General features: G+C 44.1%; 4 protein-coding genes and 1 long non-coding RNA gene across 11 annotated transcripts; 2 read left to right on the top strand and 3 right to left on the bottom strand.

Annotated features, from left to right (window-relative positions):
* Positions 1 to 33928: 33928 nt before the first annotated feature.
* LOC125720758 (uncharacterized) lies at positions 33929 to 55679 on the bottom strand. 5 transcript variants are annotated; one of them, XR_007385561.1, is made up of 8 exons: positions 55396 to 55679; positions 53990 to 54160; positions 49459 to 49819; positions 49021 to 49085; positions 38802 to 38924; positions 35794 to 37290; positions 35374 to 35458; positions 33929 to 35180 (listed from the first exon to the last, which is right to left on the bottom strand). It is a non-coding gene; the product is annotated as an uncharacterized LOC125720758 (long non-coding RNA). The 5 variants fall into 5 exon arrangements; XR_007385560.1 differs by lacking the exons at positions 49021 to 49085; positions 49459 to 49819 and having other exon boundaries at positions 55396 to 55677; XR_007385562.1 differs by lacking the exons at positions 49021 to 49085; positions 49459 to 49819; positions 53990 to 54160 and having other exon boundaries at positions 35794 to 35921; positions 37138 to 37290; positions 55396 to 55675.
* A 2995-nt stretch (positions 55680 to 58674) lies between these two features.
* Positions 58675 to 61044, bottom strand: c25h4orf33 (chromosome 25 C4orf33 homolog). 2 transcript variants are annotated; one of them, XM_048996622.1, is made up of 6 exons: positions 60905 to 61044; positions 60093 to 60273; positions 59826 to 59886; positions 59581 to 59632; positions 59299 to 59498; positions 58675 to 59006 (listed from the first exon to the last, which is right to left on the bottom strand). In XM_048996622.1, exons 2-6 carry the CDS (start codon positions 60271 to 60273, stop codon positions 58910 to 58912), a joined length of 591 nt encoding a protein of 196 aa, XP_048852579.1. In that variant the 5' UTR covers positions 60905 to 61044; the 3' UTR covers positions 58675 to 58909. The 2 variants fall into 2 exon arrangements, with proteins under 2 accessions (XP_048852579.1, XP_048852578.1); XM_048996621.1 differs by having other exon boundaries at positions 60730 to 61041.
* A 12-nt stretch (positions 61045 to 61056) lies between these two features.
* sclt1 (sodium channel and clathrin linker 1) lies at positions 61057 to 72337 on the top strand. 2 transcript variants are annotated; one of them, XM_048996560.1, is made up of 22 exons: positions 61057 to 61181; positions 61646 to 61685; positions 61861 to 61928; positions 62008 to 62051; positions 62165 to 62237; positions 62614 to 62669; positions 63623 to 63758; positions 64008 to 64130; positions 64399 to 64464; positions 64905 to 64975; positions 65076 to 65166; positions 66017 to 66108; positions 66199 to 66376; positions 66575 to 66673; positions 67505 to 67576; positions 67823 to 67897; positions 68730 to 68875; positions 69438 to 69630; positions 69725 to 69921; positions 70746 to 70824; positions 71441 to 71536; positions 72156 to 72337. In XM_048996560.1, the coding sequence occupies exons 2-22, from the start codon at positions 61652 to 61654 to the stop codon at positions 72216 to 72218; spliced, it is 2052 nt and encodes a 683-aa protein (XP_048852517.1). In that variant the 5' UTR covers positions 61057 to 61181; positions 61646 to 61651; the 3' UTR covers positions 72219 to 72337. The 2 variants fall into 2 exon arrangements, with proteins under 2 accessions (XP_048852517.1, XP_048852518.1); XM_048996561.1 differs by lacking the exon at positions 61057 to 61181 and having other exon boundaries at positions 61192 to 61685.
* smim19 (small integral membrane protein 19) lies at positions 72044 to 73516 on the bottom strand. Its single transcript, XM_048996624.1, has 3 exons — positions 73310 to 73516; positions 72969 to 73093; positions 72044 to 72624 (listed from the first exon to the last, which is right to left on the bottom strand). Exons 1-3 carry the CDS (start codon positions 73438 to 73440, stop codon positions 72563 to 72565), a joined length of 318 nt encoding a protein of 105 aa, XP_048852581.1. The 5' UTR covers positions 73441 to 73516; the 3' UTR covers positions 72044 to 72562.
* A 951-nt stretch (positions 73517 to 74467) lies between these two features.
* dnah6 (dynein, axonemal, heavy chain 6) lies at positions 74468 to 140678 on the top strand. The gene is made up of 79 exons (XM_048996552.1): positions 74468 to 74564; positions 75484 to 75676; positions 75779 to 75919; positions 76009 to 76280; positions 76468 to 76735; positions 77136 to 77270; positions 77408 to 77501; positions 77659 to 77776; positions 77920 to 78085; positions 78460 to 78564; positions 78664 to 78774; positions 78894 to 78986; positions 79587 to 79707; positions 79869 to 80020; positions 80620 to 80772; positions 80862 to 81113; positions 81557 to 81685; positions 81829 to 81942; positions 82161 to 82304; positions 82920 to 83075; positions 83159 to 83209; positions 83550 to 83642; positions 83794 to 83913; positions 84716 to 84896; positions 85713 to 85809; positions 86019 to 86235; positions 86729 to 86893; positions 86976 to 87086; positions 87274 to 87399; positions 87512 to 87667; positions 87965 to 88126; positions 89099 to 89236; positions 89490 to 89657; positions 89772 to 89920; positions 90573 to 90680; positions 90799 to 91354; positions 91627 to 91749; positions 92095 to 92277; positions 92529 to 92672; positions 94764 to 94985; positions 95419 to 95566; positions 96155 to 96312; positions 97043 to 97174; positions 98257 to 98428; positions 100517 to 100663; positions 100883 to 100956; positions 101068 to 101222; positions 101303 to 101534; positions 104447 to 104599; positions 104928 to 105068; positions 106042 to 106284; positions 106970 to 107137; positions 107251 to 107486; positions 109299 to 109560; positions 112845 to 112968; positions 113049 to 113245; positions 114887 to 115090; positions 117385 to 117510; positions 117926 to 118090; positions 118297 to 118364; positions 118579 to 118759; positions 119171 to 119350; positions 120379 to 120612; positions 122289 to 122424; positions 122963 to 123138; positions 125243 to 125433; positions 125740 to 125900; positions 126752 to 126840; positions 127809 to 127955; positions 128469 to 128607; positions 130579 to 130698; positions 133525 to 133646; positions 134309 to 134438; positions 134571 to 134698; positions 135458 to 135643; positions 138258 to 138330; positions 138442 to 138593; positions 139344 to 139566; positions 139664 to 140678. The coding sequence occupies exons 2-79, from the start codon at positions 75491 to 75493 to the stop codon at positions 139765 to 139767; spliced, it is 12357 nt and encodes a 4118-aa protein (XP_048852509.1). The 5' UTR covers positions 74468 to 74564; positions 75484 to 75490; the 3' UTR covers positions 139768 to 140678.
* The last annotated feature ends 3065 nt before the right edge of the window (positions 140679 to 143743 follow it).

Here is a 143743-nt window from a genome sequence, read left to right as displayed (position 1 = left end):
TCTGTGGACATGCAAGGCATTAGCTGAGATATGAAGCAATTCCGTTGAATAACCACTTTATTGACTGCTACGGCATGACACGTCTGTGGAAATCGGAAAAGAACCGATTGTGGAGGAAGCCGGAGAACAAGCAGCCAAATAGCTAGCTAGGTGATCGCTAAACAGGTGCGGCGTTTATGGGATAAATTTCGTACGGCACACGTTTCATTTGCTACGGTGGAAGTAGAAATGGGGGTGCGAGGAAAAACATAGCCGATGGGACAAATAGGGTATTTTAGAGGTTTTCCAGAGTGGCAGCCTTTAATCAAGGTGACTATGTTCGGGGGGGTTGGGGTCTGAGTTGTCTTGCCATAGCAACGCTCTGAAAGGCAGGCTGGGAAGGATCCTCTTAAAAAACAGGATTAGACCAACATGGAGATAACATCAGGGAGTAGTGAAGACTCTTTTCCCGCAAGCCCGGTAGGCTGCAGTCAATGCTAGCTTAAGCATGGTTAGCTGGAAGATGCCGATGCCCTATCCTGCTGTGGCCTTTAATCCTGCTGATAATTGCCTTATATTTAATTTTATTATTTCAACTCGTTTTTTGTTTTCATTTCATATTTCATTCGTAGTTCATTTATACTGAACAAAAATATAAACGCAACACTTTTGTTTTTGCTCCCATTTTTCATGAGATGGACTTAAAGATCTACAATTCATTCCAGATACACAATATTACCATTTCTCTCAAACATTTCTCACAAATCAGTCTAAATGTGTGATAGTGAGCACTTCTGCTTTGCTGAGATAATCCATCCCACCTCACAGGTGTGCCACATCAAGATGCTGATCTGACATCATGGGTAGTGCACAGGTGTACCTTATACTGCCCACAATAAAAGGCCACCCTGGAATGTGCAGTTTTTTGCTTTATTGGGGGTCTGGGGACTCAGAACCGGTCAGTATCTGGTGTGACCACCATTTGCCTCATGCAATGCAACACATCTTCTTCGCATAGAGTTTATCAGATTGTCAATTGTGGCCTGTGGAATGTTGGTCCACTCCTCTTCAATGGCTGTGCGAAGTTGTTGGATATTAGTGGGAACTGGTACACGCTGTCGTATACGCCGGTCAAGCACATCCCAAACATGCTCAACGGGTGACATGTCCGGTGAGTATGCTGGCCATGCAAGAACTGGGACATTTTCAGCTTCCAAGAACTGTGTACAGATCCTTGCAACATGGGGCCGTGCATTATCTGTCTGAGTGGCTGGTCTCAGACGATCTTGGAGGTGAACCTGCTGGATGTGGAGGTCCTGGGCTGGTGTGGTTACACGTGGTCTGCGGTTGTGAGGCCGGTTGGATGTACTGCCATATTCTCTGAAACGCCTTTGGAGACGGCTTATGGTTGAGAAATGAACATTCAATGCACGAGCAACAGATCTGGTTGACATTCCTGCTGTCCGCATGCCAATTGCACGCTCCCTCAATGCTTGTGGCATCTGTGGCATTTTGCTGTGAGACAAAACTGCACATTCCAGGGTGGCCTTTTATTGTGGGCAGTATAAGGTACACCTGTGCACTACCCATGATGTCAGATCAGCATCTTGATGTGGCACACCTGTGAGGTGGGATGGATTATCTCAGCAAAGCAGAAGTGCTCACTATCACACATTTAGACTGATTTGTGAGAAATGTTTGAGAGAAATGGTAATATTGTGTATCTGGAATGAATTGTAGATCTTTAAGTCCATCTCATGAAAAATGGGAGCAAAAACAAAAGTGTTGCGTTTATATTTTTGTTCAGTGTATATAGTTACCCTAGTGGTGGTGCATTCTTTTTGAACTATTATGCAGTCATAATATCTGAATATCCGTCCATATCTATGCTTTACTTTCATTTATCACTCAGTTGTACACTTTCTGTGCTGCCAGGACCATGAAACTTTCTCTGCATTTATGCCGGCTCTACTAGCAACATTCAAATGTATGTTTATATAGCAATGTTGCATGGTCTTTATCATGAAACAGAACATGGCCTGCTTGTCCATCTTTCAGAGAAGACTGTGTGTTTCCCAAGAATTGTGCGCATTCATGTATATTCATGCACTTAGCTGCAAGCTATCGCTACGAAAGAGAGGCAGGAGAAAAAGGTGGCGCTGAAAAGTGTTGGTGAGATGAAGAACGAGTACCTCTGTGTTGCGAAAGGCCGACCTGGAGTTTCTGAGTCAGCGACAACAGCTGAGTGACGAACGACTGAAGACAAGGCCCCACATTAACCCAGCAGGGGCCGATGCCAGTCCTTGACAGTCCATATGAACAAGGGATCCCCCCAAGAAAACCCAAGAGTTGCAGAAAGTCAACCCACAGTATGACTCTACCCTTGAGTGAACGAAATGTTTCGAAGAAATTTTTGCCTGGCAGCATCTGACTTCCCTACTTTCAGGTTTCCGCTTAAACCATGGTGTACAGTAAACAAGAGTAAAGTTGCATTTCACAGTAATACTGACTAATAATTTTTTTTTCCATGTAAATAACAATCTCAACCCACACATCCAGTGTGTGCCTCTCATTAGGAAATTTATATCTCCTGAGTTACTTTGTTATGATCAAATGAAATTGTACGGCATATTCTCTGTCATTCACGTACTCCCACGTACGTGTCATTGTTTACACACTTGTGTTGATGTGTGATTTTTGTGTTTTTATAGTGGTTCTTTGTTGAAGAGCGTCACAGATCCAAACGTGGAAATTATTCCTGACAAGGCAGTGTTGGTAATAGGGTTTTTTTTCATATATACTCCCTCTGATGATACTATGCATAAAGAGTTAGGTGCATGCAGCTGCTATGAATCCTTGTTGTTCAGTTTGCTCCAGTGAAATGTGTGTTGCAGAAATGGCTAAGAAAATAACTGAGGGCAGAATAATGATACAGAATTACTCAAAGTCTAAGACATTGCCCTCGTAAGAGACTTACTGAGCTGCAGAGTAATGTTTCCCATTCCTTTTGGAGGTCACATGATGTCATCCTCTGAGGTCACATGATGTCATCCTCTGAGGTCACATGATGTCATCCTCTGAGGTCACATGATGTCATCCTCTGATTCATGAAAATATGTCAGATAAGTTAACGGTCTCTGGCATTAGAAAGCCGCTTCCTCCCTCCACTTGTCTGGTCTCTGGTCATTCCCAGTGTCTCCTGCTTCACCTTATTCTTGTGTCCTGCTGTCTTAATACCTTTGAACCTGCAAACAACCTGCTGCTCCTCAGTGCAGCCTTCTGCCAGCAGAACCAGGATTAAACCTGGATTTAAAAATCTATATTAACGAAAATTATATGGAATGGTCTCTTAATTTTTTCCAGGGCAATATATTGAAATAAATGAGAAAACCACAATGTGAGACCTTCGGTATTTGTTGTGTTGGGGATTTTTGGCACCACTTATATAAAAGTTATATTTTTTTTATAGCAGCATCATTTCATTCCAGCTAATATTTACAAAGAAAAAACATTTACCATAGATTTGCAGCATATTGCAGCCCACAGCTGTTTTCCACATTCTCTTTTCACCAGGATTTGCTCTGCAATGAATAAGTGTCAGACTATAAACATATTTTTATTACAGGCTTCTCTAACTTGTCAGCAGCTATTCCCGTAATGTAAAGCTCATGGTTAACACTAATAATTTAATTACAGCTTCTATGGAGGACTCAAATCAACCACTGTTACGGATTTTGTGACAAAAACTAATCATTGTCAGTGCTGTACGGTGCATACTGATATTTCACTGAGAGAACTGAAAACCAGTTGTAGCATAAAGATTCATTGTCCATCTCTCTATTTCCTGTGTTCATCCCTTACGGGGTAGCAGAGAACCGACCCTTGGAAACGCACTGCATGTGGAACAGGATCAGCCAGTATAGGATGCTAATCAAGCACACAGACACCTACAATCAGTCTATAGGACATTTAAAGGTGCCAATCATTCTGTCAGCATTCCTCTTGGACTGCAGGACATCCCTCAAGCATAGGGAGAACAGAGGAGGGGAATTGCATAATCATAGACCTCGAATTTACATTTTAATTACATGTCTTTGTTTGTGATTGTACCCTGTTATGCTGTACAGGAATGGCAGTTGGATGGATGGATGGATGGATGATGGATGGATGGATGGATGGATGGATGGATGGATGGATGGATGGGCAACAGAGCAGAAAGTTGTCAAAAATAATAAGACTAAATACATTTTTTTAGTCTTTTACCCTCAGAGTACTGGTATTGTAATATTTGTAATAATTGTAATTTATTAGGATATTCCTTGTATGTTATTTATATAATATATATAACATACAATATATAATATATGTAACATATATATATATAATATATATTGTTTGTATATTGAGTTCTTTGTATTAGAGCCATTTGTAATGTTTGTATTATTTGTTATTTGTATTTTAACTTGTTAATTATTTTTTTTTTACTGTCCGAGAGCAACTATATCCACGTAATTTCCTCAGGGATCAATAAAGTTTTCTGAATCTGAATCTGAATGAAGATATTTCTTGTCTGCTTTAGCTCACTATTTTACCGGGATAGTGGTTTGAAGACACATGCAAATAAATGTGTTTTGGAAGGTGGATGTAAATATAGAAAAGCATCTACATGTAAAAATATTCTGGTGAATTCATAATGCAAGCGAGTTGTTTTGCTTGCACCAGTCCAAGGTCAACAGCATCACAAATTCTATTGAGTTCCCGGACATTTTTGGCCAAAAATTCAGTTTCCTCTGTCATAGGGCTGAAATGCTGCTCATACGCTGGTCTTCCGGAACAACACTGACCTCAAGTACACATCAGTGTCTAAGCAACACTTTGCAATTCAATCTCGAAATGTAAACTACCAGTTGTTTAAATTAATGACAGCAATATAAGAATTGAGGCGATGCCAAGTTATGTGCAAAGATTGTACATGGAGTAATGGTATTACAACCTTATAATTCAGTTCTCATAAATTATCTATTATTATTATCTCATAAAATGTTATAGATAAGGGATCAACATCTTCCCTAGAGAGTGCGTAAATATCAGAAACAAGACCAGTGGTGATAAATCAATTTATAGTTTTATAAATAGGCAACTTCCATTGATTCCATTAAATTATTAAAGATAATAAATATATTACATATTGTAAAGCTTTGTTTAGCTTTATTGGTGGGAGGGGCAGTGACATTAGTATGTACACCCTTTGTTTGGTTTCTGGGACTTGCTTACCCGAATTGTCACCTTTAGTCGTGTTAGTTTATCCATAAATCGGAGCCACGGACTCTGCTGCCCACAGGCTGCCTTTTGTGAAGGGATGCTGTTAGCGTGACGCTACGGCTAATGCCAGCTCCCGCCGCTCCCTGCCTGACTGCAGACCGAACGCGGCTTAAACTCGCAGCGTCGCAGGCCACAGAAACAAGGGAGGAGGGCAAAGGAAGCTTCATTAATCTCCTGCTCGCGCCCGAGCCGCCCGACGGCGCTTTGAATCCGGCATCCGGTGCCGCATCTGTGTGGCATCTGAAAGGCTACCATTAGTCTGGAGCGAACTCCTGCGGTAAAGCTACGCGTCTCCTGGCAAGAACAGAGATGCCTCGGCTTCCCGGGCAGCTACACAAGATGAAACGCCCCTCCGCAGAAAAAAGCAACCATGCCATTGGAAGGCAACTCCAGCAGAAAACAAACTAATGTAACGATAAATACAAGATATAGAATAACCACCCCCCCACCCCATATTGTTCAGTGAAATTAATTATTATTCTATTGTTATGTTTTTTTTTTCAACTTTGAGTGGAAATAAACTCTCATATGCAAACACACAGACAGGACATGTCGTAAAGTTCAGGGAAAAGATGGTTTATAGCTTTTGTTTTTCTTTATTTCTTTTGTTCCCCCCCCTTCCTACTGTCCTCTTTCTTCATGTTCAAAGCTTTGGTAACAATTCTTTACTAACCCTCTAAGGACTAAGGGAATAAAAGCTTAATCACTGTGGAGAAAGAGAGCTGAAGAAAAGGGGAAGTGGGTTTTATTTATAACACGGGGAAGCCAAGATGCATAATTAGTGGTGATGACAATCTCAGTCTTTATAACGTGATTATGACTCGTCTGCCGGGCCGCGCACCACTTTGAACCTCTGCTGGGAGCGAAGCTGAAACAGCACACTAACACCTTGTCTAACAATCTCACGCTTGTTCCGCAGAATTATTATATTTCCGACGTGAAACCCCATGCAAGATCGCTTCTGAATCTTACCAGACTAAGGAGGCTGCATTCGTCTTTTAATAGGTCCTTTACGTGGCAGTCAAATAAAAACGCATGATTGCTGAACCTTCGTTATTTCTGCAATTACCGCAAATCTCATTAAAGGGAACATGCATTATTTAAGTACCAAAAAATCTCATCTTAAAACGTGTCACTGGCAATTAGCGACATATTTCTGCATGGTTATAATAGGTTTTGGTATGGCTGGTGCATCACTGACGTGACATTTCATAATTTAGTTATCCATTTGTTTATTTATCTTTTTTAGTCAGCAGCAGAGGTGACCTCAACTAGACGTGTAAGACTTGCTAGTCAGGTATAGTCCTTTGTAACTACTGGTAACTACCAGAGAAATTAATTTAAGGTGGTCATCTTTACGCGGGACAGGTGTTCTTTGCACACAAACGATTGTGGAAGATGTAGATCAGGGGTCTCCAACTCCGGCCCTGGAGAGCTACCATCCAGTACGTTTTCTATCCTACCCGGCTTCTGATGAGCCACGCCTGTTCCTGGTATTTGCCTGAGAGCAGGTGTCGCTCATCAGAAGCCGGGTATGATAGAAAACCTACTGGACGGTAGCTCTGCAGGACCGGAGTTGGAGACCCCTGATGTAGATGGAGTTGGTGGCCTTGTATTTCATCTCAGGAAGGATGGCGGAGCAGATGAGCCAGTAGTACCCCCAAAGGTGGCAGAGGGAGCGGGTTTTTCCATATCATACGCCGAGGGAGAACATTCAGATGGAGACATAGGGATGGGAAATGAACCAGTAGTCTTGCAGAGGTGAGGTAAAGGTGCTACCTACTAAGATACTGTGATACACAATACCCTTGCTGAACCTGGCACTAGATGCAGGGCTGCGTCGCTTCAGATGGGGGCCCTCCCATGCTGAGCTCACTCTACGTATGTGTCTGTGTGTCATGGGTAACAGGATGGGGCAGGTGAAGAGAGAGATAAACAGTGTGTCGTTATTTTTGATATTGTGAATTATCAGGTTTCATAATATTGTTCTAGTGAGAATGAGATGAGCTCCTCTCTCAGAAAGTTTATCACTTTTACATAAAGTGGAGATATGGTTGAGAAGTCCTCACCTCTTCAGCTAGTCATTGATGAGCTGGGGGTTGCCAGGTTGTCACAAGAAGCGATTGTTTAGTATTCCAGAGTTTCTGACACAGGTACTGAGCTCACAGAGCATAGAAGCTCTCCCTCCCCCGCAAACTCTGCAGACGATTCCAGCAAAGAAGGTCGTGTCTCCCAAAGAAGCAAAATCCGGTCCCTTAATCACTCTGAGGAACATCTACAACATTGCCGCTCCTTCTTCACAGAGCCTTTGAGAGACGGCTGGGTGGGTCCAGCTAGAATCTGGTGATAACATCAACGCATCAAAGACAAAGCTCTGAGAGAAAGATGCTACATTCAGCCTCTAAAAAGGCACTCAATGTATACAGCAATATAAAATAAGCAGGTCAGATCTGTAGGAGTTGTTGTTTCCTGAATTAAAAATGACTCCCCCTTGTCAGAATGCATTGTCCTACAAAGCCTGAATGTGTCACACGCCATGTTTCACGTTCAAATATTCATTTAAAACACCCTATTGATGTTTTTGAATGATATAACATTTTGCCAATGGAGCTCAGCATCCATAAAGTAGCCTCCAGCCGCGGCTTTGCAAAAATATTGTCCAATTATGGGCAGTGGACAGATCCTCTTCAACAGCTAATTATTCTCTTTGGGCCAAAGAGGGGAGACGTAAACCCCTCTGAACAATTAGGAAGGACGTACTTCTTCTCGTTGTTAGGATCTGCCTGAGCCCTTTGGCCCTTTACTCCTCATCGAGGTCAGACTTCCTTTCTTGCTAGACTCCCCCAACCCCTGAAAATGTCCCAGAGGCTCCTAGTTCCTGAACGATCGTACTACGGCCGTTGCGTCACATGTCCTTCGCTTTCTATGCCCCTAGCAAGTTCAATAAGCAGCTGCCACCTCTGCTCTTCTGAGTCTGGCCAAGTAAAGGCCATAGAGACCCAAGGGGTCCAGTTAATTAGAGCCCGTATAACGAGCTCCCATATCCGATGCACAGAACGGGACCTCGCACCCACACTGAAGCCGTGCTGTGCAAACAATGAGGGCATCGGCCTTTGTGTAGGTTCATGCTAAGTGAGATGACACACAAAAACATTACAGGTGGGTGAACATTATAGGTATCTGGTTCCAGCTGGGATTAAATGCTATTTTTTTGCCCATTGTGAGAAGCAGCTTTCATGTTAATCTTCTGTGCTTAGTCTTCTGTTATAGAGTACTTTTGCGGATTTGCTTGGTTGAATTATTGAACTTGGAGTAGGACATTCAGCAAGCATGGGGTCACCTTCACCATGGACTCATCTTCAACGTCATGTACACACTCTTCCCATTTGAAGCATCAATGCCCTGTGCTTGGTCATGAAAAATTCATGCGTCATTTTTAAACAGGCTTTTTTATATTAAAAAATGCTGTATGATGTATAAATTAAGTATTGCTAGTTTAATAGAATGAAAATTTTATATTAGAATGGACATGAATAAGGTAAATAAATTAGAATGTTAAATATATTGTATAGCAAAAAAACGACTCGGATAAAATGGGCATTATTCTTTACAAAATCAGCTTCAGTTCATTGGTGTTTGAGGGTATTGAGGACGGCGCTCTTAAGATCCTGCATCTCAGTTGGGTTGAGGTCTGGACTTGGACTTGGCTGTCCCAACACCTTGACTTTCTTCTTAAGCCATTCAGATGTTGATTTGCTGGTGCTCTTGGCGTGACCAAGCGTCAGCACAGTTTGAGCTGTTGCACAGACAGCCTCACAATTGTCTCAAGGAGATAATATGGAATTCGTGGTCGCTTCAGTGACTCCACGTTTCTCAGATTCACTGGTTGCAAAACCCAAATCATCGGCCCATCCGTCACCACGCTTGACAGTTGACATGAGATATTGTTCATGTTGTGGTGTTACGCTGTGTTTGGTTGTCGCTAGACATGGTGCATAGAGACCAACCTTCTCCATCTTGGTTTCATTGGTCAAAAAGATTATTCTAAAATTGTTGTAGAACTCATATGGACTGTTCAGATGCAATTATGCAAGCCTTGTCCGGATTGGTCCCTATCCTGAGGCCTTCTGTATCTCAGTTTTCCATTTGGCCAACAGGTGTCACTGGCCATCCCATTTCTTAGCTACATATGTGTCTCTTCTTCCTGGGCTACGACAAGCCTTCAAGTCAAGTCAAGTCAAGTCAAGTCAAGTAGGTTTTACTGTCATTTCAACCATACACACAGTATATAGAGAAATGTGTGTCATCCCTTAATGGGATGAGCGGGTGGCTGAGTCAAGGCTTCTCTTCATCTGTGAGTTCAAGCCTCAATTAGTTGTAATTTAACATTTAGATTATTTTGTGTTGTCTTGGTTTATTATGTACTTATGTGTTTATGGCAGTTGTCTTTGCTGCTGTTCTGCTACAGTTGTTCCTGAGTTGCTCCCTGCCGTCTTTTTTTGTCATTTGCCTGCTTTGTTTTTCATGCCTCACGGTCCTTTTGGTTTAAGTCTAAGTCGTCCTGCCGGGTCCTACTTCCATCTGGACATTCTCCCGTGAAACGGGTACCTGCTCAGTCTTTATCTCATTGTGTCGTCACGAAGAGGAGCACTTAATGTGACCACTGAGCCCTGTAGGTCATGCGATATTGCTCTTGTGTTTTTATTTTCAGCATGGAATGGTCTGATCTTTAGCCGAATTTGCTGGGACGGTCATTTCTAGGAGGAATTTCGACTCTTCTGACGGCTCTTCATTTGTATACAATCTTTCTTATCGCAGAATGGTGAATTTCACATTGTTTATTAAAGGCCATATAACTGACTGAATAGCCGCGACTATAGATTCTCTGAGGTCTAACTGATGTTCGCTCTTCTTGGCATGATGCAAAATCAACTCTGCATGTCCCAAAATATCAAACTTGCCAAATGTTCTTTCATAAAGGTAGTCACACTTCCTTACTACTAAGTAATGCTGTGCTTTTAATTAGTAACACCAGGCTGATAAATTCTCTAACTGTCTTGGAAGTCAGAAAGGTGTAGTTTCTTTCTCCCATGTGATTTCTAAATGTGGAATTCTCTGCAGAATGCTTTGTGCATTTTTTTTTTGAGATTCCATGCTAATAACAATATTAAAACGTTTATACACATGGTCAAATCTGTCAAGGCCAAGAGGGTGACAAAGGTAACTAGAATAATGGACGTTTAAACCTTCACAGTAGCTTCTGGTATACAACTCAAAACAAAAATATGATCAGTGGTTTGTGTGGAATAGAATAGAAAGGAATTTAGGTTTGCTGAACAGCCTTGGTCCACTCGCAGTAAGTGCCCTTTTGTAAATACTTTAGCAGTTTAGAAACAACAAAAGCAATGTCAATGCCAGGCTTTCATTTTCAAAGGTATTTCTGCAGTTTGTTCAGGAAAAGGGTTTCTGGTCTAGTCTAGATAGGAACATTCCCCTTTGCCATACATAAGTGTTTGTTTAGTAAGGAGAGCCAGAGGATGAGTGACACGGGCCGACAGTGACGAGCAGCTGGAAGCCTGTTAATCATCACTCGGACGACGACGTCCCAGAAGCATGGGGGGTGGAGGAGCCGGCTCTGGAAAGCCTGCCAGTCGATAACCGCTTCCCCTCCAGCCTGACCGAGAGGCCCACTCTCCCCCCAGGCGTGGCCCATTGACAGTAGGGGGCTCTGTGATAGCTTGTTAGTGTTTACTTCCTGTGTATTCGAACCACTTCGTGTCAGCTTGACATAAGGGCACCTCTCTGTACTACTGAGTCATTAACAGAGCACTTTGATCCCTGGGACATGTGAAAATGTGTGTGTGTGCGTGTGTGTGTGTGTGTGTGTGTGTGTGTGCATGTGTGTGTGTATATATATATATATATATATATATCGAGTGTCTGGTAGCACCTTATAATAAGGCTCCCTTTTGCCACTTGTAAAAGTTAGTAACTCAATAATCAAAAGAAAACTGTGTTATAACCTGTTTAAAATTGTGTAATACTAATTTACAAAGTGTTATAACCTAATTAATAACAAGATCATAAACCAGTCATAAACCCTTTATATGAGTAGCCTTTCTGTAAAGTGGCACCGAATATCTTGGGGTCTGTTGTGTTTTACTCTTCATTCTTATTTAATTAATTTCTTAATTCATTCAAATGACTTAGGGCCGTCTGCAGCAAACATTGTATCAGAGAAGAGAGACAGGAAGTGTGAGGGATGGAGCAGCGATGTCGGCCATATGCACAAATGAACACTATATACACACAACATACATCTGCAGGCATCTGGTGGAATGATGGCGCTTTTGCAGAAGATATATTGTCGTTCCTCTATAACAGGTTCAGGACAAGTGAGTTACAGCATCGGTTAGACAGTAGCTGCATGTTTTCGGCAACGTCTATCATCAGATGCATGATTTATCTTTTTATTTAAGCCCAGAATATGTGTAGATGGTGAGACGCTACATCAATAAATGTCATCAGGGCAGAAATTTCACTCCTTGTACTTTGTGTGCCTGAGGGAATCAATTAAAGCATGTTTGTGCATAAAGCGAGACGCTTTCAGACACAAAGAAACAAATTAGTCACTTAACACAAATAACTCAATATTACCCCACGGTCACAAATAAACTAATATCACCCAATTATGTCTTTTAATTGTTGCTATTCCACGTAGTTTTCCATGTGCGCTCATTTTGAGTCAAACCGTATCTGCTGTCTAGCGTAATGCAATAGGTCAGTAATAAAGACAATATAGTTTGACAGAAATTGAGATTTTCTTCCCCACTTGTTATTGCTAAAGCTTTCTTCGTCTCAGTACAGATTAAAAAAGACCTACATGACCGGAAGAAATAATTGCGACAGTCTGTGTTATCTCATTATCTGAAGCTTTAAATCGGGCGTACTTAAAGTTGCCCAAAAGCCATTTTGGAGAAATCTCGCAAACGTCGGATAGGCAAGATGTGTGTTGTTTTTTTTTTTTCGGTGAGTTGACCGAGGAGAACAGACTGCTTCAGTGGGAGCCCCTCTCTGCCTGCAGGATATTGGAAGAACTACCACTGAAGTTCCGAAAACCGTAGCCTAATTAAGCTTATTATGAAATTAGACCGAAAGCCACCAGACACACTGACGAGTGGCGCCTGCCGAGTCTGACCTGTGTATAATGCAAGGCTGTGTTATGCCCAAAAGCATTTTAGATTAGAATACAAACAAAGCACTGATAATCCCCTGAATTAAAATAAAAAAGAAAATACGATCCCCCAAGTCCCTAAAGCCCTTTATTCAGACAGTCAGGGACACAAGAAAGGCAAGCTTTGCATTTGCCTGTCCCTGGTGTGAGGCGAAGCCTGCTAGACTCCGTATATATTTGTCATTACTAATTGAATCAAGTCAGCCCTCTTGTTTTTAAAAAGCAGGAATATGAACAATGAAAATGAAGGCTGCCCCCACCTTCCCACATCTCCCCTCGCCACGCCCCAACCTCACAGAGAACACGGCTGTAAAAACGTTGGTTCTAATTAAAACGCTGGCGTGTTGTCCTTGAAGGGGCGCTTTTCGCATTCCGACTGGCAGGAACTGCTGAAATCTTCAGAGACGCTATCAAAGTGCTGCCTTACTTCATTTCAAGGGGCTAGATAACCAAGAAGCATGAATTAATTTCCTTAGGACCTGTCACTCACACCTGCTACATCCCAGCAGGGTTTACACACCACGTCATTGTAGGAGGGAGTTGTTTTTTCCATCCATCCATCCATCCATCCATCCATCCATCCATCCATCCATCTTCAAGCCAGAAAACTTGGTCAGGGTCATTGGAGCCTATTATAGCGCACAGGACTGAGATGGAGGATTTTTATTTTTTTAAAACACAAAAATCGTACCACATATGCCACTCCGTGTCCCTCCCCCGTTTAGCCAGCAGGTGTTGCTGGTCATCCTGTCCCTTGTGTTGTCAGTCTTTGCATCTTCCCCTGCTGCCTGTCAACCACATGGCTCGACGCGTTGAACGTGCGGCTGCTTGTGATCCACTCTGTCTTATGTTTGAATCTCCCCCTCCTCTGTTTTTGTAGTACTTTTGTAGATTTTGTTCCCTAGTGTTTCATTCTATGAGGTTTTCTAGTTCCTGTGTCTGGTGATTTGTATTTGGTTTTGGTTAAATTCTTTGTGTCCATTCTTGTGTTACTCCCCGGTGTTAGTTTCTGTTTCCTTGGTTTGTTCCTTAGTTTCCCTGTTCAGTTCCCTGAGTTAATTAGTTTCACCTGTTGCCTGTTCTTGTGCCTGTTCTTGTTCCTGTCCTTGTGTGTTTCCCTGATTGCTCGTTGTCCTGCACCTTCCCCTATTGGTAAATTGTCTGTTTCACTCCTGTTTGTCATTACCCAGTTCAGCTTTTGTATCTAAGTTCCTATCTGAGTTTTAATTCCTAGTGCTCCATTGTTTGTGATTGTTTGGTTTTTGTTGCTGATCATCTCTGCACTACGGTTTCTGCGATTTTTTTGATTCCCTGCCTGTTTCCCTGTGTACTTAGTTACCCTTTGCAGATTGTTTTGTTTCGTTCGTTATTTTGTACCCTTTTACTTTCGATCCCTCGTGGTCTTTCTTTCGTAGTGTCTCTTGTGTTTTTCTGTTTATTTAATAAATCTCCCATTTGCCCCGTGAGCCGCCATTTCTGTTCCGACCTGCACTATGCCTCGTCCCTGCTCCAAACCTGCCTGGATCCTTGACAGAAATGTGTTGAAATAACGTCTCCTCTGTTTGGCATACAATAACCGATACATGGTTCAGACTATAAATGTCCACTCAACATTTTCTGAATTTACAGAGTGAGTGTTTTAAATATGTGCCTTTTTTCATTCATATTTAAGAGCTCAGTATAAACGCCTTGGTCAAAATATAATGCCACCATCCCAAGTGGTACTTGACCTCACAACCTATGTGCCCCTATTCCCTTGCCCTTTACCATACTCTACTTCTTCCCTGACTTATATGGGCTTATAAAAACATGTCTATAATAATAGCACTGTTGCCTCACACCTCTGGTACCCGGGTTTGAGTCTCCGCCTGGGTCACGTGTGTGTGGAGTTTGCATGTTCTCCATGTCGTTGTGGGGTTTTCTCCAGGTACTCCGGTTTCCCCCCACAGTCCAAAAACATGCTGAGGCTAATTGGAGTTGCTAAATTGCTCGTAGGTGTGCATATGTGCGTGAATGGTGTGTGAGTGTGCCCTACGTTGGGCTGGCCCCCCATCCTGGGTTGTTCCCTGCCTCGTGCCCTTTGCTTCCGGGATAGGCTCCGGACCCCCCGCGACCCAGTAGGCTAAGCGGTTTGGAAAATGGATGGGATGGATAAATAATCCCTCTAGTCCTGTTCTGTAGTTAATAATTTGCATCACTGGAAAGATTTTTCCAAATACTGCAATCATAGTGTTTTGTGGGTAGCTTGTGGCTCAGTGGGTTAAGCCTCTGTACCTGTGATCAGAAGGTTACTGGTTCAAGCCCAGCCTGCGGGTCCATGAGGGAGGCCCTTAACCCCCAGCTCCCTGGGCACTCCTGTGGGTGGCTGCCCTTCACAGCCAGCTCATTCTCACCCACAGAGAGCAACTTGGTGGAAGTGTAAAGAGAATTTCCCAACAGGGATCAATCATTATTGTTCTGTGTGTATGTGTACATTCTAATTTACAGATATACATTTTCAGCAACCACAGGCCAATGCAGTAATGTTGTATTCTTAAGCATGACTCGGTTAAGTTGTACTCATTCGAATGTTGACGCTGGTTGCCTTCTATATTTGAGGAAAGCCATCAGTGTCGAGAAAATAATTGTTTTTGCATATATATTTTTGATCTGAAAATCATGCAGCTGCTTTGCAGTGTTGTGGGTGTGAATGGATGTTATTTTCAAAGCTGAAGTGTGTGAGATGAAAAAGATTTACCTTTGATGCTTCCAAACTGCTTCCTGCATAGTCTCATGATAGCAAGCGCTGATGTTTACAGATTGCGACTTTTGATTTATGTTACTTTGGTGGGCATGCGGCAGACACAACAAAATAAGAATAATTCCAATGCAAAGTAACGCATCATCACTTAATCCTTAAATCGGTACATAGAAGCCATTTTATAATCATTTTGTGCAAGTTAGACATTTTTCTGCTTGCTAGTGTTGCTGTTTTTTCATGCGGGAAACAGTAGGAAAGTTTCATATGTGTTTATTCAGCATATTTCAGCGCTCTTCTCGTATTGGGCGGATCGTTTTCGGTTTAGTTGATAGTTGCTTACAAATTCACTTTCTGTCACCGGAGATTAATATTTGCAGGGCGGCGATGTCAACAAAGTAATGCCTCACAAAGGCGCGTGACTGCTCGGCGAAAAAAAATTGCTGAAGGATTCTCGTGAATGCGCTTTTAATGTTAATTCAGTTTTTTAAAAAAAAAAACGTAAAAAAAGAAAACGTAGACGTACTTGTGATGACCTGGGTTTTCACCATGACTACCGATTACAGATTTGTCAGCGTTATGAACCTGGTCAAAGGAACCAGACAGCTATGTTGACTCAGCTTGTCAATGTACCATTGATTTGTACATTGTCAGAATGAAAGTCGGACACCCACGGGCTGCCACTGTATGAATATCATACAGGGGACGCAACAACTGCTTGTTTATATGTTTGCAAGATATTTCACCCAGCATATAAGAAATCCCAATTTCCTTTGTCATTGGGCCTGATACTTTTAATACTATTAATATGCATTTTAAGGCATCAACCGCAAAGGAGGTGGGGCCACAGGGGTACTGGCACCCAACTGAAAGCGGATTGGCCCTCTATCCTGTCACTCGACGATTCAAAGCATATCACTGGGTAATGATAAGCTCGGCCTCTCTGTATGAATTATGGCCCCATTGGAATCGTATAATCACCTCTGCAATTGTACAAGCAACATTTCAGGTGAGGGGCCAAATCAGGGTGTAACAGAGCGTAAATAGTACAAACACTGTGAGGAACTTTATGTGCAGCAGTAACGACACAATAAGAAGTACAATGTTTAAATGTGTAGCTATATAAGCACAGAACTTATACCGATTTATTGAGTGTTTACTTCACAAGAATGAGTAAACGTTTAGCTTTTTTTTTTTTAGACACCACTTTGCCGGTTTCTTCTGTTTTTATTAGATGTAAAATACCTCTGCGTCGTACTGTTTTGATAGAGATACCTGTGTACATATCAGGCAAGTATGTCGCCGCACAGGCATAAAATAAAACTCCGCTTTTCTTGAAAAATGCAATACTCTCCATCATGTTTTCCTCTCTTCCGCCGCACTGGGGTCTCAAATGTTTTGGTCCTTATCAATTTTCATGACGGATAAGAATATCACAAAGCATTGCAAATCAAACAGCCCTGCCAGTTATCCTCAGCTCCTCTCACGTTCCACACCGGTATAAAAACCTGTGTGCAGGATTACAGCCCTACATTGGTGAACTGTTACAGTCAGCTGGGTCAACCTACAGCAGTGTTTCCCAAACCACTTGTCAGGGCCCCCCCCAGACGGACCACGTGTCTGCTCTCCCCCAAAACCCTGGGGGGTGGGAGGGAGCAAAAACGTGGACCATCTGGAGTCCCGAAGGCCCGGTTTCAGAAACACTGATCTACAGTATGGAAAGTAAACTGCAATGCGTTTTATTTGGAAAGCGGTTAACAGTGCTAATCCTGAATATCCTAATATGGATTACTTGCTGTAACTTCTGTCGGAGGATGCTGTCAAAAATCTACATCAGAGAAAGGCCTTTTTTTAATATACATTTGACAAACCAGATTTTTGTTGTTTGTTTGTTTGTTTTTACCGAAGCCCAACGAGAGCTGCAGAAAGATTTAGGGTTAAAGTAGTAACTTGTTTGTGATGCAGGTATGAACTGAAGAGAAAAGAATGAGGAAGGAGTCAGGACATTAAAAACCATTTAGGAAAATATTAAAACACAAGAAAAACTTCAAGAGAAAAGCATCTGGTCATAGAGACCAAAGAGACACTGAAACAAACACGGAAGGGAAATAAACGCTGAAATGTAAGTAGAATCAAACAAACATGACAACTGCTTCAGGTCAGTGATGATCTTATTGCAGCTGTAGCTTTAAATATGCTGCCGGTCCGGGAAAGAAATTCTGAAAGTAGCCCTATTGAGGATTACTGCCATGTTCCTCAAAGGTTCTGTATAACAGGAACAAAGGATTAATTCATTTAATTTAACTAAACTGACTTCTGCTGTTGTAAGCTTTGGCGTGGACCCCCCCCCCCCCCCCCCCCAACAGCAAACACAGACCTGGCTGACCTTTCGACTGAGATCAAGCATAGCAGAAGCTACAGTCCCCCGAAAAATCTGCTGCGGGAGGATGGTGGCGCCGTCATGGAAGCCACAAGTGGCCACCGGCGCAAGGAAGGCACCAATTACGGAAGCAGACATGTCAAAATTAGTTCCGGCGTCCCCGCAACAATGACAACGAAAAATAATAATAAAACTATTTCACAGAGAGGGGCGAGACAGGAATGTTCTGAGTGGTGAGACATGCGAAGAAGATGAGATGCAGCACAGATCTGTGGGACAAAATTTCCCTGACATTGAGCTGCATTATATAAATGCGTAAATAAAATTCAACTATGAGGCAGGCCTGGTATTGTCAATTGTTTGATGTACTGTCATGCTGATAACCTTGCATTTTCATTGAGGGGGGGGAGCCGCGAGCCAAAACCGTCTCAGCAGGCCAGTCGGATCTTTTCAATTTCTACATCAGCGGCGGTAACGTCTGGTTCATCCCCATTATCAGCTGGAGGAGCAGGGCGACCATTTTAAGATCATTGTGTCGCACTGTGGCGGCAATATGGCATCTTCTCGAATTAAATAGCAAAGTCTTCCTAAGGCACTGGATATCAATTCATACGCCAAGTACTGGCTGGGGTTCGAATGAGCAGGCGGAAAATTGGTTTGCGCATATCCCACTGTCACTGAGCAGGGCCGGAATGCGGCGCCGTTCGGAAACCGAGCTTCCGCTGACGAGTTTGAAAAAACGCACAAATCGCAAGCTGATCCTTTCCAGTGTGCGATGGTGTTTGAGAATTCCAGATGCGGCTCGCATAAGCCTCGGATGTTCATCAGGGATCAGGGTTTCTCCATTCTCCTCCTCTGCATCTGTTTCTTGATGGACACTTGATTGGTAGATGATGCTCATGTTTGCAGTATCTTAGTAAAGTTCCTACACTTTTCAGTCACACAGAAGCCTCTTCTGTCATGGAAGTTACATGCGTACTGTTGAATCTACAGCGGAAATCACTTCCCTGAATAAAAATACCTCTTTAGGGCCCGCAGCTCTCTTCATGAGAGAGTCCAGTAGTATTGATCCTATAGCACCGATCATATTCCAGAACTTTCTTCATACACACAGAACTCACCACGGTATTAGAGCTGCTAAGGTCTATTGCTGCTCTCATCAACACTTTCCTAGGTGCGTTCGAATGTCCAATAAGGTGTTACATTATATTTTAGTTCAATGTCGTTGTGATGCTGAGCTGAACTAATATGAAAGTAAACCTACCTCCTTTTACATTTAATTATCTCCTCAACTTATCCTTGATTTTTTTCCAAGAATCTTTTTTTAATCAATCAAACCTGTTTTAAAGCTGCTTTAAGAAATGCTAATTTTATTAATCCAGGTATACTTAAAGAGTAGGAAAACCCTTCACTGGTGTCATGGAAGACACACGCGTCCCGCGAGTGACACAACATGACCAGTTAATAACTATTCCCATCAACTGATCCCCAGTTTAGGGCATTAGATCGACATTCTCAGGTGTAAGAAGATCCAGTAACAACATCTGAAGAAGCACGTGTGCATAGAATACAGCGAGGATTCAGAACAGTACAGGACTCTCCTCTGCGGGATATACAAGTAATACAGGCCACTTAATGATCATACAATACATAAAAACGTAAATAAAAACAAAGAAACGCAGAGAGATAACACTCCATTTGAACGTATCCAATTGGAGCTGTGACAATGAACAATAAAAGGGTGGTTTTCTGGAGGGTGGGGGGGCTTAAGAGATAAACAGCCCACTTAACCTTGCTAACAGAATGTGTGTAGTGCTCTTAACAAACGAAGGTGTGACCGCAAACTCCAGGCCCACTTTGCACAGCTCTTGTCTCTGATTTCAATGGCTGGCTAAGCCGGCTGCCTGGTTCCCCTTCACACATCGTCAGACATCACCCCACCTAACTGCGTCTTTCACGTAGTTAGCAAAAAGCTCAGGAACACCCGACCACCTCCGATTCACCGCAGTATTTTCTTACTCATCTGCCTCTTGCATCGACACTGACCGCCGTGAGAGGATTCTCATCATAAGTACCACACCTTGCGATATCCACAGGCGTTTAATACCCTCTTTGTCATACCAGTTATTTGCCACTAGCACATTCTTCCACTAAACATCCCCCCCCCCCGCATCTCTTCACCTCTTTCTTCACCTCTCATCTCTCTCCACTCCTTCATCCATTTCGGGAGCATATGAAAATGCCCTCCCTGCTCGTTTTTAACCACCTTTCTTAATTACTCCGAAGAGGGCTTCCACTGTGGTCTCTGCCCTTTTTTAATGATTGCGTCTGTGAAGGCGCTTCAATGCCGACGTAAACGACCAGATGCTGGACTTCAACACGCCTTCCCGTGCTAATTACCTCCTGGGGCTGGCGTGTTTATGGAGAGAGGGCGTCCAGCGAAACCGAAGTTCATTAGCGGACGCACTGCGGGGGCAGAACACGCAGTCAAGCGCTTACACTCCAGTCGTTCATGAGCCCGACACAGGATGCCGTACAGAATTGGACTCTGATGATTAAGGATCCGTGTTTGATAAACACAGCGATAAGGGTGGATATGCTCTCTTTGGATCAGCATGCTGAATAGCCGCTCTAGCATGTGACAACACACTTTACCAGAGGGTCATGTTTACATAAAATAAATATTAAATTAATTAGGAAGTAGGACCTTTCGACACCATACAGGTTAATGCCTCATGGCTGTATCTATAGATTTTTTTCTGGTCTTTTCTCTCTCTCCTCACAGCTGTAACACAGACGTGGTTTCAAATCCCAGATTGAAGACGGATGGGCAGGACCCAACATTCAACACCGCTGGCTGTCAGACTGCAACCCTTAAACGTTAAAAAAGATGGACACAGTGCTGGCATTTTTAGCGATATGGGGAAAGGTAAGTGTAAAAGACGACGGCAGAGAAGGACACGAAAAATGGTTCTGGCCCCTGGACTGGACATGTTGCTAAAGCTCCCCTCTCACCCTTTAGCTGACTGAGACAGCTTGGGATATGGGGGTTGGAGGGTTTGGGGCAAGCCAGAAGGAATTATTATATTATGGCAGACATGGAAGTCTCACGCTATGTGCCGCTTAAGAACATTGAATTACGTTCCACCTGAGAAAGTTAATATTATTACATGGGATCATATTAATATCCCAAATATGAGGTGCTTAAGAATTTTGTTTGCAACTCATGCAGTACAAGTAACATCTACATCTATTTTGCATCTATTATTTACATCACAGCGGGCCGAAACCAGTCCATTCTAAAGTCCAATCACAGCTGTGTTGACAGGGAATGTAAATTCAGGTCAGGGAAGGAATTAACACAATCTTGACATGCATTGATAGCGTTCCATTCTCAAGGGCCTCCCCGTATGCTGACAATAAGTCCCAGGAAACAAGGAGAAATAAAATTGGCAGATAGCACAGTCATGCAGCCTGTTTTCTGAAATACTGTGTAAAGACTTCAAAATATATAAGGCTACACTGCAGACTGTACTTAAGTACAGGTTCTGAAAAATGACACGTATGTGAACATGTTTGAAAGGTCACCGTATGTCAGCTCTTGTATGTAAAGAAAGTGAACAGCCAAAAATCTCTGTATGTGTAATATTCTGCATGAGAGCGAGGCATGTTTCCAAGGGGAAGAATCGCTGACCAAAAACACGTCTCCCGATGTGTCCAGGTTGCATAGCGTGCTGCATTGGGTAGGTCTGCGTGGTTTTGGTTTGAACGTCGTCTCCATGTTGGCCGTAGATTTCTCTGGATGATCTGGTTTCCTTGGACAATCCGGTGTTTCAGCTAGACTGATGTCTTTAAAATCCCATTAGTGTGTGTGTATTTGAAGGACTGACATCCCAACCGAGCTGATATATTCTTCCTGGAGCAGGCTCCATGTTTTGTGTGATCTTGGAGTTGGATAAGAGGTTGAATGGCTTTAATGGGCATGTAGGGTTGGTTTGGTGGTCAGCACTGTTGGACGCCACTATGGCTCTGGGTCCTCCAGCATTCCCCCCGTGGTCCAAAAATATGCTGAAGTGAACTGGAGATATGAAATTGTGGATGGTGTGTGAGTACGTGTGCCCTGTGAGGGGTCGGCCCCTCGTCTGGAGTTACTCCCTGCCTCTGTGACCATGCATGAGACAGGCGAGGACAGAAAATTGGAAATTTACAAACGAGAGGAGGCCATTAGGTCCGTCAAGCTCGTTTGGTATACACACAGTAAAACTGAAACAAGGCTAGTTCTACTTCTTAAAGGCAGTCCAAACGGAGATTTCTTTTCAATTGTCTTAAAGGTAGAATCACATTAGTTTAAAAAGGCTCACACTACGGTTGTTTTCACAAGGCTAAGTGGCGTCCATAAAACAAGACTGGGCAGCCAAGAGACCTGCATCTTCACAGTCAAACGGGCAGCAGTCACGAGATACGTTAGGATAGCGCATCCTGGTGCCAGGAAACTGAAATGACATGTGAGTAATGGATTATAAGCATATGCTTCACACCTTTGACGTGCATCCTATGTGTCTGTCCATCGCCAAGCGCCGGTATATCTGGGCCCCTCCCGCACGAGTCTCTCGTCTGGTTGGGGAACATCTGGGAATTTCCCAGATGGAGGTAGGGTCTACGGCCATGGTGGCCTTCACCAGGAAAGGTTCTGAGAAGACGAAGATTTATTATAATAATGATAATAATCCATCCATCCATCCATTTTCCAAACCGCTTATCCTACTGGGTCGCGGGGGGTCCGGAGCCTATCCCGGAAGCAATGGGCACGAGGCAGGGAACAACCCAGGATGGGGGGCCAGCCCATCGCAGGGCACACTCACACACCATTCACTCTCACATGCACACCTATAGGCAATTTAGCAACTCCAATTAGCCTCAGCATGTTTTTGGACTGCGGGGGGAAACCGGAGTACCCGGAGGAAACCCCACGACGACATGGGGAGAACATGCAAACTCCGCACACATGTGACCCAGGCGGAGACTCGAACCCGGGTCCCAGAGGTGTGAGGCAACAGTGCTAACCACTGCACCACCATGCTGCCCCATGATTATTATTATTATTGTTATTATATATGTATGGATGTATTATTAGCACACATACATATACATACATGCATATATGCACACACACACCCTCACACACCATATATATTATAATATGTGTGAAGTAATTATTGTGAATATTTCAAAGCTTATCCCTTGGGGAAAATCAAAAATCTTTGAAGCACAAAGGGTTGGCGAAGGGAAATTTACAGAATATATTTGAAGCGAATCCTACCACTTCACTAAAGTATGGGTCAGATCAAGAGTGGCAGCGTGTGGCGTGCCCAGTTTTTGTTCTGACTGGTGCTGAGACCAAAAAAAAAACAAAAAAAGTTGAATATTTAAATTTTTTTTGCTCATTCTGTTTTAAGAAATCCGGTGCCGGGCAACTTCACGTTCAATCCACGCTGTTCCATATTAACCGTCTGTAACAAGGAGGCCCGGGGTTGGAGCCTGGCATTTCCGCTGCTGATTTAAGACACTAGCAATTAAGCAGATAGCGCTGTCCTCCGAATGAGTTAGGTCACTGCTGAGTTACAGCTAACAGTGTACCCGCAGAAGGGATGTCTCAGTGTCCTTCCAAGGTATAAATTCACATTATCTGCATTTTTAGACATTGCCACTTATTTACTGTTTCGTTCATTACAATAATTAAGCTCGTTTTACATGACGACGTATCTTTCCTTCTTGCTGTTCAATCTCTTGACGCCTATACAATGTAACTTTTTTTTATTTGCAGCGCCGCGTCTCATATTACGCGATACGATACGATAACTCCAAGACAAATTAGCGGACCCACGGCAAAGACAGGAGGAGGCCACGGAGAGTGGAGGCAAAGTACAAAAACAATGGTGGGGAGTAAAAGGACAGCTTTACATGTTACATTAAAGTCCCATTTCCCTTTATAGAGAAGACTGCCGGCTTTTAACTTCACCTCTTGTGGCGCCGGAGAGCGCAAATCTCTCTGAAGCGCTCCCCTGTTTGAAGTGGTGTTTTCTCTTACAAGAAATATTCCTGACTATGAAACGGGACGGAGCGTGATTATGATACGGAACAGCTTGTCTTTGCTGGGCTGTGCCAATGACGGCGTCCCCAGGGTTGCAGTGTGGCTGCGTGTCTGTGTCTCCAGAGCTGGCGGGGAGTGGGCACCTTCTTAGGGGTGCCTTCCCCCCCCACGTAAAACAGACAGCCAACTGTACCCTTAAACGGAATGAGCCTTGAAAGTGGCATTCATGTTACACTCACTGCGCTATTGACACCAGAGGCTTGAGAGATTGCACGGAGACGATGGGGGCACCATCGTCGTTAACATTAACAATTCCCCATCAGTAGCGATCGAAAGCGTGCAGTTTCCAACCTTTCTAACTCGTCCTGTTTGTTTGTTGTTTTTTAACTCCCACACAAGTACTGGTATTTAAAAGCACATTTAAAACATTTTTTTGTAATTTTTTTTCTCCATCTTCTCCAATGCCTTTCATAGAATGGAGTGACGGCAAGAGCATACGTCCGGCGATCATAATAAAAAATTCTGCTTCCCGTCGAGGTTGAACTTTCTTTGGAAAGCACAAGCACCGAGCGCTGATGAGCGTAGGACTTTTAATTTGTCACTCGTGGGCAAACGTGCTGTTTGTGCAGCATGTGTGTGTGCGCGCGCACGAGTGCGTGTGAGTGCAGAGGGCTGTGGGCTCCATTGTCGCTACATTTCAAAATTGGCAAAGGGCTCAGCGCATAACATCACAATAAAACTCTTGGCTGCTGGAGACGTTTGTAGTGCAAATTATTTCGCACAGTTTGTGTGCTTTTGATAGTCCTATTGTTTATTTCCCCCTGTTGTTCGCTGTCCCCAGGATATCGGGAAGTTTAACCATATGTATCAATTACAGCTGCGTCTATCCCAGGCCTTCAAGACGTGCGCTTTAAGCGCAATTTAATTCTGACCCTGAATAGGATCTTAATAGAAAAACGCAGTTTTATTTAGTGATGACGAGAAGCGCGGAAGCTTAACTTATGAAGTGTTGGCTAAATTAAAAGAATGTTAAAGCAGGTAGGAGTGAAGATACTGAATGAGGAAATGATGTATATTGGAGCATAACGTGAACTGAAATCTTACTCAATGTACAGGGCTGCCCCCACCCCTCCAGATTTAATTAAACTTCTTTCATTCTCAGATATTTGTATTTCAATTATTCAGTTGCAGGGGTGCTTTTAAAGATCTCGGACCCCATGAGAGCCTGTCGCACTGGGCCTCCAACAAGGGCCAGTACAATTATGTTCCAAATTCTTTAGGGCCCAAGAGCTTGGAATCACCCCCCCCCCCCCACCCATTTACAGTGCCCTCCTTCAGTTGTGTCCCTCCCAATATAAAACTGTCTTCTATGCCATTTGCTCGGCCCCTAAAATGTTTTACCGAATGCCCACCCCCCTTACCCCCAAACTCACACTCTAATTCCCATTTTCTAGTGTCTGGTCCTTTCGAAATTCTTCCCTGTATGGGTGGCCTTGTACAGTATATAGGATGTATAAGTGTATATAGGATCAACGCTGTATGTCACCATTGAAGACTGAGTCAAGGATTTTTAATTCATAATGAGCTGTGTGGGTAGTGTAGCTTGACACTTCTGTTTATTGAAATGACAGCAGCATGGCGTTTAGAGACCAGCAACATTCAGCTCAGGCCTTGCTGCATGCTCCCTCTATGAAGGAATCAATGCTCAGGTGCCAGGGCCACCCAGCAAAGGAAGGAGCATTCAGTGGACTGTGAGATTCTCAGAGGAACAGGACACCTGAGAAGACTGTGTTTTATCAGGACATTAGGAAGAATTCTGAGAAGACCGTTATCAGGATACTAGGAAGAATTCTGAGAAGACTGTTTTATCGGGATACTAGGAAGAATTCTGAGAAGACTGTTTTATCAGGACACTGGGAAGAATTCACATAGTGCTTTAGAATGAAAAGCAGAGCTGCAGTTTTTCAAATAAATACTCAGGAAAAATTTAAATGGACACTCAGTACCTGAATGCACAATTGTGTTGCTTTTTTGTATTTTTTTATTTAACCTTTAATAATCTTGTGGTCCCGAATTTCTTGCCTTGTACGGTTACTCAAAAACACATGCAATTTCCTCCAGAGTTTAATGGAAACTACGGGCAACTGCATCAATTTGAGATGAATTTGAGATAAATCGTCTGAAACATTTGAATGGCGTGCCTTTCTCTCCCTGAACTGTTCAAACAGATAATGGTGTGATTCTTAGAAAAGAAAAAAAAAACATCCAATACAAAAAAATCTTTCCCAAAACCATCGGCCAATGGTGCTCAGAATGAGAATCGAACCAAGCAGATACATAAATACGTCCATATTGATGGCTTATAGAATTGAGTGTGAGCCAGAGTGGACCGGGGTGGGGGGGTTGTGGTGGTGTTACACCAAAGCATACGTTCCCAAGTCAGTGGGACAACAGGCTATGTGCAGCCACTCTCCACCTCTACCCTGAAAGTCTGTGTTCATCAAACCCAGGAGGAGTCAATAAAATGGCCTTTAAGTAGCCAACCCCCCCGTCTGCCCTCCTGCTGGGGTGTCCCACCTTCTAGGTTCGGCAAAGTGAGTAGTGTGGGGTGGGGGGGGCAGTGAGGACGACTGTGTTTAATCACTCGCCACAGTGGGGCCTCTCGTTACTCTTTGTGCCTCCGTCTCTTCAAACAGCACATCGATAGATGCTATCAGCACGTCTCCGCCGGCTAATGGGACGGGGGACGGGTGCCGGCCCCCCCCCCCCCCCCGCATGCCGGGAGGAAGTGCCGCTGCACGCTGCCCGCTGCGGAGGCTCAGATACAGACGCATGCCATGCGCCACATCCGGGCAGCGTGATCCACGGCTCTACTGTCACACAGGGCGTGTTAAGCTGTGCCAAGCCCCCCCTGGCCTGTCTGAGACCCCCCCCCAGCATGGCTGAGGGCACAAATTAAAAGCCTTACAACTGATTATTCATTCAGTTCCATCCAGAGTGACTCGAGCTTCTGGACCTCGGCTGCCACTTACAAGAAGCGAACCTCAGAAGAAGCATAAAAGTCCTTCCCTGGGAGAGCCTACATTCCCCTGCACTGCCACAGCAGGCGCATACCTCCCGTTTAGCCGCGCCGTCCCCCACAGAATGCGATGACATGTGTTTACTTCCTGTTTGCTCGTACAGAGATGCAGGGCACCAATATGAATCCGCTCCCCCCCCAGTAGCTGAGTGGAGAGTAGCGATGGAGGACTTTCCTCCCTCTATCCCGGGATTAACAGAGGAAATAAATCCTTCTATCTTTGTCATGCATACTTTGACGGCCACTGGATGATGGGCCTGTTTGCTTCAGAGACTGGTCCGGTGGGAATTCGGCCTCCGAGCAATCCTATTGAACGGCTCGGCTCGTGACCAACGCTCGCTCCCATCCGCCACTGTTCCACGGAGCCACAGCGCGTCACCAGCGGCCCGCTTCCTAATGAAGACGCCGCTTCATTTTCTCCAAATGGGAAAATTAATTTGGAACCTGCCGCTCATTCCGCGGGAGCGTTCTGCTCCGTGCCGCCCGAGATCCGTCGCCGCGGCGATGCCGCCGTGACGGTCTGACGTACTGAAGCACTGCACTGCCATCTGCTGGCGGAGTCCGGCTGTCCAGACGTCGCTTCACAGAGATGTGCGAGACAGACCGCTGCATTCCTGAGGCTGACGGAGGCTTACAGTCAGGAGCGGTTTATCCTCCAGCAACCAGAAAGCTCTTCTCGCCTTCACCTGGCCCATAAGCGTAAAGCCAGAGGAGAGATTTCAGGAATACCTCATTTAAAAGAGAGGAGAGAGCTCCAGGCAGCTACAAGACAACAGCACAGCGGTTATCAACCGAGAAATGACTTAATCAGACCTTTAGTTGTCAGACTGTTTTGAATACATTGCCTAAAAAAAATGTGCAGAAAACACTATCTGAGTTACAGCTTTTAATAAAATCCATGATAAATAAACAATGAAAATTTTAAGTAACGAAAAAGTAAACTATTCCTTATTAAATACATTTTGTGGCTCCCATCTACCGCTTTCTAACGGCAAATCCAATGGCAGTGAGGCGTCGGTTCGCCTGCTCTTTATCCCCACAGGTACTCAGTACGAAAACAAGAGCGGGAGGGGGGGACGTCTCTCCCTTTGACCCGCTCAGTTTCCCCGTGTCCAAATACCTGCTTACAATCACAGCATATCGAATGGATTTTAAAGGGAGTGTATATCGGTAAACGTCGTCTCCCCCCCCCAGGTCACCTGTGAATAATTTATTCCTTGTGGTGGAGAAATGCATGGGTCACTATGTGTTTTCTGGCTAATGTGGATCATTGTTAAGTGCCTCACTTAACTGCCACTCGTTAACGGGAGCGGACACACCTTCAGGTCATTAGCACGGCGTTGGAAGAAGTGGACCAGGACTCTCCCAGAGCACATTTTGGAGACGGATTAGCGGCAGGTGGGGAGGGCAGCCCAGGACCGAGCAGCTGTTATGTTTCATAACCCCCCACCCCTCAGATGAGCCCACGTCGCAATGGAGCCGGACATCCTGACCAAGGGGCGCTGTCGAGATCTCTGTGTGACTCGATGCTAAGCTCGCTTTGAGGGCAGGAACGACTTGGCGCAATCGCCCTCGTGAGGGGGGGGGGGTCACGGGTGGACAGCGGGCCCCGGGGGCATATTCCTGCTCCTGTGGGCTCGTTCCCGCTCAGTAAGCTGTGACCCAATCATGCTTGGTCGAACAATACAGCCTGCTAGGCTCTATTAACTCTTTCTTGTTCCAGGGTTCCTCTAAAGTGATGGTTGGATCATCATCACACCAAAACAGTCGGACTAGATGATCCATTTTTGATTATAGCTGAAGGAAGCTAGACGGGCATCCGGCAAGGGGGCGCCTCAGCCCTGGGAGAGGCCGCAGTCCCCCAGTGACCCAGACCTTGATACGTACTTAGAAGATGGATAATAATAATAATAACAGCACTCTATTGATCCCTGTAGGGAAATTCTCTTTTCACCTATCCCATCTCGCTCTCCACAACACACATTTAGGAGAGACTGCAAGCTTGACAGTGAAGGACAGGCACCGGTAGCAGTGGCCACAGAACCAGGGGTTAAGGGCCTTGCCGAAGGGCCCAAAGACATACGGCTAGTTTGCCAAAGCCAGGCTCGACCCGTCAACCTTCCGATCAGAGGCAGAGAGGCTTAGCCCACTGAACCGCATGGAGAGATGGATGACAGACAGAGAGACAGACTGACAGAAGCAGAGGGTAATATTTGTCACACTTCTGTTATGCGTGGCGAGGTGTCGTGACAGCCTCTGTGTGTCGGCCCCCACCACTTCAATGGAACGGATTCCGTACAGAGGAATCACTAATGCTTGGCTTGTCGAAAACAGCACAACAGTTACAAAGATATCAAATGAAAAAAGAACAACTTCTCACAATCTGCCACATAGAAGGTTGCCGCTAAAAATAAGACGCCGCTTTGGTCAGCGAAAGCATCTCCAGGGTTATGTTTTAATTTACCGAGGAGGGGAAAAAAACACGCTTACCTTCACGGCAGATCTGACAATTAAGGGTACTTAGCAGTGACATACTGTAATTAATTAACACAATGTGAATCTGCTCGCAGGTAATTTCAGATTTATCGAGAAGAACCCCTCCCTCCCACTGCCCCAGACTACCGGCATCCTCCTCCAGCTATTTGCACCACCCCCTCCCCTTAGAGAGGTAATTGCCTGTTTGTGACAATTACTACACCGTCCACCGTGGGCAGCTCTGGGCTCGGACTGCGACATGGTGGGGACCGTCCAACAAAACAGAAAATGCTGCCAAAATGAAATTTCATCTGTTTGTGGGCGATACCGTATTACCAGGGAAATTCTTCCTTCACTCTAAACAAAAATGGTTAATAAAATGGGCTCTCCGCGTTATATTTTTAAGAGACAGTTTTTAACGTATACTATAACTCATTTCTTCCCGTGTTTACGACACATCTGACATTAATAGCTTGTCATGGAGAACTTCCGCACTCTCCACTCTTGTGACCTTGACGGGCCTGGAAACCACAGCGATTGAAATAAATAAAAAAGGGGAAAAAATGCTTTCCATATTTCTTGCTGACGGGACATTTATGGCACAAAAGAAAATGTCTTTGCGGTGTGGGAATTTTCCGGGGAGGTAAGGAGGACCTTGATGTCCCACCTATGAAGGGTGTTTCCTCGAGGTCCCACGGCACTTCAGTGTTGGCAGAGGATTCCTTTCCAATCACAGCGAACCAAAAGCCCCCGTGGTACCAAAACACTGCTACGGGCAGAAACCCCCTACGAGTTTCCCTTTGAGCTGATTTCTTTGAGGTCCCAGTTGAACAAGTGAAATCCAGAACAGTCAAGTGCGTTTCATTCACATCCGTTAATTTGGCTCTTGACACTTAATCATCATATGTACCCTTACAGTGTCTGTAACGTTATCATCCCTTCGCCCAGTATTCCCCTGATTGGCCTCTCTACGGACAGAATTTGAATCTTTGCTCTTTAGTGACCAATCCGTAAGGCGTATCCAACTTCAGGCAGCAAGATCCCCAAAATAGCTGTATTTCTGAATTAATAATCAAACAAACCAGCAAACAAACAAATAAATAAATCTGAATCAAAATGCCTTCATGGGCCATATCTAAGAAAGACAACCATAGCATTTCTCTCACTCTGCTTTTACTGGGTTATACACAATGATCCTACAGTAGCAGTTACCATCCGGCTGATTGGCAAGACAAATCTGACCCCCCAGCCGGCAAAGTATACCGTAACTTGTCAGAGTAATTTCTTTGTAAAGGCAGCTCTCACTGCCTGACCACTGGCCTAAGCTTTTAGACACTTAGGTACTTATGTATTTTTTTATTCGCCGGGCTGTCGCCCTGCTCTGCTGTCAGGTGCCGGGGTCCGTTGGACCCGCAGGCTGAAGTAGGCCCTGCTCTCTATGTTAATACCGTCACGGCTGTTTGGAGTGCGCCACACTCCTTTGCCCTCCGCCGCCAGCCTTCCCTCCTCTCCCTTTGTCGCCCGTGCACTCGCCCGCTCTCCCCCACCCCTTCTCGCCCCCTTGTGCGACACACGGCCTCAGAGGTGATCGGATCCAAATGTGTTAATACCTACAACGCCTCACCATGAAACACACAAACGACCTCTCATTTTAAATCGGCTGGCCAATGGACGGAGACACGCCAGGCATTATGGGAGCGGGGCGCAAACAGGGAAACTAACCGCGACACGAAGTCAACCGATCTGGTTTAGCAGCAATGCTAAAACCAAAACTGCTTCATTCGTGCAAAATTAGGCAAAAAACAAACATAATCAAATATTTAGGCAGACCCCAGTTTCTACAAGGATTATACTGTATATTACGTCAGTCATTATTCAGAAGAAGCAGTATTGGCTTTCATCCCGTGGTCCTCACTACCGGTATTAATTCATTTACCATTTTAATAAAAAATATGGCCGCAGTTTTGCACTCGAGGCTCTGGCATTTAATAGAATGCCGTCACACTGGGGAGCCGGTGCCCAGATCGTGCCATCTGTATTCAGCGTGGGTATCATGGCCAGTCTTAGCAGCGCTGACTCTTGTTGCTTTAAGAGGAGCCCCGTTTCGGTTGCCAGTGCTGCGCTGTTGTGATTTATCCCCCGTGCTTGTCAGGTGCGTCATTCATGTATATGCTAGTGGGAGCGGAGCCCTGGTAAAAAATCCTGTCGCTTTATTATACGCTTTTATTTAGCCCTAATGTAATTAAATGAAGCTCGGGTCTGACGAGCTGTAAAGAACAACAGTGCCATCTATTGTTCACCTGCGGAAGCGAAAGGGAATTCAGATGAGGGAGCGGGAGGGGACGAGGATTCGCGCGAATAGGGAATGAAAAGACGGGATGCACGTTTGCTGGCAACGTGTCTAAGATGTTCTGGATGTCGCTGGCTTCCGCGTCAGGGCTGGAAGAGCCCGACAGCAGTGCGGCGGCAGGGCGACCAGCGGACGGGTCCATTGTTCAGCCTGAGAGAGATCCAGCCCTCCTGCCAGCTTCTCCATGACATGATTGATCCACACCCGACTTGTGTCTGTGGCCTAGATTTTTGACTCTCGCCGTCTTGTGCCCGGGAGACAGGAGTGCAGCAGAGCGTGTCCCAGGGAGACGGAGCACGTGGGAGAGCCTCCCGTCAGGCGGGGACCCCACAAGCAAGACATCAGAGGAGCTGGAGACATATCTGAGGCAGAGAGACTGGCTGGGGCAGACTGGCAAACATCTGCCGCCTGCATTTTCCATACCTGAGACCTCTCACCCAGCCTACTTATATGTGAGCGTCTATCTGCGCACAGGCGATTTTTACTGTGGGCGCAATTCCACCCCCTACTGGTCAGGTGAAAATGCAATTTGACATAATTAAGTTCGAGAAAAATGTATTTCTAATTCGTAACAATAATTTATTGCAAATGTGTTTACCACTTTTGTACAAATTTATTTATCTGGATGAATGACTGGTTGGGATCTCTCATCATGCACCCCCCCCCCCCCCCCCCCTCGAGGAAAAAAAAAAAAAAATCGATGTAGGCAAATGTGTGTGTAGCATAATTCTTCTCTTGACTGTCAAATTGGCCCTGTCGGAAGACAACCTCAGAATTAAGTACTGAAATAACATAATTTGCAAGACTTTAATGAAATATTAAATAGAAAGACAACATAATGTACTAACTGCTGACTGATTCAGAAATCGGCAAGTAGTGTTTAACGTCAAACATCTATATATGCTTTAAAATACGCCTCAGTCCTCCTGTTATACTACTTGTGGAATCCGCCTGCTGCATTACAAGTCTTTCCTGAAGCTAGATGGAGGCTTAGCTTTGTCCACACTGGCAAACGCCCAGTACTGCTGGGTTATGGGAAAAGCGTATTGACATACACGCTAATAAATATCCTCCCATCCAGAGCAACCAGCGGTCAACCGGCATGAAGAAAGAGGAGAGAGGAAAGTTTAAAAAAAAAAAAAACTTGGAGCAATGACAGCTATCGATGCTTAACCTGAAACATCCCGTGTGTAACCTTTACCTCTGCAGGGATCAGGGGTTTGGCAGGAGAGTGAAAATTAGGGGGGGCAGTAAGTGGCTTGTAAAGAAAAGGGGTATTATTTCAAAGCTCATTAAGCACCAGTCATGGGTGTCATACATGTGCCTTTGTAATGGCGTGCGGGGGGACGTGCCAACATCCGTGGCTCGCTGGGGCTGGGGATGCCAGTGACAGCTGACCGGTTGGATCGCCGGCAGGCGGGTGGCTGGGCCCCCGGAGAGGGATCCATCGGCATTCTGGTGGGGGTGAGGAGGGTTACAGGCACCTGGATCCTGGAACCCTACTTTGGTCAGAGTTCTTATCTAACCCTAACCACTTTCTCCCTACATAATACAAAATACATAATAGGCTGCTCCTCTGTGCGTTTACATTGAAGATGCATCATAGCGACCATCTTTTTCCTCAGATTATTCGGCAGTTTATACAGTCTGGCCCCTTACACCTCAAACACTGGGCCAGTCAAAAAGACTGATATCTCTGGACCCCATATCACTGAATCGAAATCTATTTATCGCACGTTGTCATTTTTCATGCCAAACTTCTGTGGCAAATTTGCACAATCCTTCCAGTCAATTGGTTAATTGTACCTCTGTGTCTTGATATTCATATTCTGCTATTACTTCATTTAACTATTTAACTGCTATTACTTCATTTAACGATGGTGAAAAAGAACAACATTTCAGCTCAGGGTATGTGACTCGGGTGCATCATTTATCTGAAGTTGACAATAAACGATTCATTAACTTTTAACTTTGATGTTGCATAGTATTGTATGATCGCTGTATTAATTATAGGTTTGCCACGCCATGTTGATTTACCGCGGTGACGCTTCCAGCCGTGGGTTAATGTGGGTAGTGGTGTATTTTTGGCGTTGCTCTGGATGTCTCATGTCTTGTACCCCTCGTCCCGTGTTGTAGCACAGTGCTGGATCAGACCCAAACGCCGGCAAACCAGGTCGTGCGGAAAATAAAGAAGCTTGACTTGGTTTCACTCAGGGACGTGGTGTGGGCATGTGACAGCTGGGGGGGGGGGGGGGCAAGGCCTGGTTTCTCATGCGGGTGGTCTGGGGGGGCCCAACGCCGGCCTCGGAGACGGGATGGCTCACGGAACAGATGGCGCGCAGTGGGACCCTGATCACCTGATCTCCACGCGGCACGGAGTCCTCCAAGCAGGCCAGACCGCACCGCTACAGTCCAGACTGCTGGCGCTGGCCCGTTTCCACCTCCTTCCCCAACGCTTGTCATCACTAGCCACCCGTAGCTACAAACTCCCACTCATTCTCGTCGCGGAAAACGCACCTAGGAGTGCGGCACCACCCGGGGAATTCCGCCCACCGCGCGCATCGTTTTCGGGAGCAGACACGACGGTTTGTTGCTATGGCACTGAACGTACAACTGCGCTGCAGACTGTTCCTTCAGAGCGTGAAAAAAAAATAAAATAAAGCACGTCGTCCTCCCACAGATCCAAAGCGATATTAGATTTATTGACGTGTGGCGAGTCGGTAGCTGTGAGCGTTCTTCTCGTCATACGTGCACATCACAGCGAAATACACGATGCCGCAGTCAGCCATGTCTGATGCAGTGATGGCGCCTGCAGTGAAATATTTCCACGGACTCATCCTGGGTGACATGACAGCTGCACCTCAGCTTTAATTTTTATACCTGTGCGCTACCTGTCAACATATTTCCTCCAGATTTCACATATGAATGTCATACGAAGGTGGAAAGTTGATATTTCACCTAAAGTTTAACCATATATGCCTGCGACCCTGGGCAGGATAAGCGGTTAGAAAATGGAATGTATAGATGGATCATGGGATAGAATGAAGATTTGTTTGGCCAAGAACAAACATGCACAAGGAATTTTACGTGGTTCAAAAGGCGTATGACGATACAAGGCAAAAATACAGTGAATACAATAAATATACAACTACATGTGTCTTAAATATGTATGTGTGTGTGTGTATATATAGACACGCAGAGACACACACACACAGAAGGACAGAATATAAATAAATGTACTTAAGTATATAAACTGACTGTAGGGTAAAAACTGAGTAATGAATAAGAACAATGTAATGTCAAGGATTGATGGATGGTTGGATGGAATGATTAACAACATATCTATCTATACATACACACACATACATACACACACACACACACAACCTAGTTTCTGTTTCATATGGGTTGGGTTCTTGTCCAGGAAGGAGTCCATGGCCGACAGCCTACTGAAGAGGTCTTACTTCCTGCAGCCTTGATCATATATGCGAGCAGCTGAGTGATGGGGGTCAGGGGGGGTTTCGTTTGTGCACCTAAATGAGGGGACATGAAAGCATGTAAGGGGGCACTGTGTTCTCCCCCCTCCCCACGAAGCAGCAGTACGCCTTGTAATTTCTCCAGGAGGCAGCCTAGTTACCAGGCTGAAACGCTCCCTTTGTTTTAAATTAGCTTCTCCATTTCTGGTTAGAGACCTTCGCTGATACATCCGACAGGTAATAGACTTACAGCAAAGCGGGCCGGACCTTTTTAAATCGCCATAAATCAGCCATGACCACGGACCCGCACTCTGGCTCTGTGACGTTTGGCGACGCTGGAATTATACAGTGTAAACAGTTTTATTTGCAGAGGTCTGATTCTTCTGAGGTTGGGACGCTCACACTTCCAGAACGTCCCATCTCTGCCTTGGATCAGCTCCAGCGCTTTACCAAATTATATTACATCAGCAAACAGCCCCAATATTAAAAAAAGGCAGAATAGTGAGTACTGTATAATTGTATCTCAGGTTATTTGTGTGCCAGGGCACCATTAGTGTTTAAAAATCCAGCCGCCAAGGCAGAGTCCAATCTAGGCTCTCTGGGTAAAATCTCCTTTATTCTCCGTCGGAGAAAGAAAACATGCCAGCGATAAAGCGTCAGGCCCAATTACCTCCATTCAGGATGAGTCAATCGTTGGGTTTTGTGGCCTTAAGTTCTCACGCCGCACCTGTGAGCTGGCTTCTGGCTTGTCAGGATCCCTGCCTACACCAGGCGTAGCTGCAAGAATCCGCGATGAGACTGAAAAACAAACAATAACATGCGGAAAAGTAGCACAAAGGCGGCCGCAAACATTTCCGAGGAGTAACAACTGACGAGGATGCGAGTTTAATTGTATGCTAATGCTACTACAGCTGCACTATTCGTATTGCGGTGATAATGATGAGTCGTGTGAGGTCTCGGGGGAATCCGCAGGAAGGGCTGAAGGATCATTAGTTCATTAGAGATTTTTTTTCCCCTTCCCTATTGGAAATTTAAATGAGGATTCACACTTTTTTTTTTTTGCTTTATAGCAGCTAGACTGGATTAGTAAATGTCAGGAATGTGTTATTGGACTTTTTATGGCAGAACTTTGAGTGGGACTGCAGTGGGTCTGTTGCTTCCCCCCACAGATCAATGCGACTCAAACTGCAGTGACCGCTAATTTCCCAGCATCCATTTCGCTGCCGCAGAACCGACATCTCTGTCATGTTCTCTCGCCTCTCGTCTCGTCCCGGCGAGTTCCTGCGATGAGGCTAAACGCTCGCTATCTTCATTCAGTCGAGGAGAACTGGGTGGGTTTATTTTTATTATTTTTTTTCTCATCTACAATCTGGTACATGAAGAAAAGATGAGATTCGCTCTCCTTTTTCTCAGGTGTTTGTCATTTTAACGGAAGATTTTGTTTTTTTTTTTCTTCCCTTTTTGTAACGCTCCCTTCCTGCTCCTTTGGCGGCTCCGTTATTGTTCCCCCTTCACATATGCGTATGAAAGCGGAAGCTGTCAGGAGGCAGCGTGCCCACGCGAGTCGAGCGGGAGAGCAAGGCCTTAGAACCGTCCCGAAGCAGGGGTGCCATGCTGGGGGGCTGCCAGAGACGAGACTTTGTGCTGCCAGTCAGACCCCCCTGCTTCCTGGGTACAGAGGAAAGCCGACTGGCAGGCGTGTGTGTGACTGAAGACGGGATGCGTAAGGGGGTGATGGGGGAGGAGGGGAAGAAGTGTGGGCGGTCCCTGATGAATAGAGACGGTGGTGACAAGGCGAGAAAGGCCAACAATTAACTAGGAGTTTATCCCTGGGTTAGTCTCTTAACTTCCACCTCACGTCGCTCCATATTCGAAGACCTGAAGCTATACGGCTCTATGCCGTCAGGCGGCATCCCGGTAACTGCAACTAAAGTCTGAGCAATTCTAATATTTACTTATGTTTTGAATCTGGAGACGGAGGACTGAACACGGGCTGCTTGGGCAACGCACTCACCTCGCAAGCGGTCTTCTGGTTTGAAGGCTGCCTGGACAGTCTACGTTGGAGCCTCTCTACCTGCTTCCAAGTACTGAGCCGAAGCGTGAACCGGTGGTTTTCAAGTGTAAAGCATGCAAACTGTAGCCGGGTTGCATGCGTGCTGAGATGGACCTGCTTACCAGTGGGACAAAACGCAGCTGGCTGCATCACCACCATGTGATTGGCTAAAATGCAAGATCAATACAGATGGAGTATCTTAAGGAATAAAGGGCACATTCTGTACATTATTAAGTATCGGTAGTTCCGCTCATGTGCTGATGCATTCCTGATAGCTCAGAACCTGAAAATGTCAATCCTCCTACTTAAAAAAAGTATGATAGGACAGCTAAACGGAATGGATTCGTAATGCAAATTTACTCAAGCTAGTGCTATTTCCGCTAGCGTCTCATGGTAACATATTATTGTAAGGTGATTATAGGGTGACCCTAGGCTTTGACTCCGGATCAGAGCGGAAATGGACAGGTGTCAGGGAATGGGGGGGGGGGGGGGGAGAGACTGATAATCAAGTTTCACACCTCAGTGGGCTGTCCTCTGATGCTTAACGAGCTTAACTGAAGCTAAAACGTCAGTATACTTAAAAAAAAAAGGTGTAAAATCACATGCTTCTGACAAACCATTATGTTGCCAAGATTATTCACAATTTATTCATTTCAGATAGACACTAAATATATTTTCTTAGTCATCTTTCCATCGTCTACTGTGAAATTCATATAGAGATGGACTAGGCCACGATTCCTCAAGTCCGGTCCTAGAAAGCCAGTCTGCAAACAGTTAGCAGATCTCCCTGCTGAAATGCATCTTAATCAGCTAATTTACAGATTTAGCAGGTGTGTCTGAGCAGGGAAAGTGTGTTGCAAACTGCCCCCCCCCTCCCCCCAGGACCGGAACTGGGGAACCCTGGATTAAACTATTAGTCTTTTTATACGCATAAAGCATCCTTGGCAACTTCAGGACAACCACAACCATGCATAATGTGTCTAGTGTGTGATCATTATATATTGGAATGCATGCTTTGTGGCTATATGTTTATACATTATACATTAGAGGGGTGGTACTTAGAGACAGCTGACTTGGGGGCTTTCTTAGGGGGCTGCGCTGACTTAGCAAACCCACAGTGCTGCCAGTATTATACTGTCCTAGACAAAGTGAGATTGGGTGCTGAGGTTTGGCTGGGTGGTGGGGGGGGGTCTCACTAGCACTGGGTTGTACATATAAGGCTTGTTTAGGTTTTACATTCTGCTCAACAAATGAGGGAAAAACAAAGAGACTAGATGAGACGATGTTGCTATTCGGAGTGTGTGTCCTACCACGTTGTTTGGGATGGGGAACAAGCATGTATGTGTGTCTACACACACACACACACACACACACACACACACACACGTGTATATATATATAGATTTCTTTTATTATTTTTATTATTTCATTTTATTATTGTTTGCTGAGACATGAAAACCATTAAAACGTTCCAGTTTGCATTTACAAGTAAAATTCGTTCATTGTATTAATAAAGAGATTATGGTTAAAATATCACGGGGGTGATATTATTGGTTTAATAAACTGGTTTAATGCATTGGCGGTCGTGGGTTTAAGTGCGTGCATAAGCGTGTTGCAGTACTAACTGGCTGGCATTTGATCAGGGCTGATGTGGGTCACGCTTCTCTTCATCGTCCTCCTGCAGGCTCAGCTACGCTTCGCTCGCGCCTCAGAGATGGTTCAGCATTCTCCTGTAGAGTCATCTAGAACTGGGCAGAATTCATGGTTTTTTAATGGTGAAGATTCAGAGGTATTTTCGAAACGCACTCGCCCCAGATCATAAGCCCACACTTCTCAAAAAACCATCCCTGACCATCAATATAAGATTATCGCTGTGGAGCACAACGACTTGGAGTTCACCAGACGTCATGAACCTCCCGGTGTCCAAGCTGGTTGTTTCTGGCAAACCCGAGTAGAGAAGCTGATACTTCGTATTGAGTCGCGTATTATGACGGCCAAAAACTCTGATGCCAGACAACAGTCAGAATCATCCTGTCTGTCAGACACCGCTGCGGTATTTGGTGTCTTTGCGCTGAAGGCCTGACTCATTAAGGGCTAAAGTTACTCACGTTCGTATTTGGTTGTATTGTGTTGACAGGCTGATCCCTTCGGATGGGTTAGATATGCAGAGTGCAACTTTTTCGCACATATTAGGATGAGAAGACGCTACAAAGAGGATGAAATGCAAAACTCTGACAATATGACTGCAAAAAAAAAAATGCAGGTCAGCAAAAATTTTGATTTCAGAAACAATTTAATTTCCACTTGCCAGCCATAGCGATTTCTTTGTTTGTTTGTTTAACTAAACTGAATATTCATACCATTATGAAATGATGACAGACAGACAGACAGATCCTCAAACCCTGAAACAGACCCGACACTATTGTATGTGTATTTCAGTGTTAGACTTGGGTTTCTGCCCCGTGAAACACTGCCCTCTGGTGAATATACAACTGCTACAGGCATCACTGTCCATCCACTATCCACCTTAGTGTCACTAACCTGAGGCAGGTTCATTCCATTAGTCCTACTATTATCTCACATTACATGACATTTTTTTTTTACAGAATATATTCAGGCTGGACTAGAAAAATAAGACATCTGATTAACAGTTTTACCAAACTGAGTCAATCCATATTGTGTTGAAATCTGTTGAAATTCAGAAAAAAAAATATTTAATGAATTCCGATGTTAAGCATTACAAATAAATGAATACTTTATTTCCACGTAACATTCTCAGTCATGTGTGGAGCTGTTCCAGAAACAAGCATTTAAATTTTAAATACTTTAATTTTGTCTGGTGAGCGCTAATATAATTAAATGACTGTGATTTTCCTTTTGCAGCATGCGGAACAATCTAGAAAAAAAGCAATTTCTTTAATATTATGCATCTTAATGAGATGTTTGTTTGCTTGTTTGTAGTTTTGGCAGAAATAAGCAGGGCATCTCATTCAGCTTAATAACGTAGCATCCCGAGGGATTTACACCCTGAGGTATAGCTTTTTATTTTCTTTGATGATTCCTGAGCACTAAACCACAGAGAAGGACATCACTGTTTTATTGTAGATTGCAGTATTTGCAGGGGTTTCGCATTCTACAGTTTTATAGCTTTATTTTTATTTAGTAAACCAGAAGATTCTATCCTAGAACTTTGCAAGGTTAGCAGCTGGGCACTTGGTTGACACAGTTTACGCTACCCACCCTGCGGAAGGACTGACTAGCAAGGGTCTTCCTAGTGAGTCAAACCTCCATCCATTCAAGTAACAGGTCCACTTATTTAACCAGAACCACTCTGGCATAACACGCACAGTGGCAGCACTTACACCCTAATTCATGCATTTACATGGGACCCCTGGGGTTTGGCCCTCTGCTGGCTGCAAACGGCGACTACACTAAATATTATATACACTCTTTAATTTGGAGATACTGAAGCATCATGTTTAGCTAATCAGCTAGCTAGCTACAATCTGCTGATTCTATTATTTATCTATTTTGTGAGTGAGGCCTGAGAAGTTGAGGGGCCCCAAACTGACTATGAATGGGGCCCCTAGAAATAAGACGCCTGCCTCTGGTCATGCAGTCTTACTGGCTGTAATTCCTTGGGCTCGTTCTTGACAAAAAGTCTGACTCTGAGCTCCTTTTCCCAGTAACCAACATAAAAAATGTAACCCATTTAGCCCTCTCATCATATTTGATCAAAAGGCAGGATATATTGATCATCAGTACAAAGCTGTGGACATTTCCTTCCAGTGTCATCTGGAATCCGGTTTCGACACATAACCTCAGAATAAAACACCAGAGTGTAAAAGTAGTTTCTTTGAACACCGTCATTAAATCCTAGGCTACATAACATATTCATTACAAAGGTAATATTAATAACCAAGAAAGTCATAGTTTAAATCTGTTCCTGTTCTTTTGGACAGAGTTCCAGTCAAAATATAAGAAAAAGGTTCATAAATATTGAATCAAGTTAACGTCTCGGTCACTGTATTTATGTGAAAGTTAATTTTTGTACTGGATTTCTCATCTACTACTGTGTGCTGTGGATGCAGCAGCATGCATATTTTGATATTAAGTTAACCCTCCAGTACAATGATATTATTTGCAAATTAAAAGGTCATTGCCGTTTCTCAAATAAAGCAAAGATCTTTTACAACTGAAGCAGAATCATTCTGTGCACGATTCAAGAACCACAGCGAATATACTGTGCTTTATTTTTTAAATTCCTCTTACTAGACAAACACTATAAATCTATAATTAATACATTAGGAAATGTTTGCATAAGGACAGAATTACAGCCAAATTGCATCACTACACTATGCCTGGCTCCTGATGACAAAAAAAGCCTTGCAATTAAGGCCAATTCTTACCAGGCAGATGAAAATTTCCTTCAATAATGATGGTTAATGATGTTTGGCAGTCGTGAAATGCGAAAATGACTGATGCCGACTACACATCTGATGAAAACTGGTTTTTCAATACAGTGGTAGACAGTAATTTTACATGTCGTTGCCAATTCTTGTTCTTGTCAGTGCTAATTATACCGTACCTTCACTCCATGTCCTGCGCGTTACGCCTGTCAGCGTCGTCTGAGTTGCACGGCCTGAGACGTTCAGATCGATCGTTCATTCTAAGCCAAGTGGCCCAAGCAGACCGATTTACATTTAATATCTATTCATTTCCCATCACCGCTCACTGCACGCTGGATCACTGGAAATTACAGGAAGTTCAGGACTTCACGGAGCATATGCGGCCAGAAACAACGGTAATAAGACGCTAGGGACAGCAGTCCGGCGAAACCGCGTGTCTTACATGGACTGCGAAAGGAAACCGACACAGAAAACAAGGAGGGCATAGAGGCTGCACTCACAGGGCCGTGGAAGCAATCAGAGTCCCAGCGCTGGCACTGCGAGGTGGAGCCCATCCATATGTATGAAGCAAATGCATGGTTAGCACGCAAAATCGGGCCATTAAAATGTAAAATTTCAGGCATAGCTGGCGAACGTCGCACAATGAAGCGGTCTGAACATCAGGCCCAGCTGCTGAAAAGCGTCTCGCAGCCAGTAGCTGCGGGACGTGTCTTATTCACGGGTCGGCTCTGTGCCGTCTTAGGACGCTCCAGCAGACGAGCGCGGGCCTTTATCTCGCTCGCCAGCGACGAGTGTGGCTCACGTCAAGAGCTCGAAGAAGTCGTCGTCCCGCGAGCGGTCAATGGCTTCCTGCCTCCTCCCTAGCGCTGCAAGACGTCACCCATGATTATGAAACTGTTCTGCGGCAAACGTGTCGTGGATTAAAAAGAGAGTAAGAGTCATTCTGTGTCTGCCGTGGTATGTTCTGATATGAGCGTTACAGATAAGTCTAAAGCTGCATTTGTATTGTTGAGGGAAGGGCAGGGGAGAATGTTGGTGTGCGATCGCCTGCAGGGGGTGGGGGGGGGGCGAGTCATGTGACCAAGCATGTTGCGTTGATTCAATCCATCTGTTGCCTGCTTTGTGGATCACCATGAGTGTATGCCTTTATATGTCTCTCATCCCTCACAATGTGAACGCTCTATTCCCCAGGCCTGCCGTGTTGATCTCATCCCTGCCTGTTCCAGTAGCCCCACACCTTCGATTAAACGAGGTCCCTCTGCCCATCTCCACCTCACGCGGGTTTTGTTGGAAGCTGGCGGCTTTGAAAGCAGACAGCCGATACGAACCGCCGTTTCCGGCTGTCATTATCTCCAGCCCGAAGCAGCTTTGTGAATTCTCTCACTTCCTATGATGTCCGTAAAACAGGCCTCCCAGCTCTGTCTGTGGCGTCTTCACTGTGCTTCTACAGGTTTCCTTCTGCTGAACCAAAGCTGTACAGTTAGCAAACTAGGTCCCTAAATAGCCCATGTAGTGTGACTCTCTGTCTGTATATATGTACCCTCAGATGCAGGGTCTCCCCGCCTCACTCCCTGATTCCTGGGCAGTCCCAGGCTCACCGTGCGAAACCTCATTAATATTCAAGAGAGAAGCTTCCTGATTAGTCAGTGAATGAAAACTCGTTAACATTCTGAACCCCAGAACCATCCCCTTTTCCTCTCATCTAATATGGAAACCCTACCTGTACGGAACAGGGAAAAAAAACAAAAAATAAAAAAAATAAAAAATAAAAAAAAAATCGATGAATGAATGGATGTTATTTATCAATTTAATATACCATTCCATTCTACGCGATAGTTGTAGTGTAATATTGGTTACATGGATGATTTTGTATAGTGCATAACTGTAATTCTAGTACAATTGTGTTATTTCATTGTTGTTTCAGTCAGGAGTTTTATAGATCACCCTATCATGGATTACTTAGGATTCAAGGCTTCTCAAAATTAGCCAATAAAGCACTGGTATGATGAGAGTAATTAAAGCTATTTTTCCACTGCAAAGCCAGAGAATTAAACGTGAAGTCCTAGTGAATTATGTTCCACAACAAACCAATGATTCTCATGCATCGACAATCATAACAGCTCGTAACACTTTCAAGCGCAAGACCTCAAACTTGAATATCATCTCTGGGAATTCAGTCTCTTTTTCTCTATAGCTAATGTCAAGGTGCTGTGGCCACATTTAAATATGAGCGCGCATGGTGCTGCCGATTATTCATCGCAAGGTTTGCTTTACACGCAAGACGCAATCGGGCTACTTTTTTTTTTTTAATCCTGAAGAAACGCCGTCTTTTGCTTGACCAAAGAAAGTTCCCCAGCCTTACAGTAGCTTGAATCCTAAATGTTTACTTGAAATGTAAATTTTTCTTCTTCAGATTCTAGACTAATGAACTAAATCTCATCGGTGGTTGTTTAAAAATAATTCAGATGTACAAAACACTTATATTTAATAAAACTCTTTTTGGTAGTGATTCTCCTCAGCTAGTTTCTGGTGCCGAAGTTTTACTCATATGCACATTGGGCATGAGCGCAAACGCGCACACACACACACACACACACAAGCAATGAGTAGTTAAACGACACCAATTCACCTAAATGCATGTCTGAGAACCAGAGCACCAGATGGTATATGCACTTGTATGGTGATATATACTGTAAATGCCACCCCTGGACGTCTGAGTAACAGTGGTATTCATGTAGCCATTGGATGATTCTGATTGGTTTAGGTTTTAAAATGAACTATTGGACCAAATTTTACCCAACTTCCCACATATTAACAATATTCCTTAACTTGACCCGATATGGTCAGCAATACGAATATGAAGCAAATATCTATCTTTAGAAAGTTTGGCCATATATATGCTGTCACATTTTTATTTGCTGCGGGCAGTTTTGTGATTTTTATGGATATTTACTGTCAATCATAAAAAAAAAACAAACAATAATCTATTTATCGTTGAATTTAGCCCATACTCTTATCATATGTACATATTTTAGCTATTTTGCATTTTCAACTTCTTTGAGATGCTGTCTACAGACTTGGCAGATACTCAAGTCATTTATTTACAGTTAAAGACTAAGAAACACTATTTTGCTGTTTATATACATTAACATTAATATTTTTTCTTTAGGATTTCAGTATTTTTTTACACTGAATTTGGATTTTTGTAGGTGAATCCGGGTGGAATCTTAGACAAAAATATGCCAAATGATGATGCTTTTGTTCTGTCACTTGTTGGTGTGCATGGCAACCAAACATGCAATTTCTAGTTGGAAAACAGTTGCGACCATCTAGTTAACCCAGCCAAACTGAAGGGATAATTAGAGCGTACAGTTTGAACACTGTGTTAAACAAACATGCATGACTTGAGCCGGTGTAAATCTGTTAGCATACATGTTATAAAGGCAGTCACACCACAAATCGAAAGAAATTCCGTCAGAGCAACGCTTTCAGACACAAGCGAGACCTCCCTGGGGTGGCCAACTTCCCAAGGCATCTTAAGTCATCCAGGAAGTGTCACCGGAGCAGAAAACACCAGGTTTGGTGTGACTCCACCATCAGCAGCCTCTTGACAGAACAGAGATGCATGACTTCAGACAGCAAATCAACCACTGTCTGCTAATTAGGACATGAATTCTCTGTGTTCCCAATCATTCTGGAACAGAGTTCCATGGCCAAAAGTTGTATTTTTTGTTTAACCTCGGGCCTGTTATGTCTGACTTACCAAAGTTCTGGAACCTAGTTCCATGATTCCAAGTCCCTGGGATGTCTGAACCTGACCACTTTCATGTGTCCCTTTCCTACTGCACAACAGGAACTGACTCACCTTGTTTACTGCTGCTGAGATGAGAGTCGTGAATGTCAGAATGTGAACTCGATGGTTTGTGGAGATATCGGTAGAAGACAGGAATGATGAGGGATGGGTGAGGGGATTAAGAGACGCAATCTGATGGAGGGAGCTCACTCATTGGCCAGATTATCCTGGAAATGATGCGGGATGGGGGAGGGGATTAAGAGACGCAATCTGATGGAGGGAGCTCACTCATTGGCCAGATTACTCTCACTTGTAATTTATATGTTACATTTTTACAAAATATTGATAAAATAAACAAATTCTTTATTTGATTTGCACAAGTATATGTATATTGGAATGCTTCTCTTCAACCCCATCTTGCTCTCCATGGCTTGGGGGTCACAGCCCAGGGTCAGCCAACATGCAGCCCCCCTGGAGCTGGGGATCAAGGGTCTCGCTCAAGGGCCCACGGACATGTGACCATTCTGCTGAGGCTGGGACTCAAACCAGCAACCATCTGATCATGGGCGCAGAGACTTAGCCCACCGAACGATTCACCAGGCTGGTATGTGCCTACCTACACTGATGGGCACATTGCCACTGCATAAACAACTGAAGTGATTGTGAATTCTGGTGCATAGCAGAGAGTTGGACAGATCGGCTCATCTGCTTGTGTTTGAAACTGAAATGCAATTGCGTCACATGACAAGGCAGGTCTAAGAATGACCGGAAAAGAACATCGTCTCCCGGTCAAGGTCCGGAGCTCCTCTCTTAAGACGCCATGGCAAGGTTCAAGACGAGAAGTTTGTGCTTGCAAATCCATGACCGTCACCGATATCACTGAGAAATGGACCTGAATGGTACAGTATATGACTAAATCACTAACTATATAAAGACTATCTGTAACCTTTGATGTTAAATATGACATAACTACTTACTGAATAAGCGCCTTGGGTGTTTTCACACATTGTTCTTGTAAGAAAAATTAAGTATCATTTTATATCAGATCTGGTCGAACGTAAAGTTTGGAATCGAATATCGGAGCACAAAGAAATTCAGACAGGGAGACTGAGATTTTTTCATAGCATATATAACAGCACAAGGAAAACAAACACATCCAGGAGTTATTCAGCTTCTTGCTTTGAGAGCCATGACTTTGGTCACACTGTACTTAAGGCTACAGTATGTCTTTAGTAATTTATAAACACATTCATAACAAATAATGCATTCATAAAGAATTTTAAACATATTTATCAAAAGGCATAGCACATTATATTCATGTTTATTATGCATTATGAATGCTTTATGAAGCTCTCATCTATAATGCACTATAGATACCTTCATAATGCATTATGAGGGTCGGTATCTCCTCAGAATTAAGGATGCTTTGTACTGCATTATGAAGGTATCTATAGTGTGAACTTCATAAAGCATTTGATAAATATTTATAGCCATGTTTATAATTCTTTATGAATGCATTATAATGCATTATGAATGTATCATAATGCATTATGGATGTGTAATGAATTACTAAAACATGGCCTTAACTAGAGCGTTACCATGGCTTTCAACAAAAGTTTCACCACATTGCTACTGTAATCATTAAAAATCCTACTCTGTTTGCACTGATTCAGCCTTGTTCTCACTAGTCAAGATAGTTGGGTTGTTGGGGAGGAAGGATGGCATCATTGTACACCAACTGACTCCCACGCTTTCTGACTAGTAGCTCCACAAAGTCAGAAGAAAATAAATATTCCGCTTATTGCATTTCAGGGACCATCTTCTTGGCCATTTGGTTCAGTGACGACCAAATAAAATGGCCATTATAGGGTTTGGCTCTCAGCAGGAGATTCATACCTACATGTGAAAAGATACCAGCTGATTCTGATTTGATTTATCCACAGAGACATTTCTAAAGCATGGTAAGAGAGGCAGGATCATACGTGCAGTGGCGTTTTGGGGGGGTGGGGGTGGGGGGTTGGACCAATCTTTGTTACTGCTCAATGGATCATCATGAGTAATTATCAACTGTTAAAAGTGGGTGGTGCATTTGCAAAGAAAAGGAAACGAATAGTAAACGACTAAACGGTATGTATCATGTATTGCGCTTTAGTGTACATTCCATATATAAAGAAATAAGCTGAAAGGTAATAGAGCCAAGAAATAACAGCCATTTCCAACGGTACGGAAAACGAATGTACATCCATCCGCCTTCCAGCAGCTAATCCGGTGCAAGGTTGTGGTCAAAATAATGTAAAAGTAAATAAAAATATACGCGGTCATAATTTATTTTTTTCCGTAGCATCTGCTCATTACCAGCAAAGGTGTATTTACAGTCCATTTAATCAAGCATGTCTCAGCTTTGGCGAGAAGCAGGTGAAAACTCACCGTTTTTATAATAACTGGAAAGACAACGGGGGCCTGAGGCGGAGGTAATATCCTCCTGACGGCGGCAGAGGGGAAATCGGAAGAGAGAGGAACATCCACCCTCCGCAAATAAAATGAAAATGAGATCCTCTCTCAGATAAGATTAAACAAATCACAAAGAGCCACCCCTGTGCTTTCCGTGTGAAATATTAATAAGTAACCGAAGGAGCGAGAAGAGCCGAACGGGGGCGGGGGGAGACGATGCGGAGCGGCTCGCGGGATCGCGCAGCGGGCACGGCGCACCTGTCTGCAAGTACATTTATATGAAATATCAGTTAGCCCTTTTTTCTGACTAACGTGGGCAGATACAATATTTTATTAACTGTGGCAGGTGATATATTACCTCCATTTTCGCTCGCTGAGATTGCATTAAGCTGTTATCAGCTGTCTCCCCCCCACCCCCTTTCCCCCTTTTCTCATCCTCAGCTCCTTTGGCATGCATAATTATACCGCCAGGCAGAGCTAATATAAGGGGAAGGATTAAACGACCTTAAAAAACTCCCACTGCTTCCAGTCCGCGTCAGCGCCCGGGAGCGCGCACTCAGCCGGCGTGACCGCCGTGCCCGGCAGCGTCCGTCCGCTGTTTATTAATGGCTTTCCAGATGGTTGGAGACGGTTCATTACTGCAACAGGACGTAGCCAAGTGGGCTTCTAATGAAATAATAAACACTTTTAATTGCGAATTATCAAACAATCTTAAGAACTCGTGACACAACACCAGCCCCCTCCCTCCGTGGCTCCCAGGCCGACTGGAGCAGGTTAACGGGACTTACAGATCACCTCCAGAGTAATGGGTTCAGAAACAATGATTTGCCTGTCAGAAAGAAGCTTGCGTTTTAAACAGATTTTTTAAATAAGGTTTTATGGGTTGGACTGACGTTTCAAAACGACAATTTCAGGGTTGCCAGCTTTCGCACATCTGCTGTGACACTGATGCTTTCAGACTCACGCAGGAAATCTTAAGGCAAATCTATATTATTCCATTATAGACCTAAAATTAGCGACATCAAAACCTTGGGGTTGTTTGCAAACCCTACAGACTATTTACAAAGTAATAAAACTGTTACATACATGTAAATGTGCCCGCAGACTTGTCTCGAATTGAAAATCCCGCTCCAGCCAGCTGACCAAAGATGGAAACCCTGCAATTTATATTTGGTGCCATCTATCGCTTACCTGCGTCTCCTGGCTCAGGTCACACGTGAGCTTACAGTCTACGTATCCAGCATCGTACCAATTTTCTATAAACAAATGCATGTGACATTTTTGAAGACACGACGTTTTAAAATTTACATCCTGGCAAAAGGAATTAATAAGCAACTCACTGATACAATGTATGCGTTTGCCATAAACCTTGAGTGAGGGTAGGAAATTACATCTCAGGCACGATAAGAGTAACTGACACATTTAATTTTCTGCAAAAACACTTCTCGCCTCTTTTCATCTTCCTGGACTGAGCTAAGAAGGAACAACCACATCAACTAAGAGCTCGCAGACGGTGAATTGAAAGACAATGAAGCTACTCAGAAAAATTTTAAGAGTTATTCTTAATAATTATTGACATTCAGCAGACATTTTTGTCCAAAGTGATGTACAAGTACGTTATAAACATACCTGCTGTAAAGGGGTCGACTAGGTGTAACTGCGGCTAGACTGAGCTTCCAGTGAACGCCGAGGGAAAAGTATAAGCAAGATTGGAGCAGGACCTACACAACAACCTCTAACAAAGGAAGAACCGAATGAGTCTATTCAAGGAGCAGAAGTGCAACCATAAGCGCATTCAGGGAATGTAAAGAGGCGCTGGGCTGGTAGAGGAGTTCCTGGTAGAGGAGTTCCTGGTAGAGGAGTTCCTGGAACGGGTGGGGCGTGTCTTGAAGGTGCAGAGGGAATCTGATGATGTGGTTCAGCAGCTCATTCCACCGTCGGAGAAAACCTTCTCACATGATGGGAGTTCCAAGCAGTGCTTTTTTGCGGACTAATGGGTTATAATAATTACATTAAGGAACAAATATTTAAATGATTATAACTGATAAGTCTATTAAATGCTGCATCTACTATGGTGTATAGGCAATGTTTTGTGTTTAAGCTATAAATAAAAGGAAAAAAAAAAGTGAAAATATTTGCCTAGGAACGTAATCTTGTTCCCATCCAGCCTTGGATGCCCTATGCTGTTTGGGACAGGCTGCAGGACCTGCTCCCACAACCCTGAAAAGATTAAATGGTTGAAATATGGATGGATGGATGCATGGATATATTTTAATTTGCAGTTTAAACGATCAGAAATGTGTAACTAGGGGCGGCATGGTGGTGCAGTGGTTAGCACTGTTGCCTCACACCTCTGGGACCCGGGTTCGAGTCTCTGCCTGGGTCACATGTGTGTGGAGTTTGCATGTTCTCCCCATGTCGTCGTGGGGTTTCCTCCGGGTACTCCGGTTTCCCCCCACAGTCCAAAGACATGCTGAGGCTAATTGGACTTTGCTAAATTGCCCGTAGGAGTGTATGTGTGAGTGAATGGTGTGTGAGTGTGCCCTGCGATGGACTGCCCCCCCCATCCTGGGTTGTTCCCTGCTTCGTGCCCATTGCTTCCGGGATAGGCTCTGGATCCCCCGCGACCCAGTAGGATAAGCAGTTTGGCAGATGGATGGATGGAAATGTGTAACTAAAAATTATATTACAAGCAGTTTAATTATGCAGCATTTTATATTTATTTAATCCTAATTATGTAATTAATATTTTATTAACTGCCTTGTCCATTTCCATAACCTCTCATAACTTCAATAAATAGATCTTTCACATTTTATAGGCTAATTAGCCATATTGAGTTGCAGGCACTAAACATGTATGATACTTGTAATTTATATCTTCCTTATGTCTTTGTCTCCTTGGGGGAGATTCCACTAGCTTTAGGCCTAATTCCTTTTCTTTTAATGTGTTTAATTGGGACCAACCAATCAGATATCTTGATCCCGCCTCCTCTAGTTGCTTGGACCCACCTCCTCTACAATCTGATTGGTTGTCTCTCTGAACCAATCATTGTTCCTTCTGCCCTCAGAACATTTTTGTATAAGTAAAACTCCCACGAGCTTCCATCTTCAATTAAAACCTGCCTCTGTTTCAGAGGGAAGTTCATTAGTGATCTTTTGCAGTCGTCCTGCTTTGTAGCCTATCACCAAATATGCCATCAGGTGTTCAGTATTTTTGGAACCTCTGAGGGTTGAATTGCGCTCATTATCTCTTGTGTGTACACTCTGTATTGTGTGGAGGATATGCCTCCCTCATTCCGGCACAGGACAGACTATTTCCATTAAATATTCCGGCGCAACACCCCCGTGGGGTAGAGTGTGGTCTGCCAGGCTCGTTAATCGTGCTGTTTACAGCGGGAAAGCCGAGTTATGAGAGCGGCAGCACCATATGAATGGCCGCCCCTCGGCTTAACTGCAGAAAACTAGAGGAACTACAGAAAAATCTGCTTGCTTGCTGGTGTATCGCAAGGCAGCGTCTCATTCCAGCCCAGTGAAGCACAGCTGCATCTTTTGTTACAAGTTACGCAGTGAGAAGCACGTTACAGAACCCAATATCCCGCGTAAATGCACATCTTATTGTTTTTATAAATAAATTATTACCTGCATTAGGAGGCTTTACGGAGCACCTGTGGGGCTAAATGGTTCAGACTGTAATATGTTCACTACTCTCCAGGCACCAAATACAGAAGATTATCGATAATCCGGCTTTCGGCATTATCCAGGCGGTCCCCGTGGAGGGATCAGAGTGGTAAAACTTTGCCTTTAACAAATAAAATTCACATGGCGAGCACTCAAGCCCAAAAATACGAGTAAATCTCTAAGAAGCAAAGAAACTGGGGTCTAAATAATTGGGGCAAAATGTTCAGAAGTGCAGTCAGTGGGTGGTTAACGTAACGCCTTTCGTTATATAAATTACGAGAAGTAGTAGGGCTATCGCACAGCTTAAGTCCTTCTTAAGTAGTAGGAAGTAGACCTTACTTGTAGTAGTAGCTTACTGGGATCTTCTTCAAGAATGGAAAGCTCTAGGTATTTGAGCGATGAAGGAAGTGTTAATCTATACATCACCCAATTTAAAAAAAAAAAAAACCAAACGAAATGTTATAGTAAATACACAAACGAATACAACAGCTTAAAACAAATATGAATTATAGCCTATAGCTGGGATATTCAAATCCGGACCTTGATTACAAATCCAGGCCTTGTTTTCAGTTCTCCCAGGTAGTTAGTTTAATAATTACTGATTCTGATTGGCTAGGAAGCTTCACACCTGATTCACAAGTAAAGGAAGGTTGGAAAATCAGCAGGACTCCGCCCTTGATTACCATGATTTACATAGCCCGGGCCTATAGGTTATAGTGACCTCCTCAGCAACCTCGTCTCTGTTGTGTGCATTTTCTAGATTATTAAATGGTAGTTTGTTAACTACACGCAGCTTTTAACTATTAGCACGGATCAAATCTCCGGCCATTAATCATTTTGCATAATTCCTTAAAATGCAAATGGGTTCTGAACATTAGTTTCAGTTTGCCAGATAGGGTTAGTGAGTAAATCAATGGAGGGTATAGCTTGTTAAAATCAAAAACACCGGATTGATGATTTCTTTATTTATATCTTCAGACGATCATCTGCAGCAGAGCGTAGATCGTTAGGCTGTTTTCGTAGCGAAACAGCGAAGCTCATTGGTCGCCTCGCGTTAAGTCAAACACAGTGTGTTCTTTTGGCTTCGTCTCTTAACGTGACAACCTGGCATTACTGTCGGCGATGATAATTGCCTTTCTTCCCTCAGTAAACGAGTCTGAGCCTGACAAAGAGCGAATTACAAATTGCTACTTTATACTCTCCCCCCGTTTTTTTAACGAAGACACAGTCACTAGATCAAGGTTGGTCCTTCTTACGTTTTCATAAAGGGGGGGGGCTTTTATGTCTTCTCAGTTTGCTGTTAAAAGTGCTTCTTTTTTTTTTTCTTTTTTTTTTATCTCGTTTTATTGGATGTTTTTTGCTTCCCACTCGCTTCACAACTTGAAAAATTATGCAAAATGAAAAGCCATTAGTGACGCTTTCATGCTGGCGGCAGGACATTACGGGCACAGAGAGTGCGACAAAATCCTTATTCCATGAGCGATCCCTGCTGTTGTACCCTTGAGGGAGGCACTGTAAATAAGCAATGTAGTATGAACAGTAAATTATATTTTAAAAATGTGTGCGTGTGTGTGTACTGTAGGTGTGTGTGTGTATACGTGTGTGTGTAGGTGTATACGTGTGTCTGTGTGTAGGTGTGTGTGTGTGTAGGTGTGTCTGTGTGTAGGTGTGTAGGTGTAGGTATGTGTGTGTGTAGGTGTAGGTATGTGTGTGTGTAGGTGTGTGTGTGTGTGTGTTGTGTTTTATTTGTCTTTTGAAGAAAAATCTTGGCATTCTTTTAAAAAACTGCTTAAAAATGATACAATACCATTAGAAATATTTGTTCTTGTTAATAATAATAATAATAATAATAATAATAATAATAATAATAATAATGATTATTATTAACATTATTGTTATTATTATTAATAATACATTTTGTTAGTTTTAAGTTTTGAAACTCAGCAAAGCAGAATAGTTATTTATAAAATGTCCTTAGTTTTTACTGCAGCAGTGAACCGGCTGCACTCAAACATATTCAGGGGTCTCTCTCTCTCTCTCCTTCTCTCTCTCTCCCTCTCCATGAATCCATCACTTTGGTCATCATTATAAGATTTAAGTGTGCAATCTACAGCTGCTTGATGAAACTGGATGAAGGACGTGGCGTTATGGGGTGACTTTAGGTTAACTATACCTGGGATTTAATCAAGCATTCTTAAAGGCAGCTACTGTAGGTAGTTTGTGTTTTCGATTACTTTGAGAATTTAGCTGGCAGATCTTCTGGTGCTTGTGTGTGTTTTACATGCTGTGTTACAAACAAACGTCTCTGCATTTCAGAAAATGCAAACTGAGCAAACCTGTCAGAATTATTTTTATTAATAATAAACTGCTTTAAGACTGGTTATAAGTTAATATTCTTTCAAATGATGGCCTAAATTACTCGATTAAATGCATCTTCTATGTTTGTCCGTCAGTGACTGGAAGAGGAGATGTGTAATAGTTACCCATAGATGTTGCTGTTTGAGAGTTCCATGCGTTGCTGGATTAATGGTGAGGGCAGGTGTTGGCAGACTAGCGTTCAGCTGTCAGATATTTCAATCAAGCTTCTTTGTAGTATTTTCAGCTTTCCAATTCAATGTCGATTTGGGGTCAGGCAGGTCAGACTCTGGACTAACCTGGACGCGCAAGATCAGATTGGGGTCTGCTGTAGTACATTTGGATCGAGGGATAACTGTATCAATCTGGGAAAAGTGTAAGACACACATATCTGATAAAGATGTTAGAAAACCTGCATTTTGCTACCTTTATGGTTCATCATATGTATCTGACGAACACATAAGATCAGGTGCACTTGTCAGTACATCTACCTATAAACATCTACATATAAACATCTACCGATGAAGGGCTAATGCTAAAGTGCAAAGTGCCAGCACAGGACATGTGCAATGTTCATGCCACTGACCCATGATGTAGGCTGAAGCTGTTAGCTCTACACTGTCTGCTGTCATTCATTTCTGGGGTTTTGTTGTTTAACTATGTATGTTGGGTGTTATTTCTGGAGAACAGAATAAAATGTCGTTTACAAAAATGCAAAATGAACAGCACTGACGAGTTGAAAGCTTACTGCAATAAGTGCGAGATTCTACAGCAAGGCTGGTTCCAGAGACAACTGCACGTCCTGGCCAAGCGAAGGCCTTCAGTTCTGCTACTATTTAACCAAGAATAACTTTCAATATTAATGATATAGTATCCACTTATGCTAACAAATATTAAACAACGCTAATACTTATCTATTATTATATGTTCAGTATTGTTTAAATGTTAATGGCTTTGCGTGTCATCCGCGAGTTTCTGCGATCTTTCAGCAAACTCCAAAAATATTCCTGTTAAATTGTTCACAGGCAACTTGCGAATAACCAGAATTGTGAAATGCCAAACTGGAATGTGGCAGGGCGACTGTAGGCCTAAATATAGATGAGTAGTGTTGTCTGATTTGTCTCTGCTGTACAAATTATGGTTTGATGCCGACATCCCCCCGCCGCCCCCCATATAAGTTATTTGAGTACACTGCAGTGTCTGCTCCAGTGCCACTGAATTGTCCCCCACTAAGGGTGTGTGTCTTGTGATGGACGGACATTCAGCCTAGGCTCTAATTGTCCTGTACACATCCTATTCTAACCAGTACGAACCTTCCCTTTCTGCAGCAATATAATTAAAATGAGTAAAAGGTGTTGCAGCGAAATCTGTTAGTAGCTTTTGGATTACAGACCCATAAAACGTGTATAGAATCCTCCACCTACACATCTTGTGTGTGAATGCAATTCTAACCCACCACAAAATACACCAACTTATTTTGTAAAGCTTCTTAAATCATTTGAGGTAAAAGGAAGGGAATGAATGTCAAGCTTACCGCCGTAGTTCCACTGGACACTCACAAAATCCTTTGGGCTTTTACCACGATCTGGAGACCATGGGAGGCAGCTAGCTGGTCAGTGACTCTCTGTTAACTGTGTCAGTTATGCTCATTCTCTCTCCTCTCCCCGCTACATTTTAAAGGAAGTAACAACCATGTGGTTAGTCTAATGAGGATCGACAGATCTGGAGATGGGGGCTCTGAAGGATTGTCATAGCCTGTGAACAGATAGCTATTGTTACTTTTTTTTCTATAGAATCCCAGCTCCATTACACAAGCTGCCAAATTGGAAGGCGGCTCCAGGACAGAACAATCTTATCGACTGGAGCAGGGAATGCTGGGAGACATTTCAGGGGCTGAAGAAGGTGCTACCGCGCGTGTGTCTGCACGCTAGCCTATGCCAATTTATCCAAGCGCAGTCACCTCTTTTTGAACAGTCATCCATCGACGGGACCAGGCCACAGGTGGTGAAAGGCAATAATGACTGAAGAGAGCCGCAGGCGAGATGCATTCGGCCAGAGACTCCCAAAAAAGAAGGAAGAAAAAAAAAAAGAGTGGGGCCGGGGGGGGTAGCTAAGATACGATGATCAAAGGAGAGTCTCTCCTGAAGAAATGGATAGAGGTGCATCATCCACGAGTTAGCTGTGCATTTAGAAGGTAGTCAGCCAGACACTTCTGTCTTCCACGACTGGACCTTGAACTAAGACCTTCATGGAAGGACCACAAAGCCTGATAACAGGGCAGTCCACCACAGCCCAGTGGGTGTCGATGTGTCAGCACCTAAATATATTTCAAAGTTATACAGAGGACAGCATTCAGGAGCCAGAAAACACATCTGATAAACAGCGGGAACAGAGTGTTTTGGGCGGCTTTATTTATATATTAATTTGAAAGGGCGACGGAATTAACATAACAGTTTCATCGTTACATTGTTTTGACCTTCGCCTTTCAAAAGAACATTAGATGCTAGATGCCGATCAGCTTCTGTTTGGTCTATTTTCGTCGACGAGCCGCCGTAAGCGCTGGTCAAGTATTAAAACCATCCCTTTAAACTGACAAAAATTGGGACGAATCAATAAAATTCGGAAAATTGAGTGCAGGTGAATGTTTATGAAACAAAGGCTGACGCGAGGTCAGGAAACGCCCACGGTGACAAACTTTATGGGCTAAAAATACACTTAGTACTTTTGGAACATAAGGCTTCTCCTCATGTTTTGATTCACTTTAATATTTCTGTCTACAAAGTTCAACTTTTCTGTTTTGTCAATCATTCGTCAAACTTTCAAGAAGAAAGTTACTTCTGTTTTTTTTTCCCTAATGAACTTTGAAAAGACTTTTGACTTTTTTTAGAAGAAGAAAGGCAGTAATGAATGTGACAGTCTGAAGAGCCCCCAGTACTCGGCAACATCTAACTTTGCTTGAATGTTTAAAAATACTTACATCTGTGCATTGGCTCAGATTCACGCCCAGAAATTACACGGCGACATGGCCTGAGTGCCCCTTAGCATCGAATGCCACAAGAAGAGCCTGATTTCTGGCACTTCTAAGACGTAGTGCAATGATAACATTACTTTAGACAAAGGAAAGACTGAAATCAGGTGAATTGTAATCCATCTGGCCTTGTTCAAAAGGAGTAGATGGAGCAGAAGTGATAATGAGGAGCTTTCGCAGAGAGTTCTCTGGGTCTAATCACTGTCTGATTTCAAACGTTAAGGACCAATTAAAAACGATAGGGCTCAATAAGGGATTACAACAGTAAGTGGAAATGGGTGCTTGGTACAAGAAAATCGATCATGTGTGTCTCTGTACAAGGATTTCCAGCTGCTGAGGGAAGAGAATAAATACATGGATTTCCACAGGACAGTGAGCTTAACCGTCGAAGTAAATCACTGATTAATAAAAATATTGAGGAGTCCAGAGGAAGGTTCACGCTGAAAGAAAACAGAGGTTTATGCCCACTTTTGAATACATGTTTGAACACAGAGATTTTATAGGGTTTTCTTTCCTAACTAATGAATTATTCACTTAGAAAACTCAGCAGATACCCATTAATGTATAAGTAGACAAAAATATATTGATTAATTTCCATTTGAAGGGACTCTGGATGCTACTGTAGACTGAGGGTCTGTCATTTTGCCTGATGTTGCAGGCAGATCATTACATACATCTTAGTTCCTGAATATGTGCTTAATCTCCGAGACACAATTACCAAATATCTGACAGTAGTTAAAGGCTCCTCTGATTGTTCCTGAACCACATGAACTTAATGTACAGCAAATTAATGTTCTGGGTCCTCGCAAAAAGACAAAAATCCAGTCAGCCATCACCTTAAATACCTGTGACATCACTGCCGCAAACGAAGCAGGATGAAGGGACAGCATAAATGTAAACATCTCAAGTTCTAATAATCGGTGTCAGACTATGGAACTAGCGAAAGAAGCTGAGGATGAATCAGAGTGATGCCTCTTTTGACTCACTGCGGAAATTGTTTTATCTTACTTTACCGAAGGGATTTACAGAAGTGTCACAAAGGATATTGTTAAACCGAGGAGAGGCTTATGTATTCAGTGTGGATGGGAAACCTTTACTGAGGGCAGGACTATGGCAAATGTAAATTATTTCTTTATACTTTGGCAGAATATAGAACTGGTTCTCATTTACATACGCGATGTTATGCAAAAACTTTAAGAAGCACTTAAACATACATTCACGATGACTATAGTTATCACATTCTGCACCAAAATATTCTTATACACTTAAGACTTAAATTCAATATAATGATAAACAAAGGGCCAGCGCTGATCCCACATCAGTCAGACTCATAAGCTACTTTTTTTACGATGTTTGGAGACAAACCAAAACGACATGCTAATATCTGGTCTCTTGTGGGTGGGGGCTTTCATCTGAGAAGCAGTATGATGCCAAACCGCATTGTAAAATCGCTAATTAAACAAGAGCAGTGGTCCTCCTTTGACTTCAGGCTACCCTAATTTACAGAGAGCTTACCGTCCATACTGATGAACCAAAAAATAGACTGGCGAACTAGTCAATGTGTATCGCAAAAATTTAACAGTAAACCAGTTTTTGTTGCTTTGTAATAAATGAAATATTAATAAGCATGTTGTCTTTGCTGCACAGGCTAATCTGTGTTTTGATTTTGAGAGGTATGCACCTCAGCGTCCAAAATCTACTCCTGCCTAGAACAGGATATGTGGGTAGAAGATGGATGGATGGATGGATGGATGGATGGAGACAAAAGATATTACTTCTCCATAATACATTTGGAATGCATTTAATAAAAGCTTTAATCATACATCTTCAAATGTACTGTCCTTTAATAAATCTCTTCTTAAAAATGCTAATTTTTATTTTAGGTAAACCTAGACCAGACTGAACAGTTCTGATGAGTTAATATTCATTACGTTATTTATTACATGATTATAATTTTAGAACAACTACTGCGCACTTAAAAAAATGGTTATTTTCCATTGATCCCTCACAGTGCCAATGATCATATAGCCGTTGTCCAAAGGTCGGATTCGGGTTGCACCCACCCATCTCCCATGATTTCTTGAAGGCGGAAATCTTGGAAGTATTCCAGACGATGACTGATGGGAGAGAAATTATGCCATATTTTAATATCTAAAGTCACACTGACTCGCGGCTGATAGGTCACACTGGTTTAGGTGATTTGTTGGTACAGCTTAATACTAGATTTAACATGATCGCCGGTGTCGGTCCTTCATGCTCCATCAGATATATTTCAAGACAGAAATACCATTTGACCCCCCACTAAAATAAATTCACATAATAAAGAAAACAATATAGTGTTATGCAGGTGAGCTTGCTCTGTGAAGACGCTGCTGTAAGACGCACATATCTAAAGATCTGCATACTTACAAGTTGGGTTTTTGACCTGCCTCAATTTCATCCCTTGGTATGGGATAAAGGGCTTCATAGGTCCGCGCTTCTCCAGAACCGTGGATTGCATAGGAATTCATTTTATTCACTCCTGGTGGAAAATACCTCCACGGAAGTTGAGCTTGCCCCTCCCACCTATTCCCATTTATGGAGGCGTGGAATGACAAAGGCAACCCTTGCTTAAGAAGATAAAAACAACATTTATCAGGCACCTTAAGAGCAACGTGGGATGCAGGAGCAAACAGTTGTACTTTAACCAACCTGGAATGCATGTCCTCTCCCAGAAAGTAATAAAATTAAATGCTGTCCATGCCTGCAAAATAAGTAAATATGCAGCTGATTATCATACACACCCATCATGTTATACCTACAGGTCATCTCATGTTGTGAATGATACAGAAAGATATTTTTGGTACCTTTTAATTTGTTATTAGATTCTTTTAAAAACGAGCTTGTTAATAATGCACCAGCACTTTAAGGAAGCTGACAAACATGTAAACACTCACGGGCAAAGTTCCACCTCCAGATATTTTTCTGTGCTGCTATTCAAGAAGAAGGACTCGACAACTAAAACAAAGTAAGAAAATATACTGGCAGAATAGACATTAAGGGAACCCAATTATTGATTTCAGCCTTGTTTTATATTATGCACACGCACTTATTCCTTAATTATTTTTTGTTTAATAGTAAAGTATATTTATATGCAAATTATTCAGAAAATTAAATGCAAAATATGGTATTTATAGTTCAGCTCTGGAATGACGCAAACGCACCTTCATAGTCCCAAAGGCCAGGAAATGGCTGACCAGCACCCCCTGGTGGAGATGCTGGATCATTGAAAAAGGGGGCGGATACTTCCATTAAAAGTCCACAATCTCCCGGCGAAAACTTAATGTTCACAGGGTCGTGGTTCACGGGTAAGCTGTCCCAAGTCTGATCGATGGTGAAGTTCATCTAGAGAAATATCGAGATTGACCTCGATTTTTGCATTTCATTACTTATCTCTCAAGCCAGCTGGTAGGTATGATAAGCCCCCATAACGCCGCAAGGTAACTCTCAAATTCTGCTAGTAGCATATTTCATCCCAGTGTTAACAAAACATGGCATTTTCTATTTAGACACATTGGACAACTGTCAAAATCCCCTGCGATATTATTAACTTTACCTGGAATAAGGCCTTTTGACACTCGCGGTGTTTACAATTTCAACAAATTACAGGAATATAGTAGAATGTAAAGTTGTTTTGGAACATATTCCATCAAAATTATATTAAACATGAAAACGAGGCAAAGCACAAGTATAAGCCATATATATCGATTGTATACGCATATCTTGGCAATTGAAAGTCAAATGGCATGACTTCCGTTTGTGTCACACCGTTTTAATAATAATTCTACATATGATACTTACTATAAGGCAGATGGGGAGCTATGCAGTCAGAAGGAAAGACTGATACAAATGAACTATGAAACAGTACGATGTTATAAAACCGTACCATCTGATAACACACACTGCGACATGACTGCCAACTTCCCACCCATAGAAATAAAACAATTAGGAGCCTTGCGCAAGTACGGAAACATACCGCCGCATCTGAGACAAAACAAACACCGTCAAGTGCAGTGCAATGATATTCTAAAATATATGTAATCAAATAATGGACTAATATAAATTAACACTGTAAAGTCACGGTATGTTCAGTAGAACTAAAGTAGAAGAGGAAGTGAAATTACTTTTTTCCGCACGGACCCAAAATGGCGACGGACCGTATGGCTGAGTGACGTTTTGATTGGTCACTTCGTCCGCTTCGAACTACGCGGCGCACGGACGAACTTAGGGGTGGCACAGCTGTGTGGCTAAGTGTAAGTATAACTTTATAGTGTAATACAATGTAAAAGAAAGCGATCGCGTCTGTGGCTTTACAGCAGTCTGTTTGGCGATTACAGACTGTTTGGAACGCTGTCATGATTTTTAAAATGGGGTGCAGATTTCAATGATAGTATTAACCGGCACTGGTTACGCCTAACGACCGACAGCCGTGGTTAGTTACCGGGATCGGCGCTTCGCTCCCGCTGCTGTTTTGACATGTCAGATGTCACGATAACATTCCGAATCCAACTAATCAAGATGATTTCAAGTGACCAGAAACGCCTGTCAGACTCCTTGTGCGCTATTCGCATGCACAGGTTTAAAGACCTGAGGTCCTTGGCTGTCTTTGATTTTTGTTTATTGATGTGACGTACACGTGGCCCTCCTGTCCACATTGTGCATATCTGGAATAAGGTATTCATTAGCTGCGAGCACTGAAGTGATCATTCCTCCTTAGATCCAGATGTCAACCGACACCGAGTATCAGCGACATCAAGGTGAGAAATTAAAAGCTTGTCGTTCCTTTTCATTTCAGTCATCCGATGAATTTGTATTTACAGACCTAGGAAAGGTGCTTTTCATCTGTGTCGACGTTTTTGTGTGATTGGCTATTTGATATTATAAATACATCTATTAAGACGCTATATGTTCGTTTTATTTTTAATATTAAAGCCCAGACGCTCAATCCTACCGTGACTCAATATGAAGATGGAGAACAATCGCAACCCATGCCAGCCCAGGTATGTACATTATGTATGAGGATATGATGTAGGCCTACACAATAAATTAGGGGTTTAATTATAATGCAATGTCTTGAAGGATCAAACAGGAATGGACAATGGATCCCCTTGTCTTACAGACAGGTCAGTGTTTTTGTGTGTATATAGTCTCATACTTACTATTTGCGTAATACTAAACAGACGCATGTAAAGCGACAGATTCCGACTTGTGTTCATGTTGACATTTTTCTTTTCAGCAAAATGGCGCCACTCGTAGCAGAGTATGACAGACACATGAATGATATGACTGAACAAATTCGTCTCTATCAGGTACCTTTTTAAAAACTTTTCAGCTGTCATCATGAATTAAATGAAGCGTTTAATAGACATGGGTATTGTAATTTAACAGATGGTAGCAAAGTTAATGAGCTTCGAATGGGGGGGGGGGGGGGGGCTTTTAAACTCCCCCAATGGCTTCCTCACTGTTTCTTTGTGAGGGAGGGGGGGGTGGGGTGGAATACAGAATTGTGCCTAATTGGATTTTGCAGAACAGCACAAAATTTATTACAGAGTTATTTGTTTCACTTCTAATATAATGATGTTTAACAGAGCTATTAAATTTGCATAAACCTGCATATTTTCTTCTGTTTGGGGTGGGGGGGGCGGTGATAGATATCTTAATTTACTGTCACTTTGAAACCTACAGGGGCAGATGGAGGCACTCAGAATGAAGCTCGACACCGTCGTGAATGAAAATGAACGGTAGGACTTCCAGCTCAGTTCTGCCGTTATACTGAGCCGCCTGCTCTTTGGATACGGCGACAAGGATGACAGCCAGGGGGTGGCATGGTGCTGCAGTGGTTAGCACTGTGCTGCAGTGGTTAGCACTGTGCTGCAGTGGTTAGCTCTGTGCTGCAGTGGTTAGCACTGTGCTGCAGTGGTTAGCTCTGTGCTGCAGTGGTTAGCACTGTGCTGCAGTGGTTAGCACTGCGCTGCAGTGGTTAGCACTGCTGCCTCACACCTCAGACCAGCGTTCGAGTCTGCAGGGGTTTGCCTGCTCTCCCCGTATCATCGTGGGGTTTCCCCTGGGTTCTCTGGTTCCCCCCTACAGTCCAAAAACATGCTGAGTTTCCAGACTGCCCATAGGTGTGCATGTGTGTGTGTGAATGTGTCCTGTATTGGGTTGTTGCCTCGTCCTGGGTTGTTCCCTGCCTTGTACCTGTAGCCTCCGGGATAAGCCCCGGACCCTCACGACCCTGAATAGGATAAGCGGTCTCGGGAGGTAGATGGATGGCTGCCATTTTGTGTAAATCGTTGAGATGTTCAGCCTTTTCCACAAGTACCCGTCCTAATGTCAAGTCAGCTAGGTTTTTTTTTGTTGCCATTTCGATCATAGACAGAGTACACAGTGAAACGTGACATTGTTCCTCCAACACCATAGTGCAGCAGCACAACAAAAATGGAATCAGTACAAGACACAAGTGCAGACAGGACAGAACTATACAGAATGCAAGGGGGGCAAAGAGACTAAAGAAACACAAGACAGCATACAGTGTAGCCGACAAAAGTATGAATGAATGCAGTATTATGACAGATGCTGTATCCTGGCAGCAGAAGTGTGCAAAAAAAATGCAAGATAATGTAGAAGCATTATCTGTTGAATGGTGACCAGTCGGCAATAAATGTCTCGCGAGTGCGTGTGTTTTCGTACGAAGGCTGTACGTGGAACTGCGAGAGTCGATAGAGAAGCAGCTCCAGGCTCTCCCCGTCGGTGCCGGGCTGGGCGAGGACACCTCGATGGACGAGGAAGCCATGAAGAAGCTGCAGGATCAAATGCAGCTGTCTCTGCAGGTGCGGCATCATCGGGGCAGTGGGCGGGGTCTCAAGGCTCCGCCTTAATGTGCGTGTGCTCATGTATGAGGAGCTGAGGGCGAGTAATCGAGGCATCCGTCTCTATGCGAGTGGCCCGTCTGCGTGAGCTCATTTTGTGCTCTGCGGGTGAAATGTTAATGGCTGAAGTTAGCGAGTTAAAAAGACTGAGATATTGATGCATCCGTTCTGCTTTTCGTACATCTGCGACGCGCGATGGACTTTCTGCAGGAGAAGGATCACGCACTTGAGCTGTGGCAGGCAGCTGCCCAGGAGCTGGACCGGCTACAGCAGATGTATCAGAAGGTCGTGACTGACTCTCGGCTCCATGTGGCCGAACGACAGACCATGAAGGTGCGGTCCTCGGCCCACTATATGGATCCGCACAAGCAGTGAAACATTTGCTGCAGTGTTTCTCAATCTGGTCCTCTCTGTTTGTGGGTGTGCTTTCCTGTTGCGTCCACAAGGGGGAGATGTGTTACAAGAAACGATGGAACAATTTGGGACATAAAATTTTAAACGGGCATAAATTGCCATGTTTGCATAATTCAGAAAGTCAGATGTCATTGTCTTTAGTACGATCGGCCTGCTTTAAAAAAAGTGTCCTGTATTTATGTTACAGAACGAACTGACGCAATTCCAACAAGTTGCTCGGCAACTAAGAGAGGCCAATCAGACGCTAGAGACGGTAAGGCTTGGATGTACCAATAGCCGCCAGGTTCTTGTGGATTTCAGATTAAACATCCTGCTACTCGGTACCTTGCCGCTTATGGACGGTAATGAGTCTAAGGCAGGACACGCTTTGCTGTGCGAGTCTCCTCCAGTTGCTGTAATTCCTCCCATTCGTTCTCTTTCACACACTCAGCAAACTGCATTTTCTCGCCTTTGCATTTTCCATTTTCCTGTGTCTCTCTCTTGTTCCTTCACTTCGAGGTGTGACACATAGGAGCGGGGGTGTTGAAAGAGTAATACAATATCTTTCTCGTGCATTTTTAATGGGGCTGGGGTTTGTTAGTTCCCCCCACCCCCCCCCCCCCAACTTTTCCTTGCAAAGAATTATAGGTTTTGTGCTGTTAAATTGTCATTGTCAAATGCCCCCGGTCCCTGGGTCTGGCTTGTTACACGCAGACCAACCAGCAGTTTCTGAAGACTGTCACGGAGCAGAACTCGGAGGTGGAGAATCTACGCAGCCAGCTGAGGTGGGCCCCCTGTCCCCCCCACATCCCCCACCCCTCCTGGACTAATGTACTGTAATTGTAAATATTGTAAAATGCACATCGATGCCATTTCATACTGCAGACATGCAAAGCAAGATCTGAGAGCAGCTACGACCAAGATGGAGGAGATGGCCAAATGCATGCAGGACGCTGAAGAGCAGACACAGCGTCGGGTAGGCCTGCCACCGCGTCATGTGGTCACCAGAGCGGCCTGCCACCGCGTCATGTGGTCACCAGAGCGGCCTGCCACCGCGTCATGTGATCACCAGAGCGGCCTGCCACCGCGTCATGTGATCACCAGAGCGGCCTGCCACCGCGTCATGTGGTCACCAGAGCGGCCTGCCACCGCGTCATGTGGTCACCAGAGCGGCCTGCCACCGCGTCATGTGATCACCAGAGCTGCCTGCCACCTACACTGCAGGCAGCTGTGGGTCTATTCGGTACAAACACCAGAGGTGCAGGAAGTACAAGTCAGGAAATTCCTTTCACAGTTATAAACCTGTCCTCATGTCTTGGCTTTTACCAGACATAGGAGATATGCTAGGATATCGGCATGGATAATTAATAATAATAATAATAATAATTAATAAGTATGGTGCTGTACTATTCTTTGAGCCAACGAACCACCGGAGATGCACAGTGTCTTGAAAAATGTGCATTTTCATTATTGCAAAGCATTGTATTTAACTCACAATTTTAATACAATACGTTTTATGGCAGTCTGTTCATGGTACAGTACGAGTTGCCATAATTCCTACATACTTAACCAATTGTCTGCCTGTACAATGTCAGTTACAATGAAATTCTCACTTGTGTGCATCCTTCCGACAACAACATGAATAAATAAATCATAATAAATCGAACAAACATTTAGCAAGTACATTTACAGGAAAAATGTTTCATATTCTTTTTAATGAAACATTTCTGTTAATGAATGAAAACTCGGAAGGAAATATTTGAAAGAGGGCAGTAGACGTAGCTGCTGTGTGAAGTGAGACGGATGTCGTGCTGGAACGTGTTCAGGAGGCGGAGGCCGCAGTGGCTCATGGGAAGGAGGAAGCTACAGAGAGGCGATTCCAGCAGCACCAGGCAACCATCAGTCAGCTGGACGCCAAGTGAGTGTCCCGGCGTGGAGGATGGCGGAGGGGACTCTCAGGGGAGAGGGTCCCTGACCCCCTGCGTTGCCACCCCCCCTCCTGGCATAGGCTGAAGGTGGCCACGCGGGAGATGGAGCAGCTGAGGCAGGAGCGGGCGGCGTGGGAGAGGCAGGTGGGCGAGCTGCAGGGGCGCTGCGCCGCTCTAGAGGACGAGAAGTACGAGGCGGTGGCCAAGGTGCGCGAGAGCGTGCAGCTGGTGGAGGAGGCCTCACTGCAGAAGGAGCAGGTGAGCAGGAGGACCTGCGCCGTTCATGCGAGCGGCTCACTGTCACCAGCTAGACCTTTTCATAGTAAATGCAGTGATTATTTCTAGCAGATTCATTGACATTTTAATTAACATTAGAGTTTAGCATTTATCGTTTTCTTGCTCGTCGTGCATTTTGGACGTCTTAATTAATCAATGGTACAAATTAAAAAATTTCAGGCCTTTCTGAGAGAAAAGCAGAAGGCGGAAGAGCTGGAGAAGATGATGGAGGCTCTGAAGAAGTTTATTCAAGATGCTGCTACTCGAACCAGAAAAGAGGCCAGTTTGTTTCGCGTTCAGGATGAGGAAGAGCTTTGGGCGCCGGGGGAGTCACTGCATCTAGAATGATTTACTTGATGTTTTCCAAAAACAGAAGCATGTTGAGAGTCACCGCTTAGACAGGAGCACTGCCTGGGTGATCCTCGCCGGCATCCCATGCGAACTTAGCCCTTAAATTAAGTGTCTTATGCTCCAAATCCACTTGCATAGTCCGTTGGATTCCTTGCCTTTGTTAACATAAGTGACGCATAAGACAAGGTCTGGAAAAATTGATTGCTTTGCTGGAAGTATTCAGGGTGCCCGTTCAGTTCCCTTAGCTGCCGAATGCTGTACATATAGTGCCAGTCAAAAGTTTGGACACTCAATGCCGTATCATATGACCTGGTCACCTGACCTAAATACAGTTTGGAGGAGCTCAGCATATGAGGGACCTCCTTCAGGACAGCTGGAAGAGCATCTCAGGAGGCCACCTCATGGAACTGGTGTAGAGGAGACAGTAGGGTCAGCCAGTCCCTGGGGTGATTGGGGTTAAGGGCCTCACTCAAGGGCCCAAAGGTGGGATCACTCTGCCGAACCTGGGATTTGAACCAACAACCTGCTGAGTCCCAACCTACAGAGCTGCCCCCCCACAAACTACTTTAATACTTTTTCAGCCAGTGCATAATCCATGTATGTTATTTTATAGTCTTCATGACTTAATAATTATTCTAGAAAATAGTACAAATAAACCTTTCTATGGGGAGGTGTGTTCAAACGTTTGGTGTATTTTTAATGAACTGGTGGTGTAATATTTTAAACCGTTAGCTAATTGATTGATTTTATCATTTTCAGGTTGAGAATGTCCGTAAGCAGTGCAATGTTCAGATCCACAGGATGGCAGAAGAGCTGTCAGCCCTTCAGCTGGTGTGTAGGCCCCTCTGCAAAACAAAAACATCTCAAATTGCACTTATTTATACCAAATCCTACGTATTCGTACATTACGCGTGCCGTTAAAGATGGATGCCAGCTGTAATAAATGTGCCAGGGGTTCCTATGTCTTGAAGTCCTTTTTTGTTGTTTGTCAATACTTGTGTATGTTGTCAATAATTAGTTGCTGCTTTTCATTCATAATTGTAGGCCGCTGACGGATCTCTTGTGTTCTGCTTTAAGGAATGTGCAGACAAGCAGTCACAGATAGAGAGGGGCTTGCGGGAGAGAGAGGCCGTGGAGGAAGAACTCGGAAAGGTGGTTCCGCCGTTTGTTTGAGGGCTTGGCTGTCGCCATGGAGATGGAACATAGTCCTGCACATAGTACGGGTGTAACCAAGCAGTCAACTCACAATTCAGTTTGATACATGCACTACATATTCAACAAAGTAAGACCGAAGACAGACCTAGATCGTGCTTTTTGCGGTTAAACGCTGCCACAGAATGTTTTCAATTTATAAACATTAAAAGTACTACATTTCCTGTGCAGTGCAATACGTTAGGGCCTTATTTATAACAGAAATAATACTCGAGTAAGACTTTACAAATGTACATTTTCCTGAAATTCTGTAGATCAGAGAAATCCAGATTCCATGTACAGACAACCCCCACATTACAATGGGGTTGTGTTCCGATGAACCATAAATAAATCGTACTAGGGCGAGAACGCATTTTAAAAGCAGTACACCTAAGCTAACAAACATCATAGCCTAGCCCAGCCTAGCTTAAACATGCTTAAAACACTCACATTAGCCTACAGCTGGGCAAGATCATTAACAACCTATTTTATAATAAAGTGTTGAATACCTCATGTAATTCATTGAATAATCACACCCATCGTAAAGCTGAAATATCGTAACACGGACCAGAGAGCGTCTGTATCTGGAATTTTCCAGTTTTAGTGGCTGACACTGGTTTCAATAATTACTAGCTAATATTTGAAGATTTTCCGTGTTCTTTAGAATGTCCATTAGTATTTTACCACTTTAGACCTGGTGCTTGGGCATTGTGGCTATACTTTGTGTGCTGACTGATAGTTTGCTCCAGATATGGACCAACTACAACGCAGAGTTTACAATGTCGTCCCTCAGATGTACCGGGACGGAAAGGCGGGGGAACCAGAGTACAGGAAGATCGACACCCTCCACGAGAGATGCCTAGGCGCAGAGCGGCTGAAGGACGACCTGCAGATCACGCTCCAGACGACGCAGAACAAGATGAAGAAGATGGAGATGGAGTGAGTAACGGATGGGAACCTGGTCATCCGCACATGGCGGTTTGGACTTACTGCTTGATGAATACATCAGTAGGTGCTGGTATCTTCACACTGACACATGAGGGGATCAAGCTTGTGTTACGGTACACACGCACGGCTTAAAATCCAGCATTGCATTTAATGCGATATTGAGTGATATGCTCAAATGCTGTGACAAAGTTTTGTCTCTGCAGTACCGCAGTCTTAAGCTAGAGAAGCCAGATCAGTCTTTATCCTATTTTAAGGACTAAAACAACTGACCAAAAACTGACATCCCATCTAGGATGTACCCCAGCCTTGTACCCTCTTCTGGCTGGGGTACGCTATACGGCTCAACATGACCCTGACCAGAAAGAGTGCTTTGAGGATGGATGGATGGATGGATGGATGGATGGATGCTTTAAAATATCCTTCCCCATCCTTCTCACAAATGCGACCACAATGCTGACAGCCTCCTGCCCAGATGGGGAACGTGCAGTTGCATGAATGCAACTCTTCATGTGCTGAAATCCTTAGGCATTCAGGACCCCTGTCCCGCCCGCAGGTATCAGGAAGAGCTGTCCCGCTCCCAGGAGGAGGTGCGCAGGCTGCAGGTGGCGCTGGCGGGGGCCCGGGACGACTGCGGCAGCGTGAGCGAGGAGCGGCTGCGACTGCAGCAGGAGAACCAGCAGCTGCGCAGGGAGATGGAGGAGCTGCGCAAGATCTCGGTGCAGACCCAGAGGAAGGCCAAGCAGCAGGTAGGTCCCCGTGGGGGACTGAGGCCCAACGGCGTGCAGATACACCCAGAGAGGGCTGGGGTCACCCCCACCTGCCATTCCGCCTTCGCCGTAGGTGTCCGCCCTGCAGCACGAGTTCTCCGTGAAGGAGCAGGGGCTGGAGGTCAGGGTGCGCGAGCTGGAGGAGAGCGGCCGCAACTCCTGCGCCGACCTCAACCGCCTGCTGGTGGCGCAGCAGAGGACCAGCAAGCGCTGGAAGGAGGAGGCAAGGAAGCTGACCGAGGCCTTCGAGCACAAAGTGGGCAGCTTAAAGTACGTTGCAACATTTCATATGTATAGGATGTGGACATTTTTGGGGTTTTTTTTAGGTACATGCATGAGTGTCCAGGCTTGTTTATAAAATGGTGAATTAGGCTGCAAAAGTCTTAAACGGTCTAAGAAAATGATGTTGGTGTAAAACCATATTATGTCTGTGAAAGTGTGTCATTTCAAAACCTCTCCTAAGGTCAGCCCAGTATTTGTAGTAACCATCCAATAAACCTGTGAATTTTTTTACTCGACCACTTTTGTACGGCCAGTCAGTACTTCATTGACTTTTTAAAACCGAATATATATATTTCAGTAACCAGATCGCTAAATTTAACAAAATATATGGAATAGCTGAGCTGCCCTTGAGGAGAGGTTTGGGAACTGAAGCGATGTTTGTGTAGCCATCCAACCATCAGAACGGAGGAAATTCTTGTTAGTTTTCGTAGTTACTCATCATTTTTCATATGTTTTCATGTTAAATTGTCTTTTTTAATTTGAGCACATATACCCTTACCGCTCAGATCAATAGATTTCCTTTTGCACAGTGCTGTGTGTGCAGGAGTGAAGTGTTAACCCATGCAGGGGAGACATGACCACACACGCTAAACTTAGTGCATTTAAAACATAAAATTCTTCTTGACCTGAGGCCTCGATGATAACCTAGTATGGGATTTGTGCAATTTCAATAATTATTTTTTTACAGGAAAAAAGAAAGAGAACTTCTAGATTTTACAGTCTCCCTGTGAAAAAGCAGAGGGTTTGTAACATGGTGTAATGTACTGAGGAGTAACTCCACTTGACTGACTGTCTTGGCACATTGACCGCAGGGCCGAGCTGATGCGACAAAAGCAGCATTCGCAGGACCTGGAGGTCCAGCTGGAAGGCGATCATGAAAAGATGGTGGAGGTATAGTGTCCCTTGCTGACAAACCCATATCCATTCCTCAGCCAGCCCTCTTTAGCACGTCAGCCATATGTATCGGTTACATCATGAGATCTGATTAACTATGAAAGTAATCAAGCCCAAATACATATAATTAACTGCACAGATTTAAGTACTTTAAGTACTTTTGAAGTACGAGTCATGAAATACAAAATGGGATGTGTAAACGTTTCTACATTTGTTGAGGAACATTGAAGAACTCAATCCCAGTAAAAATATGCTCTGTCAGTCTATCCATCTTCTAACCATGTACCAGTTTATGAGAGTTCCTGGAGTTGCCCTCAGTCTACACTACAGGAGGAAACCCATCTAAAGATGTCAGGGACTACATGTGTTTTGCTGGAAATGCGCATTGACTACAGCCAGTCGCATCACCAGTCAGGTGCAGAAGGAAGCTCCCAACCAATCCAAATGAGCCCTGAATGATTTGTTTAGCTCGAATGCTTTAACAACATTACTCTACTTGAAAACCCTCAGATTATGTCCCTGGGATAAGCCCCGCATGTCTTAAAATCCTAGCAACGCCCCTGACTACAGCACATCAGTCGTATTTCTTTACATGTGACTGCTGTCATTACAGAGTGAAAGACAAATGGCAGAGTATCAAGAGAAGATCGACAGGCTCCAAAGGCGTCTGACTCAGGCCGAGCAAAAGGCGTCAACCGTGTCACAGCAGGTGCTGCGTCCCTCTGAGTCGGGTGTTAGCGCTGCTGTTTGTCCTGCTATATAAAGTTAATCCAGTTTAGTTTATTGTTAATTTACCCAGCCTGGCCTAGCATTCATTGAGTATCTGACTGGGATACTTAATATGAAGGTGAAAGTGATTGTCACTGTGGACATTGTTGAAACGTGTCCTTTCTATTTATCCTGTATGTGACATAGCAATGGACAGCTATCATTTAGCACCCAGGGAGCAGTGCTGGGGGGGTGGGGTGGGGTGGGGGGGCAGTACCTTTAAACCAGCAACCTTTCGATCGCGAGCATGCATCCCTAACCGTTAGGCCACCACTGCCCCCCGCCCCCCCCCCCCTTATTTTCCTTTGTTATATACACTCTATATACTGCTCAATACATTACGGGGCAGTATAATAATAATAATAAAATGCAGATTTTCCAGAGTTTCTCCAAGAGAGTGACAGGTTTGTGTATTGGTCAACAAAAAGAGGAGAGTTAAGAAGAATAATTAAGGGACTGAAAACTTTATCTTGAACAGCAGGGATCAAACATGGAGAACTTCAGAAATTACTGACTTCAACTAAAAGATTCTGAACCAGAATTCTTTTCTCCCCATCCAGCTCAGCATTGTCGCATCACAAAGAAGAAAAGCAGCCTCTTTAATTGATCTAGAAACAGGATAAAATGTGCCAAGTTCCAGGGACCATCTCTGTGATCCATAAAATGTTATTTTTTACTATAATATTTGTAATAAAAAAAAAAAATCCACTCAGTGCTTGGCTGAGTAACATTGTTAAAATCACCAGTGTGCAAATTATTTTTCACTCCTTTCTGTCCAGTTCCAGACTCAATACAATTTCCTGATTTTTGTTTGTACTGTGTATGTACACTTGGCAATGAAACGTCTCCATCACCAGTCAATCTGACTAATAAAAACAATGACAGAGCACTTCTAGTGCCACCGGCCTTCAGATGAAATAATGCCTCATAAAGAAATGGCCCCTGAAGACCCTGAGAAGTTAGGTCTTCACTCCATGGACACCAGAACATTGTCTGGTTTACTTTGCTGCTGTTGGTCGTACTTTCTTGCTGCATAAATCAAAACAAAGATAAAGTGGAGGTTCATTACATTTAATTGATTATTAAATCTCATCTATAAAAATACGAATTCACATCAGTTTATATTAGAGGTATAACTTATTTGGGAAAGAAGTGTTTGTAAAAAATAAATGCGTGTTTTGTACAGTATGGAGAATGATAACATTTGGAGATAATCGCGTCTCTGTAAACACTGAAATCACCGTCAGTTTAATTGTTATATTCAGCTGAAACGAGTGCAATAAAATTCCAAAGGTACCTGATAAAGCACTATAAGTCTGCTAACACATGGGTGATAATCGTGAAGTACAAGGCGAAGGTGCCAGTCTGCTCACCAATGGAGTACATTTCTAACTGCTGGCGTAAGCGCACTTTCTGCAGGCTGTCGTAGAAGTTGGGCTCCGCTGTGGAGCCCACGGTTGGGGGCAAAGTGAAAATCCGCATGATCTTCCTCTTGTTTCTGCAAAACACGAGCGAGGCAGATACAGGAGGTGACTTAACTCGACCACCACCCCACCTCGTATGTCAAAGACCTCACTGACATTTAAAAACTAATTTCATTAATCGAGCTCAATGTGAAATTTCATAAATACATGGAATGGCTGGGGTGGCCCTGAATAGACGTTTGGGAACTGAAGGGCCAGTGCAAAACGCAAATGGACGCCTCGGTACTCACTTTCTGGCGTACATCAGCAAACCAATGCTAACCAAGATCACTAGGAGATACACATTAGTTGCTTCGTTCCAGGCTTCGTGTACCGAATAATCGATCGTTTCGTCGTCAGCCATTACGCCGTAGCCTCCCATCGCTACACTACGACGCTTAATACGTCGAATATGGAATTACAAGTGTATGTAAACAGAAGCAGGTTCTCTTCCGGTATGACAAAGAGCAGCGAAAATTAAAGAGAGTAAGCGGTGAGCGAAAAGTGACATAACTCGTTACTGCCCCCTAACGGAGAGGAGGCAAACAACGCAATTTCATAGGGCATATTAATAATGGAAATAGTACTCAGAAAGAGGATTTGGGTTAATGCATGGTTTTAAATGCTTCTATAAACAAGAACTCCGCATTAGATTCCCTCTTGGATGATATTAGGTTGTTTGGCATTTCTGATCCGAATTTCTCTATAGCGCCCGTATAGCCCTGGTTACTGGTCACTGCGTGCTTCAACAAGCAGTACTTGTGCGGACAATATATATCAATATACAACACACGTACTGCGGATATACACAAATCAGTGAATATCACCCTAAACGTATGTAGCCCTAATGCAGATTATATACAAAACGAATTATATAATCTAATACATAAAGGTGACTATAATTACACCGTCATTTAAAGGGCTTGGTCTCTGCAGAGACCTGCCCAAAACTGGACGTTTGCTCACTGTTGTGCGACGACATGCTGATATATTGAGATAACATCCAAGTATATGGTTAGGGTTCTCAGATGCGAGCTTTTCCCCCCAATTCCACAATTTGTGAATAACACTTGTACTTTTTAATTCCACATATCAGCACTTCTAAAAGACTTGTGTTTCTTTGGGCAACAGACCAAACGTAAATCTTGACATTGCGGGGTTTGGTAATTATACCTATACTTGGAATTGCATTTGGAAATACAGTCATATCTGTAAATAAACGAATAACCCCTCTACCAATTCACAATATGATTATTTTTCATTGCTGTTTTGGTCATAATACAGAATATAACAACAATTCCTTGTCTTGTTCGTTTAAGGAAACTTATCCAATGCCCGTCCTAGTTTAACCGTATCCCCGTTGCTAGGCAACTATAAACATGCCGGATTGTTTCACTTTCTTAGCCATACTGGACTACTGGTGAACTGGTTGCATCTTCTGACAATTATACCATTATAATTAATAGATATAACCTATAGGTCTCGTGAAATAAACTCTTATGTCCCGTAAGTATGAAGTCACGATTATCCACGTATTAGTATTATTGAAACAGTTGACAGTAACGTGTCGTTGAATAATAGAGTTAAAATTAAAATATGTAATCCACAAACAATAGAAATCACAAGTAAATATTAATAGAAATATTAATATTATAGTTTTACTGTAAACCAGCTGTCGAGTGCCGTCTGTATTACTATATTGTTTACTTTTACTTAACTAATTATTTTCTATATCTGCTACACCTGTATTCTACCATATATTTCATTATTTCATTTTTTATTTATGACTTGCTTATCTATTTTTAATTACTGAAAGTGCCTGGCGTGAACTAGAATGTGTTGCTAACTTACGGTATTTAATGACAGTTTGTGGGATTGAGGGTGATTTATGGCAGCAGAACCTGCCCAATGTAAATGAAACGCTTACTCGCTCTCTGCTGCTAGTCAGCCATCCTGACTCCTGCCACTTTGCTGAATATCTATTGCAAGCTGTTTATCCGATGACCCTAGTGGATGCATGAATGGATTAATGAGGAAACTTTCTTACAGTAATAAAGCCGATTCTGCTACTGTAAGCCAAATTAAGTTTTTTGCTGTAGCTACTGTCAAATACCTTTAAATAGCTCGTTACCATCTGGATAACACTCACCCATTCAGACTCTCACACTCACGCAATAAATCTTAAGGCAGATCTATATTATTTCATTATGAAGCCAAAATGATCTATATTAAAACCACTGAGGTAGTTTGCAAACCCTACAAACTATTTACGAACTGTTACATATGTGTAAATTTGTGTGCTGATTTCACTCGATTTCAAAATCTCACACCTGCCAGCTGACCGAAGTTGGCAACCCTGACTTATGTATATAGGTGGCTAAATGCATGTTTTCATTTTTATTTCTATCGTTATCAAAATGTTCAGTGGTGCAATGGAGCAGCAGCAGGGGCTGCCAGTGCGGCTGGGTCAGGTCGATCCCGACCGGCTTCTAGCTAGGCTAATTTCCGTAGCACCTCCACGGCCCTATCGCAATCCAGAGGCCCTCGTCTTTCCCGGTACCACCAAGGCCTTGGAGCGCAGGAGAGCAAGAGAGAATCCAGCTGAGCTGGAGATGCTGGTATGTACCTGCAGCCAAGCCTTTGTCTGGCTCCAAACTTGTTTTTTGTGGTTTGGGGGCTCATTCTCACAATGCTTAAGTGTAACGTCTGCTTTGTTTCAGCCTGTTCTAAGGAAATATCCGGAACGCAAGAAGCTAATATGCTCAAATGATACAGAAGTGGGGATGCATTCCGCATCCACAGAAAGGCCATCGTCCTCAGTGCACCTTCCCAGACTCTCAGGGCTCGAGACGCAGAAGCCGGTTAGCCATTGTGTAACCGTTGCCTAGTAACCCGCCTGTCCTGTAGGCAGCCTATGAGTTATGTTGACTTGTGTTACTATGGTTTCCAGGGTCAACTGTCCCAAAGTAAGAGCTACTCCCCGTCTCCTCCCAAAAGGCTTCGGTCCCATGCAGACACCTCAGCTTCGCCACTGTACCACACACCATCTCCTCCTCAGTCTCACCTCCTGCAGTTCAGATCAGTAAAGGAGGTGATCCATGCAAAAATTGATGAACCCCTTGACATCATTCAGACCGTCCGCAATAACCCTCATCTGGGAGTCCTCTACTTAGTTCCAGCTGTACCCAAGTCCTCCATCGATTATGACCCATACAACCTCAAGTAAGGTCAAGGGTGTTTTTCAGTATGCGTACTTGACTGTGGTTGGATATATTTTTAAATGTTTCATGTCAAATTTACCATAGGTTCTCTCATTATACGTCGTATGTTTTGTTTTTTGTGATTAATTCCTTTGAATTGAAATACTAGGTTCATTCAGCTATCATATCGATCACTGCCTCTTGGACAGGGTTGTGGAATATGTCAAAAAGAAGAGTCCAGACTTCTTCACCATCAGTCCAGCGGGCGTAACAAGCTGGAATAAGGGGGAAGATGCGTTTGTGCCTCTGAATAGGTGGGAATACGAATGCCGCTGCTACCGGAAGCTCTTGCGCATACCTACCTTCTCTCTATTCCGCAAGTGGAAGGCTTTCCGGGTGTGGAGGACCAATGTACGCTCCAAGAGCATGAAGAAGCACAGGTCCTCGCTGCAGAAGCACCTCTTCATCGCCAACGAGGTCAGCGTAGTTATTAGCCAGCGAATGTCCGCTGGGCTGTGGGAAACTTTGCGGTCATGAAGCGGAATTCAACATAAAATGGAAATCATGCAGATTTTAATCACCGATCTATACGCAGGGGGAGCAGGGGGAGTGCACAAGGCAAGGGAACCCCTACAATGAGATATCAGTTCATCATAGGCCTCATACATGCATTAAAATTTAAGATAATCCATTTGGCAGCGGATGAACATATACATTCTACACAGCAAATGTAGAGCCAGGATTCACACCCAGAGCTATTGTGCTTTGCTGAATGGAAATCAATCATCATTGATATTTTATAAAATCAAACTTGGATAACATGCTTTTCAGAAGAGTAATATACTGACCAGTGAGCATCTTCCATCACTGTCCCCAGTCACTACGTCCTGCACTCATTGACATTTGGGAGATGTGTTACCGTATAAGTGACATGGATCTATGCCGCTTCGAGAAGGACCACACCTATACCCTCAAGGAGTTCCAGAGTGCCCAGTACCAACACCTGAAGGAGGTGTGGTTTCAATCTATTGAACCATACGTGTATTTTATATAATATCTGATTTTAAGTTTGTGAAAAAAAACCTGTTGAAATTTGACGATTGAGTATATTGCTGTGAGGTCAGTTGTGGTGCTCTGTGTTTTTTGCAGGTATCTTCTCGCCTGGAGGAATTCAGGGAGCTGGTGAAGGAGGTGACCAAGACCGCATGCTGCACAGCGCTGCTGGAGGCTGGATACATGCCCGGTAATTACCTCGGTGGCTCCCAGGTGCAGAGAAGCAACAGCAGTAGGAGCAAAATTGTCTCAACACCCAGGTCACCGATCTCAAGCTGGGGAAGAGGCAGGGAGACTGATTTTTATTGTACAACAACAAAACCTGCAATTCATTGTCTCAACTGCAGGAGAACAAGTTCTAGCCGGACAGACAATGTCTAAGATGGAGATTCTTTCGGAGAAGCCACTAGACATTCCTTGTTTTCATCAGGTCATGAAGAGATCCCACTGCAGACGTCTCACGTGGTTTGTTTTCATATATACATTCTTTAAATGGGCTCATATACTTTTAAAAACCTTCTATCCACATTTCAGAGGAGTGCTTTGTGTTCTTACCCTCGCCTGAAGTACTGTAATGTTCGTACTGTTGATGGTGACCAACTGTTCAGCTTTATCAGACTGGTGGACTACCTAATTCTGGACACCTTGTACATACTGGTGGTGAATTCTGTGACCTCGTTGCTGAGCTTCCTGAAGGAGCACATTGAAAATACTCCCTCAGAGGATGTCATCCAGAACTGGTGTCTCTCTGAACCCGAAGAGGAGACCAAGAAGGTAGCAACATTTTTGGCAATGCTGTCATGCTAACCAGGGTTACTTAAAAAGATTCTAATTTAATTCATTACTCGTGTTACAGTATCTTTTTGTAGGGAAGCAATGTGCTATAATCATTCATTTGAAAGGACCAGGTGTATCTTGTGTTTTAGAGCAAATACTCAACCTCAGTGATAAAACTTGTTGAGGTTAGGAATTGTACTTTAGCATGTTTTAGCATTTAGGGTTAATTATTTGAAAAACATTTAATTTGCTTTGCAATGTAACTTAATTTGTATGCTGAATTTAAGGCTGCATATTTGGGTGAAGTATTTTGTCTCGTCATTTGTCAGGTATTGTGTTAAATGCCTCTCACTTTTTACTGCTGACTACAGGTCAATGTCGTGGACAAGGCCGCTATACCTCCACCAGTGTTCACAGCAGAGGTGGTGCTAGAAACCCAGAATTTGTCCTTCAAGCCTTCCCTAGAAGACTTCCTGGTTAGTAGAGATTATCTGCAGTTGTAGTGTCTGTGCAAGGGCTGTCTAGTATAGTTTTCACTGTTAGGCTCTGATGTATGACTTTGGAATGGATGACAGGACAGCGTTGGGGAGATCATCACGCGTTTTCAGGAGACAGTGCTCTCAGTGGATACCCTACTCTTCGACTCCCACTTTGATGCCTTCACAGAGTCATTACGGAGCAGCAAGGTAGACGTGTGCTTGTCCTGCTATTTTCGTTCAGTCGTTTCATTAGTCTATTGCGTATAGAGTGTTGCTTCAGGATGTTGGGATTTTAGAATCACCTCACTGAGACCATGATGTTACAGGAGGTGGATGGTGAGATGTCCGAGGACAGCCACAATTTGGAGATGATGTTCAGGGATGAGAACCTTCTGCAAACTCTCATCGAGAATATAAAGGTGACCATTAGAACTGTGAGAATTGTTGCTACAATGGGCTAATGTTCAAATGAATGTTAGTGCAAGGCCTCATAAAAGATATTGTCGTTCTATACCATAGTATAGTATTTTATGGTATTGTTGCAAAAACTAACCATGATCTTAATTACTCATTGTTTAGTCCCCGGGTTAAAAATGTCCAACTTGTGGACAACTTGTACTCATGAACAGACAAAAAGCCTGCTATTAAAAAAATCAGGATAAATGCGATGATTTGTAATAAGAAAATGCACACAATACTTTGTGAATCCTGCAAAAAAAAACTGCATGGCTTCAGCTATAGCTACGGTACAGTACTGTATGTAGTTACAATAATTATTAATAATAAAAGTATTATATGCAGTATCATTATTATTATGTATTGCATTATTTTTCTGACTTACCTACAAATTCGACTTAAAGATAGGGTTAGGGAACGGACCTCGTACGTAACCTGAGAACGGCCTGTAATGACTGTGGATGGCTGCTCGGCTCAGTTAGCCATCATCCAGGTTGATAAATTAGCGCTGTTGTCTGGAAGATGCTGATGGTATGCATCTCTCTATTCACACGTCTTACCAGCAAGCTCTGCAGTTTTCCTTCAGAGCAGCAGATGTGTACGCTCACACCTTGGAGCGATTCCGTCTCTTCTTCAAGGAGAACATGGGTTTGGACCTAGACGTTCTCAAGAAGCAGGACCACGGTATCACCACCCAGTTTGTGTGTTTTTTTCCCCCAAATATGTATAAAAATGCATAAAAAGATATTTAACGATCCCATCTGTTGAGCATTTGCTTATGTGCCTATAATTCCTTCAAGTTTATAAATAGTTGTGTTAAACTTCCTAATATGTTAATGGTACAGGAGTAGACTTCTTCAGGGACAATCTAGAGAAGCACCACAAGCAGCACAAGGAAGCTCTAGCCATTAAACAGAAGAGACATCTGGGACTCCTCCTTGTGGAAACCAGCCAATTCCAGGCGAAGCTGGTTCCTTCTCCCCTGCGTTGCTTAGAGGTAAGATGCTATAATCACAGCCAGACAGACGGTATCTGATGCATTATTGCATTATAATACTGTAGCTACAGAGTGAGATTTCTTTAATCCTGCCAACCATTCAGGGTGGCTTGTATAAACAGCAGTCATAGGCTGCAGGGAATGCAGAGTCTTCAAGCACTGCAGACAGGATGGTACGTTTATGGTGTGTGTGTGAAGGCACAACTTCACATCGAGATTCAGAGAACAGAAGAGAGGATTGTATTCATTTGTAGCTGTAAATAATTTTGGAAATAGAAATGATTTTCTCTCTGAGTCTCTGGTGGGTTGTATACATCTCAAAATCACACACTTTAATGCCAACCGTTGCCGGTTTTTGGGTGTTTATGTATATGTACACATTGAGAAATACATAAAAAAAAAACCCTTACAAGAGCAAGATGTCATGATACATTTACACTACAAGCATTCTCAGATGGATACTTCAGACAAAATTGCCTCTATTGCATCTTTGAGTATCTATATGACTATGGATGTATGCAGGAAATTTTAGCTTGTAGCATGATTAGCTTGCATCGCTGTGTAAGTTCAGTAATTATATCACCATCTCCTTTTTCCAGGCCATCAACGACATGTTACCCATTTTGGCAAAGAAAAAGATGGACACCATCATGGCTGAGCTCCAGGATGCACAGTTTAAATTGGAATTTCTGCCCACATCTACTGCCGAATTTGTCAAATCCTTGACATTCCTAGATGAGATTCAGGAGAGGGTGAGTTTAGAGGATTGCTGTCACCTCTGTTTATCCTGAGTTACAGATGTTCAGTGTTGAAATTTTAATGTGATGTTTCCCGCCATTAGATTGACATGTTGGATGCAGAGGCTGAGACAGTTAGCCAGATGTACACGCTGATTGAGCAGTACTCTGTGCCCACGCCGCCTGAAGACTTTGCTATGTACACTACCTTGAAGCCTTCCATCACCAGCGTGCGCAATGCCATCGACAAGGCTGACGGCGAGAGAGACATGAACATTGAGAAGTTCTGTCAACATCTGCAGCGTGATAGCGATGACCTTAACAGAGAGGTCAGGAGGCTCACGCAGCAGGCTCAGGTGATTTATATCTACCTTAAAACATGCTTCTATGGAGAACTGTATATGCCAATCCTATCTCATCCATTTGGCTTGTGGGAGTTTTACATACACAAAATGTTCTGAGGGAAGAATGAAAAATGACATTTTCAGAGAAATACCCAATCAGATTGTACGGGAGATGGGTCCAAGCAAATACAGGTGGCAGGACCAAGACATCTGATTGGTTGGCTACAGACCTACCTCCTGTACAATCTGATTGGTTCTCTCTGAACCAATCATTTTTCATTCTGCCCTCTGAACATTTTTGTGTAAAAATATCTCCCATGAGCCAAAACTTTACAGCAATATGTGCGCCTTCTTACATCTGTGAAACTAAACAGATCAAATAGGTTTAATTGGAAAGTATTAAGTGGCATATTTGCCAAATTAATTGTTTTAATTCACACCACTTACTGTTCCAGGAACAGCAAACACTGGACATCACTGCTGAAAGGTCAGTGGTGAAGGAGCTACTGGAGGAGATTCACAGAACCATCGAGGATCTGCAAACTCAAGCCCTCCAGTATAATAAGTACCAGAAGAATTTCAAGGTGAAACAACTTCCTATTTACCACCGACTTTGACCTGATAGATCTCATTGCACCTAGAATTTTATGGAGTCACAGACTGTGAAGGTTGTTCAGTAAGTATTCAGCTTTACATGCTAAACAGGGTTGGTGCTACACTCTTGCAGGTGGAGGTTACAAAATACGAGGCTCTGGAGGAGCTGAGCGTGGAGGTTATGTTGAGGAGGCTGCTTTGGGAATCTCTGGAGGAATGGGAGGTCCTACAAGCTCACTGGATGGAGGTAAGAGCAGCTGAACGAAGTCCACGCACTGCAGGTGTAAATATCTGGTGGACAGGTTGCGTTTTCATTTGTCTTTGAAGTTCTTTGCAAAGAAATGTACATTTTTTTAGGTTGACCCAGCACCAAGAATGGTGATGGTGATGAGTTTTGTGTGGTATATCGCCTTTTCAGTGTCTCGCTGGTTATTTCTTGATTCGTTTTCCTCATGCTCTCTCCAGTGCAAGTTTGAGGAATTGGACCCTGAAGAGCTGAGTGCTCAAGTCACAAAATACAGCAAAATCGTGATGCAACTGGAGAAAGGTCTCCCACCCAATAACGTGGTGTCCAGGCTGAAGGATCACGTGGACAGCATGAGGGAAAAGGTAGATTTGACAAAATCTTAGCACCTTAATTGCATGGGGCTTCCTCTACATCTCCAATTCATCATCCTTTATTAGATTGATGACAGGACAATATCCCTTTCACAGTGATTATTAATTATGAGTGATAAGAGGTGAGTTTCCAGAACCTCACTATGTCCAGATTTTGATACAGATTTAGTGGCATGTATAATGTTAAAGTCACGGTCTTTCAAACACTGTCCAAAAATGGGTAGTGCTTTACTTTAACTGCACCTTCATAATACAATCATTATGCATTCACAGAACATTCATAATGCATTCATAAGCAGCATGTAAGTATATATTAAAGCTGTTAATACATGTTGAGATGTTAATATACATTAATAGAAATGTTATACAATGATACAAGTATAATGTCTGTTATTAATATATAATGTTTGTTAATGTGTATTTAAGCTGTTAAGGTATGTTAGTATGTTAAGGTATACTTATATGCTGTTTATGAATGTTATATGAATGCATTATGAATATTCTGTGAATGCATGATGATTGTATTATGAAGGTGCATTTAAGTAAAGCGTTACACAAAGATGGAGGATCCATTTGTTCACATGAACTCATTCCCCATGTTTTCAGCTCCCAGTTGTCACTAACCTGAGGAACCCATACCTCAAAGAACGACACTGGGACATGCTGGAGCAGATTGTGGGCACCAGTTTAGTTGCCGAGCCACTCACACTGGCCATCTTGGAGGACCTTGGGATCTTTGGCTTTGACTCCAGGATCCAGGAGGTGACAAACGCATTGTGCTCATATCGTAAACCCTCTCCGTTCAACAGGCAGAAGTCGGTTGATGTATAAAATATCGTTTCCAGGTTTCAGGGCAAGCCTCAGGTGAAGCTTCCCTAGAGACGGTTCTCAAAAAGGTGCGGACATATTCATTCATAGTGTGTATTCACTGTTCTTAACTTCAACGCACCTTCTGTATGTTTCATGAATTTCTTTCCCCTTTATATTCCCATCCATCTTCTAACCTCGTATCCTGGGACCTGTATCACAAAGTTAGACTTCTCGCTTAGCCGGATAACTTGTCGGATTTAAGGTTCCCCAGTTTAAATGGACTTATCCAGCTAAGCGAAGAATCCGACTGTGATACAGGCCCCTGGTCAGAAGCCGTCACACCACCCTCCTTTATGCTCGTCTGCATTAAATGTTACCGTTTCACTCTAATATTAAACGTGTTTCCATCCATCACATCCATTTCAGGTGGAAGATTGCTGGAAGAGCACAGAGCTCGTGGTGCTCTCTCATCGGGAGTCCAAAGACGTGTTTATTCTCGGGGGGACGGACGATATTCAGGTCAGTGCTCCTTCCTCTGGGGACTAAGGCTCGGCGTGAAATCGCATTTCCTGCCTGCGCATGCCACCTGTCGCTGTTGTCTCCGCTGCTCCTCTCTACGAACTCCCTCACAGAGGCCTCTTAGACCGCTTCTCACGTCCGCTGTGTTTAGGTTCTGCTAGACGACAGCGTCATCAATCTAGCTGCGGTGGCGTCCTCTCGCTATGTGGGCCCGATCAAGGCCAAAGTGGACGAGTGGCAGACACAGTTGGCCCTGTTCAGTCAGACTCTGGTGAGACCAGAACCTAACCCATGATCCTCCAATGCTTGCATTATATTGATGTCCCAGCAAAAATGATCTATTCAAGAATGGGATGTATTGTTGATAGGTGTTGCATTACATTTAATCAAATATCTTTTTCGCATTGTATTTTACTGACTAATGGGAAAAATTAGGCTTTGAAGCACACGGCCTATTAATTGTGTGTTATCATTCCCTGACACGTAAGCATGTAGCTATATGTTGTGTAACGATAAATTGCGCTACAAATTTCCGACAATTTGAATTTCAGAAATAAAAAATGAGCTCAAATTATTATGAGGATGTATAATCTAGTTTTTCCAAGCCGTAACTGCATTGTTTAGTCAGCAGAAAGTGCAACAACTAATGACTGGATTCTTAAAACTGCTTTTATACCAAGTTGGTCTGCAATCCTCCTACAGGCTACAGTTGTTTGTCTCAGTAATGATTTTTGATTAAGCAAATGAAACAAAAGTTTATTTAACAAAAGGAATATTTATGTTGGTAAAGAATGGGAAAAAAAAAAAATTAAGAAAAAGTGCAAAATTTTTTTGAAAAACATCACAGGAAAATTGAATCGTGAATTCAGTGTTATGAATGAATCAAAATCATGAATTGGGTGTATTAATACATGCCTAATGACAGTTACGAGCCATTTTTCATTGGTTAAACCAGGCTGTGATTGACAGTGTGCAGTCGACACCCCCTTTCCCCCCGGGGACATCGTAGCCATTGCTATCACCATCACTAGGTGATGCTGCTTGTAGACCGTTGTTTACATTTGCGTAAACAGGACGAGTGGCTGACGTGTCAGAGAAACTGGCTGTATCTCGAGAGCATCTTCAGCGCCCCGGATATCCAAAGGCAGCTGCCAGCTGAGGCTAAGATGTTCCTGCAAGTAGACAAGTCCTGGAAGGAGATCATGAGGAGGGTGAACCAGCTGCCCAAGGCCCTGCGGGCTGCAACGCAGCCAGGTAGGAAGAGAGCAGAGACCTGAGGCCTCACAAAGTCCAGACGAGAACAAGGACAGGCAAAATGCATTATATGTAATGGATTTCAGTATGTTGTCCATAGCATTTACTTTTAGATGTTTTGGTTAATTATCATGGGGGGGGGGGGGCACAATGGTGCAGTGGTTAGCACTGCTGCCTCACACCTCTGGGACCAGGGTTCCATGTGTGTGGAGTTTGTATGTTCTCCCTGTCTTGTTGTGGGGTGTCCTCCAGGTACTCTGGTTCCCCCCTACCTCCATAGTCCAAAAACATGCGGAGGTTAGTTGGAGTTGTGGAATTGCCTGTAGCTGTGTGACGGACTGGCATCTCATCATGGGCTGTTCACCACCTTGCACCTGTAGCTGCCAGAATAGGCTCTGCAACCCTGAATAAGTTTTGTGGTTACAGAACAAGGATGGATGGATGGATGGGTTCATTCATGTTTGTTTAAAATTGTAGTTGAACTTTAGGATATGATTTTTACTTTTAAATAAATATAAATGGCAAAGAATCTAAACCTGTGTTTCTCATCCTGGCCCTTGGGGACGCCCAGATAGTGTGCATTTTTGCTCCCTGCAGGACTTAGGACGGAGCAAAAACACGGACCAGTTGGGGGTCTGGAACCATGTAACCATCTAAACCATGCTTGGTCTGTGGCCTGTATTACGAAGTGGGGTTACTGGCTTAAATCCGACAAGTTACCCCGATAAGCCAGTAACCCCGCTTTGTAGTACAGGCCACTGATCTCAGTTTTATAAAGACAACATTCTCTATTTTTATTTTGATTTGTGTTTTCAGGTCTGCTGGAAATGTTCCAGAACAATAATGTTTTACTGGACCAGATTCAGAAATGTCTAGAAGCATACTTGGAATCCAAGAGGGTCATCTTCCCCAGGTCAGGAAAAAGGGGGTCTGTACCTGGGGGAGTGTTCTTAACTACACTGGCAGTGTCCAAGTACCCATTTCATACTGTAAATGGTGAATTCAGTCGATGGCTTTAATCATTCATAAAAGAATAAAATTGTTTCTTATACCTATCATTCCGATACGGTATGTTACATTTAATTGTCAGTTATGTTCACGTTCCAGTTGTGTTGTGTTCAGGTTCTACTTCCTGTCAAACGACGAGCTGCTTGAAATCCTGGCGCAAACTAGGAACCCTCAGGCAGTGCAGCCGCACCTGCGGAAATGCTTCGATGCTATTGCTCGACTGGAGTTTGCGTCCGTCTCCCCACCGCCCGCCGATGCCCCCGACAAGGGAGACACAGAGAAGGTCTTCAGCAATGACATCCTGGCCATGGTCTCTCCTGAGGGAGAGAAGGTCAGTGCTGCAGGTCTTCGATCTTAAATGATACAAGCTGTGTCCTGCTGGTGTGGCGAACGAGACTGAGCTCCTTGAGTTTTTCAATAGCTACCAACATATTTTTAAACTACGGGTAGTGCCCAGGTTAAGAACCACTTGTACTGTTATGAAGGGGCTGCCATAAAACAGAAGCTGAACTAAATAGCTAAAGACAATGGTTATAATAACGAACACCCGCACTACTTTGCAACACTCATGAAAACATTACACGGCTTCAGCAGTTCATTGCTCGAGTTACAATACAGTATTTTATGTAGTTGCTACTGGTACTTCTACTACTCTGACTTAATTCTACTAATCTGACATAAAGGCAGACTTGGGGAAGTGATCTCGTTCGTAAGCTGGGGGCAGCCTGTACTAATAGGCTTCACGGGTATTATTTTGGTTGTGGCCTTGAAGCATTTCAATTTGTGGATCACATTGGTTTCCCTCTTCATCTGATGTACTGTAGGTGGGTCTTGGGAAAGGGTTGAAGGCTCGTGGGAATGTAGAAGACTGGCTGGGAAAGGTAGAGGAAGGCATGTTTTCGTCCCTGAGGCGTCTGAGCAAGGCCTCGATCGCGGACTATCAGAGCAAGCCCAGGGCAGAGTGGGTGGTGGCAGGACACCCCTCGCAGGTACAGCTCCACTAAGGCAATTTCAACGGTGTCAGTTTCAATTTCTGACCATGACACTCAAGGCTTGGGTTCCGTCTTCTAGGTCGTGCTGACTGTTTCCCAGTTGATGTGGTGTCGAGACTTGGACAGCTGTTTAGAAGGGGAGCATGACCACTTTGAAGCTCTTCAACAGTTCGAAAAGGTCAATTTTGAGGTATGGTTCAAAGCAAATACATGAATGAAATATGTTTAATTATATATCCGTGACATCTATGCATGTCATTCCGTGCTGCCTCTTTCCCTGCTTGCTGAAGGTCACCCTTCATTTGCCGTTCTGTTCCTACTTGAGTCCCACCTTGATTTCGCCCAGCAAATAAGTGCCGTTTCTCCTGATCGTGCAGAGGCTGAATGATTTGGCCGCGCTGGTGCGTGGCAGCCTGCCCAAGCTGCACAGGAACATCATCACCGCCCTCATCACCATCGACGTGCATGCCCGTGACATCGTCACTGACCTCATCAAGGAAAAGGTGAATCCTGGCCGCGATCCGGGGCAACAGAAGGGCTGGTGAAATTCCTGCATGGACATTCCTTCAGAGCGATAAACGCGTGCTCTCTCCCTCTCGTGTCTGCACCCGACAGGTTGATTCAAGGAGCAGCTTTCAGTGGCAGAGGCAGCTCCGGTACGACTGGGACCTCGACCTAGACCACTGCGTGGCCAGGATGGCTCTGTCGCAGTACATTTACGGATACGAGTACCTGGGTGCTTGTCCCCGGCTTGTGATCACACCCCTCACTGTAAGCCTTCCTCACACAGAAATATGACAGCCACATATTTTATGCACGTTCCTATATGACTGCATATTGTACAAGGTAATCAGACAAACCCTAAATCTAAATCTCTCAAAAATAAAACGAGTTTGTGGGTGTATTGTGGGGTTTAGAATCTTAACCTGTGAGGCGAGTCTCATGTTCCAGGGCCTGTATTTTCCAGAAACCTCTATGGCACTGCAGAACAACGGCAGGGAAATCTGCATACGAGACTGAATGACCACATAGAAGCTCGAGTCGATATGTAACAAATTGAATTTTCAGGACCGTTGCTACCTCTGCCTGATGGGGGCGCTGCAGCTGGACTTGGGCGGTGCCCCGGCCGGGCCAGCAGGGACGGGCAAAACCGAAACCACCAAGGATCTTGCCAAAGCCCTGGCCATTCAGTGTGTCGTGTTCAACTGCTCGGACGGCCTGGACTACAAGGTGCCTCCCTGTCTGTTACCCTTCTCCCATCAAACTCCTTTCACCTCTCTTTGATATCCATGATATCCAGCATATTCTTTACCCCATTACTGCTACTCAGTTTACATGGACCATCTCCTTAATTAACCCATATACTGTATCGTTTGATTTGTTACTTGCTTTCTTCCTCTTTCTCTATCAGCTTTCCCATTAGGTCCTGACTTGAACACCAAATGCATGCTTTTTTGCAGACTCTCACTAGGTGTCAGCATAACCCAAGTGTTGTTTTATGAATCTTAAAATGCTTTTGCCATTACATTGACGGTACATTTATTTATTTATTTGTTTTCCCAAAACATCTAAAAGTGACATACAAGCAAGGTTCATAGCACATTACAAACATAATGATATTTTACGTTTCACATTTAATTGCATGAAATATATTTCTCTCAGTTAAGTGCATTAATAATTAAAAAATGCATCAGGAATTGAGAATTTTTAAATCCCATTAATACAATTGCTTATTTTTATTTTCTTTGCTGTCATCCTGCTGTTCAGTACTTTTACATTTTTAAAATAAAGTCAGTGGTGATTCACTTTACTCTTTAATGATTTCATTTGAGGTTAATCCTTTTCAGGGAATAATCTTTTAGGGCAGATTCCCTGAGTCCATTCTTGTTTCCAGCTTTATTCTGAATAGCAGAGCTCTATCAATGCATTTTTGTTACCAAAGATGACAGACAGCTTTTATTTTTCGCCTGATACATTCAAATGGAAATGATACCCGGCGCCTCACTGCAGTCTTATTACAAAATCCATTCCTCTTTTTATAAATCCATAGAAACCATCTTCATATTTATTTTTAGCTACTGTGAATCAGTATTCCACTGTTTTTTTTTTTTAAATCACACTTTAATTAATTACACCATGCTTATCTGAATTCACACTCCTCCATTTGTTAATAGACCCGCTTTCAAACCTCTCTTTAATCAGATGATGGGCCGGTTCTTTAGCGGCTTGGCCCAGTCGGGGGCCTGGTGCTGTTTCGACGAGTTTAACCGGATTGACGTCGAGGTCCTGTCCGTCATTGCTCAGCAGCTCATCGCCATCCGCCATGCGAAACTGGCTAAGGTAGTACGCTTCCCCAAATCCGCAGCCACGCCGCACCACAAGTCTCAACGAGTCATTCTGTTCACGATCCCAAATCCCAATTTTTGTGGTTTTAATAAGTTTATCCCTTGAATTCCAAGTTGAGGATTTTCTTCCATCTGAGGCGTGTCACACTTTGGATATAGAGTCACACCTGCGCTTTTGCTTCCTCGAAGAAATCTTTCGGTCTGTGTTCTAACCTGCCGCCCCTGGTTGTCGACGGGTCACACCCCAGCTGTCCAGGTTCATGTTCGAGGGCCGAGAGATCAAGCTGGTGACGACGTGTGCGGCTTTCATCACCATGAACCCCGGCTATGCGGGCAGGACGGAGCTGCCAGACAACCTGAAGGCTCTCTTCCGACCAGTAGCCATGATGGTGCCCAACTACGCTCTGATCGCTGAGGTCACCGGCGGCCAATCATCTCGTCATGCGTGTCACAGTGACAGAGGACTCTCGATTCTGCTCCAGGTGTATCAGACGTCTCATCAACATGTGGCCTTTTTACCTATCGTGCAGGTGATCCTCTATTCCGAAGGCTTCCAGTCCAGTAAGGCTCTGGCCCGAAAGATGACCCAGATGTACAAACTGTGCAGCGAGCAGCTCTCTCAGCAGGACCACTACGACTTTGGCATGCGGGCCGTCAAATCTGTGCTCGTCATGGCTGGGTGAGGGGATGAACCCCAGGCCACGATGGCTGGCCGAGTCCACAATGACTTCCCTTCACTTGTATTGGCACTTCACTGCCAGAAATACATGCAAAACTCAGGACTATTGTGAATTTCTAGGGGCGGATATGGAGTATGGCTGCAATTCCATGCTTAGATTTCTTTTTGCAGTGCATACTAATTTATGGGGGATTGATTTACAAGCACAAGCATCTTGTGACACTCAAAAGTCAGTGTCAGTGAATTTGCTCTTATACTAACCATAAATCCAAATATATAGCTAAGCCATTATTATGGGCTGCTCACAAGGCAATAAAAACAGTATGCTTTGCTGAATTATGGATGAACTGGTATTTATTTACAATGGGCTTTAACAACATACAGCTACTCAGGGTTAATAACAGCTGTTTAGGGAAAATACTGAATTAACTCTGTAGAGATTAACTCTACAGAAATTAACTCTACATTTTTTATGAGCCACTGCGTTAGTGCTTGTAGTACTCACCGTTTATCTAACTTACTCACTTAAAGCAAGTGGCTGAGTTTAATTTCCAGCCCTGTGTGTATGTAAGTGTGTGGAACCAAGTTTATTTTTCAAGAGTAATCAATGGAGTAACCAGAGCCTGAAAAGTTATTTATTCTGAATTTCCAGGTCCCTAAAGAGAGAAAATCCCGACCTTAGTGAAGACGTGGTCCTGATCAGAGCACTCAGAGACGCCAACCTTCCCAAGTTCCTCACAGACGATGCTTTGCTTTTTGGGTAAGCGTTGAGAATCTGTCATATCGTTATGCAGGATATGGCCAGACCAATGACAGCCATAATTGCAAACAAAAGCTTCTGGAGTCCAGAAAAACTTTTGTCTTGCGTAATTCCACAGAGGCATCCTCTCAGACCTGTTTCCGGGTGTGACCATCCCTGACCACGACTATGGAGTTCTTCAGTCCACCATCGTAGACTGCCTGGGTCAGCTTCATCTGCAACCCCTTCCCAGCATGACAAACAAGGTCATCCAACTGTACGAGACCATGATTGTACGTCATGGTGTCATGCTAGTGGGGCCCGCGGGTGGTGGCAAGACCACCGTCTACACCGTCCTGGCCAAGGCCTTGGAGATGCTCTACTCCAGAGGGCACAAGAACCCCTTCTACCTGCCCGTCAAAACTTACGTACTGAATCCCAAGTCGGTGAGCATGGGAGAGCTGTATGGCGAGGTGAACCCACTCACTCTGGAGTGGCGGGATGGCCTGATGGCCCTAACCGTGCGGACAGCTACCACCGACCCCAGCGACGAGCACAAGTGGGTGGTCAGCGATGGGCCTGTGGATGCCCTTTGGATCGAGAACATGAACACCGTGCTGGACGACAACAAGATGCTGTGCCTGGCCAATAGTGAGAGGATCAAGCTCACGCCGTCCATCCACATGATGTTTGAGGTAAGGGTGGCGATGAGAACGGCAGCTTGACCGTACTCGTGTACCTATTTTATGTCGTCTTCCATTGCCGACGACCAGTTCCAGTACCAAGAACACAAGAACCCAAGGATGGTAAATCCCTAGATTCTTGCTCCGCCCCTAATATCAAGGATTCTTGGGAGGCTGGGTAGCAGGAGCAGTCTTGCCAAGACCACAAGTATGGTATTTTCATTCTTGGCACTGGGGAACAGCCCATGTGTCATCCTTACCTTCTTGGTTTGCCTCCATCTCAGGTCCAGGACCTGGCTGTGGCTTCACCCGCCACCGTCAGTCGCTGCGGGATGGTCTACATTGATCCTAATGAGCTGAAATGGATGCCCTATGTGCAGTCATGGATCACAGGGCTTCCCGAAAAAGTAAGGTCATGTATTCTCCATTAGTGACAGAAAAGATCTAATCTTTACTATATTAGTCTGGATGAGCTATTAAGATAAATAGACGACTGTATACTGCGACTTTGCTAGGATCTTTAGCCATCAAGGCTGCCCCGCCCCCTCTGATGTCACAATGATCGTAGCGCCATGAAGGGTTTTTGTAAAAGAAAACTTGAACTAGGAGTGTATGGAATTCTGAGCATGAATGTTAAAACATCTGAGCAAAACAATTCTGTTGTAGGAAAGGGAGGTACTTGTTATCCCTTGTTATTTTAATAAAATTAACTTTTACTGTAATTACCACAGTTACGGTACATTTTCCCACAGATAACAGAGCCCATGAGGGGATACCTCCGTAATCTGTTTGAGGAGCATGTGGAGAAGGGACTGCAGTTTGTCAATAAGACACGTATCCAGGCTATGGCTCAGGTGGACATCAGTAAGGTGACAACCCTCTGCCGCCTGCTGGAGGCACTGTTGCTGAGCAGGGATGGACCTCGATTCAGCATGGTACAACATGGTTTATTCTACTAAATGTTTTATTATCCATTGGATGCTAGACCAGTAGTTGTTAGCATCATAATGTAGAATTGTATAAAAACCTCGATGTTTTTGACCTTGCAGCTACGTATGATGTTGCACCATCGTTTTTATCAAATCTGCAGTGGGCATCAAAGACTCCATTATGCATTTTGTTTGTATTCATAATCCATCTATATATAAAATGTAAACCTAAGCCAATATTTTTGAATTTGTTATAGGAGCCAAACAGGTTGAACAGTGTCCTGTGCCAGACCTTTGTGTTCTGCTATCTGTGGTCAGTGGGAGGGAACTTGACGGAGAGCCACTGGGACGCGTTCGACCACTTCGTCAGGCAGCAGTTTGAGGACAACAGTGATGCCAAGGCAAGGTTCTCAATACTCATTAGCACCTCCTAGAGATTAAGACCAGAAACACAGGTATTTATTATTGTAGCTTTGCCGAAAGAACCACATTTATTTCTCTGTTATAGTGAAGAGTGAAGTGCCTTCAGGTTCAGCGTAGTGTCAGGCTTCCCGTTTAAGCTCTTTGTGACGTTGCCTGTGGGGAACCCCTTGGCAAACAGTGACGGAGCTCGACCGAACCCATATACACACCAACATGGTGTCAGACCTCTACACAAAGCAGTAGTACCTGTAGCCAGTGTCAAACGATGCCTTATAGTTGAAGATTAATGGAAGAATATATTTCCGAGGCCTCATTTTACCAGTGTTGAAATACAAAAGCACTGTAAAAGGAGATAAATTTTGTATTACATAAGTTAGCTATCTACCGTGAACATTTTTATTTGTAGGATAAAAAATTTATTTTTTTTTTCCAGCTGGGAGATCATGTTTTAATAAGTATCTGTGTGACCTCTGACCTCTGGACCCTAAAGCTGTATCGTTGCCGCAAGGCAACGTTGTGTTATTAGGGTATAAAAACGGCAAGTTGTTGTTTTCTAAAAGCAATATTTCATTATTTAAAAAAATAAATCAATGAGTCTGTTATTTGCGCCTTCATGCATTTACAGAGACGAGACTCGGACATGAATGTATAATAATTATCTTTTGCTTTTCCCACTTCATTATTCCTCTGTTGTTGGCTGGAGTTGTAAAGCATGATTTTTCCACACACAGGCATGTACTATTATTATTAATAATAATAATTATAATAAAGTACATTTAAGGACTGCAATTAAATCAAATTTAACGCTTTGCTAATAAAACCTGTAAAGCAAAAAGGAAAATAAATAAAGCAAATAGGAAAATCACAGCCCCATTAAATGATATGGCTTCTTCATAATGTGCCACTGTTACAATGAACTGCTTTCCCAGATATCCTACCAGCAGAGAAATCAGCCTCGCTGCCTAGCAGCCTGCTGCGATTCCAAGGGGCAGCTCACTTTCACCGGCTGGGGTCGGTATCGACCCTTGGCTGAAGATCAGTCTGTACTGTTACTGATCGACAGAAGCAGCCCTATAGCTCTTTTCACCTTCCACTGGCTAATGGGCAAAATAATTCTCAACAGCTGAGCATTTATATTTACATTGAGAATATTGATACAAAGATGTACGTTACAATGTACATCATTCAGTTTTAACAGCGTATAAAGCTCTGCTCCACCACCCACATTTCACCTTTTCCCCTTTTCGTGCCTCTTTATTGCAGCCCCCCCCAGGTATAACTTTTTCTTCATCTCCACCTGCTGTCCAATGTAATCAGGGATTATACAGCTAGTTTTTGACTGGAAAGTTATTTGTATTTTTGTCACTTTCCTAAACAAGACAAGGTGATATACAAGTTGTGGTGGGTTTTACAGATACATGCGTTTGTCTTGCTCTCTAAAATGTGCTCATTAACTGTGGAAGTCATTTATGAATAATAATAATAATAATAGATACCTTATTGATCCCTGTGGGGAAATTCTCTTTATGCCTCCCCCAAATTGCTTTCTGCAGGAGAGAGCGAGCTGCTTGTGAAAGGCAGCCACCTGTAGTGGTGCCCAGGGAGCTGGGGGTTAAGGGCTTTACCCAAGGACCCACTGACCCAGCTGAGGCTGGGCTTGAACCAGCGACCTTCTGATTACAGGCACAGAGGCTTAACTCACTAAGCCACATGCTTCCCCCTTATTTTTGTGCTGTGATGTTCGGTGGCCAGTAGGTTGCGCTGTGGCCTCACCTCTCCAAGGCTGTGGGTTTGAGCTCTTCCCCTAGCTCTACGTATATTTGTGATTTGAAAGGATCTGCTTTGGAACATCCCAGAACCAAAAGGCACATCATAGACACGGATCAGTATCTCTAAATTGTTACTGCCATAGTGTGGCTGGATGAACAGCCATTTCATTTCATTCAGTACGTTTTAACTCCACATATTAAGCACAGAATTCTGGGCTGGTTGTCAGTTTACATTCCTTGAAGTCTTTCCGGCAGCATCCGGCGTTCGGCCGCCCTGACTGTGCCTCCCTGCCTCTCCAGCTGCCCAGCTCAGGGGACTTGTGGAGCATGTACATGGACTTTGTCCACATGCGGCTGGAACCGTGGGAATCCGTCATCCCCGCCTTTAAGTACGACAGAGAGACCCCTTTCTTTGAGATGCTGGTGCCCACCGTGGACACAGTGCGCTATGGTTACCTCATGGAGAAGCTTCTGTCAGTGCGCCACTCAGTTCTCCTTACTGGTACCACTGGCGTGGGGAAGGTAGGTCTCTTCTAATTCCACTCAGCTTTAAGAAAGAAAAACAATAAACTCTAATATGTAATGATGAATCTAAGAAGTTTTGAGGTGCTACAGTTAAAATTCAATATTTACGTTGCGTTTTAGAATAGCTACACTAATAGCCAAAACTGTGGAAACGCTTCCAGTTATTAGAGACTGCAGAACTTTATTCGACTTTTGCTCCAATTACTTATTTAATCATCCAATACATGATTTATGATATTCTGTGATAATGTTTATAAACTACCACCAATATTTGTGTAGTAATTTGGGCAGTAAGTATAATGCCAAAAATGATAGCCGTTTCCACAATTTTGTCCGCTAGTGGACACTGTGCTTTCATTCAACCTGTGAGCAAAATAAGAAGATTCCCTCCAGTGCAGGTCCCGCGGTCTCATTCCCTTTCCCGCTACAGTCTGTGGTCGCCCGTGGCCTGCTCAACAGCATCCAAGACACCACAGGCTGCATCCCTGTCTACATCAGCTTCTCTGCCCAGACCTCATCTGCACGCACACAGGAAATTATTGAGTCCAAACTGGAAAAGAGGAGGAAGAACGTACTCGGTGAGGGGCCTTCAAAGCATGCTGGTTCTCCCTGAATTTCATTGGGATGGAGATTTCATCTGATGGAGTGGAAAATATGTAAATGAAAATGATATGAGGAATAAACTACTGTCACTGCATAAGTAAATCATTACTGTAGCTAACTAAATACCAATAAATTGAAAAATAGATGAATACAAGTTTTTTTGGTTAAGCACAGAAAACAAACAGACTGTACGATATGCTGTGTTTAACAACATGAGACGCTTACAATTGCAATCACTACAGAGACTGGAAGTATAGCTGGTTGGATGCTGCTGTCGCCCAGCGATAGTAGAAAATGTTATGACAACTAGGAACAGATCAAAATTCAAATCTGACTACTGAATGTGCATCGTTATCGCAGAAAGTCGATAAAGAAAGTCGTAAAGTTGAAATATAATTAGTTGAACCGCCGTAAAGCGACGTGACATCTGCATTTCTGTGATCTATGATATGCATTTAATAATTCAGGCTGAATGTCACTAGCTATATAAAAAGTGTTCTCTGTGGAAACGTGTGTGTTGTTTGATCTCTCCCTTGAGTGGCCATGTAATTGTGACATCACAGGTGCTCCAGCCAATAAGAAAGTGGTAATATTTGTGGATGACCTCAACATGCCAAAGCTGGACACCTACGGCTCACAGCCTCCCATCGAACTGCTGCGGCAACTGCAGGACTTCCAGGGCTTCTATGATCGTGAGAAGTTCTTCTGGAAGGATATCCAGGTAAATCCCTCTCATAGCTGTAGGGGTGACCTCCTGTGAGCGATTTATTCCCTCTTGACATTAGTCTCTAACCTAAGCTGAACAGCTCATTCTACTGATTATTATTATTGCTGCTGCCATTTTCCTTAGTCTCTTCCACTGGTGGATGACTAACCTCTGAGTATATGTTTGTGTGTGTACAGATTTTAATTTGCAAAAATGCAGTTTGATGTAATATTTCCCGTTCTTGAATATGCAGTTCAGTGTCATCTCTTTGAAGTTTCATCAGTGATGTTCTCATTTAAGACATTTTTGCTTTCCCACTACAAAACAAGACAACCACCAAACAAAAGTGAGGAAGTAGTGAGGAAGACCATAGCTGTATGTGTCGTGCTCATGAAAGTGATCAGAGAGCATGACAAAACTCGGAAAACCATCCTGTGCTACACCGACACAAATAACACACACTGCTACAGGTAGATCATACTGTAGGTGTGCACAGCCTGCTATATACAAAAAGCCAGGAAATCCTTAACTGAGACCCTTGTAACTGGTAGTGCTTTATACACATGAATACATGAATTAAAAAATGACATGGTTACTCATTATTACTAAATGAATATACTGTTGACCGAGTTCATAATGTAACTGGGCCTGAGCTGAAGATATAATGAATTAACTGTATTATCACATTATTTACAGGATCAAATAAGGAGGTTGTAATTCGAGGTGCCCCTTCTGCCTCCCCCAGGATGTGATTATCGCGGCAGCCTGTGCTCCACCTGGTGGGGGGCGTAACCCAGTGAGCCCCCGCTTCATCCGCCACTTCAGCATGCTGTGCCTCCCCACGGCAGCGGAGCACAGCCTCAGACACATCTTCACGGTACTGAAGCTTCCAACCCAGCAGCATCAGGGCCAAATATGGGGGGGGGGGGGGGTCATTGTTGGGGCCAGCGGTGTTTCTAGTTTGTGTGGTGCCCTGGGTGACCCCCCCAAAAAAAAAAAATAAAGTATAGTAGTGTACTAAGTAAGAGATGCGCTGAGTCCTCTGCATCTTCCCACCTTGGCCTTCCAATGCGGCAACCTGAGATCAGCTCACCACCTCCCCTCCCCACCTCGTACTTCTGATTGGCCTGCTTCCATAGCTCACGAACTACAATCAGGTCACTCACTCCAACAAGGTTCCCTGACCCACACGGTGACATGATATCATTGGTTTTCTATCACTTATTTGCATGTCAGGCCAATCACCCAAAAGTCAAGCGGATTTTTTTTCTGGGGGGGGGGGGGGGGGGCGCCCTGGCTGACTGGCCCTGTCATCCATACCTAAATCCACCTGTGGTTCGGGCCCTACCTACAACATAAACCCACTAATAACAACCGGGGAACAAAAAAAAACAAAACACTCAGGACCCATGCATCAGTCGAACCTTGTCTAGCACGATTGAGGGCTCTTGAAAGTTACAACTGAAATGAGTCACCAGTACTCAGGGACACAAGCCAGCGGATTTGGTCGGCAGGGGTGCAGCCTGTGAATATATCCTCAAATAAGCCTCAATGCAGACTTCGCAGAGTCGCATCTAAGTGACTCGCTCTCAGCACAGAGAAATAAAAGTAGGCTGGGGAGCAAAGGCATGAAGATGACATCATTCCTTGGAAATTACATTTCCAATGAATTACAATTCATTGCATTACCGTGAAATCGCCATGCTTTTCTGAAAGCAGGATTCCACCTATAAATCCTGTGCGTCACCTAAACCCTGAAATCCCCATATACGTTCGTTCGTATTTGGTCGTGATATTTTGTAATACCTATAAAGCTCTGGGTAATTTTATAGCCATCCTGTAAAATGTCCACCTCCCTCAGGGAAAGCTAGTTTTTTGGTGATACATCCCCCCCAGAGGTAATAAAGCCTGACCATGGCATTGCACACTGCCCCTTTGATGCACGGCTTCCCTTCCCAGACCATCCTCAATGAGTTCCTGATGGAGTTCCCCTTGGCGGTGAAGCAGATGGCCAGCAACGTCGTGGACGCCGCTGTGGAGATCTACAACCGCATGAGCGTGGACCTGCTGCCCACCCCTGCCAAATCCCACTACGTCTTCAATCTCCGGGACCTTTCCAAATGCGTGCAGGGTATGGAGCTAGAAAGCATGCATTTCTGTCCAGCTCCTCTGCTACCATTTATTAGCACCGAGTACATGCTGTGGACTAGTACAAAGTGTGATGCATGTTGCAGCAGTAAGTGCATGCAAACATGCTGTAATGACTCCGGCTGTAATTCCTAATATGAATGAATGTTACATTTACAAAATTATGATACTCCATTAAAAATAAAATCATTTAACAGTGGAAATGAACTAAGATACCAATTCCTGCTTAGGAAAAAAAGTTAGGGCACCCTGTGCCCTAATAACTAGTACCCCCCCTCTTTGGCTAATATAACCTCAATGAGACATTTCCTATAACCATCCATTAATCTCTCACTTTGACTGGCAGAAAGAATCCCCCACTATTCAACACAGAATTCCTTAATTGTCTGATGTTTGAAGGGTGTCTTGCATGCACTTCCGCTTCAAATCACCCCCACGGCATCCCAATAGGATTCAGATCCGGGCTGACTTGACCATTCCCGAACTCTTCATTCCTTTTCTCGTACGTCATTCCTTGGTAGATTTACTGGAACGTTGTGGTTCATTGTCATCTGCATGGTTCACCCTCACTTCAGCTTCAACTTCCAGACAGATGTTTTCTCATCGTCCTCAAGTACCCTCTGATATGACGAAGGATTCATAGTGGATTATATGATGGGGAGCTGGCCAGGTTCTGCTGCAGCAAAGCAGCCCCAAACCATGACATTCCCCCCCCCCCCCCCCATGCTTCACAGCTCGTATGAGGTTCTTTTTCTCGAAAGCCGTCTTTGGTTTACACCAAACATGTTCTGTGTTACCGAGTCCAAATAATTCAATTTCTGATTCATCTGTCCAAAAAACGTTGTTCCAAAAGTCCTGGTCTTTCTCTAGGTGGTCTTCAGTGTTGCCCAGATGATTTTTGACAGCAAGACTTTCCTCCTTGCACTTTTTTCAGCATCTGCTCTTGGGCTGATCTTGCTAGGACAGCCTTTCCTGACCATGCTGGCAGATGTTTTAAATAGTCTTCACTTGTAAATTATTCTCCTGATAGTGGAATGGATGATTTCAAACTCTCTTAAGATCTTTTTATATGCTTCCCAGACTCACATGCATCAAAAAAATCTTCTTTCTGAAGGCCTCAGAGAGCTCTTTGGATCTCACCCTGATAATATCACTCATTTCAACAATCAAGATCAGAGGAAACTAAATGTCCGTGGTTTAAATAAGACAGGCTCCAGCAAAAAGCTCTGTAACGATGTTCTAATCATTTTCACCTGATATGGTGCCACCTGAACTTAATTCTAGGAACTTTAAATAGTGATGAATGTGAGGGTTTCCTAACCCTTTTTTAGTGGAAATTAGCATCTTATATAATTTATTTTTGTAAATAAGTGAATTTGTTTCCTGCTTATAGAAATATGATGCAATTACATCACCTTTATCTACAGATATAATCTGAAATAAGATTTAATACTGTTGCTGATATTTCTTAATGAAGAATTAAATATTTAATGGAGTGTCCTAATTGTTTCACATGACTGTATATATGACTTTTCAAGACACCCGAAGCGCATTACAGAACCAAAGGGGATCTATTTTAACCACCTCCACTCTGTACTACTCAGCTGGATAATGCAATGCCAGCCACTGCACATGAGTACACTCAGCATACAGTAGCTAAGGTGGTGAAAGGGCAGGAGAGAATTCACCAGTTAGATATAGGGGATGATTAGGAGGCCAGATGTGAAAGGGCTACAGTGGGCAATTTTAGCCAGGACATCGGGCTACCACTCCTGCTTCAAAAGATGCCCAGGGATATTTTATGACCTCAGAGAGTCAAAAACTTGGTTTTATGTCTCATCGGTACCATTTTTACAGCACAGTGTCCCCGTCACTGCACTGGGCCATTGGGATCCACACAGACCAATGACAGAACCTGTCAGCCGCGCCAACACCTCTTCCTGCAGCAACTCAGCTTTCCTAGTAGATTTGCACTTCCTGCTGGCTGGGTTAGCGTGGCTAAAATGAGACTCTTTGGCTACAGTAGCGTAGTCCTTCTGTTAGTGAAGCCTCTTACCTACTCGGCCTCCAGGAATGCTGCAGTGCCAACCAAGCACGGTGCAAGACCAAAACCAGATCTTCCGCCTTTTCTGCCATGAGTGTCAGAGGGTGTTCCACGACCGCCTTATCAATAATGAAGACAAGGCCTACTTCAACACCATGCTCTCTGAGATGGCCAGTAAGTCTTAGTATACAAAGCTTGATTTTGTGACCATAGCACTGATGTTGTCCATTGATTGATAGTTTTAGATATTCTGACTTAAAAAATGATCTGTTTTAATATTTAATAAACAGTGTCTGACCTGTATAATTGTTGAAACATTTGTTATAGCTATCAATGTATAATTTTTCCTATGCTTGCATATTCTTAATTATTTAACTAGCATTTTTTAAATAGGCAAGTATTTTGAATTCAACCTGGATCCCAGCTACTTCACAGACAAACCAATAATATTTGGAGATTTCATCAAGGTAATCTATTCCAGGCAATGCCGTACTAAAGGACTTTTAATTATTTAATTATGTAAACTGCAGTAGTTAAGCTGGAAAATAGATTTTAGTTGTATTGCGTATAATTTTTAGGTTGGTGCAGATAAGGCAGACCGCTTGTATGAGGACCTGACTGACACCGAGAAGATCCGGTCGGTTCTACAGGATTACTTAGATGACTACAACATGACAAACTCTAAGGAAACAAAGCTGGTCTTCTTCCAAGATGCCATCGAGCATGTCTCAAGGTTACGTCAACCGTTCCATGACGAAAAAAAGATAAAGGCACAAAGTATATATTATAAACAATGTGCTGTTTTGTCTGCAGGATTGCCCGAATGATCCGTCAGGAGCGTGGAAATGCCTTGCTGGTGGGTGTCGGGGGCACAGGAAAGCAGTCGCTGACGCGACTGGCGGCCCACATGTGTGGCTATCGCTGCTTCCAGATCGAGCTCAGTCGCGGCTATGGCTACGATGCCTTCCACGAAGACCTGCGGAGGCTCTACAAGCTAGTGGGCGTGGAGGACAAGGACGCAGTGTTCCTCTTCACTGACACACAGGTGTGAGAGACAGCAAGGCATACAGGGCCAGTGAGTTTTACAAGAACAATTTTAGAGGTGATGGGTCCAAGTAAGTAGAGGAGGTGGGATCAACCAATCAGATGGAATTTTCAGGCATCATAATGTGTTTTTATGATACCCGTATGATGGGAAGCCACAGTTTAGCTTGCTTTAGTAGCATATTTCATACTTTCCAACAGCCTGTTGTTTCACCATAAAGCCACAAATTAGGGTTAGCAAACTGAGGCGAGGGTTAGAAAGAGTATGGCATTTTCAGGCATCAAAATTTGTTTTTATGATACTTCTGGGCCCCTGTATGGTGGAAAACCACAGTATAGTTTGGTTTAGTGGCATATTCTCTACTTTCCAAGAGCCTGTAGTCTCACCCAGGTCAGGTCAGGTCAGGTTGGGGAGCATGTTTTGATGCATCGGGTTGCCGCACCCACCACATGTTGAAATCGGAATACCGGCTGGCAGTCCCCGGCATACACGGTCCAGTCCCACCCTCCGGAAATGGCCATCCATCTGCCTCAGCCAGGTGTCACATGGGCGTCCCCTTGGCCTGGTCCAGCCAATTGGGTCCTCAGCAGTGAGGATCCTGTGAGCCGGATCACCTTCAGGGAAACACGCCACATGGCTGTAGTACCCTAAGTGACGCTCCCTCACAATGCAAGTAATGTGCCTCATTCAGGGACTCCTCTAGCAACCAGTCATTTGACACAAGGTCAAACCAATGGTACCCATAGTTTCTCAGAAGAGACACAGTACTGAAGAAATCCAAGCTTCATCTCAGCTTACTAGATAGCGTCCATATCTCACAGCCATACAGCAAGACAGGGAGCACCAGGACTCTAAAGAGTTGGACCTTTGTCTTCTTGCAAAGATGTCAGGAGTGCCACACACCCCTTTCCAGTGACCTCGTGACCCCTCCCCCCCCCATGCTCTTCTAATCCATCTGCTGACTTCCTAGGAAGAGTCACCAGAGACATGAATGTTGCTGCAAAGGTAGATAAATCTCTCAACAAGGTCAACATTCCCCCCACAGACAGTTACACTACTGATGGCTGTTCCTAAGAAGTTATTAAATGACACCCGCAATCCCAAACACTCAGGCTCCTTACTCAGTCTCTCGAGAGCCCCGATCAGAGCCTCCATTGACTCTGCTAAGATCACAGCATCATCAGCAAAATCAAAATCAGTAAATATCTCTTTACCAACAGACACCCCACCTCTGCTGGACCCCACGACCCTGCCCAATACCCAGTCTATGCAAGAATTTAACAGGTGTAGGAGCAGGAACACACCCCTGGCGAACCCCAAAATTAACTGTGAAGAACGCAGAGGTTCTCCCTCCACTCTTCACAGAACTCACAGTACCAGTGTACAGGCTGGTCATGACATCCAGCAACTTCGAGGGGGTCCCACAAAGTCTCAGGATGTGCCACAGGCCAACTCGATCAACTGAGTCGAATGCTTTAAGAAAATCCACAAAATCTGAAAAGAACCTCTGCCGATATTCTTGCTTGCACTCGATGAGAACCCTCAGTGCGAGGATACCGTCGATGGTAGACTTCTTAGGCGTAAAACCAGACTCCGGTCACTGACAGGCAAGCAAGTGATCGTGGGTCTTGTTAAAGATGACCCTACAAGGACCTTACCCGGTACTGAAAGGGGTGTTATCCCCCTGTATTTGCCACAATCCAGGCGATCACCCTTCCCTTTCCAGGTAGGGACTACAAGTCCCATTTTCCAGGCAATTGGGATGGCGCCTGACTTACAAATGGAAGAAAAGATTGTCTGCAATGCCGGGAGGACCACCTTACCACCAGGCTGGAGAAGTTTTCTCCGGATACCGCAGATCCCTGCAGCCTTCCCTACCCCCAGCTGATTCAACACCCATGCAACCTCAGTGAGATGGAGGACCATTCCATCACCCGCCCTGACTGCAAGTCTCTGAGGAACAGATTCAGATGTGGGTAATGCTTTGATTCCTGTGTAAGCAGGACGTGGGAAGTCTGCAAGTCCCTCACACAAACTGCATGCAAACTCATCAGAAACAGCTTGATCTTGGAGTCCAACCTCGTTCTGCTAGTGGGTGGTAGCCTACTGAATATAACCTGAATCTTCAGAGTAGCAACAACAAGTCTGTGGTCAGAATTCACAAACTGGGCACTTATGTAGACCCTGCAGTTCTGCAGGAGCCTCCAGCGTCTGCCCACAAGGATGTGATTGATCTCCTTCGCCCCTCCACCAGTATTGGAGTACCAAGTCCAACGATGCTTCAATACCACACCAGCCCCAATCTCCAACAGGCCTGACCCTATTAGCTCTCCGATAGTCCAGGGATGAGGCTCCCAAAAGCTTTCCGTGCGTACGTCAGGCGGCTACAGCAGAACTGCTCCTGCAGAGAGCAGAAGGGTATCGTGTCTGTTTAAATCAAGCAGTTGTGAGTTGTTTTGCGGTGGCTGGAGTGCAAATCCTGCCACCAACCCTCAAAAACTGTTTCGTGCAAGTTGGAGGACCGCTTGCAGGGTTGGATGCAGGTTAACATCATAACCCCTGACCAGGTTTCACCCGAAGGCCCCAAATTAGGGTTAGAAAAAGTATGTGTTTTATGAGTTTCATGATAGTTCTGGGCCGCCCTATAATGGTAAACCGCATATTTCCTACTTTCCAACCACTTGTTGTTGTACCCTAAGTCCCCAAATTAGGATTAGCAAACTCAGGCCAAGTTCGATTAATGGGGTAAAAATCTTCAGCTGTCTGTAATTTCATATTTGTACAGCATCTGTTGTTTAATGCAGTCTAATTTATGGCAGCTCTCATGCAGCCCCTGATGCTAAATGGTAGCTTGAAATACACCTAAATTAAGCAGTGTTGGTGATGCTACACCTAGTGTTGCTCTGTGTTAGATTGTTGTGGAGGAGTTCCTGGAGGACATCAACAACATGCTGAACTCGGGAGAGGTGCCCGGCCTGTTCGAAAAGGACGAGCTGGAGCAGGTGTTGGCCACCACACGCCCAAAAGCCAAGGAAGCTGGCATCTCTGAGGGAAACAGGGATGAGGTGATGTTACAATATCATCATGGTCATGGTTTTGCATGCCAACAACTAGAACCAGGTCGTGGGGATTCTGCTCCACTGAGACTCCTTCATATAATCTATGTCCATGATGCTATAAGTCAGTTTTCTCAATCCAGTCCTCCGGCACCCACAGAACTATCTGGAGCTGGAAGGGAGCAAAAATGTGGACTGCCTAGCAAGGAGTTCAGAGGGAATAAAAACATGGACCGGCTGAGGGTTCCCGGGGATTGGATAGGGAAGCACTGTTTACATAGATACAGTGTCTTGCTTTCATACTCTTGCTTCATTTGACCTTCATGTGAATGTGCAGGTTTTCCAATTTTTCATCTCCCGCGTGAGGGAGAAGCTGCACATCGTGCTGTGCATGAGCCCGGTTGGCGATGCCTTCAGGTCTCGTTGCCGCATGTTTCCTTCTCTAGTCAACTGCTGCACCATCGACTGGTTTGTCCAGGTCAGAGAGCATCGCCGGCTATGCTAATCCATTGTTATATCCTCCTTTGTCAATCCTTAAATCTATTGTCCTGTCTCATAGTGTAGTTTGTTGTGGCTCTCTGTGGATAAGTAACTTGTGTCATCCTTCTAGTTAAGGAAATGAATCCAGTGATTTCCGCCTCTGTCCCTTTACATTATGTCTCTCCTCCTCTCTTTTCCACGGTACATTAACATACTACCCAGCATACAAGTAACATTCACAAGCTGCTCGGAAGATGGGAAGTAGTGAAAGAATAACCAATCTTAATTACAGGCTCATGTCAGTTGGCCAATTAAGCCACGCGGAGTAGGCGGGGAGAGAGAGGGAGCGAGTGAGCTTGATGGATGTCGTGGCTTGGCTGAAGCCAAAGCTCATTATTAAGCGGCTCCTGTCCTCTATTTGGCTGTAGCCTTCCTTGGTTCTGGTGTAATATGGTTCTGTCTGCTCCCTTTAGATGCTCTTTATTAGGAATTAGTGGATCTAGGCTTGGTCTGTTACGGAAACAAGAAAACAAATAATAATATGTGTAGTGGTGGTGGTCGTGGTGATGAGGACGATGATGACGATGGTCGACACAGTGGTTCGCACTGTTGCCTCACACCTCTGGGACCAGGTTTTGAGTTTCTGCTGTGGCTCAATGTGTGTGCAGTTTGTATGTGTTTGTGTCTGTGTGTGTGTGTGTGTGCCTTGCAATGGGTTGGTACCCCATCCTGGGTTGTTACCTACCTTGTACCCATAGACTTTGAACCCCCCACCTACCACACCTGAATAGGAGTAGCTGGTACAGAAGAAGATTGATGATGATATTGACATTTATTGATAATTTATAAAGCCTCATATCCTTCATTGTTTATAGAGGGTGCAGCGTTTCTGAACTCTGTGGTTTTGGCTTTAGCCTTAAAGCCCGACCACGCCTCATCACTCACACACCTCCGTACCTCTTCTTACCCAGTGGCCTCGTGAGGCTCTCCTCTCTGTCTCCCACACCTTCTTCAAGAACGTCGAGCTGGGCAGTGAGGAGATGAAGGGTCGCTTCTGTGAGATGTGCGTGGAGATCCACGTCGGCGTGACGGAGATGGCCGAGAGGTTCTACTCGGAGCTGCGGCGGCATTACTACACCACGCCTACATCCTACCTGGAGCTCATTAACCTCTATCTGGCCATGCTGGGGGAGAAGAGGCAGCAGCTTGTCATGGTAACTGCACCATCACACTATGCTGAGATAGAAACATCCAATTTATTCTTGTTTGCTTCTTGCTGTGTGTTGCATATGATCACCTTGTGTTGCATACGTTTCCACTGGTTTCACAAAGCTGGATTTCTTGCATAGCTGGATAAGTTGTTGGATTTAAGGTAGTCTGGGCTAAATGGGCTTTATCTTCGTTCGCTTACATTAGAACCGATTACCTTAAACCCGACAAGTATCAATAAAAAAAATATATAACAAGAAATCCTATTAGTGAAACAGGCCCTAGTAGTGCAGGTTATGCAGTTGGTTAAATGGCATCTCTGAATTGTCTGTATTGTGTGTGTGTGTGTGTGTGTGTGTGTGTGGTGGGGGGGAGGGGTAAGACACATTGTTGTAACCACTTGTCCCATCAATGTGATAAAATCCTGTTATTTTGATGTTTTGACAACAATTTTTTTCAGTCCATACAAAGCGGAATTCAGTTTTATAAAAATCTGTGACCAAATGCTAGTTTACAAATCCTGTCTTAGCTCAAAGTGTCCTCCCTGACATGGACTATCTGGTTACCCTACTAGCATCTCAGCCAAGATGTAACCTTACCCTGAATGGAATGCAGGCCTCCCTTTGACCAGAACCAGGATTTGCCAGAAGATGAATGGATCTCTTATGTAAACCTATGTATCGCCTCCAGGAACGAGACCGTGTGGTAAATGGACTCACTAAGCTGCTGGAGACCAATGAGCTGGTGGACAAGATGAAAGTGGACCTGTCTGCTCTAGAGCCCGTGCTGAAACAGAAGTCCATAGATGTCAACGCTCTAATGGAGAAGTTAGCTGTGGACCAAGAGAAAGCAGATCAGGTGTGTGAGTGTGTGCTGATGTTTACTTCTTTTTCTGTGTTACTGTATCTCCTGTTTAGGTCAGGGGTATCTCATACAGCCTTGCCTTGGGTCTCCTATGTTTGTGTCTTCAGGTTCGCAAGGTGGTAAAAGAGGATGAAGAAGCAGCCAAGGAGAAAGCGGATGAAACTCAGGCCATCGCTGATGACGCCCAGCGGGACCTCGATGAGGCACTGCCCGCCCTGGACAGCGCTAACCATGCCCTGGATGCTCTGGACAAGGCAGACATCTCTGAGATCCGAGTCTTCACAAAGCCACCTGACCTGGTCATGACCGTGATGGAGGCCGTGTGCATCCTACTCAACAGCAAGTGAGTCAAGCTCTGCAGATGTGCTTCTAGGTTTTTGGGAAATATTTTATCAGTGCTTCATCAAAACTAACCAAGGTTGCAAGGTCCATGACCTGTTATGTGTGTGTTCATGACCTGTTATATATGTGGTAGCATTTAGTAACCTTTAAAAGCGATTCTAACTTTTTAAAAGTTGTTGGATATTTGTATGTGGTCAGCAGGACAAAATAACAAGATATTGTTGACCCCTGGAGCACAATATCACACCACAACGCACATTATACTTCCAATATATCCTTATACAGCCAATATTCTAAGCTGCCAGGTCACAGAATGATTTCCAGAGGATTATGTAGGCATAGAAAACTCATTTTTAAAAAGCCACACATTGGAGGATTTTTTGATAAGGATGAATGAGATAAATTAGATTAAGATTTAGTCTGCCTTAAATTTTGAAATTAATTTAGTTTAGTATTTTTGTAGGAAGAGAGCTTGAAATAGATTCTAATTAGTAGCACAGAATTGCATGATGTTGCATTAATGCCATTGCCTAAGGTAAGCAAACAAACAGGCTCGGTTCAAGGTAAACAACTTTCCTTTTTACTTCTGCCAGATATAACAAGTAGCTTATAACTGATGCAACTTCAAGGCCGTTTTTCCATGGTTTATTGCCACTTCTGCTTTATTTGATGCCTGGAACAGGGTGGGAAAAAATGAAGAAAAAAAAAAATTCTACGCATTCCTTGTGAAAGCACTGCATGACCTTCCGGCAGAATAAGAATGTTTATTCATAAATTATAAAGAAAACAAGAGAATGTGCTGTAATGCATCAAAGCATGCAATTTGTCACTGAAATACAGCAGTATTGTCATCGTTACAGGTTTAAGCAATTGCCAGACATTAAGAATTCATTCCTTTATGATATTAGGTGTCTGAGCCGGCATTGATATATTGCCATTATAGTCGATAGCAGGGGTGCCCAGCCTTTTTTAAAGCTACTTCTACAATGAAAATACTCTGGTGAGCTGCTGAATTGCGACCAAAAATTTAGCGGCTCATTAGTACATTTAGCCAATCATAACCGGCCAGTTGGCCACCAATGAAATAAAGTATTGTAGCGCTGGAGGGATTAGCGTATCCCAGCATGCTTAGCGAGCGAGTGTATATAGCCCCATGTATGTCTTATATATAACTCCTGATTTGTATGTGTTAGTGTAAATCCTTGTCTGCTGTATTCCTGACAATCGTAATAACCCACCATGTGTGTGCCTTGCCACCCTTAGTGTAACTTCCCTCTCTTTCTCCGCCATTGAGTGCCCGGTCTGCCCGGCGCCACGGTATTATCCATTAATCGTCTCTCGATCGACGTGGAAACACGTCACGATTGACTGGTTGATGATCAAAGAGTCCGACATCCTTGATCTATAGCTACCGGCCTGTTTCTGAAAATGTAGTTACTAAGTTGGCCTTACAGTAGGATGCATGGCTGAAAACCTGCTCACATGGCCATCTATCTGCAGTAAAAACAGTTACATGTTCACCCTGCCTTTGTTTAGTTTGGGTGCATGACAATCTGTGAAATTTACATGGCAGCCATGAGCCTCACAGGAGAGGTGTCAAATTTGGCACCTAAGAATTCCTCTCTGTCCATTCATGTTTATGTAAGTTTAGACACTTAGTGTCCCTTGTCAAAGCAAGCAATTTATGACAATTATGAGTGAATCTGGCAGTGGCCTGAGTTAACGAGTGTGTCCTACTGCAGTGGTGACAGCTGGATTTTATCCAGTGATTTGATTTATCACCCCATCAAGTATCGGTTTACTGCACCCTCAGGGCTGACTGGGCAAGTGCCAAGCAGGTCCTGGGAGATTCATACTTCCTGAAACGGCTGACGGAGTATGATAAGGACAACATCCGGCCGCACGTCCTGCAGAAACTCCAGAAGTACGTCAACAACCCTGACTTTGTCCCGGAGAAGGTAGAAAAGGTGTCCAAGGCCTGCCGGTCCATGTGCATGTGGGTACGCGCAATGGACCTCTACTCCAGGGTCCTCAAGGAGGTGGGACCCAAGAGGGAGAAGCTGGCTGCTGCACAGGTGAATATGATCATTCATTGTGAATTAGGCTGGTTAATTAATAGGCTAGTGGTTTAAAATCCTAGAAAGGCACTAGAGTTTAGCTGATGAGCTGGCATCTCCTGTCCTACTAACTCTACAGTGAATGAAAAGCTGGTGGTGTCCGTCATGTAGACCACGTCACCATATTGATATGACCCTCGTCCATCCACCACATCCTGATAACATTTCATTGCACTGTACCTCCACAAATTTGTTCAATCACTGCCTTGACCTATCAGTCAAGCCAAAATATCTATCCGTTCATCTTCCAGGCATGGACTGGGAATTTCCCAGTGGCCGGTCTTGTGAGGGCTGGTTTTTCTTCTCCCCAACCCCGGTATTATACAGCCTAGTTACTGGTGCTGTTGATCTCGGGGTGTTTCCAGGTCAATTGTAGGAGATGAATAATGCATAATGCTTCATTTTCCTGGTGGCCATCCTGTTGATGGTGATCGGTGAAAATATACACTCCCTACCCCCAGTCAGCAGCAAAATTTACCAAGTGGGACCCCCTAGTCAGCATCAAATTTTCAGGCTGTTTTTTATTGTCATTCCACCCCGTCATCTTCTGTTCACTTATACAGTACAAGATACTGGATGGGATGTCAGTTCCACTTAGAAACACCAGGTTTGACTGTGAGGGGAACCCAGAGCAAACTCCATACAACATGACGAGAACACGCAAACTCCACACACAGCCCAACAGGGGCACAATTCAAATCAACATCCTTTATAATTCTTTTGGCCAGAAAGCCACCCACTGAGTCTCCCGCAGACCGATGCAACATAAATTTAAACACTGTGAATTATGCATGGTGTTTGGCCCATCCTCAAAGATCCTCATCATCCAGGACTCTCCGTGTTCAGGTGCAGGAAATCAGAGTACAGCCCCAGACATCAAAGGCCTGAGTGCATTAGCACGCACAGTGTCATGTACTGATAGGCACAGACCAGGGAAGCAGGAGAAGGAGATGAGAATTGAGGTAAAAAGGGTTTTAATTGGCACAGGAAGGGGCATACTGTGACGTGGATTTAAATGCACAGGACTAATGAAAACAACTCAAAACAGCTTATGGGAATCCACACGAGGTCAACGAGGGGGGCCGTGGTCACAAGTGGTTTGGACGGGCAGATAATAACAGAACCCCCCCCCCCAAGGCGCACACACCGGGCGTGCCCCAGGGAAGTGAAGGACGAGACAGGACCGGGACAGGACCTGGGGAAAACAAAACCAAGAACATCAACAACAAACCGGGAACAGGATAGACACGCAAAACAGGCACAGAGACAACAGGCTAGACAACCACTGACAAACCACAGGGAAGGCGAACAGGCACAGAGGCACTAGGTAAGGAGACACAGGGAGAACACCCACGGGAGGAGCGAAAGGACCAGGCATGAACATAGGTGAAACTGAGGGACGAGGAGCAAACACAAACACAGGGGGCACAAAAGGAGGAAGCGAGGAGGCAAAGAGCAGGGGGAAACCGGAAGCCGGAGAGGGCCCCGGCTGGCGAAATGCGGAAGCCGCAGGAGCAACGGGCGACCGCGAGTGCAGAGCAGGAGGGACCCTCGGCCACCACAAGGCCAGAGCCAGAGAGGACGCCGAGGATGGCGGAGGGAGAGACTGAGGGGGCGAAGAGGAAAATGGAGGGGACACTGGAGGAGGAGACAAGGGAGATGAAGCCACAGCAGGCAATGATGTAGCCACAGCCAGCCCAGGCCCTGGCGACCGACGAGTCAGAGCAGGAGGACCCGCCGGCGACCGCTGAGTAGAAGCCAGGGTGACCGAGCCAGAGGACCCGCAGGCAACCACCGAGCCAAAGCCGGAGGACCTGTCACTCAGTGGTGGGGGACAGGACAACCCACCCAAGGGGGATAGTTGGGCTGTTAGGAAAATCCCCAAGGGGTCCCACTCAAGTTCCTCTTCCGGAGGGAGGAGCGGTGGACAGGCAGTTGGGGACCTTCTCGGGGATAGGGTGTGGGGTCATAGGATCTGGGTCTGGAGCCGGGGAAATTGGTACCACAGGGCCCAAAGCAAGAACTGGGGGATCAAGAACTACGGGGAGTTGAGCAGGAGCCACGGGGAGCTGAGCAGGAATCACGGGGGAGCTGAGCATCCACCACCCGCACTGGAACCTCTGGGGGCTGATCATCAGCCATCAGGACAGGAATCACTGGGGGCCGAGTAGGAGGAGTCACCAAGTAGGGAACCACGGAGGGCAGAGCTGGAGCCGCTGGAGGGTCAGGGGGCGCAGCAGGGACGTGCAGAGCAGGAACCTCAGGGGGCGTAGCAGCTGTCCGCTGTCTTCTCCAGTTCATCTTCTGGCACTGGAGCCATGGGGGGCAGAGCATCAGCCATCAGTAACAACAAAGGGCTGAGCAGGAACCGCTGGAACAGGAACCACGGGAGGCTGAGCTGGAGCCGCCACGACGGGAACCACTGGAGGTTCTACAGCTGGAGGTTGCACCTTAGCAGCAGGCGCTGCTCCTTTACGGAGCTTAGGGACTCGTGGGATCGGGCTCCTTTAAGAGCCAATCGCATCCCGAGCAAGGGGCAGGCTGCTGATGTTGGCTGCAAAGAGGCGGCAATGTGGACGTCAAGGTGGCTACTGTGAAGGTGGCTACTGTGAAGGTGGCTACTGTGAAGGTGGCTACTGTGAAGCGGCGGCGGGGACGTCACTTGTGTGTGATTATTATATATTTATATGATATTACACAGTTCGCGAGTTTTTGTATGTGACCGCCTGTGAAAGTTAGACCATTGATATTATAAAGTTTGTTAGTTTTTGCGCACGACTTGCCGTGAGTCTGACCAATCAGCACTGGAACCATTGTAGTTCGAACTACGGAAGTCCCAACTAACTAATGTGGTACGTCGGATGTTGGTTAGTTTGAACTACCATAGTACGATGCATCGTTAATGCCAACTCCCGTCGTTGTTTGGGAAACGCACCCTTGATTGGCAGTTGCATAGCAACATTGCTCAAGAAGTTGCCCTATGTATATATACCATCACTTTTAGACATTCAAAGAAATCAAGGGGCAAAGCTAAGATACTTTATCTATTTGTTTAATTCTTCCTAATGTCCTGACAAATTTGCTGTTGAGACCATTAAAAGCTTAATGTTTTGCAGTTTTGGGTTTGGTCTGTTTTTTTATTTTTTTATTTTTTTTGCTCAAGAGTGTTCTTATACGTGTGCAACTGGGAAAAAAAATCAATTCAGTTCAATAATGTGATGATTATGAATTCCTACATGCAGACAGAGCTCGACGCGACCATGGCCACCCTGAGAGAGAAGCAGAAGAAGCTGGAGGAGGTGGAGGAGCAGATCAGGATACTGCAGGACCAGTTTAAGAGCAGCGTGTCTGAGAAAGAAGCACTGGGTGAGGTTCAGCTTTAAGAGAAGCTACCATGGCCACTATTGAGCTTCCAGTGAGTGCTCTGCATGCGTGTTTTTGTGCAGCAAAGACTATGTCCCTGACGGAGGCCAGACTGGGTCGGGCTGGGAAGCTTACTGCCGCCCTAGGGGATGAGCAGGTGTGCTGGCAGGAGAGCATCGCCCGCTTCGAGGAGGAGATAACGAACGTCATCGGCAACGTCTTCATTGCCTCGGCCTGCGTGGCCTACTACGGCGCTTTTACCTCCCAGTACCGTCAGCTGGTAGGTGCGGCCAATTCTGGCTTCCACTCAAATCCAGTCAAACACAGTCTCAGTGTCACCCAACTACTGCATCCCTAGCAGTGCCGGTCAGCTCCGTAGGAGACATAGGCGACCGCCTAGGACGGCATATTCTGAGGGGGCATCGACTTCGCAAAACGCCGTCGGCGAATCTTTCCTAGGGCTCCCCATGAGCTTCAAGCAGCACTGATTTCCAGTACATTCTATCTCTGTCTTTTTAGAATAGTTTCTCTTGTACCAAACTACACATTTATCTTGGATAGCAGTCTATCCAAACATACAAAGAACATACAAAGAACATACAAAGAACATACAAAGAACATACAAAGAACATACAAAGAACATATACTGTAAGGCCCTTTCTGTGAAAGCCAGCCATTTTTCTGCCCCTAGCTACCTGTAACCTTAAACTTCCCTAAAATCATAAATTCTAATGAAATATTTAAGATTTCACACTAGCCATTATATACAGCATAGCAGTCTAAGATTTTGCTCCCAGTATTCCGTCTGTGCGAGCCCAGTCTGTGTCAGTTTTTCCCTCCAGTCCAGTTCTTAATTAATTAGCCATAACTGAGTTATTACTGTTGCCGATCCCAGCGGCTCACATGAAAGCAAACAATTTGGCTGCAAATTAGAAGAGCGAAAGATATTTACCCAGATGCTGAGGCTGAGTATAGGAAGGCGGGGGAGGGGGGGGAGCAGAATGGGGTAGAATGAGGCCTCGGGAATCTCCTGTGCACAAGCCTTCTGCGTGCGATTGGCAGCATTATTCGAATTAAATCTCTGGCCCTGAGAAGATATTGTTAATCAATGGCATTCTGCAAAAATGCATTATAAGACATATATGGCTACTGTGTAGAAAAATCATTGTCGGCACAGTTAGATGTGGAGTTAGATTAGTACATACAGAGATTCGATTTTGTCGATGTCCGATATCAAGGCTTGCATTAAAAAATGCAAACAGCAGCCCAGAAACAATATCGCTTTCAAACCACATTGATTCTGCATTTTGAAAGTAGTCCCACAAACACACCTTCTTTTGTCGCACAGTAGTTTCTCCGTCATCTATAAACCCTGCTGGATTAATGGCATGATTATCACTCAGGAATTGAGGCAGATAATATCACCTGCTGTGAACAGTGTCACAGTGGATGTTGTGCACACATAGATTGATACCTGATATATCTGTAATGTGGTGGACGTAAGGAAAGGGCACTGATTACAGAGCATTGCCGCACCGACCACATGACAACCCAGCTCAGGGATGCAAACCTGAGTGCAGCCATGTGGCAGACGATACCTCAGCACCACACTAGTCTGAACAGAGCCTGCCACCAACGCCTAAGTTATTCCCTGTAAGTTGGAGGACCTCCTTACAGGGCTGGATGTAGATTAACATATTCCCCAGATGAAGAAATTGCAGGCCCAATGGAGTGCAATCACTCTAGTCATTCACGGGATTTGAACTAGTAACTTACCAGTTGCTGGCACAGAGCCCTAACCTCAGAGCCGCCACTGTGTAATGTGCTGGATATAATATATATAATTATCGAAGATGGTATGTTTTCAGGATTAGCCTGCAGTATATCTTAATCTAGTCAGGTTCACTGTGTCGTCCTGCAGCTTGTGGCTCGATGGACGTCCCGCTGCCAGGACATGGGAATCCCCATCAGCGAGAGCTTCAGCCTCCTCAGCGTCCTGGGCGACCCCTACCAGATCCGCCAGTGGAACGCAGAGGGCCTGCCCAGAGACACCGTGTCCACTGAGAACGGCATCCTGGTGACGCGAGGCCGCCGCTGGCCACTCATGATCGACCCGCAGGACCAGGTGGGGGCCACTGCTGCTGCCCCCATAGTGATGCTGTGTAAACACCTCCGGTTCTGTCCCTCCTGGACCATCGTAGTCTGACTACTGTCTGTCTGAAACACATGCTGTTAAAAACCAGCTTCTTTCTGGATCCTTCATCATCTTAGTGCTTGTTACTTCTACCCAAAACAGGGGTGATTTTTTTTTTCCATGGGGGGGGGGCATCCCTGGGACTACTACACTAGGGCACTCCCTGCAGATCTCAACTTTTTTGACATAGATCAAGTGTCCACTCCAGACCATTTTGATAAAAATTTTGGTTCACGTATTGTAATATCATAGGAAAGTAAATTTGTCAGAATTTGTCTACTTGATTGGTGAATTTTACCAATTTTACCACCAACACTCCCTCCGGATAGGCACCCCTGGCACCCCCTCCTTTGATTAGCATATTATTGATGGTTCATCATTCTTACTTCCCTTGTTTCTCTTTCGGCACCCGTGTGAGTCTAAGGTCCCCAGAGTTGGTTAGGGTTATGGTTAGGGTTAGGGTTCATTATTCTTACTTCCCTTGTTTCTCTTTCGGCACCCGTGTGAGTCTAGGGGCCCTAGAGAAGTTGGTTCGCCCTTAATCCAAAGTCCTCGCAGTGTAGATGTTCCCAAAAGCATGGTACTTCCTGTCGATTTATGTGTGACTGTCCAATAAGAAGACAAATGCAAATGTGCTCAATCTGCTTCTCTAGACCATTCCGGCCAATGATAGGTTGTGCAAAAATTTTTTTGTAAAAATCTAGGAGATTTTAGTACAGTAATCTGATCTGCCTTGGAACAACTTTGCCAAATCATAGAATTTATCTACTACTTTGGAGCAGAGCTACTCAAGTATTCTTCCTCAAGGTCCACATCCCACCAGTGGCACAACACCAAGGTCTGCTGCACCCCTCCATAAAATTTTTCCGGTGGGGGGGCTCCCCAGCGAAAAACAATATTGCCTAATGTTGGGGGCTAAGGAGCTGACGATAACTTTTGCAGGTGCAGGGATGGGGTTTTGGCATTTGAGCCATTTGAGTATCCCGTTCTAGAGTCCGTTCTTGAGTGTCTAAGGATTGTATTAATGAAATAATACAGGTACCCATATACCAGTATATGTTACACTTTTACTAATTCCATGCTAGCGCTGACATTAAACAGACAGCGAGCCATATGTACGATGCATGAACGTTTCCGGGGAAGCTCTTCCGTGTGCCGCCCCTAGCAGGGTCCGTTCAGCTCAGTTATAATCCCCTTTTACACAGCGATGTAAACGTGGCTTTCCCGACTTCCCAATTTTTGCAGTTGGTTTATGCAGTTTACTCCTTTTTTTCAGGGCCAGACAGGAGCACGGGGGGCAAAATAGTGCGAAATAGTCTCATTGGCAGCAAGGAATTAGACCCGTGATCATTTATGTGGGGATGAAGAAAAGCAGATCGGCAGGGCTTGCGGTTCAGGCGATACACACAGGGCTCCCGTCTGGGTTACTGCAGCTGTAAACACCAGGGGCAAAGGGCAGGCTCAGCTGCTCACCTCGAACATTCCCATCATTCTGCTTCCCTGTAGCCACTCCGCACCCTATTACTGTCCTATTACTCATCTCATCTTCACACCGCGTCTCCTGGTGAGGATTGCAGTGCCGGTGTGCTCTGGATGCTCTGCACTGATGAGAAATACAATCATTTAAGTAATGAAAGTGTGCTGAAATACAGTAATGGAAGTGTACTGAAATGCAGAAATGAAGGTGCGCTTAAATGCAGTAATGAAAGTGCAATGAAATGCAGAAATGGAAGTGCACTGAAATGCAAAACTGAAGGTGCGCTTAAATGCAGTAATGAAAGTGCAATGAAATGCAGAAATGGAAGTGTGCTGAAATGCAGAAATGAAGGTGCGCTTAAATGCAGTAATGAAAGTGCAATGAAATGCAAAACTGAAGGTGCGCTTAAATGCAGTAATGAAAGTGCAATGAAATGCAGAAATGGAAGTGCGCTCGAACGAAAAATCACCCAACTGTTTCCTAAGTATCTTGCCAACTGTTGAAAATATTTCATTTGATGAGCTATTTTATATAGAGTGTATTAGGATATTAAAGGAAACCATTTTAACATTTCTGTCTGAAAGAAATGACATGTCCTGTAATCCGATGTGGCATCATTTCTGCAAAGGACTGATTGGTCCAGGTGGTGTATGTAGTACATACTTATCCTGCTTGGGAGACTCTCCTTCCTCAGATATACATTGAGCACCAGCATCATAGTTTTAATGGCTGCTTTGATGTGCCCCAGGCAAACCGCTGGATCCGGACCAGGGAGATAAAGAACGGGCTGAAGGTGGTCAAACTGACCGACGCTGGCTTCCTGCGGACCCTGGAGAATGCCGTGCGCCTGGGCGTGCCCGTCCTGCTGGAGGATGTATGACTCACGCCTTTGCTCCCTCTGTTACCATGACGTCCAGCACTGTCCATGACCTCATTTTGCACCTCTCTGTCGACTGGCTGATATGCTTTTAGTAACAACACCTGCATTTGGAGGAGAAAAATGATACAGTAACCAGTAATTATGGATAATAGCTTACAGTATAAAACAGTACAATACATTAAGTGATGCATCACATTATTAATCATCGTGCAAGATGTAAATTGAATCGATGCATTGTTACTAAAGGAATTTGTAATCTATATTATTATATATTATTACTATACATTAAACAATTGTCATTTGTCATTGTTATTACAAACGTAGATGCAGCCAGTGTCTTTACAACCACAGTTAATCCCCATTGTCAGCCTGTTATGACACCGTCTGTTGTCCTCTGCGCTCTCTGCAGCTAAAAGAGACCCTCGACCCCGCGCTCGAGCCAATTTTGCTGAAGCAGACCTTTGTGGCTGCCGGTCGCACGATGATACGCTTGGGAGACTCCGATATCGATTACGACAGCAACTTCCGCTTCTACATGACGACTAAAATGGCAAACCCTCATTACCTTCCAGAGGTGCGTGCATCTGACCCGACACCCACAAAGTAACTGATCCCTCATTGCTAAAATACAAATAAATGCACTGTGTTTAGGGACTCTTTCGGCTAGGTCTACGTGACCACAGTCCACAGCACCCCATGGTGTCCTCACGGTTAAGGCTCCAGCTATCATTATGTAATGAAGCAGCTTATTTTCATTGAGCTGCCCCTTCTTGCTTATAGGTTTGCATTAAAGTGACCGTCATCAACTTCACGGTGACTAAATCGGGCCTGGAGGATCAGCTCCTCAGGTCAGTAGATAGGCTCTCCATTTCTGCCTCACCTCTATATTCATCTTACTCTTACTTTTCTCCACCTGTTGGTATGAATAATTTTGCCATAAGGTTTTATTTCTTACTACACTTTACATTTCTAAATGCCCATTTGAAGTCTAGTCCATCCCTGCGTTGCTTAGACACTGCAGCAGATACCGCAGCGTATCATTCTCTGCCTTTGCCTTTTCAGTGACGTCGTGCGTCTGGAGCGGCCAGACCTGGAGGAACAACGCAACGAGCTGATTGTGCGAATCAACGCTGACCGCAACCAGCTGAAGGACATCGAGGACCGTATTCTCAGGCTCCTTTTCACCTCCGAGGGCAACATCCTGGACAACGAGGAACTTGTCCAGACTCTGCAAGAGTCCAAGGTCCAGGCAAACCCTGATGACCATTGACATTTTTCTTTTGTAGATGCTTCTTTCTTTGTGTTTCCTTCTGTGATTATGTTTCACACATTGCGCTCTAGAAAATCAGTCATATGCCAGAGGCAAAGTGAGAAAAGTAGCTGCATTTTTTCAAAATATCCCTGCCATCTGAAATAAGCATCATCAGAGCAATGAACAGTGCAAAACTGTCTGACGTTGGATAATCCAGGCATAAAAAGCTACATTTATCCATTTATGTGTGTTCTCTGGCATGAGTGCCTGGCGTCATTGTCTTTATTTTTAAACCAAGAGACAGAAACTCAATTAAGGCAAATTCCTGCCGTTTCCTTCCGGTCCATTCTAATTGCGCTGCTGTTTGGTCATTCCTTGATGTTAAGACATTTGTAATTTTAGGTGACTTCAGAAGCCATTAAGTCACGTCTGCAGGAAGCAGAAGCCACGGAGTTTATGATCAATGCCGCTCGGGAGAAGTACCGGCCCGTGGCAGCTCGTGGCTCCGTCCTGTATTTCGTCATCGCCAGTCTGTCCGAGATAGACCCCATGTACCAGTTCTCTCTCAAGTACTTCAAGCAGGTATGACAGTAATTATTTGTACCATTGTACCATGTCCCGGGTTCACAATAAAGATGGCTGGGGTAGGATCAGTAGGTTGTACTTACTTCTGCCTGACCTCAATGGTTGGGGAGTCATGAGGGTTTCCTTGAAGTCCCTGGGTTTAAGATAAAAATTAAGATTAAATTTATTAATCCCTCTGGGAAATTGTAGCACATACTGTACAGCAGCAATAATATAGTGCACAGATGAACATACATGTAGTGCCAAACGGTCATGTGTCATGTCCTGTCCACCATGTCTACCTAGACCTCCTGTGTCCTCCCTGGTGAAGCGTTTATGGTGCTCATTCATTCTGACCTCTTCTTCCTCCCCCATGTTGATCACTCCCATCTGCTACCTGTTCACTCCCTTGTTAGTCCTGTATCTGTCAGTCCTTGTTAGCCCAGGTCTGTCATTGATGGTGTTGCTATGCTTCTCCGTTCCCTTCCTCCCTCAGTTTCCTCTGTGTTGGTTCCCTCGCAGTCCTGTTTATTTTCTGTTATTGTTACTTTCGTTCAAATGAACCCCTTTTGTTTTCAATCCCGTTTGCTCCCACTTTCTTTGATGCAACAAAAACAGACAAGGTACAAAGGTAGCACAGTAGTCCCCCCCCCACCCCCCCATATCCATGGTTTCAGTTATCTGTGGCTTACCTCAGTCTGGAAAAAAAGAGTAAAATATGTAACAGTATGTTGTTTCTCCTTGCTTCATCCTTTGAGGGAAATAAAAACCACGATTTTCGTTGCTTCGTCATCCCTTGATACCTGACATTTTTGTACTGCTCTGTTATCTCTACGTTTCCTCCCACATTGCGGTTTGGCTAATTGGTATCTCCAAATTGCCCGTAGTGGTTGAGTGTGTGTGTGTGTGTGTGTGTGTGTGTGTGTGTGTGTGTACCATACTCTTGTTACTTCAAGATCATTTCTTACTAGTGAGCCTCCATTTCCCTCCTACCTCTGGCTCTACAAACACGACGTTCATGCCCGGATGGATTTCTTCCTCGCCAGTTGTTCAATAGCACCATCGAGACGTCAGAGAAGAACTGCGACCTCTCCGCCAGGCTGCAGACCCTCCTGGGGCAGACGCTGAGCACCACTCACGCTAACGTGTCCCGTGGTCTTTTCGAACGCCACAAGACCATCTACAGCTTCATGCTGTGCGTGGAGATCATGAGGCAGAGAGGCGAGGTGTCCGACGTAGAGTGGCAGCACTTCCTTCGGGGGAGCTCAGACGTCACTAAGGTCACTATGGTACCCTCCCCCAACGCTTACACGACACCCCTCCCGCACCATGCTGGACTAATGGTAGCCCACTGTGCGATAAGCCACTCGGGATCCATACTGCTGGAGGGTGAAGTGTAACCACAGAGTGATTTGTCAGACTACAGCGGTGACAGAAGGTCTTAGGACCAGAGGTGTAATTAGAGATGAATGGATAGTGAGGGTTGACCCTTTACTGGGGTGGGGGGGGGGTAATGGCGGGACCAATAGCAAACTATTCATGACTTAAGCCAATAAATTCACATTTATTTGGGGGGGCTAAAAATATTTTTTTGGGGGGGGCTATGGCCCCCATAATATAGGCCTAACGAATCCCTCGCTTGGGATGTTTGTTTAATTCAGTAAAGATGTTGCAAATTCATTGGATTTATAACTGAAACCAGTTCTTTGTTCTCTTGCTTAGAAAAATTATTCATATATGTATAATATATATATAATTCATATATATTAAATATATCGTTAGAAAATAACAGTAGTTTTAAGTAAAACATTTACTTCAAATAGTAATAAATTAAACCCAAAATTATGATTCTGCACGAGCTGTTCTGAGTTTAAAAGTTCATTGACAAACCATCTCGTTGGGTGCATTTTAATTACTAACACCTTTGAAATAACATAAAACACCAGACATCTGTGCTTAGTATCACTTTGGGCTTTGGGAGCCAGTGACTACGACTGCAATTAACAGCAGAATGGAAAGAACAGAACAGAACTGAATGAGTCAGTCAAAGACATCATGACACTTGATAAAAAGAAAATGTTTGTGTGGAAGGTATCCGTTAAACATTACTTATCGTCGGATTTTTGTCATAAAACAAAAACTTTGCAACATTTTTACCGAAATAAGCAAGTCTCCCAAGTAAATAGCGCAAGACGTTGGTTGCTATACTTGTTATGCTGGTTTATCCTTTTCTCAGTCGGAGAAGCTTCACGCCAAGTTACAGTATGTAGCAAATGTAGCTATGTATCAGTCCAGTACTTGCTTTACTTGTTCATACTAACATGATGAGTACTTCATTCTAGTAGTACAGTATTACTAGTTCATTACCAGACTGGCCCTTGTCATCAATGGTGCTATTTATGTGCTGTGGTTGGTCGGATTACCTTCCATGGTAGTCTTTCATCTCTCCTTTAGAAATTCTCTTGACGTCACCTGTGCTGTGTTTTATTTGTCTTCAGAGGACATTGGCGAGCTAGTCTGCCGTTTCAAGTTGCAATTTTGCGGCTAACTTGCAGCTGTCAGATGGCGAGTATAGTCTACCTCAGTGTGCAGACTAACGTGTGTAAGGGAGAACGCTGACCAGAGGACACGTGCCTTCAGCTGTGTCAGAGAGGATGGTCTCGCGAGAGGCACCGTCCTGGCAGAGGTGTCGCGGTTCTGAAATGCCATGTTCCCTAATCTTGACAGCAAGGAGACTCCCATGCTGACAGGGGTAACCCGACCGCTCCCCAAGCAGTCTGGGAAATGTTAAGACATGCTGTAAATTAGTTTGCTGTTCGTTTATTTCTCATTTTCTCTTGAGACGACATCCATGTCATCAGTGAAAACTGTGAGATACTTTGTGTGTGTTTCGTGCTGATCACTGCGGAGGGCCTAGACGCCGTCTCACATGGCCCTGCTCTCTGCGTCTTTGCAGGATCCCACGGAGAAGCCCGACGTCCCCTGGCTCACGGACTTCACATGGCAGACCTGCCGCACCCTGGATGACACCCTGCCCTGCTTTAGGGGAATCAAGGAGGAGATTGTGTCCACACATATATCAGTCTCTCTCGGTAGGTTTACGTATCACATGTGTGACCCGCAGGTGGATTTAAGGTCACCGAGAAGCACTTTGAGACTCAGGGGTAGCAGGCGTGTGTCATAGGGATGGGAGGAAGGGTTAGGGGGCTCTTTGGGGGGGTGTGGGAGCAGAGGCAGGTTTAATCAGAGCAGCGGGGAGGAACGAAAAGAAATTCAACCTTTTCAGTCTCAGGAAAAGGGAAAACACATGAGAAAATAGAAAAGGGCACTGGCTCGTGGAAAGAGCTAGATTTTAGTGGGGAGGGGGGGGCACTTTAGCATCCCCCCCCCCACAGATTGTAACCTGACCAAACCGTAAGAGGTATGTTGCCGTTAAAGTATACTTAATACTTAATGTGAAACACTGCAGCCCATTAAAGTATGTGTACTGTGCAATGTAATTGTAAATTACAAAGATTTACTTCAATAAATGCCAGTTGCTTTAGTTTTTTTTAAACATGGAACATTGATCAATTACCTTGTTACCTAAACTGTGAATGTGTAATGAGTAACGTGTCACTCATCTCCCAGGCTGCCTGGATGTCTCCATAAACCCAGAGGCCTACGATGGTTATGTGATTCAGCTGCCTCCATCTTCGGAGGGGGTCCCAGATGGGCGCCAGTCAGGTGCCGTCCGGGGCCACTGGAACCAGAGGCTGAGCGCTTTCCAGAAGCTTCTTCTAATCAAGAGCTTAGTGGAAGAAAAGGTAGCATTCTGTCCTCGTGCCGCATTGAAACACGCCAAGAACAGGAAGAGGGAGTGATGCTCTCCCTTTTGTTTCATTAATAACCAATGACCTTTCTCCCGTAATTTTCTAATATGCTTGGGAACCCATTACATCTCCAGTGTATGCAGTTATTAATAAATATATGTGCAATAAGCGTTAATTTAGGTTATGGTAATGATAACATTAATCATTAGTTATAAAAAATAAATATATAATCATGTAAAAGGGAATGAGATGCGGTTTGAGTATTGTAGTGAGATGTGGTTTGAGTATTGTAGTGAGATGTGGTTTGAGTATGGGATGAGGCTATGGGTTTAGTCTCACACCTCCTGTCTCACAATTTACGTGCAAAGCTATTTCTGGAATATATCAGTTTTAATAATGTCAGAGCAGACCCTTGAGAACAGTACATAGGGAAAAGAGTTTTTAAATGGTAAAAAAGTGAAATGTCAGATAATACAGATAGTCCCGGAATATCATCCTATCTGTAAGACGATTTAGATCAGGGCTATTCATTCACGGTCCTGCAGGGCGGAGTCCTGCTGATTTCCCAGCCTTCCTTTACCTGTGAGCCAGGTGTGAAGCCTCTGGCCAATCAGAATCAGTAATTATTAAACTAACTACCTGGGAAAACCAAAAACAAGGCCTGGATTTGGAATTGAGGGCAGGATTTGAAGAGTCCTGACGTAGATGGTTGTTTTTTTCTTCAGCCAACAGTATTAACATTTTAACATTTTTCTTTCAGTCTATTTTTGCTGCGAACACGCAGACCAGGAAGTGGAGGAAACCTGACAGACTTACCGTGATTGCATATTTGTTTGTTTACGCGTGTATGCTCGAGTTATTCACCGAGTCGAGTTCATGCTCTATTTAGCTGCAAAATGAACAGACACACATATTTGGCTGCCATTGGCGAATGTGTGCATTCATTTGCATGCCCTGATAATTTTCGTTTATCTGTATGGAAAAGATTCTTTTCATAAGCACAACTTTATCTCTGTTTAATTTCTGGATGCTGAACTAAACATTCAAACTGCAGTGCATAGTATATTCACAGGGGTCCCCTTACACCTGTCTCTGTTATGTAAATTAAAATTAATGAATTAAAAGTATTTATGTCTATATTTTTGTCTACCTAGAGCTAATCATTTCTTGTATACCCTTTTAATAAGCGGTTTCCTGTTGGCACATTTTATAAACAGATGCGTAATTATACTTAGGCATCAAGTTGTTAAACCGGTAATACTCAGTGCCACTCCTAGAACATGGAAAGATACTTGGCTGTATTGGTATTTGTGGTTCTGTCTCTGTGGACATTTGAAATTTAAAGAGGCGGCTTAGAGTTGCAGGCGTTTCCCAGCGTACAGGATGTGGCAATACTTTGCTTTCTCAAAATCGGTGTCCTGAATAGGATAAGATCCTTGATTTACCTCCAGTAGAGGATACCGTCACTGCACCTGGAGATAGATGTGTGTTCTCTTCTTTGCGTTTGAATTCAGCTCTTAAAGACGCTGCTGGTTACTATACATCAGTTTATCTATGAGTGGTGCAGCATAGCTGACAATCTGAGAAAGATTAACAAATAGAGCTCTGTGTTTTTGTCCATTTCCTGATGGTAACTTAGTCATTGCTCTGTGGTCAATTCTTCTGTTTCGTTCGGCTGAACTGATTTTCTATCCGTAGGTTTTTTTGAAAACTTCTCGCAGTTTTCTGACAAGAACTGTCTCCGGTTTCGTGCGGCTGTTCCTCTTGATCACATCCTCCTTGGCAGAAAAATACTTTAACGTCACTAAATTTAACAGACGCATCTTCATTTTTTCTGCAATTGAACTGGAAAGTACATTAGCCATTAAACTGAAGTGCGTCACATTGGAAGCTTTCATCAGATAAAAAAAAAAGAAACTGGCTTGTATGAAATTGGTCAAAGAAGACGTGTAAATATATCCCTCATTATGTCATGCCTTTCTAGGGCACGCCTGCTTTATTCTTTGAGTGTTCAGGTGTTGTGTTTAATTGTTGTTTTGTCTGTGGCCTGCAGCGCCCCCTACAGTGTGTCTGTGAGTCTACGTGTCCAACCACACAGGTGGTGCTTGCGGTCACCGAGTTCGTCATCGTTAGCCTGGGGAAGCGGTTTGTGGAGAACCCGCCGGTGGACCTGGCTGCCGTGTACAGTGACATGTCCCCCTCTACCCCGCTGGTGTTCATCCTGAGCACCGGCTCTGACCCTATGGGCGCTTTCCAGAGGTTTGCCAAAGAGAGAGACTACCTGGACAGGTGAAATTTGATCATCGATGCTTTAGTCAGTTTTCTGTTGTCTGTTCATCCACGACACACCAATTAGCAGTAAAGAAAACGAACTGCTTCAAGGAAGTATGATTCACTCGATAAGGAGAGGGTGTAGATTTGATGTGGATTCTAGGGAAGCACGTCTACCCATATTGTGGGAGTACCATGTACATTTAGGGGCCGGGGAGTTTGGGGCCGATTTAGCCCCTACCTTTTTGAAAGCCAAATCTACGAGTTTGATTATCGCTCAGCTTCAAAGGCTTCCATTACTAGCGTGGCTCTTCTGCTTTCCAGAGTCGAGTCTATATCCTTAGGTCAAGGGCAGGGCCCCATAGCGGAGAAGATGATCCGCGAGGGGATGAAGACGGGCAGTTGGGTCTTCCTGCAGAACTGCCATCTTGCGGTTTCCTGGATGCTGGCAATGGAGGAGCTCATTAAGAGCTTCACAGAGCCTGGTAGGTCTGTCTCATGATCCAGCACCATGCTCTTTCATCACAGAGCTTACCCAGTCATCCCTGGGACAGATACAACATGCATGAAGCTTCTTTCACCAGCCAGAATATACATTTTTCTACATTTTACAATATACGTAAAGAATAAATTAAGAAAAATATTGCAGTCATTTCCTCTAGTGCAGTGTTTCCCAATCCGGTCCTCGGGGACTCAAAGTCGGTCCCTGTTTTTGCTCCCTCTAAGCTTCCTGCCAGACAGCCCACATTTTTGCTCCCTCCAAGCTTCCTGCCAGACAGCCCACATTTTTGCTCCCTCCCAGGTAGGAGGGACTGTCTGTGGGTCCCTGAGGACTGGATTGGGAAATACTGCTCTAGTGTAATTATGAAGATCCAAAATTGGCATTCTGCAATGATCTGCCCTTCCTGCTTGTATAGAAATGTTAAATTATTCTCTGTGTGCTAGGTCTAATTTAGAGAGCTTGCCTTCAATGTGCATAGTTAGAAAAAAAAAATCTGGCTTGGTTTTGTTTTTTTGTGGAAGTTAAAATCTCTGTGTGCATGAGAGGTTAGGTACAGGGGAGTATTTTTAGAAAATATTAATCAGGGATGGGGAAATTGAATCAAATCCAGTTTATTAAAGATTCTCTGCAGTTTGCCCTTACCTGCTTAAAACTTACTTTGTTTTGATTCTCTCTGCAGGCTTCTGAACATTTTGTGTTGATTTTCTCACTATGTATGGAACTGGGGCACAAAAATTAATGGTTTCTCATGCATCGAATGCTTTGAACTCACAGATTTAACATTCCCAACCTGTACATCTCCGTGTGGTAACCCTTTCCATTCTCTCTCCTCAGACACCGTCATCCATGAGAATTTCAGGCTTTTTTTGAGCTCCATGCCGACAAAAGTCTTCCCTGTTACCGTCCTGCAGAACTCAGTGAAGGTGACGTTCTGTGCATTTCTGCCTCATCGCGGCATTATGCCGGGCGCTACGCTTCCGTGATATTAAGCTGCTCACTAGGAGGGCGACGCTATGTCAATGATGAATGAGTAAAGATGTTAGAGTAAAGAGCCACTGATGTTTGGAGGTTAGTTTACCACCTGACGGCCTAGTAAGAAATGTCTTCCAACACCAATATGTCTCATGTCTCGTGATGCATTATACTGCATCTGACTAAATGGCGTTTTCAGTGAAGCATGCTCAGGTATCAGGGAAATGCACACAGGGCCGAGAGGCTGCTGCGTATACAGCCTCCCAGATACAGGGAAGCACATTTTTGCTGTAAATTCATTTTTTATCCAATTACAGTTTGTTGCATATGTGCCAGATCACATTAATTCCAATGTGACATGCTGTAGCCTGCAGCCAGTGTGATCTCGTGGTGTTACATTCTCTCCCTGGGACTTTTGCTGATGTATTTAGGCTTCGGAAGGTTTCGTATGCCCCTTGACTTACAGCTCGTGCTTACGAACGGACTCCCATAAAGCCTAATATAAAAAAAATTGTGTTAAATACAATGGTTTGTAATAACAAATACACACAGTACGTAGCGACGCTCATGAAAGCATTGCACGTCTTTTGTGATTCGTCTGCTCGAGATACAATACAGTAATGCATATAGATGCTTGTATTATTAATACTGTACATTATTAATATTTTATCATTATGCATTGTATTATTATTTTCCCGACTTACCTACAAATCCGACTATGGCTTAAAGACAGACTGAGGGAATGGTTCTTCTGTGTCTGCCAATGTAAATAAGCAAAAAGCATACAGTATATGACCATAGAGTAGCATCTAGACATGACCTGTTTACATTGTAAATTTTTAGCATGTTGTCCCCAAAGAAAGGGGCTAAGAAAGGATGTCTGGCCTCCGCCTGAGTGCCTCTCGCTGCTTCCCCGAAGGTGACCAACGAGCCGCCTAAAGGTCTCCGTGCTAACGTGAGAAGGGCCTTCACGGAGATCACTGGTAGCTTCTTTGAGGAGCACATGCTGGCTAGGCAGTGGAGGAAGATGGTGTTCGGCATGTGCTTCTTCCACGCAGTCATACAGGTGCGTCCCCTCGGCTCCTTCACTCACACGACTCAGTGACTCTGCTATTTGAATCAACGGCTCTCCATTTTATGAAAGACTGAGGTCAGTATTGTTTCCTAATTTAGAGCCACAGGGTGGATAGTTCAGGTCCCGAAAGTAAAAATCCAGACCAAGGTTTAGTTTCAACCGACCGGTTGAGTATAAATTGTGACAGTCAGAGAGAACTAAACTGGTCGGTTGAAACTAAACCTTGGACTGGATTTTTACTTTCTGACCATGGAAAGTCCACCTCTACTTTGTTTTTTTAAGACTTTCTTTGTCAAATGGTCCCTTAGCAACAGTAGAATTTCTGTTTGTTTTTCCGCACATCCTGTGTACAGGTAAGCCGTTTTATCAGTGCTGACGTCTATGTGAAGGCCAGTTCAGCTCAGCATTCATCCCCAACTGCTGCCTGCATGCATCTCTCAAGGGGGTGGCCTGTCATGACTGACACAACAGCCCTTTGTCTGCTGTCCTTCCTTATCACTGCAGGAGCGTAAGAAGTTCGGCCCCCTGGGCTGGAACATTCGCTATGAGTTCAGTGACAGTGACAGGGAGTGTGCTCTGCTGAACCTCAACCTCTACTGCCAGACAGGAAGCATACCCTGGGATGCCCTCATCTACATAACAGGTGTGACAGTGGTATGACAGCTGCAGTACTGATTCCTGCCACAAGAGCCGCGCTGTGTCCTCCGCCCGCAGAGGTCGACAGTGCACAAAATTCAAATGCAGTCCAACAATGTATTAACGTTACAGAGGATGGTGAAATCTCTAGCTGGAACAAATTAATTTTGCTGGATTTCACCTTTATTACAAACGCACGATTAGGCTTACCGTTTGAATGATAATTTTAGAGCGTGATTAATTGGATATTCAAAAGAGTTGACTGACTTTTGGCAGTTCCAGTTCTTCTTAAGTGTCAGTCTGGTAACTCCCTGGATAACAATGACTATGCATGCTCGAAAAATTACGATTTAAAATCGTGTCACAAAAAGTCAAAATTAGCACAATGATGCATATCCTAGACTATACTGAAAAGGATACCATAAAACAGAATTATACTCAGTTATATAGAGGTAAAAATTAAGTGACTTTCTTAAGGATTTAGTTATTTTTCTTTATTATGTCGTTATAATTTGCGTGTTACAGCCACGTGAGACAAATGGAGACTGGGACTGACAGCTGTTAACACTCTCGGGTTGGGCTGTACTGGTGCAGCCTGTGCCCCATTAAGAGGCTGTCAGGGACAGTATCAGAACCACCCAGGATGCTCTCGCCCCCCCCGCGCTCACGCTCCAAAGAAATCAAATTGATGTGCAGCAGCCCGTTTCGTAGATGCAAAGCACGGGACGTGCTTATTAAACACGGTGAATGGCCTATCAGCCTTTTATACTCTGCACCATCACCTGCTCCCCTTTTCCCAGAAAACTCAGATTGCCAGAAAATGCAGAATTACGGTTCTTGGAATTCGGTTCTCGTATTTTATGCATAGTACAGAACATACGGTACTCATATTTATTATGCTATTACCAGAGTTGGCTGATGGGTAAAAAACATTGGAGGTAAGAAGATAATGCGTTTTACAATGTAACAATAGTGATTTATTTTTTCCAAAGAATAGAGAAAATGTGTTTTTTAAATGAAAATAAAACTATAATAATGAGTTATTTCAGAGTTACTTGTTTGATAATTTAATCTCAAAAATAGTATAGATATCATCTCTTCTATCTCTACGGACCAACAGCCTCTGGCTGTAATAGATAATCTTATGCTGCTTTAATATTTAGCTTATTAATTTGTTTTGTAACACTTCACTTGATGGCGCACAAATTCATAGTAATAACTCAGTTACGACTGAGGTACAAATCATGAAAAAAACTTGAGAAATGATGTGTCACGATTCAGTAATGATGAACATGACAGCAGAATTTCACCTGTGGTATTCATGACTAGTTCCTTCAGTAGTTCCTTCAGTAGTTCCTTCAGTAGTTCCTTCAGTAGTTCCTTCAGTAGTTCATAAGGTTTTGCAGAAATAACAGGTATAATAACAGATATAGGAAGAGCTTGGGATGAAAGATGCATCACGATTCATTAACGTTAAAAACATTTGTTTTTACACCATTTAATGTTTACCCAACATAATATTTTTAAAGTTGCTTTTAGAGAAAAGAGTGGTACACTATACTGAACTCCACCCCTTGAGCAAGCACACTCCTGCCTGAACTCCCCCCTGAGTGAACATGGTCCTGCCTGAACTCCCCCTTGAGTGACCATGGTCCAGCCTGAACTCCCCCCTGAGCGACCATGGTCCTGCCTGAACTCCCCCCTGAGCGACCATGGTCCAGCCTGAACTCCCCCCTGAGCGACCATGGTCCTGCCTGAACTCCCCCCTGAGTGACCATGGTCCTGCCTGAACTCCCCCCTGAGTGACCATGGTCCAGCCTGAACTCCCCCCTGAGCGACCATGGTCCAGCCTGAACTCCCCCCTGAGCGACCATGGTCCTGCCTGAACTCCCCCCTGAGCGACCATGGTCCTGCCCGAGTTCCTGTCACTTCTGATCACTGACTCAGTGTGGTCCCCCCGGCCTCTGCTGTCCCGCAGGGGAGATCACATACGGGGGCCGAGTGACAGACGCCTGGGACCAGCGCTGCCTTCGCACCATACTGAAAACCTTCTTCTCACCAGCCACTCTGGAGGAGCACTACACTTACTCCCCATCAGGTATGTGGGGAACAGCAGGGCAAACCTGCCAGACCACAGAGGTCAAGTTCAAGGGCGTGATTGTCGGCCTGCCAATTCCAGACCAATCCAAGTCCAACAAATGGAGATCAGATCGAATTAGACTCTTATTAATCATTTCATTTTGATTGTTACTAGACAAGGTGTAGGTATTCTTATCAAGAGAGGGTAAAAAGGATTTTGCTGATTGGCTGAAGAGTCCTCACCCTACTTGTTGGTTGCAACAAAATCTTGGTCTAGATTTTTACTTACTGGACCTAAACTTTGTCCTTCTGACCCTCAAACTTGGGTCTGAACAGCTGACATAAAGATTATCCCAAAATCCCGCATATTCACTGGTCCATTGTAGATAAGGTTGCCCCCCCCCCCTGGTCTAGACTAATGTACTGTAAGTATTGCACATATAAAGTTCACTGTTTTAAAATTGCTTTGAGGTGATTGGATGTGCTGCTACGTCCCTGACCGGCATGCATATCTGCCATAAACTGATCAATAGTCATAAGTAGGTCATGAACCTCATAACCGCCTTTCAGTTCTCATGGTAAAGGGTTTTTTCACATCATTACGTCACCTTTTATAAATATTCTTCCCGTGAATGAATGCGCGCTTGTTAGCTCGCCGTCTGTAGGCTCTCGGCAGAAAGTGCACACAGCTCATTAAAAGTGAGAAGGTAGCAATGGTGCAGACATGGAGGATGAACCTGTAAAGTGTTGAGATTATGCACTTTGAAGAAAGTCAGTTCATGGGGCGTTTCAGACTAACGGGCGGGGGGGGGGGGGGGGGGGGGTTAGGCACATCAGTGTCGCATTGCATGAGAAAACACAGCCGCGTGACTCATTGCAGTGCTGGTTTTTGAATATTTTCAACATTTGATGTTTTTTGAGGGATGGACACAGAAACATTGTGGTTCCTCTGGTGACATTTTCTGCTGCTTCTTCCCCATGTTCCTGCGGGCAGTTTGCTCTGGCTTGCCAGCTTAATTAGCAGGGGCTGCAGATGGATGGGATCTCCGCCGGCACCTCATCTAAACTGGCTTCTTGGTTTTGTTGCTGCAATGGAATATGTGTTTATATCAGTGATTAAACTCTGTCACGATATGACCAATTAAATGCAGTTGAGCTGAATAACGAAATACTTCATTCTTGTATCTAGACCTCACAGTTGTTGTGTTTTACTGACATGTTGAGGCTTGTTTTTGATGACATACAGCTTCTGTAGTATTCCAGGTTGTATGAATCACTTATGAATGACTCATATAATACGACTGGATGAGTATTTAATTAGCTTGTCAGCCGCTTGCAGAATTACGCAGTATTATACAGGATTACGTGTTCGGAGCTTTAAACTTTATTGGTGTTTTGATTGTAAGAAATGGCTTTATGATCTCAACTGATACGTAGTCACACTCAATCACATTTCATTGATCAGCTGCTGGGCTGCATAAAATTCCAGAACTGAAACATTTGCGCCATTTACCTCAATTATACGTCATTTTGGGGAAGTGATCAATGTAAATATGTGATTCATAAGTAGCTCATGCATTGAAATAATGAATCCGAAAGCAGGTTAAAACCCCAGGCGGTAAAGAAGGCGAGGTGAGCCAGCCGGCCGCTGCCGCCGAGCCGCTCCCTCGTTTGTCATGCGCCCGTTTGCGTCGGCATCATTCCACTGGCACTGCAGTCCATTTCCTTGGCATCCTGGTGCCTTAAATAATTATGCAATGACAATTACACTTGATCAGCCATGAGCTAAGGGCACCAAAACCTTGCCATGCTCAGCCCTCTGTTGCAATTACTCGTGTTCATCTAAAGGAAAATTTACCCTGCAGCAGAGGACTCATTATTATTATTATTATTATTATATTATAATGAAGGTGTTCAATGGCCTCAGACTTAGTTCAGGGGAAGTAAGGTACCAGTTAATAAGCGCACCATTAAGTGGCCGATGTACTCCTGAATGTTTACACTCTTTTGGGCTCAGAAGGACTATGCGTGCAGAGGACTGGTGAAGCATAGTCCGTGACTTTGACAGTGAACAGGGCCTGAACTCAATTAATTAACAGTTACATGCATTAACATCAATACACAAGCTTAGCTTTCCTTTTTTGCCAAACCTGAATGCGAAATACTTCAAATGTACCCTATGGTGAGGATTACAGCTTAGGTTGAGTAGGCACTGGAAAATACTCCCTCCAGAATCATGTGGCGCCCCCTAGAGGATACATTACAGGCAGGCCATTGCCCAAGGTATAAAGTGTAGGTAACATAAGCTGCACTGCAGTTCAAGGTTGGACTAACGCAGCATTTGACCCAGCTGAGGACAATTTGTGTGACAAATGAACAGCAGATAAAAGGAGCCTGGAACCTGACAGCAATTCAAAACTCTTCAAACTGGTCTGTAATCAAACAGATTTTATGTCACTGGAGGGGCGGAGCCAGACCTTATACAATGGCGCGGCCAGGCCAGACCCAATGATTTCACTGATTTTTGATGGGTCTGCCAGCTCTGGTTTGCAGAATTAAATACTCCAGAGGGATGGCGTACAAGGTGGTCACAATTTATTTATTTATTTATTTATTTATTTATTTATTTATTTATTTTTTTGGGGGGGGGGGGCATGGCCTGCATCACCAATAATGGTGTTTTATCTAAATATCAGAACATCAGCACCGTCACATGACATCACAGCTTTTTGTGGGTATGACGCTGCAATATAGGGTCATTCTGTTTAACAGAAGAGTCAGTTTATTTATAATACGATATGTTTAAAGTAATTACTTAATAAGTGCCGTTCTCCACTTATGGCAGGGATATATTTTGCCCCTGAGGCAGACAGTCTGAGCGATTACAGAGCACACATCGAGAAGCTGCCCTTGATCGATGACCCAGAGATCTTCGGGATGCATGAAAACGCTAATTTGGCGTTCCAGGTTTCTCACCGCCACTTCCGTCGGCTCGCAACCAATCAGCACATTAACGCTCTTACCGCAACTCCATTGGCCGACGTGTCTGGGAATCATGAGCGTTTATCACCTGATTAGTTGTCCAGCATTAGTAGCTGCAATTTACTGAACACTCAAAGTTATGCGTTAATGAAACACACGCAAATCTTACAAGGTTCCGACATTTACTATTAACATAAATACATGAATACACATGTTAATTCACATTATTCAAAGATTCACATGTAACTGCATAATTAATCCTGAAGCTGTGGACATTAGGTGTGATCAGATCAAAAAATTTGCCCTTGGTGACCCTACATGGGCAATGTGCCGAAACGATGATCACCGTTCATACAACATTGTATTGCTAGAACAAAACGCCATCAATTTGTTTCAGGTATATACAGTAGCTACCTTTAGATTACCATCTAATATATCCCAGAGCTCACACTATTTTTACGAGACAGTCAACGTTATTCAATTCACATGAGGGTGCTGATAATGTTTTGGCTCATTGGTGTACATTTACATACACATTGTGTGAATGAGCCCAGTATTAAGTCCTATGGGACTGTCGTGGCAGTGATGTTTCTCAGGGGTCAGTGAAGGGCAGTACTTGTTCAGACTCCTGTCCCCTCTACCTCCAGCATCAGGAGACCATGAATCTGATCAGCACCATCCTGGAGGTGCAGCCCAGGTCCACGGAATGCAGTGGCGGGAAGAGTAACGACGAGATGGTGCTCGAGCTTGCAGACTCCATCCTGGAAAAGATTCCCGGTGCGATAAGTAGCGATACACATTATATTCATCTGTATTCTCAGGGACTGACACTATATACCACACGTTTACCGGTTATAAGGTCTCGTAAGATAAGCTTAGCTGACGAAGCCTTCCTTACTGGACATGCAGAGAAGCTGGACATGGATGCGGCCACAGAAAGTCTGTTCAGCAGGGAGGCGGGCCGTCGCCTGGACTCCCTGACCACAGTGCTGGGCCAGGAGGTGGATCGCTTTAACGGCCTGCTGGGGGAGCTCCGGGTGGGTCCCGCTCCTGACACTGCTGAGGACCTCATCAGCGGCACTAGGGATGCCGATTGCTTGCAAAGTCTCCCCACTAACGCGTGCTAATGCTAATTACGGAATTTTCTAACATTTTCTAAATGGTTAAATGCTCCCAGTTTCCTGTAAGGAGACAAAATACATCAGCAGATTGTTTATTATGAAATGCACTTACCTCTTATCTCTCTGTTAACTTGTATTTTGAGTAACACTTTCTATCAATGCCATGTCCATAAGAATTCTTATACTGTGATTATAAAGCATTCTAAACATGGTGCTATATATACACACTCTAGCCATGTTTATTATGCATTATGAATGCTTTAGGAAGTTCTCATCTATAATGCACTATAAGTACCTTTATAAAGAGTACAAAGCATCCTTAATGCTTATACTGACCATTATAATGCATTATGAATGTATTTATAGTGCATTATAGATGAGAGCTTCATTAGAGCTTATGAAGTGTTATAATCAACACTTTAATGCCCTATGACTGTCAATAGAAAGTGCTCTACTGCTTTATTAATCCTTATACCGACCATTACAGTACATTATAGATGACAGGCTTAAGTGTTACCGGATTTTGGATTCAGGGATTCACAGTACATATTACACTATTAAGGCTACTGTAAACTGTTGCAATCACACACGATCCAGCTACCCAGAATATTGGAGTTTTTTCTCACGTTCTTCCTTGGCCACCGTGAGCTGATACCCGCTCTGTGTCCTACACAGTCCTCCCTGGTCACTTTACAGAAGGCTATAGCCGGACTGGTGGTCATGTCAGAGGAGATGGAACGCATCTACCACAGCTTCCTGAAGAACCAGGTGCCGGCCCATTGGGCCAGTGCTGCGTATCCCTCCTTGAAGCCCCTGGGCAGCTGGGTGAAGGACCTCACCCTCAGGACGTCCTTCATGCATGTGAGACACTTTTGCCTCTCAGTCTACGTCCCCTGACGCTCCAATGATGGTTAACTTTTCCTCACTCTCCTTTTGATTATTGTTTTGCCAACGAACTAACAAATTGCCACTGCATCACTATCAGACTTATCTAAACCCCCCCCCCCCACTAATCACCTATCTTCATCGTCGGTGACCTTAAACGGCTGTGACTGACACATGACATCCGCAAACAGGAATCACTCACACTCACACTCACACTCACACTCACATTCACATTCACACTCACACTCACACTCACACTCACACTCACACTCACATTCACACTCACACTCAAGGAGAACCAACATAGCTCTGCCTCATTCCGGTTCCCCCTTTTAAATCCCCTGACACAGGTGAGCCAAATCGCCCCATTAATCATACCCTGTCCTCCCAAGTCAACTCTAATTACCTCACTGTGCCAAGACAGCAAAGCCAGTCCCTCGTGGCATGTCTGCGTTCACATCACAAGCCTCATTGTTCAATTCCGATTTTTTTTTGCTCAGATCAGAGTCAGCTACCCTGTATCTAACTGTAACGTTAATGCGTCTGTCCTCCGAAACATGTATGCGCGTGTGTGTAGGCAAAAAAATAACGCATCAATTCCCATCTGACTTTTGCCGTTTGTCGCATGGCCATGAACTGGATACATATTTGATATAGGACCACATATGACAGTGACTCAGATCTGGATTTGAAAAAGTTGCCCACACAGCCCGGAAAACATCAGACCTGCGTCACATTCAGGGACAAAATCAGATTGGCTTCACTTCAGCTTTCTAATGTGAACTTCTAAAATGAACTTCTCTTCATATGGTTCTCGTTGAAAAGGTGGGAGGCAGGTCAGCAGAGAGAAGGAAGAAAAATTGTCTGCCTTATAAATTGGGACAGGTGTAATTTGGCGAGTGAAATCTTTCATCATTTGCCCTTTTCAAAATTTTCAAAATAGAAAAAAATTGTTTTGCACTCGACGCATTTAACTCAGGAATATTGTGACAAATTTGCACAAAATCTACATCTCCTGAAAGGTTTCTTTCTTCTACGCATATTCCAAATTCAGCTATCTTGGAAAAAACCCTCCATCTAAGGTGTAAAAATGGCAATAACTCCCTGATGGTACGACCTGCAGAGGTGAAGCCTTGGTGCTCGAAAGCTCTCTCAATACCTGAAAACTTTCCCGTTGGGTCCCTGTTAAAGTTTCAATTCCCCATTTTTTAATGAATTTTTGAAACCAGCAGTTCTTAAAAAATAAAGTGAGACTTTCTTGTGAGAAGCATGGCCCTGCGGGTTTCCTTCGCAGGGGAGAAACCCTGCTTAACATGCTCCCTCTCTCACACACACACTATAATATTATTTTCTTTGTTGAGGTCTTAAAAAATGTATTTTAAAGTATTGAATTTGATTTTAAAATCCGAGCAGCAACCTTGCAGGAGTGTGTTCTGTTTATTAATGGTCTTATAGATCTCGTCTACGGTGCATTAATCCTTGAAGAGAAAATTCCATTTGTTTGTCTTTGTTAGAGAAAGAATGTGGGAGAAAACAGAGAGGAGCAGCTGTGAATTTATTATTTGTTAAACAGCTTTGTGCTTCCCACAGTTTCCCTTGGGGAATACATGAAAGAACTGCCTCAGCTTCTGATGTTCATTGTGATGCTCGCGTTTATGTCTACAAGACCAAGCACTTAGCTGGAGGAGCAGAGCAGTGCGGTCCCACTGCCCTCCAGGAGAAGTTAGCATGCATATGTACCGCTGTGCTGCAGCCTGCTCGGTCTCCTGAATGAACCTGAAGCTGTCGTTCCCAGTGGCCGGCCTAACGAACGGTGCCGCTGCCCTCCAGGAGAAGTTAGCATGCATATGTACCGCTGTGCTGCAGCCTGCTTGGTCTCCTGAATGAAGCTGAAGCTGTCGTTCCCAGTGGGCGGCCTAGCGAACGGTGTCGCTGTTTGTGTGCCCACAGTCTGCATGCGCATCCACAGCTACTTTGATATAATGAACGATGATGTTGATGCACAGTTGGCACAGGCGATAAACAAGGTCAAGATTTCAGGAGATGTACCTTCTTTATATTATTTTATTTTTCTGCAATTGATCCTTTACAACAGAGCTGGCCAAGCCCCCTCCTACAGATCAACCACACTGCAGAGCTTAGCTGCGGTCCTTATTTAACACAACTGACACAGATAAACAGACTCTTCAGTGACATCTTCAAGGACCTGATTGTCTGTATCAGCTATGCAGAGGTGGATAGTTCAGGTCCAGAAAGTAAAAGTCCAGACCAAGATTTCGTTATAACCAACCAGTTGAGCATAAAGAGTCACAGTCACAGAGTCACAGTCACAGAGTCACAGTCACAGAGTGCTCATCTGCTTGGCTGGAACAAAGTCTTGGTCTGGATTTTTCCTTTCTGGACCTGAACTATCTACCTCTGCAGGCGTGTTAGATCAGGGCGGCACCTACGCTCTGCTGGGTGGTAGATCTGCAGGAGGAGGGTTAGGCAGCTCTGCTTTACAAAGTCAATCTGTATCTGATCCATACAAAGTGATGCATGACAATAAAGTATGAAAACGTATCCTGCGTTGTTCTCTGGCTCCTTTCAGAGCTGGATTACTCGAGGACCGCCCAAGTCATTCTGGATATCCGGTTTCTTTTTTCCTCAAGGTTTTTTGACAGGTAGGAGGAGGTCTGTGCTCAGGTTGTTAAAGAAACAACTTCAGAAAAACATTTTGTACAAAAGATTGTACAAACTGTTTTTCATTTTAATATCGCTGCCACAAATTGCAGGCATATTGCAAAACCACGCCAGGGCGTATAACCTCCCAATCGACGAGCTCAGTTTTCAGTTCAACGTGATCCCTGTGTACCGCGACCAGTGCGAGGTCAGTGAGGCTCTGAAGATGCTGCCGTTGGGTAGCGAGCTGGACATGGACACAGAGGTGAGTCAGTCATAGTGTGTTGCATATCCACAAGGCAAATGACAGGCGCTAATCTGCGGCTACCTGGGACCACGCTGTTCTGGGTTTACAGTACATTATCCATCATAAATTATAGGCACTAAAATAGGCACTATTTGGTGTGGATTACTTATCCATACGCTAGCAAGTACTGCCAGAAATGGATTCAAAGACCCTTAATTTGCATGCTAAATACTAGTAATTCAAGCATAATTTGGGTTGGAAGCATCAGCATCAACACTGCATGTTTCTCACCCGAAAAGTTGGTTGTTTTTGTCATACCTTAATAACCGCAGAGCCTGCTGGAGCAGATAGAGTGTGTTCTGAATTTCATTTTGTTTTAATGATTTGCTCCTCACTCTAATCCATTAATGGTTTATTTGCTGTCAGTGGCTGTGTAAAAATAATTTAGCTCATGTGGAAGGTGGATTTTTATAAGTAGAGAGAAATGGGTAAAATGAAAGGTAAGTCATGGTTTGTGTAGCCATTATGTGTCCCTCCACCTGGCAGGCAGAATGCAAGCAAGACTTGAAGGGTTTACAAAGAAAATGACATCTGCTCTCTGTTTGCAAGCGTAATAAAAAGGCAAAACCAAATGTTATGTTCAGGACTCGATAGCTAATGTAGGTGGTTGGCTTTTTGTCTTTCTTAGTATGACTTTCGGTAGAATGCTTGTGAAAACAATATGGTCATATATCGGTGTTGTCACAACCATCTGTACCCCACCTCTAGCTTCCCACTCCTAAAGACGGAGTTCTGGTCCACGGAATATTCATGGACGCCAGTCGCTGGGATGACGAAAACATGGTGATGGAAGATGCTTTGCCAGGGGTGGTAAACCCTTTCCTTCCCGTGGTTCACTTTGAGCCTCAACAGAATTACGTACCAGACCCATCCCTTTACCACGCACCCCTCTACAAGACCTCGGCCAGGGCGGGCACTCTGTCGACCACTGGTACCATACATGTTTAGTTTTAAGCCCAGTTTTATCTTACACTTCTGGTTGAATCTTTGTTGCAAATAGTCATGATTAATTCGTGATTTTTCCGCAGGACACTCAACAAACTTTGTGCTGACGTTGATGCTTCCCTCCAATCGACCCAGTGACTACTGGGTCACCAAAGCCTCGGCCTTACTCTGTCAACTCAGCAACTGATTCAGTCAGAGCTCTTCCCGTAGCCAGAAGCGTGTCCCAATCCTCCTCTTGGCCTGTCTTCCTGTGCACTGCGTCTGCGCTCATTTCTTGCTGGAATTCTTTATTTGTATCACCCAGCTTTAATTTAGCACGGCTGTGAAAGTTATGGTTTTTAGTTTCTGGCAGACAGTTGCTGTTAGTGTAGTGAACATAGGTTGAGCCGTTTTAGCGGGATTAGCGGGTTTCTTTAGCCATCGATTACAGTTCGCAGGGAAATAGAACTGTGGGTAAAAGAGGGAGATCCTTTAAAATGAATATGTATTTCACATCGCCTATATATTTAGGTAACTCTTTAGTGGAGGAAGCTGTATGGACTCCCTGTTGCTGTCTGTCGGCAGCGCGGGTTGATGTGGAAGCCGAAGCTCAGATGGAACAGAACCGCGAGCTCAGGTTCAAAGACTTGGCCCTCAGCTGTTCAGGAAAGACGCATGACGTGTTTCTCTTAGTCTCTCTCACACCGACATCATCAGGGAAGCCTGAGATGCTTGTTGACATCAGGGCATATTGCCACCATCTGATGAAAACCATGTGTGTCCACTTTCTGCAGATTGTGACTTTTTACTATACGTGGAACACACCCATTGTCCACTGTCGGCTGATAGTGTTTACATCTAATTAACCAATGAAAAGATGTTTAACAAAGTCAAATATGTAACTAGCATTTATGTTTGTACTAGTTAACATTTGTATCCATGATGGTCGTTTGTACGTATTAATTTATATGGCTATTTTTAACAACCTAGATATCTAGCTAACTAACATTATTATTAATTGTGAACATAAAGTGAAATCAGTTTTGTTGACACCGACATATTTGCCTTGTTAACAATCCACATTAATCCATTTAAAACATTAAACCATTCTTTGACAGCTATGTAAAGACAGGTTTCTATTTTTGTGTAAAGGGTGTCTTGTTACGTTGTTTTGCTTTTCTTGTAAAATAGTGTCTGCCCTTTTCTCACGCTCCTGAAATGATGGATTTTTGGAGATACGTGTTTTTCATTGGACACGAACAATACGAAAAACATCAGAGTAGGGTGATGCACGACACTTTGTGTCGAGAAGGTTGTGCATCTCAGTGCTGACGCTTCAAGGATGAGTGTAGGCGGGTGTTAGCGCCCTAGCAGCTGTCTGCTCCCCCCCCCCCTCCCCGGCAAGCCATTGTCATTAGCTGCAACACACTCAACTTTTAACATTATCATGATCGAGGGATGAAAGATGACGCAGCGCTTTGACATCAGTCAAATGTGTGGCGTAGGTGGGTGGTAAGCAGCACAGAGACTGGCAGACCATGAAACGTTAATGCTGCCTATTCAACACATTCATCCACCTGAAGAGAGGATGCCTCATTAAAATCGGTTACTAAAGGGAAACACTGAGGCGTAAGAGATGGGTAGATAGGGGGCAGGAAGACAGGGAAACTTGGGCGGAAAAAAGATTACGTATACAGTATGGAAGGATACTATTCGTCCATCTATGAATCTGTCTTCTACAACCGCTTATCTAGAGTAACAGCAAAGGAAAGGTATTAAGGGCATCTAACGACGCAGGAGATACAGCAGAAAAATACATGGAGAGCAGCAGAAAATGAGTGGAGTGTGTGCAGTGAGATGTTTCTGTCTCAGCGGAGTCATAGCTGTAGTCGTGTGATCGGAAGAGCCGACGGACAGCGGGAGTGAGAGGAAAGTGAAGAATGAGATAAGAGATGAAGGGCGATCCTGCCTGCAGTCCGTATGTAAAGCCGTCCACTTTTGGTTAACCCCTTGTTCATCTCCGGGTCGCAGTGAGTCAGAGCCTTTCCCAGTACACACAGGGTTAGAGGAGATCGTTCTGGAAATTTTTGCTCCCCCCAACTCCCAGTAGGAGGCTCGCAAATGCACAGCTTTGCTTTCTATGGACTGTATGTTGGTCCCCAAGACTCGTTTTGGGAAATACTGCTATGTAGTGTATCAGTATACGGTGAACTGAACTGCATTCACATTCATGTATTGTCTGTCTGTCAATTAAACCGTAAATGCTTCATGGATTTTTCCGCTGTAGCAATTTTCAAAATTGATTTGTGGGACTGTGTTCCGTCTTAAAATAGTCATCATACAGAAATGGTCATAATTTAATTTTTAATTTTGCTAGGCATCCAAAATCTGTTCCTAGATCAGGCCTTTAAGCACTAGCAGTCATAGCAGTTATTGTCTGTTATTGTATTAACTATCTGGGACAATATTCACTGATTATGACGCTTTTTTTTAAAATATATGACTGCATTTTTGTGCACAGATGGAATAAATTGTGTTCTTGTCACACGTCAAATGCAAATTACTACAGTTCTCATGTAGTACAGTTTAGATGAATATGAATATTACAGTGAGGTCATTTCTCTACACTCGCCTTTCAAGTGTTTAGAACCTAACTTGTGCTGTGGCAGTAAAATAAACAAAGGAGAAAGTGCTCGCGTCAGCACTGTGCTCATTTCTGAACCCGGAGACCGCATTTGCGAATTTCCCACTCCCACTGTGATATTTGTTTACTCGGATTTCTGCGGCTCGGCATCGGGAAGACCCCCTGAGAATTTATTCGCAAGACGAGAAAGGTTGGGAAAATTCCCAGAAATCTCTGGGGGGAGAGGCTTAGAGCATATAACCTGAAAATGACTGAGTAGCTTAGAGTATATAAACCGAAAAGAAATGGGAAATGGCTTAGAATGTATTAACTGGAAGTCAGCTGGTTGAGTTCTTAAGTACCCAGTGACTGGATGGGAGAAGGACAGTCTTTTAAGCTAGGTTATAAAAGTCTATAAAATATATAAATGTATTGGAATTTAAAACAATATGTAGCTAGTACTTTGTATTCAGTCATATTTTTCTGCAGTGTTGGTGTCATGGGAGGGGGGGCAATCGCGGGCTATGCCCACCCTCAAAAATGCTGCCCACCAAGGACACGATCTTTTATTTTAATTGCATTTTTTAATAAAATAAAATGAAATGATGTTTATCGTAAAAGAAATATACCATGTCTTTCTCAGGCTCATGGCTATGGACCGTCTACACCCCCCCACCCCAAGAAAAAATCTTTACCATCACCAACACCCCACCCTTAAAATTCCTCCTATCATATTTGATCTGGTGTTGGCACTATTTTCTGCAAAGAGCAAAAATATTTAGGTCTCCTCCCAGAATTCCTTGACATTAAAACCTGAGCGAAGGTCTTTAAGAGAGTTTACAAGCTGATCAAGAAGAAAATTTAATTAGACTGACAATAATTTGCTCAGGCACTTGATGTGGGCGGGCTGCTCTCTCTGCTGATTAAAAGCAGGCCGTCTTCTGCAAGTTTATGAGGACCCGTCTCAACACATCTGTGTAGGAGATAGCAGGAGATTCTGGGCTAACAAAACAGCCAGTGTCAGGAGAAGACATCACGTTAGATGTATGAAGAGAGAAAACAGCCAGGGGGGGAGACTGTTCTGTATGTGTGAATGGATTTCAGAGATCATTAAATAAGGCTGGGAAGTACACAACTCTGCATTCTACTACGGCCCATAAAGTTTGCTTTGCTCTGTGTGAAGTGCGGCCATACCTTCTGATTTCAAATTAACACTTCAACCGGTATGACGTCCGTGGAAAGACTTGGAAATGATCTACAGTACATGCCTATTAGAAGAGGTGGTGATGTACAATGGGACAAGATATACAAGGTTTAATATAAGACTTAAAATATATTGTAGTGCCTGGCAGACCATGGCATCGCAGCGATGACTGCGAATGGCGAGATGGCTTATTTAGGGGAGAACAAAGCCCTTTGATTAAATCCTAAAAAGGCCTAACACAGGCACCCAATGAGCACGTAACTGAACACAGTAGGGAAACACAGGGAGGGAATTCACCTTTTACTTAGCTTCTCCTCTGCAAGTTGGCGATGAGCACATCTGGAAGTGAGCCTCCCA

The sequence above is a fragment of the Brienomyrus brachyistius genome, chromosome 25 (assembly GCF_023856365.1).
Source record: "Brienomyrus brachyistius isolate T26 chromosome 25, BBRACH_0.4, whole genome shotgun sequence".
Classification (NCBI taxonomy): domain Eukaryota; kingdom Metazoa; phylum Chordata; class Actinopteri; order Osteoglossiformes; family Mormyridae; genus Brienomyrus; species Brienomyrus brachyistius.
This window is presented reverse-complemented; position numbering and strand designations above follow the sequence as displayed.

Bases quoted from the DNA above. Each gene is read 5' to 3' on its own strand.
- c25h4orf33 (XM_048996622.1), bottom strand. From the start codon at position 60,273: ATGAACTTCACCATCGATCAGACTTGGGACAGCTTACCCGTGAACCAC. The intron at 59,633-59,825 runs GTGAGTGTTTAC...CTTATTTTGCAG, and splicing joins CTGGAGGTGGAACTTTGCCC to GCATGGACAGCATTTAATTT. The intron at 59,499-59,580 runs GTTGGTTAAAGT...TATCTTCTTAAG, and splicing joins GGAGAGGACATGCATTCCAG to CAAGGGTTGCCTTTGTCATT.
- sclt1 (XM_048996560.1), top strand. From the start codon at position 61,652: ATGTCAACCGACACCGAGTATCAGCGACATCAAG. The intron at 61,686-61,860 runs GTGAGAAATTAA...TTAATATTAAAG, and splicing joins CGAGTATCAGCGACATCAAG to CCCAGACGCTCAATCCTACC. The intron at 67,577-67,822 runs GTGTGTAGGCCC...TTCTGCTTTAAG, and splicing joins AGCTGTCAGCCCTTCAGCTG to GAATGTGCAGACAAGCAGTC.
- smim19 (XM_048996624.1), bottom strand. From the start codon at position 73,440: ATGGGAGGCTACGGCGTAATGGCTGACGACGAAACGATCGATTATTCG. The intron at 73,094-73,309 runs GTGAGTACCGAG...CGTGTTTTGCAG, and splicing joins TTGCTGATGTACGCCAGAAA to AAACAAGAGGAAGATCATGC. The intron at 72,625-72,968 runs GTGAGCAGACTG...TGATTTATGCAG, and splicing joins GTTAGAAATGTACTCCATTG to CAAGAAAGTACGACCAACAG.
- dnah6 (XM_048996552.1), top strand. From the start codon at position 75,491: ATGGAGCAGCAGCAGGGGCTGCCAGTGCGGCTGGGTCAGGTCGATCCC. The intron at 106,285-106,969 runs GTAACTGCACCA...TATCGCCTCCAG, and splicing joins AGAGGCAGCAGCTTGTCATG to GAACGAGACCGTGTGGTAAA. The intron at 109,561-112,844 runs GTGAATATGATC...TCCTACATGCAG, and splicing joins AGAAGCTGGCTGCTGCACAG to ACAGAGCTCGACGCGACCAT.